Consider the following 121,896-nt stretch of genomic DNA (forward strand, 5'->3'; position numbering starts at 1 on the left):
TTAAATACGGAGCAGAGAAACGCACACAGGTTTATGCAGAATCTTAAATTCATGGCCAGTAGTGCCAACACAAGGCATCTGATTTTATACAGAAGAGGTAATTATTAATTAGAGATTTGGGCCAATCTATCATGAGGGCCAACTTAATGAAGTGACAAGAGGAGACAGAGCAAACCTGACTGTGAAACAGCACTAATGAAGCCCCACACATTGTTAAACCAGTCCTTGTTCCATCACTGCAAAGGAAAACTCCATAAATATTTTATAAACACTCCTTTCTGGCCATGTAAAACCAAATTGCACCAATAAATCTATTTATCCAGAAGTTATTTCCTAATCTCTTCCAGCTGCATCCCTTACAAAGGAGGACGCTGATCATTTGTCTGTCAGAGAGACAAAAGGGCTGAATTTTCCACACCCGGTGGTGGAGGGGAGTTCCATGGACACTTCTTGAGCTTCAAAGCTTCACTCAGGATCCCACTGTGCTCCAGGGCTGGTCTCACAGCCAGACAGAGCCCTCAGCAGCCAAGGTTTTTCAGCTGCAGGTCAGGCTCCCTTTTGGAGGGGGGATTTTTCTCTTCCACACAACAAACTTTGCTTGAAGCCCCAGGAAAATCCCCCAGTCCCAGTGAAGGAACCCACTGCCCTCGGGTGCACTGAGCACAGTTTGATGCCAAAATCACAGAATCCCAGAATGGTTTGGGTTGGAAGGGACCTTAAAGCCCACCCAGTGCCACCCCTGCCATGGGCAGGGACACCTCCCACTGTCCCAGGCTGCTCCAAGCCCCAATGTCCAGCCTGGCCTTGGGCACTGCCAGGGATCCAGGGGCAGCCACAGCTTCTCTGGGCACCCTGTGCCAGGGCCTGCCCACCCTCCCAGGGAACAATTCCTTCCCAATATCCCATCTAACCCTGCCCTCTGGCAGTGGGAGCCATTCCCCATGTGCTATCCCTCCATCCCTTGTCCCAAGGCCCTGTCCAGCTCTCTTGTAGGTCCCCTCAAAATTACTTGATGAGACACTTTATTGGCTGCTGCAGATGAGGCCAAAGAAAGCCTCAGATTTCTGTATGATCTTTAAATCTTCCTTTTGGGGACGTAAAATACGAGCCTGTGTCAGAGGGAGGAGTCACAGCTCTGCTCCAAGTGACAAATCCCTGGAGCACAGGGGCTGTCAGGGGGTACAAGGTTGCAGGAGCCATCAGTGCCGGTGCAGCCTTGTGCCCCAGGGCTGTTCAGCCACGGTTATGGAAATAAAGAACCATCAAAGCTGCTGCACAGGCTGGAGGGTTGCAGGATGCCCAGTTTGGGGACATGACAGCAACACTCAGTCACGGTGTTTGGACAGGTTCTGTTTACGGAAGATAAAAATCTCGAACTCCTCCTGTTGTAGCCTGGATAACAGCAGAACAATTAAGGGGTTTTGTTCAGCTTTTATGGAGGAACAAATCGGTGACCCTGCCCAGCGCCTGAAAAAGCTGAAATCCCTGGGGCAGCACGAGGGATGTGACAACCACCAGGAGGGTCCTTATTCCCCTGGCCTCTGCCCAGCCAAGCACCCACCAGGGAAGGGATTCTGTTGGATTTCAGTGGGAATTTCATGGGAGAGAGGAGAAGAGCAGAGCAGTGAGTGGGTGTGGGGTGGGCTCTGCTGCAGCAGCCACACGGTGCTGGATTTCCCATTTAATAGAGAAAAAAAATCTCATCTAATCCCTTTTGATGGCCTTTGCAATCTATAACTATGTGAAAATATTTGACTTCCATCTGAAAATACATAAGGAAAGTTAATTTAATATATCACTTAAAGAACAGGTCATTGTACACTCAACTCTCTGCCTTATTAAGGCATTAAGAGCTTAATTTTGGGCTTGAGCTGGGATCTGGGAGAGCAGAACCATTCCCAGCCTCCAGGCTCAGGCCTGCAGAATCTCTCCATTAAAACATGTTAATATTTTATTAAATAGTATCAATTGAATATTGGCACTTTCAAAAGCAATGCAGAAAATGCAGCTTGCCCTAGACTGTACCCACGCAGGGCTCTTGCCTACAGATTTTGAGATGCTTTTCTTTTCTTATTATTTTCCCAGATTCAGAAAAGGTCTTTACTATGGCTTTCCTAAGGATTCAAAGCCAAGTTGCTGTTGTAGGAATTTAGCATATTTTAGAAGTGTTCTGTACAGCTCAGTTCAGACCATTGTTTTTTGCGATCTGCCACAGTGGCAGATCCTGCACAGAACATTTTTGTCTCCTTCTGAAGATAGTATCAATCATGTCTGCTCCTGACAAGCCCTGAGGAGAAGAACATTTATCAGTATCTATTAGAACACTCTAAAAAAATTCTAGAAATGACATTTCATAGAGAGGGTATGATCTGGTTGGAAAATAGCAGAAGTTTGATGCTTTCCCTCAAGAATTCTGTGCTGCCTCCTTATATAGCTGCTGTCATCACACCCTCCCCACACCTCACTCCTCTTACTTCAGGAGATCCTTTTTATACATTTCCACGTCAATCCACGGGGGAGTTTCCAAATCGGGAGTGAGCAGGAGGCCAGACCCTGCTCTGGGCCCCAAACCCAAAGTGCTGAGCCCAGAACTTCTGTCAGCTCCTCCTCAGTCGCCAGGCTGAGCTCTGAGCAGTCTGGGGCAGGGATTTCAGGGGTTGTGTCTGACTGTGAGGGTGGGAAGGCCCTGGCACAAGGTGCCCAGAGCAGCTGTGGCTGCCCCTGGATCCCTGGCAGTGTCCAAGGCCAGGCTGGACAGGGCTTGGAGCAGTGGGAGGTGTCCCTGCCCATGGCAGGGCTGGGACAGCTGAACTTTAAGGTCCCTCCCGCCCAAACCAGGCTGGGGTTTGATGGTTCTGTGGCACAGGGAGGGACAGCAGCAGTCCGTGTTTCCCTTTTGCTGCCCCTGGGGCCAGGGGAGCTCTCGAGCCACACTCTGAGCCCCACCAGGGGCTGGTGTCACCTGGCCAGGGGACATTGTCCCCTGGGAGCGAGCACAGCCATGGGCACTCGTCTCCAGCAGACACAGCACTTCCCAAGACTGTCCAGGCCTTTATATGCTTAAATCTGACACCACATACATTTATCTGTAACAGTAAAATCACTGGGCCCATTAAAGCAGATTATGCACTAATAATTATGCAAATATTCCTTCAGTGAAACTATAAAAAATCTCATGAAGATGTAGCACATGGCTATTACGGGAGAGGAATATGTGGCAAATGAAAATGAAGATCGTCATTAACTTTAAGGAGTTCAGGGAATTTTTTTGCTGTCGTTTAAATCCATGATTTGGGATGTCTTTGCAGGTTTAACCTGGAGGAGACAATTACTCATAATAGTGCTAAAATACAGCTGCAGGATGGAAATCTGCTCTGCCTGGAAAGGAAGGCTCACCTGCTTTGTCCTTTCAGAAAGAACTTAAATACCGTGTTGGGGCATTTATAAAAAGCAGAATAACATTTGTATTCCCATCAGGCAGATCTAAAGGGAATATCCACGCTCCTGTTTCAGGGCACAGATCAGTGGTGGGGAGGAATTCCCGGGGTTTGGCCGTTCCAGCACCTTTGGACTGAGCTTTGGCTGCAGGGTGGAGCAAGGAGCCTGCTCCCCCCAGGCCAGAGCAGCTGGGCGTTCCACTGGGGATGAAGGGATAAAATATTGGATGAAGAGACCACCCAAAGGAGAAAATTCTGTTTAATTTATTAAGTTGGGTTCAGCATCCAGATATAACACTTTGTCCTTTATTAACTTTAAACCTTCAGGCACTCTGGAGATGCAGATACCACAGTGACAGGAGGGTCTTCAGAGCTGATCCATCTATCCCAACAGAAATTTAAAAGAGCAATTTTTTCATTATGCTTGGCACAGTGAAGTCAGGAACCCAAAGAGCATTTTACTGGCTCTGGTGTGTGCCCAGTTCTGACCCAGCCTCTGCCTGCTCGGTGCAGGGCCTGAGGGAGTGAGGATCCTGCAGCACCCTCAGAAAGGCTGGGTTGGATTCATTCATTATGCAGAGGCCAGGGACACATCTGGTGGCAACAGGAAAACTTTGTTTTTCTGTCTCACCTGGCCTGGGCTGTGCCACCCACCCAGCACCTCCTCCACCTGTCCCTGCCTGTCCTTGTCCACCACACACCACCGAGAGCACGCCAGGAGTGCTCCAGGGCTGTTCACAAGGCTCAGGGTAACACAGCAAATGTCATATGGTCAGCAGGAGAAGGGGTCAGGTGTAATGGCTCTAATGAATAATTATCAATATTTTGTATTATTAAATTTTATATTATTATATTTCGTATTAATAAGGATATGGGTACAGATACAGATACAGACTTGTTCTTATGGGCTAATGATGAAAATAAAAGCTCACAGCTACATGAGTAGAGCCATTGATTTCAGCAATGGTAATAGCACTAAACTACTATTCCCAACACATTATGTTAAAATTGCACATATTAGATGTCTTTATTGGATTTAAAACATAATTAGGGTGTCTTAGTAACAACTTCAATAGCAGAGGCAAGACCACAGAGAAAGCAGAACTCACATTTTGGCTTCCAGGTGTTCAGGAGAGGGGCTGGGCCGGAGCAGGATGGAGCTCGGGTGAATGTCTGGGAGTGCATGAAAAGGAAGGAAACTGTGGATTTCTTCTGGAGGTTCAGCCAAGGGCATCGCTGGTGCCATCAGCACGTGCGGTCCCTCAGCCACGCAGAGCCCTTTTCCTGCCACTGCTGGAGTTTATCTGCATTTGATATCAGCCCACGACGAGGGAACCGGGGGGGAACTGATGCTGCAGTGAGGGGGACTGGACTGACATGATCCCAGGTGGCGCAGGGGGTGGCAGTGTCCCTTTGCCCCTGGCTGCCAGGGGCGGTGGAGCACAGCTCGGGGGGACAGGGGCTCTTCCCAGCCCCGTTCCCTCCCTTGCTTTCCAAAATCCAACATCGCTTCTCCCTTCTGCCCCCAGAGCTCAGGCCTGCCCTGCCCTGTCCCATCACACGGGGCTGGGATCCCCAGTGCTGTCACCTCCCGGGTTTCAGGGCTCTAGTCAAGCTCTGGGATGTCAGAGTGAAGGCAGGAATGGCCCCGTCACGTTGTGTTCCACAGCTCAGCAAATCCAGCTGCTCAAACCCATTTCCACTGCAGAGTGCTGAGGACTTCTGACAGTCCTGCACCGCCTAAAGCTGGAAAGCTTCTGCAAACCCTTCCCAGGCAGTTCAAGGGGTTAAATCCCAAGCAGAGTCTGTCCAAATTCTTTCTGCTCTTGAAGCTCTATTTCATGGGCAAGTGGCCACTGTAGGATCACAGACATCACTTCCCCCTTCAGTCAGCACTAAGTCCCAAAATCAGGAATGTTTTGCTCTGGTAAAGACCAAATAAAATTTGCTAAAGGGTTTAGATGCGGCAGCCTGGTGTGGCACAGGCACACCTGCCCAGGAATTTGGTAAGAGCAGGTGGTTTTGTGCCTCCTGGCTGCTGCTTGCTAGCATCCCTGGGACAAAACAATCCAAAGAGCTGCGTCTCGTTTTCTCCTCCCATAAAATGGGCATAATAATAAAAATGCATCTGGAAAGATGCAAAATTTATGCTATGGAGAGGATGTTTATAGTATTAATGGTTTTAGTAATTTTTTTTTTTTAACGAGTCTCTGATGAACCCATTTTTCTCAAGCTTTTCTTTGGGAGGCAGCTCATTAAGATGCAGTTTAATTGCTGCGAGTTTTGCTTTTCTTGCTGTGCTTTAAAAATCCTGAGTGTTTCGGGATCATTTTGGAGCCATTAGCGCTACTTGTGTCATCACAGCCCTGTTGGGCGACTCCGTGCCACACCCGAGCCGGGGCAGCGCAGGGCACACCCGGGACGGTGACAAGCCCAGGGCTCCTCTTCCCGGGGAGCTCAGGGACGTTTGCTCATCCCCTCCCTTTCCATGGGCGAGGGTCTCTGTCGGGGGGGATTCCCGGGGCTGGAGCGCTGGCAGGGACGGGCTGAGGGCTCTGCAGCCCCCCTGTGCCAGGACAGTCCCGATAAATGGGTGCCCACGGCCGCTTGGTCCCGCTCACACAGACGACGCCAAAGGCCTTTTTTGTCTTTGGTTGATTTTTATTTATCAATAAAACAATACTACAAAACATGGGAAACATCTGCATTAAATACAGACCTGCTGATACTGTGCCAGTTTTTAACCTGCTGTATTTACAGAGCTCTCCGTCCGGGCCCCGGGGCACAGGAGCGGGGCCGGGCAGCTCCGGCCCCCGGCAGCAGCGCCGGGAGAGAACCGCGGAGCGACCCGCGACTCCTGTGCCCTCCCCTGAGCCCTTGTCCCCTTGTCCCCTCTCCTGCAGCAGGTTTGCTCCTTGCCCTGCCTCGGGAGCCCCTCCTGTGCTCGGCTTTGGGCATGGGGATAATTCAGTCCCATCCTGGCAAGCCCATGACGAGCTGCAGGGTGACCCCTCACCTGCCTGCTCAGGGAGCAGAAGGGGTGACATGGACTGACCACAGCCTTCCCGGCCACGCCTCGTCCCAGGAGCAGGTGCTGGGACAGCTCAGCATTTTGGGGGGGCAGGGGTTACCCCTGGGGAGGGGGGCTTCTCCTCTGAAAAGGCTTTGGACGAGCTCTGAGTCGGTTCTTCCCAGCCCGCTCGGCCCTGCGGCAGCAGCTGGCAGGGAGCAGGCCCAGCCCAGCCCTGGTGCCACCCCCTGCTCCCAGCCGGGACCGCTGCAGCTCCAGCAGGGACAAGAAATACACATATGGGGAGATAGATATATATATATTTCTATATATAAGCTCTCTTAATTATATAGTTGTAAGGCAGATTAAAATCATTTTCTGGTATCACCTGGTATCAAAGGGAATCTCTCCTACTTCCCATGCACATCACCCAGTGCTGCGTAGGGGAGGTAATTACATCCTCAGTAATTATTGTGCAGGTGTTCTACCCCAACACCCACTGCTCTTTCACATCTGCCCTGACATGAAAAGCAGACAAGACAGTGCTCAGAAGTGCTCAGCATAACCAAATTCAGCTTCCTGCTCTGGAACACGAGTGGGCAGCCACAGAGGCGAGGCCCCGCTCAGGACTGAGGGGTGTCCTGGCGGGGAGAAGAGCTGTCACCGCACCAGGGACCGCAGCAGCCCCCGCGCATTCTCCTCCCGTGGGACCTGGCTGGGGGGAGAGATGGAGCCTGAGACCCAGCCCAGCCAGAGGGAGCAGGGCTACAAGCCCCAGGTTTGCCCAGAAGCAGCAGCAGAAGGGTCTCCACAGCTCACCCTGCGCTGCCCCCCAGCCCCTGGGCTCCAGACGAGGGGCAGTTAATGTGGAGAAGCTCGTCCCAGAGCTGGGAGGGCCCTTCAGGGACATGGGGCCCCTCTGCATGTGCTGCCCATTGTCCCTGAGATTCCCAGGATGGGAATCCTGGTGTCACCTGGCTTGGGGCACTGCCAGCACCGGGCTGGTGCCACAGGGGAGCTCAGTGAGTGTTCCCCTCACCACTGAGGAGGCACAGCTCCCAAACCTCAGCCTTCCACTTGTGCAGGCCCTGCAACATCCAAATCCTGGCTGTGAGGGAGCCCTATGTGGGGCAAATGCTGCAGAGATGCATCTTTCACCTTCTCCCAGGGACGGGCCATTGGAAAGGGCTTCCTCTCAACCACAGCCAAGTACCGCAAATTAAAAATAATAACAAACCCAGAAATAAATTGGGGAAAACCCCACCGCTTTCAAGGGAAAATAACGCCCAGCCAGCAGGGAGGGAAGCGGTTACATGAGCCAATGCTAAATCCCCGTGTGCAAGAAAGCCTGGATGTATCCATGGATGCATTTCTGCGTGTGACAGCTGAAGGATACCAACTCATTTATTCTGGTCAGTGCTCTCCCAGTGTGCATTCACTGCTGCACTGGAATTGCAAACACAAACTGGCTGCAGCTGTGAGCGCCCAACGCCCCCAGAGCGCCGCTGAGCTCCCCCCACGCAGGGTCCCACAGCCCTGCCCCGAGGCTCTGCCTTCCCCAGCCCCAGCCCGCAGCCAGCTCTGCTCCAGCAGCGATGCCAGAGCAGGAGGCAGCTGCAGCCCCTTCCCTTCCCACCTGCCAGCCTCTGAAAATGGCATTTTTAGCGCTTGTACCACAGCCACCCGGCGGGGCCATCGCACGAACAACCCCGCTCAAGTCACAGCTGTGACTTCATTTTCCCAAGATCTCTCTCTTTCCTGGTGCTCTTTGCACCAGGGAAATACAGCAGGCTAAAAGCTACAGGATTTTTTTTCACATACCACAGTAGAAACAGTTACCGAGTTATATTTGTCAGAGTCACAGTAGTTTATGCATATTTGCTATTCACAGACTGCAGAATATTGCCAATAACCTCACTGGTGGGACTGACAACACGGATACATGCATTCAGGTGAGACCATTAGCAAGGATGTCTATACTGTATTAAGCACATTCATTTTTTTAAACACCTTCCAGTAAAATCGATTCCTTTAAATTTGTAGTTAAAACTTTTTTTTTTTTCCACAATTACGCACAAAAGAACCTGTAAACAGTTTGACATTACACTTATGTACAAGTGAACCACGTTGGAAAGTCGAGAGGTAATTCAGTGGGTGCCACTTAATCTACATCAATGTGCAACAGACTGACTCAGCCTCGGCGAAGTCATTTAGTGCTGAATGAGGTCCGAAAATGTAACGTAAGCAAGGCCCCGAGAGATCCCAATGGCACCAAACCCCCTCTGCATCCCGTGTGGGCTGGGAAATATTGCACTGGCAGCACCTCTGTACAACCCCAAAGGCCTGGGGGGTCCAGTCCTGCCATCCCCCGGCTGGGGACGGCCAGAGGGGACCACAAAGGGACATCATCTCCCTCAACTCCAACGCCCACCCGTGGAGCCAGCTGGGCCCTGCCACCCTCCTGCTTCACCTCGGTAATTTTCTCTGTGGAACTCTGAAATCGTGTTTGCTTAGCATTGCTATAGTTTAAAATCTGCAATATCCTATTTATAAACGGACTTTTTAGCTAAGTGACATCAATGCCAAGAAAAATAAAGAATGTCTTTTTAGAATATAAATAATTTAAAAGTGCTTTTTCTTTTTTTTTTTTTTTTGTTCTTTTACTATTAATCTACAAAACCCCGTTGGGGCATAAGCTATCCATAAGACTGGACAATTATTTTGTACCATGATACACATGGGGCCTTATGCATAAAGTACTCTGAAAGCCAAGTCTGTACTCGCAGTGGTGGGGAGGGGAAGGGGCTGGGAAGTTTCCTCCTGCCTTGCCAGGGCTGGGAGAGCAGAGCGGGACACGGCTGACGGGCTCGGGTGCCTGATGGCCATTGCCAGTGAAACCCAACCTTGTCCTGTCCTTCAGCCCACAGCTCATAAATAAAATTAACAAATGGACTCAGTAAACTTAAACACAAAACGTTCTCCAGAGCACTGTGAGGCCTGGGTGCTGTGTGTGCAGATGGTTTAGGGAGAAAGCCAAATCAGCTGGTCCCCACGTTCTCTGTGTGTCCCCCCAATGCTGAGTCCCGCTCAGGTGTCTCAGGGGGTTTGGGGTGGCAAAGCCCCTGGAAACTGGGAATTCTGCTGGTGGGAGCCGAGTATCAGTCCCACTGCAGTCAAGGTAAGTTTGCAAATTAGTTTCAACAGAACTTGGTCTTTGTCACTTGTGGAAAGTAGCTCAAAATCCAGTTTTCTCCCCAAATATTTTAGAAAGAATAAAGTACTCTGTGAGCTGAGTTTAATTTTGGCTCGCTACAAAACCTTTCCCAGGGAGACACACAGGTTCTCTCACTGAAATAAAGTCGAATTTGAGTAGAATATGTTTTGTAGCCCAAACCCAGCTCTCTTTCATGTAATCAATCTTTCATTCCAGTTTTCTTTCTGCCCTGTGCTGCATCTGTCTCCCTTCCTCCCCTCCCAGCTCAGTTTCCCTGCACAGCCCCAGGGAAAGCCCCAGAAGGAGGAAGGGGCTGGACGTGCCGAGCACTGGCCACGTTCCCCTGCTCGCGCTGCGGTGGCCCTGGCCCCGAGGCACCACTCCAGCACCCACCCACGGCAGGGATGTCCTGCCCCGGGAGCAGGGAGAGGTCCCACGTCCCAGGGGGGGAACGGCCTTGCCAGAAAGGCACCCCAGGCTGTGAGTCTGTCCCACCCACGGCAGGGATGTGTGTGCAGCTGTGCATCTGTGTGTGCAGGGCATTAACGCTGGGAAGGGATCTCCCAGGGTTAATGTGTGAGGTCGCCCTCCTGCCATCATCCTGGTGCCTGAAGAAGGTTTGGTTGCTCTTTCCTGACCCACTGCCACCCACAGCTGAACTATGGGGCCATCATGGAGCAGCATTTTTTATTCCCCTGCTCTGTCTCAGCCTGCCCAGGGTTTCTCTGAACCACTGCCAGGTGCCCCCATCCCCTGTCCCAGCATCCCAGAGAGTGCCCCAAAGGTGGAGGGGGTGCTGGGGGGGCACTGGTGATGCAGAGAGAGCAGCAAGTGAGGAGGGAGAGAAGGGGAGCTCTGGGAAGCAGGGGGAAGATGCTGGGCAGAGCTGCTGACCCCACCAGGGGTGTGACAGCCTCCAGCACTGCTCAGGGCCTCTGTGCTCCACCTACAGCCCCCCAGTCCCTCTGAGCAGGACAAAACCTGCTGGCCCAGCCCCAGCTCTGCACAAGCTACTCATAAAACAGTTGTCCATGGAGTCAGACCAGCAGCAGGTCCCTCAGAGATGCAGCAGAACCCACACAAACACACACAGGCACGAGCCCCACGCCTGGCACTGCCCCGCTCTGGCCCCAGCCCAGACTGGGTTTCCCAGCAGGCTGGGCCTGCCTGTGATTACTGCAGTTTAAGACCTTTATTTCTGTAGCACTGGAGAATAATAACCATTTCATCTCAAACTGGAGACATGAAGGCCACATAAATCAAGCCCACTTGGGCGCATTTCATTTGGTCTAATTTGTCCACCGTTATTAATCATGGAGCAATCCCGTGTCCCCGGGACGTCAGCCTGGGAACACACACACACACACACACACACACCCCCCCAACGCCTGCTCATCCACTGTGGCACATGCAGCTTAGACCCCAAAGAGCTGGGATATTAAAAAGAGACAGGGAAGGATCCGTAGTGAAAGCATGAGGTTTTAGCTGCAGTTTCCTGCCAGGAACAAAGGTGACCTGTCCTGAACCCCATGCCCTGCTGGAAATCCAGAGGAGAGCCCTATCTGTCCTTGCTTGGTGCCAGAGCCAGAGGAGCATGATGCAGGAAATGTTGAGTAGGGAGAGAAAAATGCTATAATCTAACCATGAAGTGACTAAGCAGGGCCTCATCTGTGGAGCTTGTACAAAACATTGGTTTCCGTGGGAAGATGTGCCTTTTGAGCCTGTGAGTAGAGGGTGGCACAAGAGCCGGGCCTGAATTCCAGCGTGAGGGAATGTCCTAAGCACCGAACTGGCTCTAAAGCACAATCCCAGGAAGTGCTGAGTCTCTTCACTGAGCATTTCCCAGGCAGAGCCTCTCCTGCCCAGTGCCGGCTCTGTGGCACCGACACAGAGGGGACAGCTCCGTAAGGGACGGGCCCTCCTCCACCTGCAGCATCACAGAGGTGACCCCAGCTGCACACCCCAGCCCTGCTCTCCAGCCGGAGATGCCTTGCTAGGAGGGTTCCCCCTCCCCACAGCCAGCTCCTCCTTATGGATCCCTCTGGACAAGTATTGCTTCCTTTTTTAGCTGGTAAAAGGTGCATGCAACCCCAAACACAGCTGTGTGCTCGTGGAGACCTCACGGTTCCCTGCCAACCCCCTTTGTCCCAGCCCGGCACAGCGGAGCCCCGCAGGCACCAAGATTCCCTTGGCTGGAACCGCACGAGTGTCACAGAAAGAACCTGTGCAGGCAGGACAGCATCTCCCACAGCAGCTTCTGGAATTCAGGAGGGGGAAGCCCTGGAACCTGCAGGACACTAAATAAGTCAGAATCCGAGCGTTCTTGTTACCAGCACTGTCACTGCCTACAGTTTTATATTCATATATCTATATAAAAATGTCCTTCCTGTGCCTTTAGAAAACGAATAATTTTTCCCAAATCCTCTAGCTGGTTTGTTCCCAGCCATGGCCACCACAGCTGGAGCAAAGGAGTGTTCCACGCCTCTCCATGGCTGGCCGGAGCCGCTGACACTGCCCTGCCCCAGCTCTGGCTGCCCCACGCCTCTGCCGAGCCCCGGCCCCTCTCCGGCCAGCCCGCGCCGCCCCCCGGCGCGACCCCTGCTGCCCTTCCCCTGGCTCCGGGGGCAGCGCAGGACCAGCCCAGCCCTTCCCCTGGCTCCGGGGCTGGCACGGGACACGGGGCGCGCTTTGCTGTCTGTGCCACCCCGGCACTGGCACCGATGGCACCTGCGGGAGGGGACGCGGGTACCTCCTTCGGGGTTGTGTTTTCTCTTGGCACAGCCTTGCTCCCTCCTGCAGCGACGGCTCCCCGCGGCCAGAGGCTCCCGGCGGGTTGGGGGTGATTTCTGTGGCGGAGGGGGCACGGTGCCAGCTGTCCCTGCCAGCTGGGACAGCCGCTCCTGGCACACACACCTGGCACCTGCAGGAGCCAGCATCCTCCCCAGCATCCCCACGCAGCCCTGGACCATCCCTGTGGCTTTCCAGCTGGGATCAGCACACCTTTAACCCAGCTGCACTGGAGAGCCTTGAAAAACACAAAAGGTGTGGGGAGGACGTGGAGGGACAAGAGCATTCCAAACAAACGGAATACTTTGCTGATGGTAACACAAACCCACAGACTGCACCCTGGTCTCCACTGAGACACATTCACAGTGCCCCAGGGAGGGGGGAAGGACAGGCAGAGGGAGCAGGAGAGAGACAGGGAGAGGGATTTCTACTGTTCAGCCCTCAGAGGCCTGGAGAAGAAACGGGACATCCACAGACTGCTAAAAAATGCTCTTTTCTGAGAAAGTGCAGTTATAAGGAGAGAGCCAGAAAATCTTTAAGCAATATATATTAATATATATATACATATATATATACACAGAGATATATATACACACATATATATATGCACATATATAAATACACATGCTTAAACTGCCGGGGCAGAGCTTGGGCTTTGTGCTGTGCTTCTCCCTCCAGACACGCGTGCTCCAAGCAGGATGCAGAGGGCACGGGGCCCTCACCATCCCACCCTGCCTGCTCTGGGGCCACGCGAGCATCCCTTGGGTGGGTCTGGTTGTGCCCTTAAGGTTTTCAGCTTGTGTAAGACTCCAAGTTTACAAACAAAAGCGTTTGTCATTGTGCTTCCAGGACTGCAAAAATATCGTTCCCCTACGACTAGAAATGTTAAGGTGAAATAGGCAAATTAGGCAGTACTAGAGATGGATTTTGGTTTTGGTGACCTAACAAATAGTTATTACTGGGAATTACTTTTGTATCACTTAGGATCTGGCTCTAACGTAACAAGGTCGTGTGCTCTCCCCACCCAAAGCCTAAAGGTGGTACTTCCGCAGCAGTTCGGATTGCCAGGGGTGTTTCCTCTCGGGAAACCTGTCTGGGATTTTGATTTTGAGGAAATCCTGGATACATTTTTCCAGCTCTTCCTCAATGGAGAGCTTCTCCTTCACTGCTTTTTTCTTGCTGGAGTTGGACTCCCGGGAGCCGGAGGTGAGAGTCCGGAGCAGGTCGCTCTTCCTGCGGATCTCGGATTGCTGCAGCAGCTGCACCGGCCCCTTCTTGGCCGGCCGGTCCAGAGTCTGAATGTTGGGCTGGCGCGTGACAGGGCCACAGATCACGGTCTCCTGGGGGGAGCTGGCCTCGGACTGGCTGTCGCAGCTCGACGTGGACAGCTCATTGCAGGATGTGCCGCTCTCACCCTCCTTGTCACCTTTGCCGTTCTTGCAGCAGCAGTCGCAGTGGGATGAGGACCAGCGGGAGGGCTCACCTGCAGGAGGACAGAGAGCCCGGGGTTACGGCAGCTCCAGACCCCCACACACACCAGGACAGGCTGCTGAGCCCCCCAGGACCAGGAGGGCAGCCAGGGCCACAGGAACCCTCGTGGGGACCTTCCCTGAACATCACCACAACTGCCAGCGAACATCCCCCGGGGCCCAACAGCAGCTGATGCCCATGAACCCTGGAGCTCCTCCATCCACCTCGCTGCCGTGTGCTGCACAATACCCAACATGGGCTGAAACTTCTGAGATCCTCAGGGAGAAACCACCCCATTTAACCTGATCCAGTGTTTAACCCAACTGAGCAACCATGGCTGGAGCCCCCCTGACTTCTCCAGACACTGTTTCTTCTCTGAGGCTCCACCGCAGAGCCAGCTGGTGCAGCCAGCGTTGCCAGCCTCTGTCCTGGTGGGCATCACCCCCAACATCCCCTTCCCTCGCCCAGCCCCACCCTGGGGACATCCCTCAGAGCAGCCTCCCCCCACAGGAGGCCTGGTCACACACAGACCAGAGGCTCTGGGGACACTCGGTGCTTCATTCTCACGGGCCCAGCCATGGGAACCCAGGACAGTGCCTATTCCCGGCTCCTGCGGTGCAGGGCTGGAGGTTTTGTTTTCCAGCTGGAGACCTGCCCAGCCGCAGTAATCCGTGACAAAGGGGAGAGCTGGCACCGGGAACAACAGCTCCCTGACCACGCCAGCGCAGCCACCACGGAGAGAAAGGCCATCGGGAGCATCCATCTTCCCACTAACACGGAACTGCCACTCCCAGCTCCTGCAGAGCAGTAACATCCCCAGACCAAGGGAAGCACCACTGAGCTGTGCAGCCTCGGAGCAGCACAGCAGCCTCTGAAGAAGGGGAAGGGGGGAAGGGGCTGGGAGCACGGACAGAGCCCCTGACTGTCACTGCCCCACTCTCCTGCATCTCTGTCCTTATCCAGCCAGGAACACCATGCACATCATTTACAGGAGCAGGCAGAAACCCAGAGATCAGGAGACCTCATCTCCTCCTTCCTCTTCCTTGTCAATGGTGAAGGAGTCTCTCGGTCTGGAAGCTGCAGGGCTACTCTAATTTACAGACTCACTTCAAAGCTGTCCTGTGTCTTGTCTGAAAACAGTCAAAAATGGCTAAATTGAAATTTTTTATCAATTTCTAGGCTTGGACAAAGGCATTATGAACTGAGCCCCTATAAAACCCTGTTCCACATGCTCTGAGAACACTTGCAGGAGTTGTGTGGATTCCAGCTCCTTACTGCAGCTGATACCCACACCTCACAGCGGTGGGACAGCCGCTGAAACCCAGAGGGCTGCGCTTACCCAGCCAAGCAAAGCTCAAACCGTGCCTCGAGCACCCAAACAGCTCACCTGACCCCAAACATCTGCCCCTGCAGGGGCCCAGGGCACTGCCGTGATCATCAGTGACACTCTGCAAACTGCACACAATGCTCAGGCCACGGACACCCTGCTCCCAGCCGTGACTTCACGGCTGTCACACAGTCCCGGGGCCGTTTGGATTGGAAGGGTTCTCAGTCTCATTCCAGTCCCCCTGCCATGGGCAGGGACACCTTCCACTAGACCAGGTTTCTCCAAGCTGGCTGTGACCACTTCCAGGGATGGGGCAGCCACATCTTCCATGGACTACGGGGAAGAAGAAGGGATTGAGCCACCTGTGACCCGGCTCCGAGGTGGCAGCTTGGGCAGAGGGACCCCCAGCTGCCATCAGGCACAGCTACAGTACAGAATTCATTAGCACAAAACAAGGTTTTATAAGTCAATTAAGACCTATTAGATGCTAATTTCACTTAATGAATATTCACCAACAATGGGCACACCACGGGTAAGCCAGGAGACAGAAACGATTTTTCCATGAATAAACAGCTTTGTTGGAGCCCCAGGGCCAATCTCAGCGCCACGGGTGGGAGTTCCATGGAGCTGGGCTGGGGTCAGCAGGGAGCCTCTGTTCCCCAGGGGAACACCGGTGCCCAGCGTGCCAGGGCCCTGCACGGGCTGGGGGCTTGCACGGCTCCGGCACCACAAACCTGCCCAGGCCGGGTCTCCTCAGCCCAGCCCTGGAGCTGTCAGGGTGACAGGCAGGACCAAAGGGATCAAAGAGCTGTTTCTGTGTTTTGCAGCGCTGGGGAAGCACCTGCAGCAGCAGCAGCACCCCAGGGCTGGGCAGGGAGGGGGCTGAGCCCGAGCCTGGCATGACAACGGCAGCAAAGGAGCATCGTGCTGACTTAACCACAGCACTCATTAATTAATGTCTAAATGCTTTGAGATTCTTAGATAAAAGTGGCTAATTAATTCTGGCCTGGCTTTCCTGCTTTCCTCCCTGATCTCAGCACATTTCTCTCCCAGTACCCTAATTATAATAATTATTATTAGAAGCTTCTGAAGCAGCAGCAAAACCTCTGATGTATAATTGACACACAAACCATCAGCCACCCAGTTTTCCCCTTCTCCTCTCCCTCTTTCCCAACAAACAGGCTGCAAGGAGGGATTGGGAAATCCCTGTGTAGGGGGACAGATGCTGTGAGAAAACTGGGGAGGAGAGAGGAACAGGGATAGAAACCGAGACTGACAAAAGCCAGCGAAGAGTTCTCATGGTGAGAGATGGCACAGGGACCCTTCCCCAGCTCAGACACCTCTGATCAGTGCTTGGATTGGGAAATGCCGAGCCTGGGATGAACAGCCCAATACTAACAGTCCTGGGGGCACAGGGCAGAGCCCCCCATCCCTCTGCCCCCCTGAGCCAGCAGTGGCACCCCAATGGCAGGGGGGCTGCAGGAACACTTTGAGGGGTCTAAAAGTGCCCCAAGGCCCAGTGCCCAGAAATATGATGCTGTCATATTTCAGAACAAATGTCACCAATTTCCATTCTCCAGGAAATCTCAAAATCTTCATTTTTTCCCCTCCTGAATCTGGACTGAAAGTCCCGGCTGTGGGAGGGCATTCAGTGGGATGGGGACTGAGCTCTCCAACAGCTCTGCCCTCACAGGCTCCTTCTCAGAATAATGTTCCTTTTGTTCAGCTCCTGCAGTTTTCACAGCCCTTTTTCCTGAGGTTTGTGGGCAGCTCTGGGGATGGTGTCACGGCTGGGAAGGGACAATATCCCCAGGCAGCAGCTGAGACACATCTGGTGCCTGTTTTTGAGGCACACAGAGATATTTTCTGTATCCAGACACTCATTCACCTCCACGTGTGTGGCTGTACCAACCTCCCAGTCTGTGATCATCACTTGAGCCATTTTCCTCCTGTTCTCAATCCACTCTGGTCCATTTATGTTGTCCTTTCACCTTTTATTCATTTTCCTGCTTCTGCTTTAGGGCTTTGTTGTTGGTTTGATTTATTCCTATTTCACGCTCCTTTTCTCCTTCCTGTCCCATGACTTTCACCTCTCCTCTGTTCGGGGTTTTGCTGCCTCCTCTTCCCTCTTTCCCTCCTCACTGATCCCCGTTTGAGCGCTAATTAACCACCGTGCCCAGGCAGGCAGGGCTGGCGGGGGGAACTCTGAGGCACCCCCTGCTCAGCTCCCCATCACCTCCATCCCACTGGAGTCCTGTCACCTCTGTGCTTGCGACCTTGGGAACCCTCTGTTCACCTCCCAACACCCAGAAATGAAGTGTTGGAGCTTTTAAACGCATCCCCCATTGTTCATATGGTCAATCACAGCTGGATTTCCCCGGGGCTGAGGACAGGGTGACGTTGGTGCAGTGCTGTTTGATTTAGACCAGGCACTCGGGCGTGCCCAGCGCCTCCCACGGCTCTGCACCCCTGCAGGAATTAAGGGGGTTGTGACTGATGAGAGACCACGCTCTAACTGATGTTTTAACTAATGCATTCTGACTTGGTAATGGGCCCAGATTTATCAGAAGAAAATGCCCCCGTCTAAATAAAATTATCCAGGTAAAGCTGAGGAATGATGACAAATTCCAGGCACTGACGGGCTCCAGGATCTGTCCTGGCCACAGGACAGACACCACTGGATTTATCTGCTTTTAGGATCAAGTATCTGCAGTAAAATTTCAGTGAGAGACAAACCCAGGCAAGGACTTGGCAGTAACACCATTGGTTTGAGCCCTCCCATATGTTCAAAGCCAGCAGTGAGTGGGGGGAGAGGGATCTGGGGGGAGGAGGGAACCAGGGAGGATGGGAACTGGGAGGAGGAAGGGAACAGGCAGACCCTGCGGCTGTTCCAGCCCCCTTAGGAAGCTCACACAATTTTTTACCCTTGTGGGGGCAGCTAGGGACACCTGGGTGCTGCCATCTGATTTAAATTCAATTGAAATTTTAATTAAAATTTAAAATTTCTAGTTCAAAGTGTTTTTCATTTAAATATTCTGAACCTGCCAACCCAATATAAACCCCAGAATTGTCCCATGGTTTCTCTTTTTCGTGCAAAGCAATTTTCAGCCAGTCCCCAGCAGCACACACACTTCCATCAGGAGCCTCCCAGCATGTTGTCATTTTACCAGCACTCCTGAAATCTTCCCTAAAACACTCAGTTCTGGAAGTGAACTTCTGTAAGAGTATCAAGTTTGTTTGAAAATAAAAATAAATTCCCCAAATGGTGGAGAAAAACAAGAGACCTGGTGTTAAAATACCAGAAGGCATATTAAATGAGCCAAAATATTTATATATGGATCTTCTCAAAGCAACATGTGGTGAAGTTAGAATTCGGAGAGGAGGGAGAAGCCTGAAGTGTGAGCAGCAGGATGGTGAGACACGGGAAGTGTGGGGAGAAGCTGGTCACTGTGGCCATGGGCGCTGTCAGACTGTCTGAGAGCTGGGGGGCACGCCAGGCCCTACAGACAACTCCTCACACTTCCTAACAAAAGCCCTTAGAGAGGAAAACCCCTCCTGTGGTCAGTCCCCTGTCTCAGGCATCACTTCGCTGTGCAATGAACATTTTGGACTCTACTGGTGCCCCCAAGCACAGCCAACCCTTCCCTGCGAGCCCCAGCACCCCCCAGCTGCACCCCCAGCTCCCTCCTGCCCTTCACTTCCCATCCACAGAGCAAATCTTTGGCCAGGCTGGAGCTGGAGCAGAGCTGAGTGCTGCCCTTCCAGTTCTCGCTGGGATTTTCACTGGTGGTTCAGCAAGGACTCTGCCTGAAGGAGAGCAGGAAAAGGATGAGCCTGCTTTGTGGGAAGAGCTGAGAGGTCTCAGCATTCAGCATTCCGGTACAACAGAAGTACCTTGAGGAATAACTCAGTGCTGCTGGCTCCCTTGCTTGGTGCTCCCCTTTCCCAGGACTGTGAGTAGAGGCAATACCTGGCCATCAGGACTGAGACATTTCAGTGTCTTTTCCTCTGGGAAAATGATGCTGATATGAAAACCTGCACTTAAGTTTTCTTCTGCCCAGAGCATTTGCTCTTTCTGTTCTGCCTAACAACTCCAGCTTGGGTAAGTTTGGAGCACAGAGAATTCACAGCTGCCACTATTTGCACCTTTCTTCTTCCAGTTCAGCCTTGCCTCCTCAAATTTAAGACTTTTCTGAATAATTTTTATTTACCGCTGCCATATTAACGCAGTACCTTAACACAGCCTTTCCTATTGTTTCCTGTTACTTTCAATTTATGCTCAAGACCTTGAAAGTGAAGTTTGATGGAATGAAACCCAACTTGGCTAAGGAGCAAGGGCTTTCCTTGTCCTCTCTGGATGATCCCCTGGAGTGACCCCTGGCCAGGCTGACCTGCACGGACACACACTAAGCCCTCTGGTCAGCCAGCAGAGCAACAGCCACAATCCAGGGAAGTGATGCAGGAGGATCATGGATTGAACCCCACTGCTGGTTTGTACTGACGTATTCCTGATGTTTGTTAAAAAAGAAACTCCAATCATGCATTAATTAAAACACAGGTACAACCAAATTAGTCTGAATAATCAGGAAACACATCCTCTCACAGTGCCCTAATTCTGGAATTACCCACAGGAGCTTTGCAGCAATGCAGCATGAGGGGAGTGTCAGCAGAGCCCCGTCCAAGCTGGCTGTGGACACTCCAAGGAATGGGAGCCCACAGCCTCTCTGGGCAATAAATGGATATTTCCATACCTATATGGAACCCCCAGTTTACAATAAATGAACCCCGTTTTTGGACACCTGTTTTAATTAGCAAAGCCAAAGTGTTTATCGCTTCTGCTTCTCAAAGACCTGTGTGAGAAACTGCTGACAGATGGTTGTGGTAATGTGGGAGCCAGAATTCTTGAATTTTTGAAAATTAGAGCTCATGAACTCAGAAATGCTCTGGAGATCTGAAGCTATCATGTCAGCCTATGTTGTTCCAATTAATTGCAATCAATCGCTAATTGAGAGCCATTTTAAGACTTGTCATTACTCTGAACATAATGGAGAATAAATTGCATGTTCCCCTTTACCCCCACCACAAATGACATCAGTGCAAAGAAATCTCAGGAAACTGAGCGCAGAAGAGGAACAGGAACCCGATTACTGCTTTCCTCCTGTCCCCCTGGCAGGTACAATAACACAGGAGCTGTAGCTTGAGAAAGGGAAGAGATAAGGGCTGAGACAAGGGGTCACAGGCAATTCTTGGGGCTCAACCTCTAAAACTTGCCAAAATGGCAGCTCTGATATCACTCTATTTTAACAAGTTGGAACTCTATTTTCTTTAAGACCTCTTCCTAGCCAAGCTCTCTGATTCCATGACAGCCCTGGGGACAGGAAACGCTGCTTGGAATGGGTTTAATGAGGGCAGCAGTTTGGTTTGGCTTTACAGCAACAGCCCCAAATCCCAACAGAGCGATTTTGACGTGAAAACCAAATAACCTAAATAACTCTTCACCAACAGGCTGGGTGTTTGCTGCAGTGCTGGAGCAGACAGACCCAGCAGGGACAGAGCTCTCAGGGTCAGGGGGAGCTGAGGAGCGGGACCCGTGCTCAGGGACAGCCAGTCTGTCACTCACTGTCACCCTGTGACGGGCACCAGCTTGACAGGCTATTCCATCATGGCACGGAGGAAAATCCCCAGGCTAAGAGATAACCAGTTCTCAAATGAGGAGTTTCTGCTAACAGTGCTGGTTCCAGCCAACGAGTAAGGTATTTTTTAACCCAGCTACAGTTCTGCTGTCTTTTCATGACATTTTATTTTGGATACGGTTGGAGCAAACCCAGGTCTCCTTTTAAAACACCCAAGTTCCACTTTTTTCTCCCGATGATTTAATCACATACTCCCTTCCCTTTCATTTCCCACCTGGTCCTCATCTACACTATATATAAATCTGAGTCTCCTTGGATCCTGGTGGCCTCTGCATACCATCATCACATGGATAAATTCACCCCTTTCACCTCTCATTTGTTCTGTTCTTGCAGTCGCTCCAGTTTCTTCTCTCTCATCTTTTACTCTCAGTATCAAGTGATTTGCTATTCTTGGAGTATCCTCCCTTGTTCCTTTGTCTCTGCTCCAGTGCTGTTCCCAAAAGTCACCCTTCCCAGGAGCTGCTCACAGGGGCTCCTTGGCCAGCCCTCTGGGGCTCTGCAGTCCAGTTCTCCTTCTCCTCAGGGTTATCAGCTTCCTGTCTCTGCTTTACCAGTCCCTTCCCTTTGCTTCCACATGCACAGCAGGGGATTACAATGCTATCAATCAATAATTAAGCTGTATAACAGGGCTATAAATCAATAATTAAGCTGTATAGCAGGTAGTGAGCTGTTGTAACACACAACTGACGTGACTGCTGAAAAATGGTGGTGGTGGGAGGAGATGCTCTGACTTTAAAGCCAAGATTGGTAAAGGTGAGTGAATGCAGGCTCACCCTGGCAGCTCAGGGGATGGCTGGGCAGCCTCCCAGGGAGGAGGGGATCCATTGCCAGGCCCTGCTGTGTCCTGGGAGAGGAACACCCATGGAGGGGACACTAGGCTCCCCCATTCCTGGCACACCCACCCAGCTGGCAAAGCTCAGTGCCCATGCTGGATGCCACGCGAAGGGTGGCGATGGAGCACACCAGCTCTTCCAGCTCTGCCAGTGGTACCCCAGGGCCTGGGAAGGGAGTCTCTCCCTTTTGGACCGGCTGAAGCCACTTGTGAAGCACCACTGAGCAGACCTGCACAGGTGACAGGGGCTGCAGGAGCAGCCTGGAGTCATCAGCCCACAATGAGTTTATTATTTCTTCCCTGCCTCGTTCAGCCCCTGTGCTGGCACTGCCCCCTGGGCCTGGCTGGCACCGGCAGAGCCAGGAGGAACAGCTGCTTCTGGCTGGGAACAGTGACATGATGTATGTCCCTATTACAGAGGGACACGGACCATGGCTGCTGCATCTGGGCTGGGCACTGGGACAGGGGCGAGGGCAGCAAAGCAGCCAGAAATGGCTCTGCTGAGACATCCAGCTGAAAAAGATGCTTATGAAAACAATTACTTTGGAAATTACTTCCCTCTTTCCTGCTTGAAGCCATTACTGATCTCCTAATTAGGAGTCTCTTTCGAGGGGAGCATCAGCCTCTTCCCCAGGCAATGAGGGATGGGACGGGGGAAATGGCCTCAAGGTGCCCTAGGGGAGGTTCAGATCGCATTGTTGGGGACAATGTCTTTACTGAAAGAGTGATTAAGCATCAGAACAGGCTGTCCAGGGAAGTGGTGGAGTGTCCTTCCAGGGGCACACCTCTGGAAGTGTCCAAGGCCAGGTTGGAGGGGGCTTGGAGTAACCTGGGATAGTGGGAGGTGACCCTGCCCATGGCAGGGGTGGGAACAAGGTGATCCCTAAGGATCCTTCCAACCCAACCATGCTGGGATTCTGTGATTCATAGGCACCGCAGGAGCTGCCCAGCAGTGCCACAGGGCATTCCCTGGTTATTTATCCCTCGGGATGACAGTGGCATTTTCTCCCAGCCACAGGCACTGACAAGCAGCTCGGGCTTGGCTGCATTTCCCAGCCCTGAACCAGCTGCACTTTCCATAAGCACCTCCTGAGGACGAGCCTTGTGTGGCTCTGGCAGAGGCAGCAGAGGGTCGTGCTGCGGGGCAGCGGTGCCAGCCCGGAGCAGGAGGGACGTGGGGACAGTGGCTCATCCCCACCCTGCGCCGCCGGCTGCTGCTCCTGCCAGCGAGAGGAACCACGGCGGCTCCATGGAAAACCAGGGAGGGGCTGAGGGACAAAGGAGCCCTGCCGGGCTGCTGGTTATTAATTCTTTGGAGCATGATCATGATCAGAGCTGCTGCTGCCAGAGGAAGGGAGGGATGCTCCGACCCCTCAGCAGGAGCACAGATGGTGCCGAGCTCTGCATCGGGGCTGTCGCTTTTCTGGGACTATCAGATATCCCTTTCCATAGGGGCAGATGCTCGTTTTTTATGAGCTATTTAAGACACTCTCTTTGGAAGTTTTCTTATTTTTTCCCTGTCTGAACCTCATAAACTGGGCTTCTGCTCTACAGAGATAAATTTGATTTATGTGAGAAACATTCCCAGGCACAGTGGGCTTTGCCTTAAACCCCGTATCTCGCTGTTCAGTGGTGCTGTGGCTTAGCTTGGTTTATTTTCTATCCTCTAAGTGGTGAATTGAACTTTCAGAAATGAATGGTTTGGTTTATCTGATTTAGCATCTTGAGCGAAGCACTTTTGCATCAAATAAATGCAGGCAGTGGGAGACCCTCCAGACACTACTTTATTCCAAACATTTTCAGCACTGGTTTCAAGACCAATTAAGTTACCCATGCCTGGGCAATCCTAAATGCTCTGGGATCAGAAGCTTTTCCCTTCTGTGGAGGGTTTGGGGATGAGGAGGGTGCTGAGCCAGGTCGGGGGCAGCACCATGGTGCTGGGCAGGGACTGCAGGGCCCCCAGCTCCCTGAGCTCTCCTCTTGTACAGCATCACCCCAAAACACCCGGCTCGTTCTGGTTTTGCAAGGTCTGAAAAGAATAAAGGTAGAAGCCAGCCCAAGCCTAAGGTACCCCGTTGTTTCTGAATTCACAGAGGGTGCTGCGGGGAGGGGATGGGCAATTCCAGAAAATGGAACAGGACGTTGGAGAACCGGGTCCCTGGGAGCAACTCCAAGTGAAGTGTGGGATGATGACATTTAGAGGTGGGAAGCATGGCACAGTGTCCATGCTCGGGGATGGAGGGGATGCACTGGGACACACCGGAGCAGATAAATCCTTACTGGGAAGTGAGGGGAGGCAGGCACTGAGAGGCTGTCGGGGCTGTGGGACCCTGGGCTGTGGGATCCAATGACCACCCCTGCAGCAGTGCCACCCCTCGGTACCAAGCACAGCAGCTGCACACACATCCCCTGGGGAAGGCTTTCTACCAGGGCCTGAAAGACTTTTCCCTAATGAGTGCAAGGATAATTTGATTTTTTTTTGAGATGGGCACACTGGATTGGATAGGTTTGGGGAAAATAATCTAAACTGGTTTGGTTTAAATGATCTGCAGCTCTGCCCTGCAGTTACAGAAGAAAATACTTTTTTTTTTCCTGCCAAATCTTACAGATCATTTGATATTTTCTTCATTATTTTTTTAAAGGAGGATGCAAAAAGTTTGTGGAGAAATTAGAGGTTTCTATCAAACTTCTCCATAGGAACGCAGAAAATCGGAATGATTGTGAGTCTAGCACCTCTGTGTATCCACCTGTATTCCCAGAAGTCTTTGAGCATTACAAATGTATTCAAAGTCACAACAATGGAAGGAGTTTTCTACTGTAACGTGGAAACGCATCAAACATGGAAAAATTGGACTAACTGTCCTTTGACCTAGAAGAAATGTTGAAAATTTAAGTAAGCTCTCAGCTATGTACAGACATGATCCTAATCCCTCTGGAAATAATGTGAGCATTTCTGCTGACTGGAAAAGCCTCCAGAAGAGCCCAGGAGCTGCAGGCTCTGTGCTCTCACCTCACACACATCTCACTGCTCCAGAACCGCCGCGCTCGCCGCTGCCCACAGCTCACAGTGCACCTTGTGAGGGCTGCCTGAGTCCCCAGGAAACTTCACAGGGAAAAAATTGATATCCAGAGTTAATCTGAGGGTTGGTATGTCAGGCTTCCCCAAGCTGGAATAATTCCTCCTCAGAGGAGAAAGCAGGAACAGGTCACGGGGAGCAGTGCCCTGGCTCTGCCCCCTGGGTCACTGCTCTGCTGGCACCACGTGGCCTTCAGGTGCTGCAGAGGGAAGCTCCACGTTGTAGCGGGGCAGGAAACGGGCCATGGGCAGGAACTCAGGACACTGACGGGGACACACCAACAGGGACAGCCAGTTCACCCCCATGGCATTAAGGCTGTGGGATGGAGGCTCCAGAGCAGCCCTGGAGGAGCAACTGGGGTTGCTTGAGTGGCGGAGTCGAGAGTAACTGAAAATCCAGTTTGTGTTTTCCTAACTTCTGTTCCTCTTTTTCTGTTTGATCAGAAGTGTTTGTAACACAGTTCTGGAGTGACTGAATGCAGAGCTCCCAGCACTGCCCACAGGAAGGGCAGCAGGGGCAGACAGGAGCCCTCGTCCCCAGCACTGCACACACTCCACCAGCCTCATGAGGTGCCACATGCAAAGTCATTCCAGAGGAACTTCAGGAAGAATTTCTTCACAGAAAGGGCGCTCAGGCCTTGGCAGGGGCTGCCCAGGGAGGTTTGGAGTGCCCATGCCTGGAGGTGCCCAAGGAATTCCTGGATGTGGCACTCAGAGCTCTGGGCTGGGGACAAGGTGGGCGTCGGACACAGGCTGGGGTCGATGGTGTTGGGGGTCTTTTCCAACCTCAGTGACTCTGGGATTTGACTTGAAAACCAAAGGGAATTACAGAAGGAGGATTCACAGGTGGCATCCAGCAACACCCAAGAAATGAGATGACCTTACCAAGGCCTTTGTCACTACTCCCAGCGCAGCCATGGCCCCAGCCTGGCCTCTGCAGGAAGGGTCCCCAGCCCTGCCCGTGTCCCCCCTGCTGCAGCCCTCCCACAGGAACGGCTCCCACGGAAGCTGCGGCAAGCAGAGTGTTCAGCTGCTCTAATCACACTAATTGCTTGAGACATTTCCTTTCTCCCTTCCCTCCTGCACCCTCCTGGGCCCTTTTGCCATCAAATCAGCTACAGAAACAAAGTCATTTGGTCGGGGAAGGAGCTTGTTGAGGCATGAGGCAGCTCCGTGGCACAAGAAAACACAGAACCCAACCAGGTCTTTCCACCCCATATCCTGACAGACAGACTGACCCCAGCAGGGCAGAGGGGCTTTCTCTGGTGGGGAAGGGGAGGAAACCTCAGCAGCCCATGGTTTAAAAGTGCTCCCTCAGCTCTCTTCTTCTCAGCTCAGCCCCCAGCCATAAGGAAATGCTCTAGAGCTCATTTTCAGGAGTCGTTTCCAGATGCTGACACAGGGACCAGCTGCTCAGGTCTCATCTATTGCTTTATTTCATCTTTATCTGGTGAAAACCAAATGCTGCAGCCCAGTTCCTTTGCTGAGGAAAGATAAATTACACTGTAAATGCATGCGTGACCTGCTGGTCAAGAGGCTCATTGTGGTGTTTTATGGTCGTTATTGATTGGCCAGCTGTGAGGTCTGGAGCTGGTGCTTGGAGCTCTCAGAGCCAGGCTGGAGCTTAAGGGGGGGACACGCTCGGCCATGGGGAAACCCCGGGGGTGCAGGGTCTGGCCCCCAAGGGCTGCATCAGCCCCATCCCAGCATCCCTGCTCAGCCATAACCACAGCCCAGCCAGCAGGGAACCCATGTGCTGGAGACAGAGATGGGATGGATAAACAGAGGAGAAAGGCCCAAACTTTAAGTTAAAGAGTGTAAGTGTTTCAGCTTCAGCTCAACACGTGACTGAGTGAGAAAAGCTGCTCACACCGTGCTCAGCTTCCTGAGAGCTGCTCAGGCCTGTGTCCCACGGGCCCCATCCTGACCGTCCCTGGTGGCTTTGCCCCCTCGTGCAGCTGCTCCCAGGCACCCTGAACCCAGCCGAGGGCACCTCCTGCTTCCCGGGGCAGCTGATGCTCCCGACAGCTCTGCTCTCCAGCCATCAGAGGCAGCTGCAGCTCCAGCAGGGTGATTCCTCCTGGGAGCTGTGGGTGCCACACGCCGGGGCTCCCAGGGTGGCACAGAGGGGTCCCAGGGCACGGAGCCAGGACAGGCCCGTGGGGCTGCAGTGGGTACGGCTGGGCCCTGGGCAGGAAGGAGGGAGCAGCTCAGCAGCTTTGTCTGAGGAGGAAGCACCTTTTCCACCCGGGAAGCCACGGGCTCCTGGGCTCTGGGATGCTCATGGAGGGTGCTGGGCTTAGCAGCATTTATCCTGCTGGGGCTTGATATTGTATTTCACTCTCAAAGTTCAACCAATTGCCTTCAGAAAATAGAACTAACTCTTATTCAGTGTGGGAGATTAATCTGTAACACAAAATATTTAATTAATACGGTGAAATTTCATTTCATGGGTACTTGCATTTGTGCTGTGATAAGCAGTAGCTGAAGATCAGGGATTCACCAATGACTGCCGACGACAAAGGAATCGTTCGTCTGCATCGCAGTCAAGCATAACAAATATCCAAGTAGTATTTTGGCATGGTCTGTAATGTTTGCTGTATTAGTCCTGTACATGAATAATTTACAGCTAAAGGTCTGTCTCATTGCCATCACCAAATCAAAAGCCATTTGCTCTAGTTATGATATCACAGTGACAGCTTGGCTCCGGCAGTTTCCACTCTGCCAGCTGATGGATTTCACTGAGTTTAAGAGATTTCTCTTACACATTAAGCAACAATAAAATTAAAAGCAGCATTAGCAGTATCTGGGACAGAGGCTCCTGTTTGGTTGGAGTTCAATCACAGTCTGATGAGCAGTGGATGAGCCGAACAGACACCTCGGCACTGGCAGAGCAGCCCTGGGCTGCCCCGTCCACCCAGCACAGCTGCCGGCACTGGGCTCACCCCGTGGTGGGCAGGGGTGCCAGGGGGGCTGGGGCAGGGCAGGGAGGCCCCCAGAACCCTGCCAGCCCATGGGACAGGCCAGGGATCTGCTCCACCTCGGCGGGTGCTGCCTCCGGCCACGCTCCCGCTTCCCGCAGGGAGTCTGGCATTGGGAAAGAATCACAAAGCCCAAACCAGCGGAGTCAGATCCTCATTTACACATTAAGCCTTTTTATATCTCTCTTGGTGCATACGAGGGCCATAAACCAAGCAGCAAAGTGATTTACTTGTGTTTCAAAGCCCCTTTACAGAGACAAAATGATTTATGGGGCCCCGTGCACATGACCAAGAGGCCCTTAATATTTAACAGCTGTAAAAATCCTGCACAATGCTGTGCATTACCCAGGCCTCCAAACAGATTAAGGTAACTCTGCATACACTGTGCCTGGTCAAATATTAATCATTGAATAATTTATCCTGTGAATTTATTTTGTTTTAAAAAAATCATTCTGCAGATAAATTTGCCCGCTCCAGTGCAAATACATATTTATGATATGGTTATTGGTCTAATGTATGTTTTCTGGTATCCTCCTTTCAGAATATCCATAATAAAAGTCAAATCCATCCCTAGGAAAAGGAAGGGCAAAGAGCCCAGCAGAAGTTTTCTGTGCAGGGCTGCACTTGGCTGGAGCCACTGCCTGCACCAGGGAGCTCTGGAAATGAGCACTTGCAGCCTCTTTAAATATTGATGGCATGGCTGGAACGGTTATGAAAGCACTGGGAGAGCATTGGGAATGATGGAAAAGCCCCAACACGTGGAGAAGAGCACACAGGAATCCTGGCAGGGCTGGCTGGGATGTGCTGCCACCAGCACCCACTGCCCACACCCGAACGAGTCTCCCTGCTTTGAACAAACCCCAAATGAGCCCCCATGCCCCAAATGAGCCCACACACCCCAAATGAGCCCCCCAGTCCAAAGGAGTCCCACACCCTTCAGTTCTGCCCCGGGGTGTGGGACACGGAGCTGTGGCAGTCGGAACACGAGGGTAGCAAAAGGCATTTGTGTCCCAGCACCTTCCAGCTGTGCACGAGGACGGGGACCTGGGAGTATGAGGTGCAGCCAGCCCTGGCCCTGGAGAGTCCCTCAGCCTGGCTGGGGCTCAAGGCTCAACGGGGCCAGGCCAGGTCTCATCCAGAGATCCACCAGCATGTTCCCACCACACGGCCTCATGACACCTAGGCCTTCAGGGGAGCAGTGCTCATGCCAGAAGTGCATTCCTCCCTTCCCAATCCTCATTTGGGAACCTCTGCTTAAAACATGTTGATGGTGAACTGAAGGAAAAGCTGTGAGATTCTGGAACTCGGAAACATCCTGGGAAAAGCAGAGTCAGCTCAGAGCCTGCGCTGGAAAGTGAATCCACAGGATCCTGGAGCACTTCTGAGATGTCTCATAGAGGAGCCCAGAGGGAGCAGTGCTCAGTGGCCCAGCCCGAAAGCCAGGGGCGGATCCAGCAGGCTCTGAATGCATCAGCACATCTGAGCTCCATCCCTGCTCCGAGGCAGCGCTGCCGCTGCAGACCGATCGCCTGAATCCCCCCTAACGTCCCGTGTGCCTCCAACAGCACCGGATCCAGAGCCAAGGGCAGTGTTTAAAGGGATCACAGCAACGTGATTATTGAACCAAAGCCCTGCTGGCTCAGCTGTCCTGATCTCCCCACAGCAGGATGTTCCCGGTACTTTGGGGCCTGATCCCCCCTCCCCTCCATGCTGATGCTGGGCACTGCCCCTCAGACCTGGGGACCCCCTGGGCCCTGCCCCTGCACATCCCCCTTCAGAGCCATGAACTGCCCAGCGCGAGCACTTCATCCACATCCAAACCAAACAAAAGCCAGCCCAGAGCTTCCCTTGCTCCCACGGCACCAAAACCCCACGGTAACCTTTATTCAACTGATTTTTGTTTCTTCATTACAAGTTGGCTGGCAATACTGGGATTTTCTCTTGGAGCAAGATTCTCCTCTCTCAGGGTCACATTACAGTCACTAGACTCCCCCAGGGACCCTTCCCACCAGAATCCAATTGCTGGGCAATGACCTCATCTGCAGGAACAGGAGATTCCAGCCACCCTCAGAGGGGTCAGAGAGGTTCCTCAGCAGAGCAAAAAATACTCTGGAAGTGCATCCTAACCCCCCCATCCCCTACCAGCAGCTCGTGCTGCTTTGGAATTTAAATCCATTGGGATTTGTGCTGTCAGACACCTCCTGGTGCTTCCACAGGTGCCGCACTCGGCCCAGGTGAGACCCTGCTCAGCCCCTCTCCAAGGAGCCCAGCAGCAGCTTCCAGCTAGAAAGAAAGAAGTTTAACTTCCTAGTAAACTGTGCGAGCTCCTCCATCACAGCAACGAGCCTGACATTCTTTTAGGATAATATAAACTTAATTTTAAAACATCTGGGAACTTCCATTAAGTGATTTATCCTGCAACTGATGAAACTGCAATTTATTTCAAGGCCGAAACCAGCATTAGAGCCAGTCTCGTGAGCTCAGCTGTAAAACATCTGACACCGAGAATTATGGTAACATCAAAAAGCATCAGTCTCCAATGAGGCTGACGTGGGGGATCACGGAACAGGCGCGTGGCCCGGCTGGAGCTCGGGGATGGGCACGCTCAGGTCACCACAAACAGCCTCCAGTGCAGGGACAGGAGAGGTACAGGGCAGTCAGGGGGAACAGGTGAAGCAGCCCCATCCTGCTCCAGAGCAGGCAGCTCTCACCTCTCCACAACCTTCTCCTGAGAGCAAAGAGCTGAATCCAGCCAGGATCCATCACCTGCAGCCTGTCCCCCTGCAGCACCGCGGGCGGCACGAGGAGCGGGCAGGGAGAGAACCTCTGCTGCAGGAGCTGCCAGCGCCCAGCCAGCGAGCGCCCAGCTGCTCCTGCCCTGCCTGGGTCTGGCGTCCTGATTGATCTCAGGAGCAGCAAGAGAAGAACATTCTGCTTTTTGTTGTGCTGGGATTTTTTGGGGTTGTTTTCAAAGGGCTGTTGGCAGGTTCCAGGTCCCAGGTCCCATCTGGAGCTCCCAAAGTTCCTCACTGGCGTGTGGGCAGCGGTCCCAGAGCCCCACATCCATCCCAGGAGGTGCTGTGGGCAGAGCTCTGCCCGGGGCTGGGCACAGCACACGGGATGTGCCCAGAGGACAGGCCTGAGGGAGCTGTGGGAGCCACAGGCTGGCTCCTCCTGCAGAAACTGGCCCAGTGAACGGCCCCAGCCCCAGGTTCAGGCTGGGACCAAGATGGAGGGAGCCAGAGGAGACCCAAGGATTTACACCCACCCCTTGTTCCTTCCCATTATCCTCAGACAGTGGCAGGACTGCTCCAGTTTGGCCCCCAGAGCAATCCTGGTGTGCACAGGGTGGGCAGGGAGCAGCAAGGGCATCTGCTGCAGCCATCCCTGCACTCCCACCCTCTGCTCTGCCGCAGGGATTCACATACAGCACGGGATGAGGAATGGGTGAAGCACACCACTGCCTGGAAACGTTTAGTTTGAAAAGGGGATGAATGGAGGAGGGAAGGAAGAAGAAATACTGTGGTGGATAGTGTTTATTTATCTTCTGAAAGGAAACAAGGACTTCCTGGGACTGAGTAGCTCAATTAGGCGCTTGCTGGAGTGACAGATTTACTGCTTGCTCAACAAATGCATCTCAAACCAGAAGCACAAACGGGATGAGAGAATTAACAGAGGGATCAGGAGAGCCCCAGATAACCCATGAGAGGATCCACCACCCTGCACAGGCACCAGGAGCTCCTACCGAGTCTGGTCAGAGGGTTTGTTCTGCTGCTCTTCCCTGGGAGGGAAGAACTGCCCTGAGGCGAGGCCACAGCTCCCCAGGCCCTGCCCAGCTGGGCAGTGCCCATTGAGCTCCCCCAGCCCCACTGCAGGATTTCAGCCGAGGTTTGTTCTGTAAGACTCATCTCCAGCTGCTCTGCTGGAGATGGTTTTCCTAAAACAAAGCGGTTACTCGCTGGTTTCCCTTTCCTTGGTACTGCTCAGCCTGGGGATGGGGCTGCCATTAAGCACACGCTGCTGGTGCCATGCTCGTGCCAAACAGGGACAGACGATGTGACCCTGTGCCACGGTCACAGGGCAGAGCCCAGCCCTGGGCAGCCTCTGCAGCTGCACCCCCATGGGCACTCAGGCAATTGTTTAAACCTCAAAGCACAGGTGCAATCCCTCAGTTCCATAGGCAGCACGGGATCCCCAGTCCCTCCAGGAGCGCAGGGAGGGCAATTTCAGCACAGGGACTCCAGTGAAAAATCTCCAGCTCCACTGGGGAGGGCTGTGGTGGAACCAGACAGAGGATCACCTGCAGCAGGTAAGGTAAAGCTGTTCCCAGCCAGGCTCTCTGGCAGGCAGGTTTTGTTTCAGCAAACCAGCAGCAGTGGCAGGGATTCAAGATTTGCAGGTGTCCAGATCGAAGCTCAGCCCCTCCCGGTACCAAAGCTCCCTGCAATTACAGCAGACAAATCACCACCCCTCCCTCAGTGCCCACACCCGGAGGATTTGTGGGTTTTCCGTTTCAGGCAGATTCTGAAAGGCACAAAAGGCCGTTGTGTGTGAAACTCCCGGGGATGATCAATGGCAGTTGGGTCCTTACCAATCATTATGTGCTCAGAAATCTTCACTTTTGTGATTAACGTATTGTTTCTTTGGCTCTCCCCTTGATTAACAGGAATCACAGAGAAACACTCGCACATCCTATCATTACTGGCTCAGGAGCTCTGCAATTATGGATTTTAATTAATATCCTGGTTCATTTCAGGGGAACTCTGGCTCTAAGTCTACTTTTTGGCGACCCAATAGCAGCCATAGCATAGAAGGGGAGTTTTCCTCCTGCAGCCAGGGGAAAGGGCAGATGAGAAAGAACGTTGCTGAGGAAAACTTTGTTCTTGTCTTCTGAAAATTTCTTTTCCAAACAAAACCTCTGGACTTAACCCAAGCCAAGCAGTGATCTATTTCCCACACCCTCATTGCAAAGGCGCCTTTTCTGCAGTGTCACAAATGTCCATGTGCAGTGTTTGGGGAGGTCACCATGACAACTCTCCAAAGTCATTCTTCCAAGACATCTCGAGTAGATGCCAGCCCCACTGCCACCACACACACCTCACTGGGGGTGTTTTAAGCTGGTTTTCAGTCACGTGGCACATGGGGCACAGAATCCCAGGATCACTGAGGTTGGAAGAGACCTCCCAGACCATCAAGTCCAACCTGTGCCTCATTCCCACCTTGTCCCCAGCCCAGAGTACTGAGTGCCACGTCCAGCCCTTCCTTGGACACCTCCAGGGATGGGGACTCCACCAAAAAATGGATCAAAGTGGATTCCTGTGGATCTGGGACCTGGTCTGGGCCTTGGCCAAATGTGGTGTGGCATTAACCTGGCCACAGGTGAGTTTCTCTGAATGTGAGGTTTAAAGCTGAGCCTGGCCAGGACCTGGGTGATGCTGCAGCTCCCACTCCTTCAAAGGACACCATCTTTTCCCCACTTGGATCACTCCCCTTTTTCCTCATCCTTTCTCTTCATGTCTCCTTTCCAGAGCTGACTTTTCCCTTGGGGCTGTTCCTTTCCCAGTGGGGAAGCAGGGCTGGAAGCTCTGCCCGGAGCCAGCCCTGAGCACGGAACCCTCCCCTGAGCCCATGCCGAGCTCAGCTGTGCTGCAGCCTGGGACCTGCTCTCCCAACACCCCGGAGCACCTGGAGCACTGTGGCAGGAGCCATTGCAGGAATCCCACCATGGGTCAGAAATGGGAATTTTCCCTGCACAAACAAACCAGTGCTGGAACACGCCCTGGAAGAGGGACATGCAGGCAGAAGTAAGGCAGGAAGGGAACTATTGTATTTTTAAAATAGGGGAACATTTCTGTGGGGAAATATAAATTGCTTTCAGTCTTGAAATGTCTTTTTTTTTTTTTTTTTGCCAAGCCTTCCCGTGTTAAAAATGATGGATAGTCTTATCTCTGCACAATCTCCCGGCTGTGCTAGGGAAAATGACCCGGTGCCCATTGCCAAGTTCCAAACTGAGGGCTGTCAGTGCTTTGGATCCAATTTGTCCTGCTGCAAAGGGTGAGTCAGGGGAGTTGCATTTTAGGCGCTCCTGAGCTTCCGAGAGAGATTTTTATCCTAAATGAGAATAAGCCAAGCAGACACTGAAGCTACAAGTGACTTGATATGAGCATCCACTTTGCCACCAGCCTGCAGGCATTTCCCTATCCCCAACCCCAGCCTTTGCCTTGGCAAACACGGTCAGGGGCTGAGGGCAGGACCCCCACACCTCTCTGGGGGCTGCTGCTGCTCCTCTTGCCCTCAGCACCCCGGGCTGGGTGGGACAGAGGGGCCCCTTCCCCGCAGAGCCCTGCCGGGCTGCCGGGGCTGCTCCCTGCAGTGCCAGCTACAACCGGTGGCTCCCGTATAAACACTGGATGTGCCACGCAGAGCCACAGTAAAAAAGCCAAGAGCAGTTACTTAATGACTTTGATCTGTGCTCTGGTGAGATCCACGGAGCATAATTATATTCTTGCTTTAAAAAGAGGGAAGAAGAAAAAAAGGCTTTATTTTGATGTTTTAGTGTTTGCTTCCCAGCAATATGTGCTTAAAGGGAACTATGGTAATTTATCTTTCCAATTCCCGCTTTCTACAGCTGAAAAAAACAGGAATAGCTCCTGTACATTTGCATTTCATTTTTAGCTCAAGCGCCTCGACGAGGATTCAGCCAAACGAATCAGCGCCGTTTGCAGCGAGAGCAGCTCAAGGAAATAAAACCTCCAAGGGATGCTGACAAAAACAGGCATTAAAATCAGGATCTGCTCCTCCACGGGGAAAAGAACCCAGCACTTGGAGCAGGATTCAAAGTTCACTGAACCCCTTCCATCGACTCCTCAGGTTCTGGATGGCCCCCAAAGGTCCAGGGATCGACTGCAGCCCCTCTGCAGAACCTGCCAGGCCAAATTCACTCTAAGACCCGAGCCCACCCTCTCCATGGCAGAGGACGGGAGCGCAAGAAGCGCCGGGATGGTGCCACGGCAGCCCCGCTCCCGGCGGGTGCCGAGGGGCTCTGGGAGCAGCCGAGGTTTGCTCAGAGTGGCTCTGTCAAAGTTCCCCCCGAGAGCACGGAAATCCTTCATCTTCCGCTCACTCCGGGAGGAGCGAGGAACACCGGCCAGCTGCTCTTCTTCTGGGGAAGTGACGAGCTCAGAGCTTGGAGGGCTGGAAAACACGAACCAGTTTTGCAGAACGATTAACTTTGATGTGCTTCAGGAGGGCTGCTCCCTTCACTGTCTGCACATCCAGGCCAAGCCCTGCCCTGCTCTCCCAGCTCCGCTGCCTCCAGCCGCGCGATTTCCCCGCACGGAGGATTTTTAGTCTTTGCTTTAACCCTGCCTTTGTCTGAAGGTCAGCCGGGCTCCGAGGGAGAGGCGCAGGGAGGCCTGGCTGGCTCAGATCGCCGCTCCCAGGGAAGCAGAGGCCGCTAATGCAGCACTTCCAAGCCCTGCGCGGAGCCCACTTCATCTGCGAGAAAGCAGAGGTGGGGCTGAGCCGGGCCGGGGAGCCCAGCGGAGCAGTTTAATTAGCCAGCCCGAGCCGAGATGGAAAGCTTTCATCTTTTGATACAGCAGAGAGGACAGAGGAGCAGAGAACGATCTAAAAGGTGCCCATTGCCCCGGGCTGGCTTTCACCGGGCACCGCTGCCTTTGTTCCCCGCTCCTTTTGGTCCGTGAATTCAGTCCGTCACAATGGATTGCTTATTGCATTTGAAAGAGGGGGAGGAAAAGCTACTCCCAGGAACACGCCTGCAGTCAGGGGAGAACAGTCGGAGCAGCTCCCAGGCTCTCCATTGCTTTTTTCAATCAAGGCTGCTCAAAATTGCCATCTGAGACAGCCTGGCCAGCGAGGCTGCGAGTGACAGCCTCGGTCAGCAGGAAAAGTCATCCCCACAGGTTTTTTTCCCGGACAAAACAGCAACAGGCACCGCTTTAAGAGCCCCCACTCAGCACCTGCTTTTCTGGGGCACGGATGGTCCCTCCAGCCCGGAGCAGCTCCACAACCGCTGCAGCAGCACCGGGCCCCAGCTCCTCCTGACAGGTCCAGGCTCTGATTTCCATTTTACAGAGCACATGCAAACCCACGCTCAGCAGTTTCTCAGCTCTTGGCAGCACAGGCTGAGCACTTTTCAGGGCATCATCACCAGGGCATCTCCAAGAACCCACATGGAAGAGAGGAGTTCACCCCTGGGACCTGCCCGGCTGTAGGAGCACGGGGCTGGGCTGGCTCTGGTCCCCCGGGGGACACAGGGAGGTGGCACAGCAGGATTTCCCCTCCAGACCCCTGCAGATCGCAGAACAACAGAATCCCAGACTGGTTTGGGTCGGAAGGGACTTTAAAGCTCATCCAGTTCCACCCCTACCGTGGGCAGGGACACCTTCCACTATCCCAGGGTGCTCGAAGCCCTGTCCAACCCAGCCCTGAAAAAATTGTGTGTAAAGCTTTCCTTGCTTTCACTGCAAACCCCTCGCACAGAATAACCTCATCGATTTTACATTGTTGTACAGCATCAGATCTAGAGCACATTCCAGAGGTGATTGGGAAGGCTCATGGCATTTCCAGGTAATCATGCAGCAGCATGTGCATCAGCATCGCCCCCAATTCACCCTCCTGCAGGTGGAATTTTGCCATTTCCTGAACAGAAAGGTAAAACAACCCAAGCATTTCATTTTACTAAAAAAAGCTTCATAGAAAAAAATAAATCCATCTTCCTTGGAAGCATGGTGGCTGTTTCTCTGGAGCAAAATGAGGTAAGTGACACAAATAGCTATGAATGATTCTTTTCCAAGAGCACCTGTGTGGCCATTTTTATCCGAGACAGGAGGCAGCAGCAGCCTCAGACACAGCGTATTTTTGGTGAAATATCTCAGGAGTACTTTGAGCTAGAAATGACTACACCAGCTCCCCTCTAGCAACAGATTGCTTTCTAATTCACGGAATGCAAATGCAGATGCTGTTCCTGGCGCTCAACCAAATTATTGCACAACACATTTGTTTCTAGAGGAGCAGCATTTAGTACAGCAGGAATAAAAGGGAAAACAATACCTGACATCACCTGTGTTTGCCTGGGTTTGTTATTTCCGCATATGACACCACAAAGATCCTAAACTGACAGCAAACACCAGCCCTGGAGGCACCTCAGGCTGCCTGTCCTGGCAATAATGAACAGGGAGGAACTGTAATGGTATTTCCATGAGGTCCAGGGGTTTGGCACTACAGTCATCCTGGGGGGCACTTTGTAGGATGGGGTCACCCAGCACAGGCCCTGTCTGGCTCCTCTGGCTCAGCTGGGAGGCAAAATGGTGAAGATGGTGAAGTTAAAAATCTTATCAGAGACAGGGATTCAAAGTCTCCCACATCCCTGACTTTTCCAACCACTTGAGTGGATCAGGTTTTAAACACAAGGCTCACCTTACCTCAGCTGTTACATTTCCCCCCTTGAAAGAAGCCCGTTTCTCCCCCCAGATTTCATCAACAGCCTCATCCACAGCCATGTTCCCTGTAAAATGCCATGGGAAAACCAGGGATTACTGACTTGCCAACTCCTCACACAAATTGCTCCTTATCAAAGAGGCATTGAAGTACATAATACAATTATTCAAAGAACAACTTTCTGGTGCCAGAGCCAGTATTTTACATCTGCCACTGTATCTACAGTCAGGGACTGAACACCGTCAGTGAGCACTGATCTGACACTTGTCCCTCCTTGGGGCTTTTCCTGCCTCCCTCCTGCTCTGTTCAGCAACCACCTGATACAACAGGCACTTCATGCATATTTTATATATCATAGGAACAGGTATGTACAGCACATGCAGATGTTCTGCGTGGCTGAAGATTGAAGACTCTTGGGTGCTCGAGTTCACCAAACCGACCTGACCTCTGTGGCCCTGAGGAGCATTTCATAACCCTGGGAACTGGTCCACCTCATTTCAGGTGACAATGACACAGCTCCCCGACCTGAGGATGTGCTGGCAGCTCAGTCTGATCACAGCTCTCCTCAGGCAGCCTCACATTCCCCACCTTACTGTTGGTTAATTATAAACATAATATCCAGATTTTTATCTATTTATCCAGATTTCTATACACACAATAACCTTATTTACTTAGGCAGGATGGTGTGGGCACCAGTAAGCAAATATTTGATGAGTATTATCTGAACTTTAAATGTTATTCCTAATAAAAATGTCAGGTTGAAAATCAATTTAGTCCCATGGAAGCAAATTCGAAGTGGAGAAGAATCAGTTCATTTCTGGGGAAGCCAGTGAAGTTAAACCAATTTACACAGCTGCTAACACCACCCTGACTGCTGAACAACAACAAATCGTCTGTGCTTCCCTCGCTTCCAGCAAAACCACATTCCTTGTTTAAACAGAGAAAGCCTTGCTGAAATAACTCCTGAGCTGCTGGCCTGAAAGAGATCCCACCTTTTCTGTTCTAACCCAGCAAGGCAAAACTGGGTTGTGAACGCTTTGCCTTGTCCAAGATCAGCTGCACTCACAGGGTCATTATGGTTGGAAAAGACCTCTGTGATCATCAATCACCTGGTTCACCACTAACCTGTGTCCTCAAGTGCCACATCCACACTTCCAGGGAGGGGACTCCACCACCACCCTGGGCAAATTGTGCCAGGGCTTTACAGCCCTTTTCATGAAGGAATTTTCCCGATATCCAATCTAAACCTCCCTGGGGCAACTTGAGGAAATTTCCCTTTCCCTTTGTCAAGATGCCCCTTTTATAAATTGATCTGTGGAGTTTGAGTCAGGAGCCCAAGCTCCAGGAGTCTCTTCCCAAGGCTCACAGAGGGGGGGGGTTGCCAGCCAGGGTTCTGCAAGGAAAGAGTCTGACAAAACTACTTTTTGTTACTAATTAAATCTAACTTAAGCTCCCAATTTTTACAGCCCCCGAGGTCTCCCACACAAGTAATTCTTGCCAGTTTTATGAGCCCAAATTACAAACACTGACAAGGTGATTTAGGAGGACGTGGTGAATTCTCCCTGCTCCTGATGAGCCGTGCACAGCCCGAGAGGAGGCACCAACTGCAGAGAAGCCGCTGCTGTTCCTGCTCTGGGCCCTCCCCACCCAGCTGCTCCTGGGCTCTCGGGGGGTCAGAGCCCCCAGCCTGGCAAGAGACGTTGGATGGAGCAGAACCAGAGGCCGACAAAGCCCAGCACGGCACAAACCCGGGGTTACACCCCCGCAGCTCCTGCACCAGCCCAGCTCTCCGTCGCCTGAGCCCCACTTCCTCTGCTGTCAGTGCCGTGCAGGAACGTGGACGTACTGTACCATAAATATTTAATTACAGGTACCTAATGAAAACACTGAAGTTAATCAAAACCTCAGGGTAATGTGCACAAACCCAGCAAGGGACCTTTTACATAGAAATGAAAAAAATAAGACAGAAAATACTCTGGGCAAGACTTTTAATACTGCTTAACTAAATTCATCCAGGTTAAGTAAATCCTCTCCAAATCATTATTTGTTTCCTGTTTGTTACAGAACACATCATATCCCTGCATTTGGGAACCTTGATAAGCAAGGGATTCAGGGGTATAAACGAAGCATATAAAATTCCATGTTTCAGCACATGTAAGTCTCTAACAGACACTATTCCCTGTCCATGGCCCATTCCAGAGCTGCCTGTGGAAGAAACAAGGACTTACATCTGCCTCCGAAGCACCTGCAAGGTCCCACCGGCGCTTGTGCCCCAGAAACTTTCCCTGCACTTCCCCCATCAGTAACCAAACTGGTTCTCTTCCTCCAACGTGTTTCCATCCCAATTTTAAATTTTCTTTAAAATTTAAATTTACCCCAATAGTTGCTATTGGTGGTTGCTAACTAGAAGACCCAAGCAGAAATTCAATATAAAGCACAGTGACAGTGGCTTCTCCAGTTCTGCTCTCAGGATGCAGCATCAGGGCCAGGAGGGAGCCTCAGGCCTCCCCTGCCACATCTCTCCTGCATCCACAAAAGGTTCATCAATATAATGTTAAGAGACATAAGAAACTGGATTTTTAAATTTCACAGTTAGGAAATTCAGATTGGGCCTAATTTTGGGAAAGGACAATTAGGCACTTGCTGGAGAGTCTAGAGAGGGGTGGAGATGAGGATTTGTCACACTCCTCACACCTAGACATCAGCTCTCCTCAAGAAATGGGAGATTTAAACTGAGTTTAAATTCTTCAGTGGGCTTCAGCACAGGTTAATGATGGCTCATGAGATAAGCTTCCTATTATTCAAGAACTTCAAACTACTTTAAACGACTAAAAGTCATTTCTCGAACTTTGTTCAAGGCTGGATGTACTGTGGTCTGGTTGACCGGGTGATGACTGGTGAAAGGTTGGGCTTGATGACCTTGGAGGTATTTCCCAACCTTAATGGTTCTATATTCTCATAGTCTGGAGCAATTATCAACAGCCACAGAACTACAATAATTAGCTCATCATTACTAATAAATCGGAGTCATCAACTGAAAGACACGGAGGCAGCTGGATTACAGGAACAGCCAGCTGAAAAGGCATAAGGAAATAAGGGGAATGGGTTAAGCCAAGGAGTGACGCGGCTGCCCGGGACCGGGATGATGGCCCTGCAGTAAAACAAAGCCAGGATCCCATCCGGGAAGGAGCAGCCCCCATCCCTGTGTTCCGCTCCCCGGCAGGACCCGCTGCTCTCCCAGCCCATCATGCACCAAACGCACGTGGGACGTGAATTGATGAGGAAATTAATAATTACCACCTTCCTAGCAAATTCCCTGAACATGCAATCATGTCACCCCGAAACGCTCCTGAGCAATCAAAGACAAGATGGAGAACAAAGCAGCTACCGAAGAACTGTGTAATCAAATAATTATTTCTAGTGTAATTGGCACCGAAAGCGCCGCGTGCGGGGCGGGAGAGGCAGCGCTGGGTGCGGCAGAGCCGCCGCAGCCCCCCGGCCCCGCTGCTCCCGCACCGCCCCAGCCCCCGGCCCCGCCGCTCCCGCACCGCCCGCAGCCCCCCGGCCCCGCCGCTCCCGCACCGCCCGCAGCCCCCGGCCCCGCCGCTCGCCTCATTAGGGAGCGGCGGAGCGGAGCCAGCGGCAGCGCCGGGCTGAAAGGATGGCTGCTGGGGCAGGATGTGCTTCACTGCAGCCTCCTCACACGGGGAACTTCGGCAAACAGAAGATTAATCACTCCCTAGCGCCGGAGCGACGGGGGATGGATAGCGCGCCCAGAGCAGCCCAGGTGCCCACGGGAGCTCAGCCTGCTCGCCATGGAGCGGGCTGACCCCAGGCGACGGGAATGCAAACCCTAAAACAGCCCCGAATGACGGGGAACATCCAAAAGTGTCGTATTTGTGATGTGCATTTAAAAACAAGCACCAAACCTGCAGCCCCACTGCTGCAGCTCTCCGGGGGTACCCAGGGTACAGCCCTGACACGACAGCTCGCCTTGGAATGGAGGGGAAAAAAGGAGGTTAGAATTCACCTTTAGCAATCATGTTTGCATCTGCTGAGCGCCTGCACCCCCCATCTCACGCTGGCTGCTGCACTGTCACCTCCTGCCACCTCACCATGCCAGGCCTCCCAGAGAACCTATGGGTGTGCAGCTGCTGCCGGGCTCGGGGCCACATCCCTCCTCAGCACAGGGACACGGGGCTCCCGCTCAGCCCCCGCTCCCAGCTCCTCAGCTCCTGGCTCTGGGTGCCCAGGTATTGGCAGATGCGCTCTCTCCGTGTGTCTCCAAAGAGAACGTGGAGTCAAAGCAAACAGGGGCTTCGGGGGCCCTGGGCAGTGCTGATGGGCAGTGACTCAAAGGAGCAGAGAGCTCAGTGCTGGTGGGGGGTCTGATCACCCAGGCACAGCCTGATGCAGCTTTAAAGTTCGTGTGATTTTCCCTGCACACGGGTGACTCCATATCAACACTTCTGTGGATCCAAGCACACCCCTTTCTGCGATAAAACAGGGGTGAAAGCAGTGAACGTCTGCAGACCACAAATGCAACACCAGCTCTTCCTAAAAGGCAGCTTTCATCAGGTTTTGTTGGCTTGTGGAGCCACTTGCGCAACTCCTTCTTTCCCCCAGCTTCCCGATCCAGCCACTCCCCTGCTCACAAAACGCTCTCAGCAGCACCAGCAGCCTCGGGCTCTGCTCGTCATTCCCTGTCACTCCAGCCCCTCTCACATGTTCTTTCTTGTGGTGAAAAGGGAAACAAAGAGGAGTCAGTGAATGCAGACCAACCCTCCATCCTCTCCGCTTTCCCTATAAAGGGCTTTTTTCCCCTCTGAGCAGGAAGGTGCTGGCACCCATAAAATGGCAACACTAAAAGGCTGCTGGAAATGGGGAGAAATACGATTGCAGATGTTCTGGGAATGTCTGAATGTGCAGAACTGCAGCATCCACAGCACCTGGGCTGGGAGCCAGGTAAATCCCAGCCTGGGAGGTGAGCTCAGGGAAGTGGCAAGCACAGGGGATGGCCCATGACAGGCACAGGGGACGTAGCAAGTGTGGGAAGAGCAGCTTACAACACATCCCTCGCAGCGCAGCGAAGGACCAGAGCCCAGAATCCCATTCCGTGCGTGTACCTGCATTATCCTGGGATGGATTACATTTGACAAAGTGCATTTCTACATCTCTTCAGCTCCTTGCAGCCCTCGCACACTTCTCCCAGCATTACTATCACCCACAACTCTTCCCACGGACAACATATTGCTCCTACCACTCGTGCTTGTCGTGTGCATCACAGCAATGCCACAAGCAGGGACAAGGAGGAAATCACCCCATTTCAACAGAAAATAAGTTTAAGAAAATCTATTCTCATCTTAGTGCTGGATCATCAGTGCTCTCTGAACAGAGTTTGTGTGATTGTGGCAGCCATAAACACCAGAGCAGGAACTGCACATGGTTACGAGCTTATTTTTCACTATCACTGCTATCCTGTCTCAGAGGGGTTTATTAATATAGATACTACAGAGCTATTCAGATTATTCCATTTTACATCTTATCAATAACCCAAGGCCAGACAGGACTGATGTTGGGGGAGGTGAGTGGAGGGCAGTACCCCCTTCCTTCTGCAGGCACCACAGCAAGGTGCTCACCTGGAAGCTGCTGAAGCAGTGGATTCATGGAACTGAGGGAAAAGGCAGTGCCCACATGGCAAAAGCAGAGGTGGCTGCAAACACCAGCCTGGCATTTCTGGGTGTGACCTGCACCACCACCATGGTGCCAGTCTCCGTTTATGAGCCCCATGGTCAGCACTGGCCTGGCATTCCCATGGCATCGGGGCTCAGGGATGCCAGGACTCCCAGCACACCCAGACCCTGCCCGGGGTCACCATTAAAGGAGCAAAAACACGAGAAGGGGACAGAGGGGCTGCATGCAGAAGGCGAGCCCCAAATGTAAGGGACATCATTACAAACCTGTTGGTGTCCTCAAGGCCCCTTTAAGCACAAGAGCTCCTGGGCTGCCTGCGGCCTCTCCAGAACAGCAGTAACAGGCATTGATTTCTGGCTTTACATCCATTGGCCCTGAACACTTGCTTGGGTTAGAAATGCAAATCAAAACAGGAGTGAAAGAGAAGACAGGTCCGTGGTGTTAAACTGGGGACGTGTTCACCTTCCCTGCAGTGACCTGGGCTCGCCTGAGCCGAGGTGTAACAACACCCACAGCCACTCCCTGGGGACAGCAGCCCAGGGACCACATCCCAGGCCTGCCCAGCCCAGGGACACAAGGCTCAGGCACTGCTGTCCCCACCGCAGTGCCTGAGCCCAGGGGACAACGGGGACCCCGAGCCCAGGACACGCACGTTAGCCTGTCACGGCCAGGACCTGCTGTCCTGTCCCACCCTGTCCCTTAGGAAGCAAAGGAACTTAAAAGTCACTGAATCACTGAGGCTGGAAAAGCCCTCCCACACCACCGAGGCCCAGCTGTGCCCCATCCCCATCCTGTCCCCAGCCCAGAGCCCTGAGTGCCATGGCCAGGCCTTCCTTGGACACCTCCAGGGATGGGCACTCCAAACCTCCCTGGGCAGCCCCTTTCAGTGCCCTTTTCAGGAAGAAATTCTTCCTGATGTCCAGCGTGTCCAATACCTCCATGAAGCCCAGTCAGAACACACCTGGCCCAGCTCAGCATCCCCCCTTGGTCACTGTTTCCAGACAGAGACAACACTGCTACAACCTGGAAATTTCTTCAGCCCTCACATCCTCCACCTGGACACTCCCTGTCCCACCAGACCAGGGGGGACAGTGGGAAATTACGAGCTGGTGACTGATGCTGCAGGTCCTGTTCCAGGCACGGAGCCACGGGAGCTGAGGCAAAGGGAAGACATGGATGCTGTAATTGGAAGGTGCCTGGGAGTTGTCAGTGCTATCAACAGAAAGGCAATTACTGTTTGAAAATTAATCTTTTTTTTTTTTTTTTTTTTTTTTTGTTACCCTATTGTTATTCCCTTTTTAATGTCAGAATAAGCAAAACAGGAGATTACCTGGTGTGTTCTCCCTCGAGGGAAAATGCAGTTAAAATGGAAATGAGCAGCAGGCTGGCAGCACCTCCTCCTGCCCAGGGAGAGGTATCCCATACCAACTCCATGGCCAGGCTGAACCCCTCCACCTGAATTCCTCTGCCACCACATTTCCCAACACAGATCCAGTCCTCCACTGCCACCAGCAAGCCCACTGTCCAGGGAACAACGTCCCTGTCACCCCCCACACCTCTCGTCTGCTTCTTCACTGTCCTCGTTTTCTCCAAGGTCATTAGAAGCTGGCAGATGGTGTCTCAGTTGTGAGATGTCCTTTCTTTCACTCCCAGCCCAAGCTCTCAGTCCCAGTCCTGGCCACCACACCCTGCTGGAGCTTCTCCTGACCCCGCTGTGCCCACAGGAGAGAAGGCACCTCTGTCAACCCTCCAACACAGGGGTTCAGACAGCTCCTTTCTGCCAAGCCCCGCATCCTGACACTAAATCCCTCCTGAAAGCCATCATTTGGAGAATCCTCTCCCACAGCTTCGTTAGCTTTCTGTGCAGTTCTCAAACTGTCTTGTTTGTCTTTGCTTCTCATTCGTTTCTGCGTAATTTCATCCCTCAACATATCTTTAATTAACAGTTCTGTGCTGATGACTCACAGATGCATCTTTCAGCTCCAGACACCTCTCCTTCAGTTCAACCCCCAAACCCAGGCACCCTCCCAGCCTGGGGAGGCCTGTCCTGCAGGGCTGGGGACACTGGAGAGGTCCCTCTCTCCTTCCAGCCTCCCCACACCCTTTTCTCCATCACTGGAGTCAACATCCTGATCATACAAATAGCTCAGTCCCATGGTTTGGCATCATCCTCGGCTGGGATGGCCTGGCTGCATCCACACCATGCCAGTTCTTTGGCCCAAGGACTGAAGATGCCCTCTCTGCTATTTCCTGGTAAACAAAATCCCATCTCCATAGTTATTAAATTCTTCTCTTTGGCTGTTCTGTCTTCCTGCCATTCACATGCTGCCAGAAGATCCTGGGAAAGGTCACAGCCCCCGGTGTCACCTCAGTGTCTTCCTGCAAACCCTTTCTCTGCTTCCTCTTCCTCAAACCATAAACTGCTTTACCTCCTTCCTCTCTCCTGAAATGGGGTTTGTGGTTATCACAGAATCCCAAGATGGTTTGGGTTGGAAGGGACCTTAATACTCATCCCATTCCAGCCCCTGCCATGAGCAGGGACATCTTCCACTGTCCCAGGTTGCCCCAACCTGGCCTTGGACACTTCCAGGGCTGAAGCATCCATGGTTGTTCCCCTGGAGACCCCTGTGGGAAGTGTGGCCTCCCCAGGGCTGTTGGGGAAGAGCCTCATCCTGACACCCAAAGCAGTGACTGTGTGGGGAAGGAGCTCCAAGCCCTTCATCCCTGTGAGTACCAGCCCTGCCAGCCCTCAGGAGTGTGGCTGTGGGGACCATCAGCCAAGTTATCCCACAATTCTGGCTGTCACTATTCACAGGGAGCAACAGAGAGAAGTTGCAGGCTCCAAGGCAACTCACTCATGACTCAAAATATTGTGTGGGGGTGGTGGGGGTGGTTTGAATTCACGTTGATCCCATGCAAGTAAAAGAAAAACTAAACTTTGGCAAATCATATAGTTGGGAACCAGCATCCAAAACCAAATAGAATAAAAGATTATGTTCTTGATGCAGCAGAGGAGGCTGACACAGAATGAAGAGATGCCAGAAAACGCAGGAAGAGATGAAAAGTGGCACTGGCTGGCTGAGGAGACTGGGAAGGAGAAGCAAGGAAAACTGAGAATGGCAAAAGGGAATCATGAATGATGCCCGTTTCTTGTAAAAACAAAATTTTTTTAAAAAAATCATCACTTCCAACCCATACAGATTTTGGACTCGGTGCTGTAAAGTGGCTCAGGAACACAGCAGATGCCTTTTCCTGCACTGCCCCCCCATCAGGAACCTGCGGCCCCCCGGGACCAGCACTGCCACGAGCAAATGATGGGAGAACAGATTGCCTGGTGCCAGCCTTCACCTTTCTCCAAGATGGGAACAATCAGGGACATTCGATTGTTAGAGTGAGAAAGCCGTTAACGACGTGTTGATGAACACGAAGTTAATTTTCCGATACATTTCCTACAAACTGTTTCTTTAGGAATTCTCCTCGGAGCCCGGAAAGCAGCTTGAAAGAGCTACTGTTAAATATTGACTGCTGCTCCGGGATCATTATGGAAAATGTGTTTTCCAGGGCATGTCGAGGGGGCTGGGCAGTTTCTGTCGGGAGAAACGCCTTTCCCACCCCGGCAAGGAGGAGGGGGAAGTGGGACACTCTGAAGCGGGCACTGCTCGGTTGGTGCTGGGTTTTTCCTCCCCCAGAAATCTCCAGCAAAGCCCAAGGGTAGCAGTTTCCTACGCTGGGTCAAGCAGAGAGTGGAAATTCAATAGGAAAATGGAAACATCTTTTACTGCACCACAGGGGAAAGCGAGAGCAGGGCAACCGGGAGGGGGAACGGTCCCGTGGAAAGGTGACTTTGGGACAAAAAGGTCACAGGGAGAGGGGAGGAAGGGAAATAAGGAACCCAGCAGGGACACCGGGAGAGAGATGCTCACGGCACCGCTGCGGGCGGCAGAGCACGGCTGAGCACCATGCCACGGCAAATGCTTAAACAGCTCTTAAAGAGGAGCATCAGAAATGTACTCTGGGAGGGTGAGAAATTGAGTTTTAAGCCCCCAAAGCAGCGTCCGGCCGTGTCCGTGCCAGAGCCCTCCCCGGCTCCCGGAGCCGCTCCCGTTCCCAGATGCGCGGCGTGGGTGGGATGGCTGAGCTCCCCCAGGGCCAGCACCCCAAAAGCGGGCTGTTTCTGGGAATTTCTACACATTCCCAGTATTGAAAACCGTTCCCAGTGCTGATACAGAATGTGGGGACTGAGCAGGGAGTAGAACAGAGCTAAGCCATGTGCTCGTGGTGGGAAGCAGATGTTCTCCACACGGATCCAAGCACCCACGGAAAACGGGTACTTTGCATTTGTCTCCTTCTGAATGAGAAAGCACCAACTTCGCAACAAAGCCCATGGACGAATAGCTCAGGAATAACGCGGTTTTCCACTCTAGTTTGCACTGTAGGCTGCAGTAACGTGCATTGTGCTGAGCGATTGCCAAGGCACTGATTTCCCAGGCTTCTTAAGCCCATAATAAAGAGCACATGTCAGGGATTTCAGCGCCCGCAGGCAGTGGCAGAAGCGATTCCTCCTCGCTGGCTGAAGCTGCAGCAGCCAGAGCCCCGCACTGTGCAGAAGAAGCCCCCGAGTACGGATCTCTGCAGGGACGGCGGCCCACGGAGGCGCTCGGCAGCTCCCAGCCAGCAGCGCGGAGAGAACGGCTCCATCCTTCCAGCGACGGGGCAGCTCCTTGGGCCGGCAGCGCAGGACGGGAGGGACCGTCCCACCCTTCCCAAAGCCAGCCCCGCCTGCCTGTGGGGGACAAGGGGCAGGACTTCTGCCTGGCTGCTTTCCATCAGAGCAAAAGCCTCAGAGTGCAGATGGACCCAGCCCGGCCACCGGCCCGAGGCCCAGAGGAGCCTCAGGAGCATCCCACAGCTCCTCCATGGACCTGCCTCCCCCCGCCTCTTCCCTGCAGTCCCGCTCCTCCTCACCCGGCTGCGCTGGGATCACCCCCGCAGCCAGAGCAGGTGGCTGTGCTTCCACACGGGAGAAACTCCGGATTTCTCTGCACACCCTGGGACCTCTTAGAGGCCCGGGAAGGGGCTGCCCAGGGAGGTTTGGAGTGCCCATCCCTGGAGGTGCCCGAGGAAGGGCTGGAGGTGGCACTCAGTGCTCTGGGCTGGGGACCAGGTGGGCATCGGGCACAGCTGGGACTCGATGACCTTGAAGGTCTTTTCCAGCCTCAGTGATTCTGTGATTCTTCTTCTTTTCCCCAAGGCTCCCACCCACTCACAAAATTCATTTTCATTTACAGCTCATGACCTGATCTTCAATTTTCCCCAACACTGAAATATTTGCAATCAAGGGTGGGGCAGAGACAAGGAACCCATGAACATCACCAGCTGAAACACTTCCCATTCTATCCATTTTTCAAATACTGATGGATACCAGCTACAGGACACCTTGTCCTTGTGCATCACTCACATCTACTTGGGTATGACATTTATTTTCATGTAATAAATGGTATGTGGAGGAGAGGGAACAACCAGATCCATTTTGTACTTTGGATTCCATTTTACTTAGAAGATTATCTAATACCACTATGAGTCCTTTTTAAAATAATCATACTTTTAAAAGTGGAAAAGTTCTCACTTTTTCCTTTAAAATTAAAATTCACTTATGATACACACTCAGCAGTGAAACAGCTTAATTTTGCTCATCATCATCAAGAAGCTTTTGAGTGACAGAGTCAAGTTAAAAAGCCCTGATTAGCACATGAAATGACATAAAAGATCCAAACAAAAGCCAAGCTTCAGATCCCTCAAATACCTCGAATAAATAAAATGTTGGTGTTGGCAAAGCTTGTTTGTGGGATCTCCAATTCAAGAGAGAAAAGGATCCCCCTTTTCTCTTGGAGAAGCCTCAGATGTGCCTACACACCAGCCAGCAATAAAAACTGATCTGACCAAGTGGGAGGAGTGTCCCTGCAGTGTCCCCTGTCCCCTCAGCCTGTCTCAAGATGATAATGCAAATAATTCCAACTATTTGTGAATAACCGGCCCAAGAGTCACCAGGGGCTGCCCTATCGACCTCTAAGCCCACCCTGCAGGCAGTGCTTTTCCCAAACACATCAGTCCCATATTCCTGGCGTACCTCAATACCCTCACTGTCCTCCAAACAACATTGAGAAATAACACAAAATATTTTCAGACAAAACAGCAGTGTTCCAAATGGAAGGTCTGAGAGAAACCAGGAGAAAAAACCCACCACAAATGCTTCCCATGGCGTGGCGGGCAGCACTCTGCAGTGCCAGCACTGACTGCCCCGTGTCACACCGAGTGAGTGCTCACCCGCTGATCTCTGAAAGCCAAGCCTGGGGGGAAACAGCCAAATGAATTCAGAGAGGGGAAAAAAAGAGTGGTGGAAAAGCACCTTTTGCTCCTCTTGAGTCTTTCTTCAGGAATGCCACAAGCACAGCAGAGCAAAAGCAAAAGGGCGTCATTCAGATTTAAAGACAGTTAAAGTTCCTAATGGATTATCATACTTTAAAATAAAGCAGATCAGATGTGCTCAGCTGAGCTGCCTCCCCTGACACCCTGAGCTTTTAGACCTGGCCTCAGCCCATGCCCACTAAAACTCCATCAAATAATTACCAGCACTTTGGCTGGAGGTAGAGCTTTAACCTCAGAGTACATAATTTGAGGAAAAATTCAAAATCCAGCTATGGCTTCTTACTTACTACGGGCATTTTAATGGTCTGTGCTGCTGCCTCACACACTCCCACTCCAATGTCTCCTGGATGTGGATGAGCCCACACCTGCAGAGCTCCAGAGCTGTGCCTCGGCTCCTCCCGGGGGGATTTGCACATTAGTGACACCCAAACTGCACATTAGTGACACCCAAACTGGACAAAGAGAGGTCCTGGTGCCGTCAGGGTGGCTTTATTAGAAATGCCAGCTGGGCGTTGGCATTGCACCAGCCCGGAGCCGGGTCGGGAGCGCTGTGTCACAAAGACAGCTCTGACCCTGTGACATCCCCATGGTGGGACAGGGGAGCTCAGTGACCCTGGGCCCCCTCCTGCCCCTCAGAAAGCCAGGGCAGCCCCACACAGAGCTGCCTCCCGTGTGCTGCTGAGAAGGCCACTGGTTTTAAGGAGACATAGAATGCGGTCCCACTTTAATTTCAGCATGTGGATCAAGTAATTGTTTGGATTTTAATATTGAGTCTATGTTTCACTGATTTGCATTTAAATGTGTTGTCAGAGAACTTCCAGAAGTCTTTAATAAGAAGGCCGATTTGCATTTTAATGTGCACTTAAAGAATTTGAAGAAGTCTTTTCATGTGAGCTGTGTTATCTGAGGAACGTTCACACTGGAGGGAGAATGAGAGATGCAAGTACAAGTCTAGCAAAACTGCTTCTGTGAGACAGCCCAGCCTCGTTGGACTTTGTTGAGGAAAAAAAATCTTCTCCGTGCAGATGTGGTTTAAAGGGAGAGCTGGGAAGGGGTTGGGGGCTGAGGAGCAGCTATGGGGGGCTGAGCCCTCCCCCTGCCCAGGGCTCTGAGGGACGCTGGGCCTGGGGCAGAGCCCCTCAGAGGGGCCAGGGGCTCTGCAGGGCTCAGCTGGAGCTGGACAAATACCTCAGCTGGGTGACAGTGGCTCACTGGCAGTGCCCTGCAAGGTGAGGGACATGCAGCTTGTCTTCCCCAGCTCCTTTACCTTGGGCTTTCTCAGGGAGCATTTGTAGGTGCCTGCAGATTATCTTAACAGAAAATCCAATTTCTACACTGCTCTTTATGTTCTCATCTGAGCATCAAATCTATTCGATCTGCTGAATAACTCAGCTGATCATGTAATAAAATCATAAAGCAATGAAACTTAAAGTTATAGAATATCCTGAGTTGGAAGGGACCCACAAGGATCTTTGAAGTCCAGCTCCTGGCCCCGCACAGGACAACCACAAGAATGTATCTCATATGTTTCCAGGTTATGCGAACAGGCACAGGACCTACTCTCTACAAAAAACCTCTCAAGTTCAGTTTATCTTGATAATAAACCAGGCCAAAAATCCAGGCATAAATACCCAAAGCAGACAAGAAGTGCCTATTCCAAGTAAGAGCAGAGTTCCAACCCTACCTTCCCTCCAAGCCAGCCTCCTCCGCCCCTTGGCCAGCGCTGCCCCCAGACCAAGGGCTGGACCCAGAGCTGTGCCCCACCGGGGAGGGGGCTGCAGGGAGGGCAGGGGCTGCTTCCCATCACACGTGGACACAGGCTCGGCTCAAGCAACAAGTGGAGGGACCTGGAGACCCTCAGAAGGTTGAAATCAGCTCCTTTAGGCCCCAGCAGCTCTGGCAGTGCTGGGGGGCTGCAGGAGCTCTGTCCTGCTGCTAAACAAACGCATGGCTGAGCCATCTATCAAAAATAAATGACTTGGGGAAACAAAGCCGTTTATTTTTAGAAGATGAATCCTTCCCTGTTCAGTTCATATAACTTCACTGTACCCAGTGACTCGGGTTGTGACTCTGTGTCCCTGGGGGTGCTGGCACTGGGGAGGCACCGCTGCCACCCTGCCCTGGCACTGCCGTGGAGCTGGGGAGGGACTGCAGAGCTCAGGGGTGGCCTCTGCACCCTCCCTGCCTGAGCCTGGATAAAACAAAGCTCAGTCCTGCCCTGTGCTCCCCAGGGCTGGCTGTAAGTTAAATCAGAGAATCAGTAAGGTTGGAAAGACCTCCAAGATCATCAAGCTCAACCTTTGATAAATCACAGAATGACAGAATATTCTGAATTGGAATTGACCCACAAGGATCATCAGGTCCAACCCTTAAGTGGATGGCCCATACAGGGATTGAGCCCAGAGCCTTGTCATTGCTGGCACCATGCTCTGCCCAGCTGAGCCAATGCCAGTGGCTAAATGTAGAAATATAAAATATATATAAATATACTGAAATATATACCCACATGTCCAGCTGCTGCCAGGCACGGCTGCCCTCCCAGAGAGCTCTGACCAGCCCATTTCCCACAGTGCAGTCCAAAGTTTAAAAACTGCAATTAACCAAGTGGGGACATATGCAGGGAGGCAGCACAATAATTAGAGCAAAGCAAAGCGGGTACTTCAGAGTTTCCATTCCGTAACACATAATTGGTACGTAAGTGAGAATGTTTGTTTGTTTACTCAGAGCAGGGTCACCTACTGCTGTCACTGAACAAAGCTGTCACGGGGTTTAGATGGAATAGGCTTCTGCTGCTTAAGCCAATTATTTTCTCACCAGAGATCAGAGCATCAATAAAAACCAACAAATAAGCCAGTTCTGATCAGCTGAAGTATTGGTTATGTGGGATTATTATTGTATTTTTACTGCAATAAACAAACCCCGTGTCACATCCACATGGCACTGCCAGCTCCTGGGCTGTTCCTGAGCCTGGCCTGAGCTGAGCTTTGTCCCCATCCAGCTGCCCAGAGCCAAGGGCATGGAGAAGAACACACAGTGACAAGACAGGTTTGTGTCATCCTGTATTTAACCAACAGTTCCAAAACCAAGGAGACCTTCCCTTGTTGTAGAAAACAGAACTATTGCTGGTGGCTTTGGGATGGTCACAGTGACACAGGTGTTATTTGGCACGTTGTTGTCAGGGTGTGCAACACACACCAACCCAAACTTCAGCTATGAAGGCTGAAAACTCAATAAAGGTCTCACCAAAATTATTTTAGCCCCACTGGTGGATGGGCTCAGCAATCCTGGTCCTGCTGCCACAGACAGGTTCATCCATTTTTCCTCAGGACCTCGTGGCTGGAACACATCAGCTCCAGGGGCCATGAGCGAGGGCTCGTCACATGGATTCAGCTCCTCTGGGGACATATGGGATGTGTCCCTGTCCTGCAGAAGGGGCCTGTTCTGTGTGAGGTTGTATCCAGGTGGACGTGTTCAGAACAGCTCAGTAAAGACGTGACTCCTGTACATCCAAACAGCTTTTGGCAAACGGTGTCGTTCTGAATTTATCCAGGCGGATGAGTCTCGGGAGTGGCCGTGTCCCAGAGCTGGCACAGAGCAGGAGAGACCCGGCCGCGACAGAGCCACCGAGAGCGCTGCAGCACGCACAGCCCAGACCTCCCTGTTTGCATTTCCAGCTGGGAGGGGAAGGTTTGGATTGCAACTGCAGCCCCAGGGCCCCCCACAGCCCGGCTCTGTCCTGGCCCTGCTGGGAACGCAGGGACAGGCACAGGAACGTGTGGGCACAGCCCATGGAGAGGACATGGTGGGAACAGCCTTTTCTGAAAGGCTCTTGGAATATCCCTGACTTGGATCTTCTTTCTGCATTGGGGCTGAGAGTGTGGCAGAAAAGGATCACCAGGCTCTGGCTGTGCCCACTGCTCACAGCAGCATTAACAAATACAAGCCAAGGCCTTACACAAAGCCTGTTTAAAGGAAATACAATTTTCCCCACAAAACATTCTTTAAGGTTTATCTTAATCTCTTCTTTTCAGTCACTGCATCCCTTGGGAATAAGCACATTAAACCACTGATGATCTGTATAAGCAAGGAAAGGCATTACAGTGCCATTATCAATACAAACCAGTTTAAAATCCTTCCAATATTTGGAGAAGAGCTACAGCACAGTTGCAAACAAAATCTCTGATCACTTTTTCAAACAATATTTAATCTGTCCTATAGCCATGGTCTGTAAAAGCTACATCTGCAAACAAAAAATAGTGTGGGACTGAGGTTGTCACTCCAGCTGAGCAAACACTTTCCAGTGTCTCTGATATTTCACTTATTATTCCATTTACTTGACTCACAAAACATACTGATTATTATTCCTTGCAGTGGAGAAACCTGGCAGGGTCAGGCGCAGGAAATTTGGGTACAGGACAATCTCCCTGGCCCCAAGGTGATGGTCCATGTCACCAAACAGCACAGTGGACACTTGGAATTCAGTTTTGGTTTCTTTGGCAGATGTACTGATGCTGATTTCAGGCCTGGCTTGACTCCAAGCCGTGGAGATGGCAGTGGAGATGGAGATGCAGTGACGCGTGGGAAGAGCTGTGTGGGACAAGAATCCCACGGCCACGGCTGGCAGGGAGCGAGCAGGAGGGCGGAGTGTGTGCAGAGGGAATGTGGGAATGCCTGGGGAGGATGGAGCAGCCCAGTGCCAGCTCGGGAACAGCTCAGTGCGGGAGGAGAGGGCGAGCAGCACCCACGCCCGGTGCCGTGGGATGTCTCCGGGGAAAAGGAGCAGTGTGAGGCCGTACCCTGCTCCCTGCAGCACCCTGGGGGCAGCGGGCAGACCCAGGCCCCACCAGCTTGGGGGTCTCTCGAGGGGTGGAGATACGGGATCAGCACTGGGGGCAGAGGGTAACCCCTCCCATCCCGCAGCCCAGAGGGGCTCTGGGTTTGGAGACAAGGTTTCAAACACAGTGCAAAGTGCAAGAAGTTAACATTTCAGAGCTCTCTAATCCCCTCGTTCAGAAGCAGCAACAGGAACTTTCAAATGTTTCTGCTTGAGAGGAAGAAGGTGTGGGTGCTGGGCACAGGGAGCCGCTCCTGCCACGCTCCCGCCAGGTACACAGAGCCAGACCCCGGTGTCTGAGGCAGGGAGGAGCTGCAGGATGTGATGGGAGTCAGTAGCTCTCGTTCACAGGACTGTAATGTTTGCCCATGAAATATTCATCACTCACCCTGGCTCCCCAGCCCCCGCTGGTGCTGCAGCCTCGGAGCAGAGCAGTGGCGATGCAGTCCCTGCCCTTCCCGGCTACTCTGAGGGAAACCAAATTAGCTCAGACACCTCTGGCTATGGCATGGCCTTCTTGGTCAATGTCATCTTATCAGGGATAATTATGGAAAATACTAATTATCAGAAATAGGTGGGAGGGTGACTTTTTGTGCTCCAGGGGATCCCAAAAGCCCTTGGTGCATCAGCATGGCTGCCCCAACGGGAGGGGATGTGCAAGCCCTGCGGGGACGAGGCCGCTCACGGCCTTTGGAGATGTGGTCCAGCACCCCTGAGCCTCCCTGCAGCTCTCAGCCAGCCCCACTGCACCCTCCAAAACCCTTCACATCTCCACCAGGTTCCCAGGAAGCAGAAAAAATGGCAAGCGAGAGCCCTGAGCAAGGGGGGGGGATCACGGGTCCCTGGGTGCCTCCATCCCCTCAGCGCTGCATTCCCAGACCTGCTGCATTTGAAGAGTGGGAAGGGAGCCATCAAAGCACCGTGGGCTTTAGCAGGGAGATCTGTGACTGTACATTTGCATGCGAGAGAGAGGATGAGTAATGGCAGCAGGCACGAGGGAGGAATAACTGAACCTGATTACCCCACACCTGCACTGCTGCCTTTGTCCTTGTCCATATGTTTGTGTGGGGGTTTGTGGGACCCTTCCGTGCAGCCGTGCTCCGGGACGGACACGGGAAATGCACCAAGGACAGGGAACAGACGAAGATTTATTTTTGCTGGCCCAGCCACTTGATCACAGTCAGGCCTCAGCGATACGTTCCTTGTTAGGAGTAAGCTGGGCAGACACTTCCTCAATGCTTTAACCCTGGGGAAATGTTGTTTTCCCCAATCTACAGATCTCAAACACCTCCAGCTTGTTTCAACCGCAGGGGGCTCTGGGACTCTCCTGCTCTCTGGATTGGGCTCTAAATTAAACACCAACACAAGCTGGCACCAGCTCCCTGTGACCAGCTGCACACAGCAAACCTCCTGCAAGAGGCAGCTCAACGTGCCATGTCACACCTCACCCCTCCCAGGAGGTGCCACCAGCTGCAGCCCCAGCAGAGACGGAGCCAAAGCACAGCCAAGGTTGGCACATGAGGGACGTGCCTGAAACGGAGCTCCTGGGTCCCTCCCTGAGTGTGTGACCCGGGACAGGGCGACCAGGCTGGCAAATGTACACAGGTGCTCTGTGCCAAACGCTGGGGCCTTTGCATGAAGATTACTGCTGTGTAGTGGGTGTAAAATATTCAGCTGGACATTAATAATTTGTAGCAGTAGATGTATTTTCTTTCTATTAAAAATTAAACAAGCTTATAAATTATGACAAAAATACAACCCCGTGTTTCATGACAGGGTTAGATAATCACATCCTTACGGGCATGAAAGCGGGGCCAGACTGGGTTTATTCCAGTGCAACCAAGACCAGGAACCTGCCCTGCCTTCTTCACTCCCCCCAGGTGTGCAAGCCCTGCCTCGGGGCGCAGAGTCATGGGAGGTTTGGAAGCCAGTGCTGCCACCCCATGAGCCTGCTGCAGGACCTACCTGCCCTGGGCACAGGGACAGTTTTTCCAGAGGAGGTTGGGCTGAGCACATGGAAACAGTAAATAAAATATAGAGAGAGGAGTTTAAGGCAGAAATTGGGGTGTTTCAATCTGCCACTCCATGGAAAAGAGATTCTGAGACTTGTACATGTGCACAGACACAAACATACACAGGGAAAGAAGAAATGACAAGCAGAGCAGTAACAACAATACTCAGAGAGTAATTTGTTCTTAACCTGTTCAAAATAAAAATAACTGTTGTACAAGTTCACTCCTTGGACCATCTGCATCTCATAAGCATAAGTTAAAATCCTGACACCATCTGTTCCATTGGAATTTTAATGCCTCACCAATATGCCAGCTCCCAGTCCTGCAGCAAGGACAGCAGCCCCCTCACTTCCCAACCCACCTGCTGGGGCTGGGCTTTACTGAGGGGGGAACGAGCTGGAGCCGGCTCAGGGCAAAGCAAACCAGGGGCTTCTCCTCCCCGGAGTGGGGGAAGCAGCCCCAGGCCACCAGCAGCACCCTGGGAGCCCTCACAGCCCCGATGGAACTCTGGGCAGGACATCTGAACAGTAAAATATAAACAGAAAAACATCCTCTGGGTTCTCATGGAATATATTTTGTTCTCCACAGCAGCACCCATTTGCCATCCTGCAGAGTCAGCAGCACATGCAGCCCTTCCAGAAGAGGGATCAGCCCTTCCAGAGGAGAGCTCAGCCCTTCCAAAGGGGATCTGTCACCACCATGGTGAAGGTCCAGTCCCCTGGCCCCACCCTGTGCCCTGTGCTGGCATGGGGGCGGCTGTGAGTGTCTGGTCCCTCTTCTCCTCCACCTGGCACCAGCCACCCTCACCTCCCTGACTCTGTTTGTGATGACAAACAGATGCTGAGATCCCAGCCAGAGCTAGAGTGGCTGGTATTGTGAAATCAGGTATAAGTTTGGATTCAATGGCAAAAAAATGTCCTGTGAAGTGTCTAAAAAACCTACTTTGCTAAATTAGCCTAGCAAGACTTATCCCATCTTTTAATTAATGACTACTAGAGAGGCTGTTGAAAGTCTTTGCATATTTTTTATTGGTCCTAGTGGGAAGAAATCCATCTTAAAATGGAAATTAATATAATATCTGCATGGCTTTCTTCAGTGATTTTTTTTTTGCTTAGCAATATTGTAGAGTTACAAACCATACATCATGTCCTGTGCTGCTCAGAATCAATTTCTTCACGGAGGAAAACCAGAAATGTGCTCCCTCACCACTGCAGGATATAAAGTGAATGAAGCTGAGGGAGGGAAGAAAGGCAAAACACAACCAAGCAAGTAAATCTTACAGACGTAGCCCATATCCATTTTTTCCTGATCAATGGAACTATGTAGGCATGTTCACAAAATTTAATTAAGTTCTGTTCCCCAAGAAATCTATGTGCAATGTTTCCCTGCAATTATTTATTTACTATCTGCCATGTAGCTTTTAGCTTTCCTCGGGAGAATGCTGGATTTCCGCTGCATTTCCATCAGCAGAGCCTGCTTCCAAAGGGTTTGGGGGAGGGTTTGCTCTTCCCTCACAGTCTGTGGGTTCACTGTCTTCTTGCAAAGAAAATCTGTGAATTTTCTTCAATATCATGGAGTCATAGAGCCATAGAATGGTTTGGGCTGGAAGGGACCTTAAAGCCCATCCAGCGCCTCCCCTGCCATGGCAGGTACTGGAAGGGCCCAGTTGGGTCGCCCTGAAGCCCCTCTGCTCCACGCTGGAATTCTGATGGTGTTTGTACCAAAACCATGAGCAAAAGCTGGAAAAGCAAAGTTCAAACAAAGTCCAGGCTGCTCTGCTGCCAGCAGCCAGGGATGCTGTGGGAGCCAGGGCTGCTGCCTGCCTGCATCCAGGCTTGGTTTGATCCTGAGTCTGTTGTTGCTGGATACACAAACTCAGGGCCCTGTGCTCCTGCAGTGAATTTGTTTGGGCCTGGCACAGCGTGCAACAGGCACTCACAGGGATGGGAGCCACCCCAGGGATGGGAACAGAGCAGCCTCAGCCAGCCCTGAATCCCTCGGTTTATCTGTTGGAACCAAAGAGGCTGTGGAGATGCTGAGGGAGAGGTGGGCAAATCTGTCATCCTCCCACATGAGCAGGGCCTGGCTGCCAACGTGCCACCTGCCTCGTTCCAGCCTGCCTGGGACACGTGGGCTGCTGCTGGAGGGAAGGGATGCAATTATTAACAGTTTCAAGTGGATCAGCTCCAGTCCTTTGAGTTTCAGCACAGGAAAGATTTTTTGGACTTCTTAAACCCAGAAAACTTGTATAAAGTGAACACTGATGCTTCCTAGCAAGTCAAGCATTTTTAAGATTTAGAAATGGAAATAAGATGGAGAAGGGTTGGATCCTCCCCATCAGTGACCTCCACTAGGTCTGGGAACTGGGCTCTCCCCAGCACTGGAGATGTCACTGAGTTGTGAAAACTCTTCCCTCAGACCAAGACAAGCTTTTCAATCCCCCTGCAAGAAATGGTACCTCTTGACTTCTGCCTTCACCTACAGGACTCTAAAGCAGCAGATTCTTTAATCAAGTCTTTACCAGTGAAAGCATTTTTATCAGCATCCTTATTTAAATACTCTTTGTCTATGCAAGGGAAGGCACAGAAGGTTTCTGTCTGCAGACTCTGCTCTGAGGGAAGGCAATGATTTAATCCTCACGTAATACAAGTGCATTGACTTGAGAGAATAGAGGGTTTGTTCTCTTGAATGCTCACAAATTAATGAAATCAAGAATACCTGGAAACCGCTTTTCTCCCAGCTAGAAAGGAGAGGTTTCTCATCCTGGTGACTGTGGCTCTGCCAGGGAGAGTGAAGCCACCCATGCCTGCCTGTGGGCTGGGTTAAACAGTGCCCCGGGGAATCTCCTCAGGCCCTGGGTACAAAACCTCTCTAGCCACGAGGCTGTGGCTCAAGAGGGGATGGCAGGATTGAGACAACGTCACTGTGTCCAGTGCTGCAGGAGCAGCAGAGGGGTCAGAGAGAGCACTGGGGTTAAAACAGGACCAGGGCAGTGCCCATCCCCCTGTGCTGGCACTGCTGAGGCACCCCCAGTGCTGTGTCCAGCTCTGGCCCTGCCGGCTGGAGCACATCCAGGGAAGGGAACAGAGCTGGGAAGGGTCTGGAGCCCCAGGAGCAGCTGAGGGAGCTGGAAAGGGGCTCAGCCTGGAGCAAAGGAGGCTCAGGGGGGACCTTGTGGCTCTGCACAAGTCCCTGACAGGAGGGGGCAGCCAGGGGGGTCGGGCTCTGCTCCCAGGGAACAGGGACAGGAGGAGAGGGAACGGCCTCAGGCTGGGCCAGGGGAGGCTCAGGGTGGACAGCAGCAGGAATTTCCCCATGGAAAGGGTGCTCAGGCCTTGGCAGGGGCTGCCCAGGGAGGTTTGGAGTGCCCATCCCTGGGGGTGTCCCAGGAAGGGCTGGAGGTGGCACTCAGAGCTCTGGGCTGGGGACAAGGTGGGCATCAGGCACAGCTTGGACTCGATGGGCTGGGAGGGCTTTTCCAGCCTCAGGGATCCTGGGATTCTGTGACTGTGTGACAGTGTGTCACGGTCTAACTCCTGAGACAGAAGGAACCCAACTTCCAAGAAGTTTTCAGCAACATTTTTCTGACAGTGACCTCTCAAGGAAGCCCAGCCACACTTAACTAAAGCACATTAAATATATTCCCCATGTCACAAGGAGAGATTTTCCATGGCAGCCTTTCCAATTAGCCAGCCCCCACGGGAGCACACACTGCCAGGGCCAGCAGCAGCACAGCTGCACAAATGCTGGGCCAGGTCTGCTCTGGGGGAGCTGGTGCAGCTCTGCTGGGCTCAGCACAGCTCCTGCCATTAACCCGAGCTCCTCAGAGCTGTTCTTCTGCCTATAAATATAGCCTCAACAAGAAAGGGCATAAATAATATAATAAATGGCATTATTTATGCATAAAAATCATGTTACCACTGACCACCACTGGACCATTAATTCAGAAGCAGAATTCCCTCTGTAATTCCGCAGGACATTGGTCATTTATTTTCCCCACAATTACGCTGCAACATCAAACCAAAGGAAAAAGCACCAGGCAGCCTCTGGACTCCCAATTCCCTGCACTGACTGATGATCAGGAGAGAAAACCAAAGAAAACCAAAGCCAACATACTTTTAGAACAAGCAGTAACTCCTCAATTTCCTTGTTATTGAATTTGGCACGTTAGAACAAGGGGGTTTGAGATCTTCAGTGAGGCACCTCAGCATTTCCCCTACACTCACCTGCCACATGACAACACACTGAGGCAATGGCATTGGGAGAGAAAATTCTGTTCCAGTTGTCTATGAAAGCCCCATCATGGATCCTGGTGGTAAATTTAGAGTCAGTGGTGGTCAAAAAGCACATTTTTATAGAAGCATCAAACGGCAGATTTGCAATAAGCCATGTTCACCTCCCTGCCTCGGGATCAGCCTCTGAGATCCTGCGTGGGACCAGTGCTGGACTCGCCCACACCAGTGAAAGCTCTGAGCTTCCAGTGACATTCCCCTTGTAGGAGCACAAACACTTTCCCGAGCTCTCTGGTGGTGTGGTCTTTGCTCAAGCTTTGCTTGGAGTTTTTGGCTTTGAAAATATTTAAAGTGCAAAATTCAGTCAAAATCAGCATGTTCCACTGGGTTCTATTTCAGCCTGATTTAATTCCACTGTAAAAATACACTCTGATTCAGTTTGATGGAAATTCAATCTGAAGTCTTGAAATGAGTCTCCTCCAAAATATGCAGACAGGTTTTTTTCTCTAAACTTGACTTTGAGGCCCTGGCCAAAGCCTGAAGCCAGGAGCACAGTGCTGGGTCTGTTCCCAGCTGCAGTCCCTGCTCAGATCCAGGGGGGGAGCGTCCCTCAGACTGCTGCTCCCTCCAGACTGTTCCAGGAACATGCACCAAAGCTCAGGATCATTCTCCTCCTTGGAATTTAGTGTTTGGGGATGTTGTACTCACTTTCCAACACACTCCAGAGCCCTGTGCTGGAGCACAGCTCTGGAGATATTCCAAGGTGGATTTAAAGGAGTTTATTTTCAAGGTTTTCATAGAATCATAGAATGTCCTGAGTTAGAAGGGACCCACGAGGATCATCCAAAGTCCAGCTCCTGGCCCTGCAGAGGATAACCCCAAGAATCCCACCATGAGTCATAAATGTAGGAATTGTACCAAAAAAAATCTCCCGACAAACAAAAAGCCCGTAAACCCCACCAAATCAGGTGAGTCCTTTCTACAGAACTGCTCAGAACATCCCTGATGGAAGGATTTCCATCCAATCCCGTGCTTTATCAAAGCCAAGGAGTTTCACTGGTACACGGGATACCCACAAACTTTGTGAGCAGGAATGATGTGATTCCACTGATCTGAGAGGCAGTAAACTGAGAGGGATTTAAAGGAGAAGTTCCAAGCTGCTGGATCCATCCTGCTGCTGCTGGATGCCCCTTGGTCCCAGGGCCAAGGCAGCCCTGGCTCTGAGCAGCATCGTGGCAGCAGCAGGGGCATGGCAGCAGCAGCATTTCCAGGATGGATTGCAAACCAGGATGGCCACAGTTCTCTTCACTTTGTTTCTGGTAGAGGAATCTTTTAGCTGCCCTAACAGCTAATCAATGAGCTCCTGGAAATCGTTAATCACGTCGTTAGGAGATTCAGAGGCAGCGCAGGGAAATTTGTAACGTAAGTGATGTATGAACAGCTCCTGGATGGGAAGGACATAAGTGAGAGTCGATAGAGAGGGGTCACCAGGGTCACCCTCCAACTGACCAAGTTACATTTATGGGCATTTCCACACAGCTTGGAGAGCTACTGAAATGCAAAGCAATTCTAACAACTCCAGACTTCTCACTCTCCTTCAGACATTATTAGACAGCTAACTTGGCAAGCTGCTTTGGGAAAACTGAGGAAAACAGCCCACCCAGGACTCTGCTGGGCATTCTCTATTTCATTTACTCAGCCCTTGCTATCAGAGATAAAGCCAAGGGACAATCACTCCAAGGAACGTTCGTTCTAAGGGACATTTGTTCCAGAAGTCATAGAATCATAGAGCCATGGGATGGTTTGAGTTGTAAGTCCTGTCACTCCAAGCCCTGGTGAAAAGTCCCTCTCCATAAGTCCAGAGCTGCTGGGAAGGCGTCAGCCAGGACCGTGAGCCTGGATAATGCCAGGCCCCTGCACTGAGCCAGGGAAGGGACACTTCACCTCAGGCACTGAGCTTTTATAGCACACCTGAGTCCTCAGAGTGGCTCCGGATGAACCCAGGAGGCATTCCAGGTGTTCAGCACTTCCCAAATCATCCAAACACCATCCTCCCTTGCTCCATCACATCTGGAGCTTGAGCTCCACTGTTCCTTAAGCACTAGGAGCAGCATTAGGAGGCCCAATAATGGCAGCAATGTTCGAGTGCATTCCAGAATTAACTCGAGTAGTCTGAAAGTAGCAGGGGAATCTCTGCCACAGGATTCTTGGGTTTGGCCAGCTCAGGCAGCATTACACCTCAGTGACAATTGAAGTGATTCCACCAAGTCTAAAGCACTTTAGTCTATTTTCTTCCTTCACAAAAAAATACAATTTTGAACAAGAAAGATCAAAGAAAAAAGGGTTATTCTTTCTGTGTGCAAAGATGTAATTTGGATGTTGCTTCATGTCTCCATATTTATTGTACATTAGCCTTGAACTTGAAAAGCCGGAAGAAAAAAAAGAGAAGAAACTGAGAAAATATTGTGGTTACAAAATTAAACAAATCCAGGATGGCTGGACAGAAAAAACCCAACCTGCTGCAAGGAAGTGTTTGTCTGTGTGCACAATATGTTGCTGGTATTTATTGAATGGCAAATCTTGTGTTGTGTCTTCTTATTTACACTCCTTCACTCTTTCTGATTCTGTTTTCCTGAGATCCACAGCTACATTTCAACAAACTTTGGAAAAGGCCAGACCTCACCAGGCTGAAGGGAGCTGCAAGAAGGGGCTGGTGGGAGCCATCCGTCAGGCCCAGCCCAGGGACACAGGGCCACCTCCACGCAGGATTCTGCCATCCCAGGGCAGCAGAGCAGGGACATCCCCTCCCTGGCACACATCTGCTTTCATCACAGCAAACCCTGCTCAGCTCCTGAAATGGGGCTGTGGGACCTCGTGTGCTGCTCCTGGCAAACAGCCAGCTCAAAGGCTGCACTTTCAAATACATTGATATTTTTTTCCCCTAAATGCCAGCCCTCCTTGGTCAATCCTTTAGTCATTATGGTCTTTTTCTGGATCACAGAGCAGCAGCAGCACTGCAAGTGCCACAGGGAGGCCGTGCTTCCAGTCCTGCCCCACTGGCCCTGTGGCAGCACTGGTGGCTGGGGACAGCGGGGACGTGCCCACAGCCTGTGCCCACGGCCAGGCCCTGGTTCCACCCAGCCCCACGGGAGTGTTTCCAGTGCCCCCGGCACTCTGCCCTCCTGGCAGCTTGGGAAGAGAGGGAAAACACAAACTCCAGGCCACAGCCCGCTCAACGCCTCTGCAGGCAGTGCTGATTTATGTCCTCACCCACAAAGCCCCTTCCTTCCCCCCCAGAGACTGGCACAGGCACGGGACAGAGGGACAAGGCTTGTCCTTGCCTGGCTGCCCTGCAGCTGCTGTGACAGAGGGAGGGCTCCCATCCCCACGAGGTGCTTGCAGCAGGAGGAACAGGTCTGTACAGCCTTGCTCACATCTGCCGGAAACATCGCAGTCCATAAAGATCGTACCCAAGGGGTCAGCAGGTAACGAGCTGTCAGTGAATACTGGGCAGAGACAAAGGCCAGGAGCCAAAGCTGTCCTTGCTGGTTCCTCAACATCACTTTCCATGTACTGTTAGAGCGAACTCTGAGCCCTAAATCCAACCTACTCTTTAATCAGGTTTTGCTTTGCTTACTCACTGAGCAGCAGATTCTTGGCCTAATCTGACAATCAGATTTGACACAACTGGTTTCCAATAAATAACAGCATTTCTCATCTGTGGAGTAACTCTAATCAACAACTCTGCAGGTTTTTCAGTCTGCCCTGACAAATTGGGAGAGCAAAAAAGCTCGGAGCAAGGTCCTTCAGCCATGAACATGCTGACAGACCTGGCTGACTGCAGCCCACCACCTGCAGATGATCATCCTGGTGAGAGGGTTTGCTTTGGCAAGAGGGACCAGAGGCATCAATGATGACAATAATTACCTGGAAACAGAAACATCTCCTGTCAGCGGGGAAGAAGCTTGCATTATTCATTGGATTAGACTTCATTTTGCTCACTTTGCGGTCATTTTGATCTTCACTGATTTAAAACCAGACAGAAGCAGCTACTGGATCATGTGACAGTACCAGTTTAAAGAGAACTGGGTGATGTTCCTCTCCCCCATCTTGCCCGTTTGACAGCACAGCTGTGGGTGTCACTGTGCAAAGAGTGCTCCGTTTTGTGAGTCAAATTTCTGCCACACAATGAATTTATGAGTCAGTGGTAGGCACATCAGTATGGGATCCTTTAGCTAAGTCACACATGCACAGTGACAGGCCCCAGCTGGCTGCAGCAATCCCAAATGGATCCTCTTGTATAACAGACACCAGGATTATCCCAGGGAATCGTGTCCAATGGACGGGCATCAGGGAATATCACCTGACATTTCTCCTTCCTCCTGCACATCCCCACCCAAGAGGATTCATCTGTTTATCCCAGGATACTCTGAAACCTCTCAACCTCACAAACATCTCTGCCCATCAGTCTCCTGCCAGCAGCTGCAAGGCACACCCAGCCAGCTCCTTCTGTACAGAGCAAGGTGAGGCCCCAGCATTCACAGGGCCCCTGGAGCCAGTGGAGCCAGCACAGGTTCCTGCAGGAGCAGGGGCTTGGTGTGACACAGGGGAGACAAGATGTCCCCTTTGTACTGTCAGTGGCTCAGAGAGCCCATTGCACTGTCAGCCCTTCTCAGAGAGAAGGGACACAGCTTCGGGGTGTTGTGGAAATAGCCATGCAGAAATGGGGCTGACAGGCAGTTTTATCCCATGTCATGCCATGCCATGCCATGCCATGCCATGCCATGCCATGCCATGCCATGCCATGCCATGCCATCCCTGGCCGTGTCACTGAGGTCCCAGCTGCCCTGCAGGCACAGGCACACACATCCAAGCCCAGGCCTTCTCCCTTCCCACCCTGCTGTTCTGCTCTCCTGGCAATGCCAGCAGCCACGTGCAGGGTGTTACCCACAGCGCTGGCAGAGTTGTGGGACTGGAAGGAGGCAGAGAGTGCTGATCTGTGGGCTATGGTGGAGAGGAGCACGGTGCTGCCATGGCCCAGGAACGGGGCCAGGCTATGGAGGACTGAGCCAGCTCAGCTGCTGTCACACCCCCTGCCCCAGCACCACGGTCACCAGATGTCCAAGTGCACACTTTCAGTTCATCACATTGTAAAGACTGAAAACAGGTGAAAATGAAGACCCAAGCACGGGCTATTCACCTTCTAAAACGAGAGGGTTTGGAGACGAGGTTTCACTTTATCATTAAAGCAATGGTGGGGGGAACCCACAAAATGGTTCCAGTCAGAAATCCAGCCAGTAGAAAATCTGAGGAAATGTCTTTGCTATAGCAGAAGCTGGAGGGAAAGGAAATGCTTGAGCAGACCCCCAGCTCTCAGCCTCCCTCACCTCCTGTGAGCAGGAGCTCGGCAGTGCCCCGTGCCCACCCCCACAGGAGCTGTGCATCACAGAACTGCTCAGGGCTGGCTCCACTGGCCCATCCCAGCCTGTCTCCAACCCCTGCTGTGCCTCAGCCCACTTGGGGCTGGCTGGAGCCCAGCTGTGCCCCTGTTGTCCCCATGCCCGGCCAGCCTCTCCTCAGCAAACAGGTCCGGGCTGGCTGTGCCAGGCACATCCTGCAGGGCTGCATTTTGGGAAACCCTCTTCCACAGGGAACACACACTGATCTACACACACCCTTAACAGCACCAAAATCGGACCACGGGGACAAAAGGCCAGGCAAGATCGATGGTGCAGTGCTTCACCAGCACACGCTGTACCCGCGTGAGAGCTGCTCGGCTCACACCCCCTCCAGTCCATCTGAGCCACTTTCAGATGGATTTGCACATGAAAAATGTTCTTTATCTTCGTGCCAACCACAGGCATTTACCTTCCCAGTGCTATTTGGAGCATACAATATATCTGGTGTATTGGAACACCATTCCTCCCTGTATTCTTCCTTCTTTGGAACTAATCATCCTTTTCCAGCTGGGAAGATTCCCTCCAACAGGCCTTCCACAGGAGTTCCTGAGAGGCCCTGCAAAGACCACCTCTGCCTCTGCCTCCCCAGTTGTGTTAAACACCTCCCAGGTTCAGGCCCATTAACCTGCTCACAGCAGCTTGACGGATTAATGCTTACATAGGCACAGTTGGCAGCATCTAAACAAATAATTATGGCTAAGCAGCTGCAGAGGAGATGCCATGTTCCACTGCAAAACCAGATGTCAATTTTATTGGTCCTCAAAGTTTCAAATGAAATGGCTTTGGGACAATTGGAATGAAATCATTTCAGGAGATTTGGAGAGGGAATTCTTTTGCTCCAGGTGAATTCTGGAGCCTGCTGTCAGGTGCATCAGCTGCAGCCAGCCCCAAGTGTGGGGCCAGGGAAGATCTGCAGCCGGAGCTCCAGCGCAGCAGCAGCAGCACCGGGCAGAACTGAACCACTCAGATAAGAGTGGTTGGGACAAGAAAGAGTCATCTGGCACCACAGCTTTGGCTTTTACCTGGGGAAGGACCCTCTGAAAAATCCATCTCTGAAACTGTACCAGTGTCAAAACCCCACAAAACAGATCAGAGCCAAATCCAAAGCCTGCTGAACTGGATAGGAATCTTTCCAGGAACTTTAATTGGATTTAACTGATGAGAGAAGATTTTGTGACACCTGCTATGGACTTTCATTCTCCAGAATTTCTAAGGTACCTCTCCTCTTGGTCCCTATGCTGGCAGTAGTGATATGGGAGCAGTGGGCAATCCTTGAAGGTAAAAATTTGAGAAATATGAAAAACAGGAGTCTGTGTTTGCTAATTCAGGGAAAACCCACGTTCATCCTCTCTTCAATTAGCAGAGGTGATTGTGCCTATAAAGAACTTACATTTTTTCCTTATTTTAAATATAAATGCCAGCACAATTTGTTCTAATCCATTCCTTTAACTACATTAATTCTCCCCCCAGAACTTGTACAAGACACTGTAATTTCAAGCAGAAGCTTCTTAATAACACAAATCATCTATCCCTGTTGGAATATAAGCGGATCCATGACCTTAGAACTATTTTGCTAAGAAATCCAGCTCGAAAACTAATTTTAAGTAAATCTACAGATGTCAAAAACCCAGATGGCTTTTCAGGATGCTAACTTAAGCTTCATTGCATAAGCAGATTAGGTCTGCCTGTTGAGCCCCACACAAGAGTAGATGGCGCTGAATCCACGGAATTACACCCAAACTGTTCACTTCCTGATACATCTTCCATCGAAAACTTTTGTCAGCTCCCCACGCCAGGAGCCTGCTCACTGTGAGCACCACACCCAGGGCGGCAGCTCTGCTGGCCAAGCGTTAGCCCTCTATCCGTCTATCCCTCTATCCCTCTATCCCTCTATCCCTCTATCCCTCTATCCCTCTATCCCTCTATCCCTCTATCCTAAGGCCACCGGCCAAAGCAGCAGCTGGCCACAGCTGATGGATGGGGCAATTGTTGCATCCTTCATCCTCCTCAAATGAAAATGGAGGAAAACAGCCTCATGAGCCTCTCAAATGTTTCAGCACAGCAGTTGTGGAATGATTTTCTGATACAGACTCACAGGGTCCAGATTACCCTGGTGTTACCATTGGTAACCAGCCTGTACCTGGGTATCAGCTCAGAAGTTAATGAGCCCTTGAGCACTCGCGGCTCAAACCAGCGGAGCAGCGGATCCGATGTGACGGCAGGAAGCAGGGCACACACTTCTCCTGGGGAGGACACTCGGTTTTCCACGGGCGTGTTGCATAACAAGGCACAGCCCCTGCCCCTCTCTGCTCTGAGCCCCCATTCCAGAGCACAGCAGCTGCCTCTGAGAGGGCCTCGCTGAAATGCGGCCAGAGGGATGGAATTGTGTTTTCCCTTCCCTGCGTGGAAGCGTGTCAGGGCTGCTGACAGATGGCTTGGCTGCTTGTGCCTGATGATTATCAAGCCGCTATTACCTTTGCAAAGTGAATCCCAGTCGAAGGTTTTCTGTAATGAATTCCACAGTGTTTGCACCCTCGTTTTGAGTCCCACACGTCCCGGCAATCGTGCAAGGCACTCGGGCGCTGATTTACAGCGCCAGAGGCACCGCGTCCTCCAGGCACGGGCACGGCGCTTTCGGCAGTCTGTGCTGCCACCTAGCCAGGCCCGACCCGCCGGGCTCAGCCCCGCTCTACCTCCGAAGCTCACAAGGAAATGCATCCCCCCGGATCGAAACGCAGCCTCCGTCCGCGGCAGGCACGGGGAGACGGGCGCTCGCCGCGCTGCGGGAATGCGCGGTCAGCGGCAGGGAGCAGCCGGAGCACGGGGACCCAGGGCCCCCCACACGCCTGGTACTTACGGTAGAAGACGTATTCGGTGTAGCTGGACCAGACTTTGTCGTCTGTGTACTGGTTGACGAAGGAAGCCGTCACCGAGGAGTTACAGGCCACCATGTGGAATCCACACTCGGACAACATGTCAAAAGCCCTCTCCAGGTGCTTGAACTTGAGATAAAACCTGGAGGTGTACCTTTCTGGAGCCCTGTCCGGGTCTCTGCTTTCATTCAAACTTTCTCCAAAAACCTCTTTGACCAAAGAAATCCTTCCACAAACCAAAATCCTTGGGACCCTCCTGAATTTGGCATCTGCTTGGCTCTCCCTGCCAATAGTGCACGACCCACGGTAGCCGATGGTGATGAATCCCCACTTACGATCCGGCGGTAGGAGCGATGGGGGGCATATTCTCGTGTCACTGCCTTGGGACACCTCTTCGTAGTCACTGTGGCAATAATCATCAGGGCTTTGCTTGTTGTCATCGGGAGTCAGGAGCTTGACCAAGTCCGGGAGCTGGAAGTACTCAGCCTCCCTCTTGAGCCTTCCCTTCTCTGGGAAGTGGTCAGGCAGAACCACTTGCTTGTCCCTGAGATAGTCCAGAATATAGCGGAAAAGGAAACCATCTCTGTCGATGAAGAATCTTCCCTTGGAGTCCTTGGCCAGATCGTTGGCTGTGTCTCTCTTTGGGGTGAACATTTTCCAGAGCAGGGAGTGAGGGGTGCCAACCAAGGTGGAGTGGCGAGTGAAGTAAACCTGGCCACCCACGTTGAGCTCCACCACCTCAGGGAAGGAGTGCAGCCCCGTCCCCTGCTCCCGAGGAGGAAGGTAAGTCCTGCAGTTGCCACTTAGAGCCATTGTAGATTAAACTGGAAATCAGCAGCACGGAGCAGCAGGACTAGCAATCACATCAGAAGGTAGGATAAGGCTCCCAACATTAAGGGGAAACAAGGGGGAAAGGAGCAGTGAGAAAATAAAAATAGCCAGAAGGTTTGTTTTTAAAAAAATCTGAATTGTCCATGAGTGACAGTGTGGCAGAAGTGGTTTATACACTGAGCCACAGAGGCTGGAGAGAAACCACCTCATGAAATGCAATCACATCATTAGATCTTCCAACAAAGCCATCAAAATCAAGGTCAAGCCAAGCCAAGCCAAGTCATTCGCAGGTCTCTGAAAAGGGAAAACAAAATAAGGCACAAATTACTCTTCTAAGCATCACAGCTGCTGCAACAGAGCAAAGCAGAGCAGTTTATAGAGCCAAGCTAAATCTGCTAAATAGGTCTCTTTTTTTTGGCAAGTTCTACGCTTCTATTTCACAAGTATTCATCAATGGAAGGGCTACATATGACTCCACTGTTTAAAAGAAACTGCACACTTCATCTTTAAAGAAACATCTAAATTAGACATGCACATGAGGGAGCAAGAACAGGGAGTCTTACCTTGGTTACAATTAATGCATAGCTCTTGTAAAGAAAACCAAACTGTCAAGACACTCAGAACACACATACAGGCACACAGGGTCCGGGTAGTGTGAATCCGATCCCAGCAAGGGACAGCAAAGGCAAGAGAAGTGCTCTTAGCAGCATCCACGGAGGTCTCAAGTGTTAAACTGAGTCACTAGGAAGTTAACCGTGGCGGGTGACGAGGAAACCAGTACATACAGCACGGCGGAGGAATATAAATAAATAAATAAACAAATAAATAAATAAATTCCGAGTGGATGCGCTGGGCTGGGGGAGCGGGAGGGCAGCGGGGGCGCGTCCGCCGGCCCCAATGACTTGCAGAAAGCCCGCAGCCTGCGCTAGGCGCTGCCGGGCTCCGGCGGCTCCCGCGGCGGCAGCGCGGCCGGCGGCTCCCCCATGGCCCGCCGGGACCGCGGGCACCGCCGGGGCCGCCCCGCGCTGCGCTCCGCTCCGCCCCGCTGCGCGCTCCGGGCTCCGCTCAGCGGCGCGGGGTCGGCAGCGCGGAGGACGACGCCGATTGCATCATCTTAAAGGAGTCGGGCCGGGATGGGCGCCCGCGTCCCGCACCGGCACCGGGCAGCGCCGCGAACGGGCACAGCCGGGCACAGCCGGGCACAGCGGGACACGGGCACAGCCGGGCACAGCCGGGCACAGCCGGGCACAGCCGGGCACAGCCGGGCAGCGCGGCAGCACCGCGGGCAGCAGCAGCACCGCGGACAGCGCCGGTCACCGTCTCGCCGGGTCGGCAGCCGGCGGGGCCGGGCAGCGCTGCCGCCCGCTCCTCTCGAGTTGCGGTGAAGTCCCTCCCGCTCCGTCCCCTCGGCCGGCAGCGCCCGTCCCCTGCCCGCCCGCAACGTGCCTGTCCCGGCTCCGCGGGGTCTCAGCCGGCGATGCGGGCGGGCAGCGCGGGGGCTCCCGGTGCGCGCGGCCGCGGCTGCCGGGCAGGACCGGGGTCCGCTCCCGCTGCCGCCGCTCCTCATCTCCCCGGAGCCGGCAGGGAGGGGACCCGCCGCGGGGCGCGGGAGGGAGGAGGAGGGACCGGGGGCGGCTCCGGCGGTGCGGAGGACCCGCTTTGCTTGTGGGTCTCTAAGGGGGAAAAGCCGCGGGCGCGCCGGTACCGCCACCTCGTGTCCGTCCCTGCTGCTCGGCCCGGGCGCTGCGGGCACGGAGAGCGGAGCCGGGACCCCACCGGCAGCCGAAACACAGCGGAGGAGCTGCGGTAGCGCCTCCTCGGAGCACCCCACACCGCCGGGCATCCGCGGGAACGGGCGAGCACAGCCCTGTGCCAGCTCACACCACTTCTGGGCAAAAATACTCTACTCGGAATGATAAACATATGAGAAAAGAAAGCCTTTTACTCAAACGTTGACCAAAAGCTTTAGAGTGAAGTCTCCGTGTGACGGAGTCACCATGCATGGGTAGATTTTACTGATTGCATTTAAATTCACAGATTCACAGAATATTCTGAGTTAGCAGAGTCCAGCTCTTAAGTAAATGACCCACATGGGGATCGAATCCACAACTTTGGTGTATTAGCACCATGCTCTGACCAGCTGAGATCGCAGATACTTCACTGAGATTCTTCTGAAACCATAGCCATAATTTAAAACAAAATAGCCAAAAAGAATCATTTTCCAGGTTGATGGTAAGTCATTATTTGAGTACCTATGGACTTTTCAAATTAAATCTGAGAGCTGAACAGTTAATCAAACCCTTGATTTTTACCTTAATTCATTAATTCTGAAGCAACTGCTGCACTCCTGAACAGTCTGTCTCTTATTTCAGGATCCTTATTTTCAAACCAGCAGGATCTGGTGCTACTACAGAGTGTGCTGGTTGTGCCTCAGAGAAAAGCCCAAGTCCTGTGTCCTGCTCTTGTGGCTCTGCAGAGCAGTGGAAGCAGTGCAGGTCAAGAGTTCCATAACCCTTGCACAGAGGATTTAAAGGTGGGATGTGAGATCATGTTCACTTAAATGTATTCATTACTTTTTTAAGAGCCTGATGCAGTTGGTGCGGACAGGATTTAACTTCTGCATGGCCAGCCAGAAGAAATGGCAGCTGCCTCTGGGGCTGACAGTGCTGTCCCTGTTCAAAGCAGGGAGAATTGCATCAGCTTTTGCAAATATTTTAATTGTCCATGCTAGTTCATATGCTGCAATCTAATTAAAATCCATTTTCATAAAGGCAGAGGTGCCATATTGGCCGGGCTCAAAGAATCAATTCCCCCTCCCCAATAAAAAGTGACGGTGTTCAAACCAGCACGGAAGTGTTTATGGTGTCCCCATGGTCAACAACCAACGGCCCAAGGCTGGGAGTGGAGCTCAGCCGGGCGGTGCTCTGAGGGCCAGGACACCACAGCAAGTGTGATGTGCAGGTGCTCAGTGAATGGGGGTGACAGGAGTTACCAAAACCTGTGACTCCTGACAAGCTCTGCCAAGAATCAGGCACAGATTCCGTGTGATTAGCCAATACAGACAGCTCTAAGCTCAAAGTCATTTTGGAATATTATCATCAGAACTGCCCTTTGAAAAGAACAAAAACCCTAGAATTTTAATCACAACAGCTTTAGAAATGCATCTGCACTTTTCAAATAATAATGAAAGCAATTCAGCACCTGCTTTTATTTCTTTACATGGGACATTCCAATTATTTCACTGTAACACAATTTCCTTTGATGAAATGACTACAGTAGTAAAAGCATCACGTAATGCTCCCCAGCTAAATACAAGCCATGGGCCAAATCCATCAAAATGCAGCCTGAGAGAGTGAAACTTTAAAATCTGGGCCAAATACATGGTGACCTAAATGTAAAATATGTGTCAGGACCACACCAAGGAGCAGCTACAGTTCTGATAGAAAAGAAAAGCAGCATCCATCAAAGGGAGGAGGATGAAGCACTTCTCATTTCTGACAGATGCCTTCATAACCTTCAGCACAGGCAAGGGAAAATTTAGCCTGAGCTTTTGTATGTTCCAAAAGTCCCAGCATAGCTGTGCTGAAAGCCAATCCATGAATGCTGTGACATCATTCACAGGTCTGAGGTCATTCCTTATGACAAAGTGCTAAATTGGCATTTCAGGAAATCATGGAACAACTGACTTTATTGAATTTGGTGGGTGTTAGAAATAGGTGTCTGAAAAGCAGCAGCAACTAGTGCTAGAAAGGAAGGGCAGTGTTAGCTGGGCTGTAGTAGCAGTGTGTGTGTGTATCACCTCCCATCTCCAGTGGGAACTTGCAGGCTGGAAATTCAAATCAAGTCACCCACACATAGTGAGAAACGTGGAAGCTGCTTATCAGCAACAAACACCAAGGAGAGTTTGGAGAAGGAGCAATTGAAAGTAGCAGAAACTGAAGGAGTCATTCTGGGGAAAAAATATATCCAAGTTGGATTTTGGACATAAGACTCCACCTAAAAAGCCACATGAGAACTTTCATTGCTCTGTGTGATTTTTACACACAATAGTTAAAATAAAAAAAGGGAGAAAGAAGAACAGTACTTCCAGTTCCAGGCTTGCACTTTGATTCAGGAACAACTTCAAGGTGCCACCTAAGGATCCTTCAGCCCTGTTCCCTGTAACATTCTGTGCTTCTCAGCAGGCTCCTGTCCGAGTACTGAGCCCAGGCAATGTTTTCCAGGGCAGAACTCCATCAGGCCAGTGAGAAGAGGGCAGTTTCTGAGAATGGTGGCATGGAACAAAGAAATGTCTGGATTGGGCCTCTCATGAGGGCCAATGATTTCCTTGAGAGGCAGAAACCATGTTCTGCACCAGTGCTCCCAGACATCAATGCCAATCCAAACTCAATCCACGGCAAAGAACAGAGCCTCAGATGAACCAGTTCCAGGCTCTTGCAGGGTTCCAGCCCTTTAACCCAGACAGACACCTCTCCAACAGGGGTGTATCCTTCCTAGAGTGGAGTGGCCCTCCCATCACTCAGCTCCAGAGACCGAGCTCCCTGCAAGTGAAGCCAGGCAAGAACAAGTGATACCGAGCTAAATAAGAGATTATCCCTGATCCAGCAGTGTGAATTACACACAGTGAAATTCTCATCTGCTCAAATCCAGCAGTACGTGGGAATGGGAAGCCCTAACAAATCTTTCACTTTGAAGAAAAAGCATAAAGCAACACTAAATGGCTGGATATCCCTGAGAAAGGATCTTCCAGCACAGAGCGTGCGAGCCATGAAGCCGGGTTTATTCACAAATACAGAGTAAAGCATTACACAGATTTGCCCTTGATCTTTTATTCATAACTCAAGTGCATAATGTATTTTCATCCAAAACAAGCAAAGGGGAAGAGCAGCATTCCCAGCTGCTCAGGATGTGAGCACAGGCTCGGAGCGAGGCTCAAATGGAGACACGACATCGCTTTTGCCATCGTGTATCACACAGAGAGGGGTCACAGCTCTTGCACGGAAATCCCTTTGCTCCTTCTGGCGAACACCAAACCCACAGCACATGCACAGCACAAGGTCTGAGCTTTCCAAAAGCTGACATTAAGGGGGAATCATGTTCCAGTGATCTCCATATCAATCACTGCACGTCAGAGAACATTCTGGAGAATGATCGATACATGTGTGCTGACAACTCCTTTGGAATTCCATGGCCACTCTTCAACAAAGCAATCTGCTACACAAACAGCCCTGACCCTGCAACAGATGCAGCATGTGCAGGCAGGCAGAGACCTCATGGACACTCACATCAGCAACCAAGGATTAAAATCAAACAAAAATCGCTGTTTTCAGTCTCCCCTCTGCAAGGGGCTCCCTTCCTCCCTTTCAAGTTCTGCCATAACAAGGCCTATTTCAGCAGACCTTCATCTTCCTCCTCTCCCTTTTCCCATCCTCCCATTCCTCCAAAGTTCTTTGACTAATACTTTTATTCTCAGTCTGATTCAAATTATCCTGTTATTAATACTGGTGTAATTATAGTGTGTTTTTTAACATTACAGCTAAAAAGAAGCTTTGGTAGCATTATCATGACACCAGCACTGCGTAGCCCATGTACTAAGTGAGTACTTTTATGAGTACTTTTACTCTTCCCAGGTTGGAGCCATTTCAAGATCTCCTGAACACCCAAATTCCCTGTCCAGGTGGTGTTCAACACCAGGTGGGGCCTGGAGCAATCTGGGCCATGCATGGGATGAGTTTTCAGGTCCTTTCCAACCCAAACCAGAGTGGGTTTCTGGCATTCTGTGACAGCCACCAGTGCAGATGGAGCTGGTGCCTCAGCAAAGGGATGGTGCCTGGTGTTTGGTGCCTTCCCAGGCTGCAGCTCCAGGCAGTCCATGGGCTACCCTTCCCAAACCATCAGGAAGGAGCAGCTGCGCAGCTGCAGTGCCTGCCCTCCACTTCAACCCAAGGGCTGTGTCAGAGCACACCCTGCTCCGGAGGGCTAGGAATTCATCCTACGCGTGATTCCCTACAGCAGTGCTGAGACACCTGGTGCAGAGAGAGCTCATTAATGAAAGCTCGACCTAAGCTGTCAGGAAATTCTAATAATCTAAGAAAACCCAAACAGATTTCTCGACAAAGAGCGTTTCCCCAGCAGATCCAAATTACACAGCCCAGTGCCTGGGATTTGGGTCTCATTTCCCTGCCCAGTGAGCTGCAGCGAGTCACACAGCTCAGCCAAGTGGCACTAAGTCACAGCCATCAGATGCAGCCCGCACACTGTGCAGGTCTTGCATGAAAGCTGGGATCTTCTCAGCCTTCAAACACTAATTTTCCTAAAGCATAAATTTGCATGAAGCAGCTTATGCCACAGTTACTGATCTCTGTTATCCATGGCTGTAATTCTCCACTGTTATCCCATTCAGCCCTACAAAGTGACACATTTCCCGGGAGCCTGTTCTCGGCAGTACCACAGACTGCACCATAAGATCTGCTTTGCAGGAGAGGCTTGGAACAGGGCTGTCATTTAAATACAGTAATCTCACTAGCAGAATATTACATACACAAGTTTGCAACAAAATGACTGTAACTGTGTCCTGAGCCAAAATGAATTTTAAAAAAAGAAAAGAAAAACATCAAACCAGGGACTCGGCCTGCGAAATCTCGTGTGCCCACACATCTGGTGCTCGGCTCCAAGAGACTGCAAGAGCTCAGGGTACATCAAGCATGGGACGGAAACTGGGTCTGGTGTAGTTCTGAACCTCATCACCACGCACCCCTTCAGTGAGGTGTAAAACAAGGATAAAGCAGCAGTCCCGACTCATCTCATTCTGAAGTTTCAGCTACACTTCCTCAGTTGGTGTTTTCCCTGTCACCTCAAAACCCACCCAAGCCAGAAAAGCATGGTCACTCCTCCCTGTGCTCAGCTCTGGGACATGAGAAAGTTGAAAACAAATTCTAATTAACAGGCTTCTAAAGGCTTCTAAAATAATTTTCCCCAGCCCTGGGCATAAACAGTGAGTGACACCGAAAGGACCTTCTTCACATGAGAGTGTCTTCACAGTGCCAGTCACGTTTTCCTCAATTCCCTCATATTCCCAGCTCCTGCAGCTTATTTGTGAGGGGTGGGCCAACAGCCGGGCTGTAATAAAGACAAGAAGATTCACAGCTCTAGCAAAGCTTTTGTGTGGCCTCAGGAAAACATTTCTTGTGGACGTATGAAAGGGAGTGAAAAGGCTACACTTGAAGCAAACCGACTTCATGGGGCTAAACCTAGTCTTGGTGGAGGGAGAGCTGAGGCGGGGCCGGGGCCGGGGCTGAGGCCGGGCTGAGGCGGGGCCGGGGCCGAGGCGGGGCCGGGGCCGAGGCGGGGCCGGGGCCGAGGCGGGGCCGGGGCCGAGGCGGGGCCTGTCTGGCGCATGCGCGGAGCCGCGCGCCCTGTCCCGGAAGTGGAGACGCGGCCGTGACACGTCGCAGGGGCCGCGGCGGCGGGAGCGGGGCCGGGCCGGGGCCGCAGCCGCAGGTGGGGCCGGGACCCCGGGGAGAGACGGGCCGGGGCCCGGGGAACGGGGCGGAGCGGCGGACGGCGCCCCGGGACAGCGCACGGCCCGCGGGAGGTCCCGGGGCCGAGCGGCGGGAGGGTCAGCGCGCAGAGCCGCGCGGTGCCCGCTCGGGAGCGGTCCGGACCCGCCTCGCTGTTCTCTTGCAGAGGAGGCGATGTCCGGGTTCGACAGCTTCAACACCGAGTTCTTACAGACCAGTTACAGCATCGAGGACCAGGCGCAGCCCTACGAGTACAGCGGGCGGCCGTACAGCAAGTAACTCGTGTGCCCCGCGGGGTCACGGCATCTCGGGGAGGGAGCTGGACTCTTAACCTGTTCCACCCCTGCCATGGGCAGGGACACCTTCCACTGTCCCAGGCTGCCCCAAGCCCCAGTGTCCAGCCTGGCCTTGGGCACTGCCAGGGATCCAGGGGCAGCCCCAGCTGCTCTGGGCACCCTGTGCCAGGGCCTGCCCACCCTCACAGGGAAAAATTCCTTCCCAAGATCCCATCTAAGCCTGCCCTCTGGCAGCGGGAAAGCATTCCCCTTGTCCTGGCACTCCAGGCCCACGTCCAAAGTCCCTCTCCAGCTCTCTTTTAGGCTTCCTTAGGATACTTCTGGGACAGTCTGTGTATCCAGGAAAGGTTTGGCACTTCAGCCAACTGCTGGTTTCTGTAAATGAGTCCCAGTTGCTCTGTTTGAGGGAGAGCTGAACTCACTGTCTGTAAATGGAGACCTGAAGGAATTTTGTGTTGAATTCTCTGCCTGGTAGATTTTAGAGCAAGTGCTAGATGATTGAAGGACAAGTTGCATGAATAATCTTAATTATGTGAGTGATCTGCATGTCCTTGGGAGAAGAAATACTGTTCTTCTGCAGCTCCCATCTCCAGTCACTCACTTGGGGACTAGAAATTAGTGTCACCTAACTGAGCCTGCAATGTCCAGGTGACTCCCAGGCTGCAGCAGGGAGGTGTGGTGGTGTTCCTGGGTCAGGGGGGATCCTGTGTGAACATCCAGCCTCGGGATGAGGGCTTTGGTCCCTCCGTGTGATCCCTGAGATGGACGGAGCAGGTCAGTGCCATTTGTGACCTGAACAGGATCACGGGACTGTGCTGGGGCTGGATTCTGCTAACACAAGGAGTTCTGCATTTTCCTTCTTTCTATTTCCATAGTTAAAGATTTTGGAGATGTTTATGGAAATCTCTGTGGTTAGACTTGGGAAAGATTAGTGGCAAGAATACCTGAAGAGTTTGTTTGGGGCAGAGGGTGGCTTTGATTGGGTTTTTTCATGGAGGATCTGGTATGGGACCATGTAATGGGACTTTTTAAGTCAGAAGGAAGAGTTTGCTGTGGTGTATTGACTGGAACAAGCTTTGCCTTGCAGGAGGTGTTGCAGCAGCAGCTCAGGTGTGCCCTAATGTGGGGTTGTGCTTTGCAGGCACTATGGAGGCTACGAGTACCCCCAGCAGGGTGGCTTTGTCCCCCCTGACATGATGCAGCATCAGCAGCCCTACACGGGGCAGATCTACCAGCCACCACAGAGCTACACTCCAGCCTCAGCACAGTCTTTTTATGGAAGCAATTTTGAGGATGAGCCTCCGCTATTAGAAGGTATAACTTTGCTATGGCCTAAATCCAAAACGCCTCCTAGTTTGGGGATAAGTTGGTAGCAGTGTGTGGATTCCCTGCTGCTGGTAGTGCTCAGTAAATTTTAAATCATCATTGCTTTTTTTTTTAACCTGTGTTTTGGCATGTGAAATCCTTGTTCTTGTGCGAACTTCTGCAGTTGTAAATTTGGCTTTATTGCTTCACACCAGCTGCTCTGAGGCAGATTAAATCAATTAACTGGGAGACCTGACTTTGTGACAAAACACTTAATATTCCTCTTGTTGCAAATAAGAATTGTAACTGCCCACTTTGTAAAATAAGTGGCTGCAGGTCCTTTGAGTTGATTCTTGGTTAGAACTGGAATGTTTCGTTGCTAACAAGGAATGCTAAACACTGCAGAAATGCCTGTGTGGAGTACAGCCAGTGCAAAGTGCCAGGCTGGATATTCAGCTACAGTCTGGCTTGCTGGGATCAGTTTCCAGCTTATTTCTGTTATTTTTCAGTTCCAAACAACTGAATAAACCCTCGCTGTTACTGGGTGGCGAGACAGGCGTCTGTCACACCTGTCCCCAGGCACGATACCTTCCACCCTTGGGGCTTTTTTATTAAAAATATTACTTTATTTGCATAAATGAAACAGGATCAGGGAACTGGGCTGAAGGGACTTCTGTGAACCCAGAACTCTGTGCTTGGGCTCTTACCTGGTCCTTCAGAAACCACCTGGGCACTTCCCAGCACTTGAGACCCGGAATGTGTGGAGGCAGCAGGAGGAAAGAGGGGATGGCTCAATTCTCTGGTGCCCATCATGGATCTGGAGGAGATGGGAAGTTGTCATAGGTTAGCAGAAGCAGGGAAGACAAAGAGTGGAGCAAGTGGGGCAGCCAGAAAAGGAAGAAATGAAATCCATGTTCTCTTCACTTGCAGAATTGGGGATCAATTTTGACCACATCTGGCAGAAAACACTAACGGTGCTGCACCCCCTGAAGGTGGCCGATGGCAGCATCATGAACGAGACGGACCTGGCCGGGCCCATGGTCTTCTGCCTGGCCTTTGGAGCCACCCTGCTGCTGGTGAGACACTGCCACAGGGACTGCTGGGCAGGGATGTGCTGGGGAGCGCTGGGAGAGGGGCTGCATTCCCTGGAGGGTTACTGGAGTTCTTGGCGTGGAGGCCAGGAAAGCACGTCCCTTTCATGGAGTGTCCTGAGCTGGATCATCAGAGATCAGGGATCATCAGAGTCCAGCTCCTCACCCTGCACAGGACAACTGTTTGTCTGTGAATGGAAGAGGCACCGGGGCCTCTCACACTGCTGGGATGGATGAGTACTGACACATCAGGTGTGACTTCCAGCGTCAGGTCACTCTGGAGCAAACCTGCTTTCACACTGTTTGTATTGTTTAATGGGCCGGGCACTGCTGAAGCCTGACGAGTTTTTCTAATTGAGCTTAATTGGAATAAGATTGTGCTTTAATGACTCATGAGCGTCAATGATGAGATGACAGCAAACTCTTCCTTGGCATTGAAAGCTTCAGGGGTTTTAATCTGTTTCAGCTTTAGATGCTTCAGGCACTGCTTTTAATTTCTGCCTAAAATTGCACATTGCTGTGACAGTTAAAACACACTTTGGTACCAAGGGGACTTCAAACCTACTTTAATAAGTAACTTTTATTTATGGAAACTAGGCCAGTCAAATTAATGAACATGTTTATAATAGATATGTTTGAATTTTCTTTTTCTAAGAATTTATTTCTCCTGTGTGCTTTTTAAAAAAATCCATGGAATGTAGTGAAAGGAAGTGGGCTGAGCCTGGCACAAAGGTCGCAGCAGGTGTGATTGTTTCCTGTGCTGCCTGGGGAAGAGGAGAGCTGGGTCTAAGTGCATTCAGTTTGGAAGCTGTTGGAGGGGGACACCCTGGCAGCTGCACAGCCCCACGCCCTGCAGGGGTGCCTTGGCAGGTGCTGTAAGGGAAGCATCAGTCTCAGCCAGACCAGGAGATGACCTAAACACACGGACATAACCCACACGTGCTTCCCTTGTGCTTGTGAACAAGCAAAGTTTGGCTTTGGTTTTTTAAAATCTCCCTGAGCTAATCCTGGGTTCACACCCAGCGCTTGGCAGCTCAGCTTCAGCTGTTTCTGGGATTTTTTAAATAATTTTCCCTGTGCCGTAACTTTGTGCATTCTGCCACAAATTAAAGGACTTCAGCTCTGGGTTTGTCAAAAAGTTCCTGAATTACACTTTTGTTGTCTTTACACACCAGTTCTGTAATGATTATTATTGCAAGTAATCAATCAGCATGAGAAGTCCTTGATTAAACCCTAAACAGTTCCTGGGCTGAGATCAGAGAATAACAATCAGATCAGAACCTGTTCATTAAGATCCATAGAGACAGGAGAAATTCCAGGCTCCTGGAGCGTGAGGCGTTCTGGGGGAAACACTCCCTGTGGCAGGGGAGTGAGGGAGCTGGGGCTGGGGGCAATGCCTGTGCCCAACACCCGCTGTGTCCCAGGGTGGGTAGATCTGCTCCCTGACCCCATCCTTGTGCTGGTTCCATCCTGACCCCATCCTGTGCCCGGCTGCAGGCTGGCAAGATCCAGTTTGGGTACGTGTATGGGATCAGTGCCATCGGCTGCCTGGGCATGTTCTGCCTCCTGAACCTGATGAGCATGACCGGGGTGTCCTTCGGCTGCGTGGCCAGCGTGCTGGGCTACTGCCTGCTGCCCATGATCCTGCTCTCCTCCTTCGCCATCGTCTTCTCACTGCAGTAAGTGCTTGCATTTGTACCTCGGGCAGAGATTCCTCCTGAGATGGGAAGGAAATCATTGAAAGGAATTTTCACATTCAGTGCTGAAGGTGTGTGTAGTTTGAATATGACAGGAATCTTTAGTAAGGGCAAGAATTAATTGTTAATGGCTTCAGGTACTTACTGGGGAGAGGGGGGTGAATCCTGGCTTTACCTCTAAGTCAGTTAACATCTTTTGAATACGTAAACTTCAAGAGCAATCTCAGGTTTGTTTTCAGCCAGCTCTGAATCTGACAGGTCTCAGTACCTGTAAAGTCTAAAAGTAATTATTATTGAAGATGCAAATTAGGATTTTACAAATAGAAGAAAATGAGAATGATTCCTCTTGGCTCTGTGAGCTTAGAGACTGAAAAGAAACAGCTTGGCACAGTTCTTTTACTCATTGCTTTGACATTTCATATGCACAGAGTTAATTTTGAGGGGGCTTTCTACTGTCATAATTGACTGATATTGTTCTAAAATTCTAGAATCCCAGACTGGTTTGGGTTGGAAAAGCTCATCCAGTCCCATCTCATGCCATGGGCAGGGACACCTTCCACTGTCCCAGGTGGCTCCAAGCCCTGTCCAACCTGGCCTTGGACACTCCAGGGATGGGGCAGCCACAGCTGCTCTGGGCAGCTTGTGCCAGTGCTTTCCCAGTGCTTTTAGTGGGAATATTTAATTTACTGCCAAATGCTAAAATTCATCCCAGAACCTGCACAAGCTGTTGGATGAGTCCAGGTGTGACTGCTACAAGGCTCACAGGAATTCTCTTCTTTCTGCCTTCCCAGGGGGATGATGGGGATTATTCTCACGGCTGGAATTATTGGCTGGTGCAGCTTTTCTGCTTCCAAGATCTTTATCTCTGCCTTAGCCATGGAGGGCCAGCAGCTGCTCGTAGCCTATCCCTGTGCGTTGCTGTATGGAGTCTTCGCCCTCATCTCCGTCTTCTGAACAGACTCTGGGGGACTCCAGGGGGCCAAAAGGAAAATCCCAGCTTGGAAAATGGACCAGAAACAGCTGCAAACAACTGTCTCGTGTTGCTATCATGAAACTTAGACCTGTTTGAATCACCTGGAACAATGGAAAATGTCTTGTGTTCACTTTTTTAGGACTTTGAATACTGTTTTCAATGACCTGGGGAGTCCAGAGCTTTAATACGTGTTCATGCTTATCAAGTTCCTGTGATTTCTTTCCCATTCCTAGATCTTTAGAAAAAAAGTAACTTTTGGTTGTTTATTTGAGGGTTGTGATTTTTGTTTGTTTTGTTTTGTTTTGTAGGGGAGGGCGAAGGGTTGCAGTTATGAATTGGTAGATTTTTATCCAAAACAGTTAAAGGAGCTGCTGTGGATTTGGGGGACTCTGGATAAATCTGCAGGAACGAGGAACCTGTTTCCTGACCCCTCTCACCAAAAATGCACAAATGAACAAAAGTAATTAGAGTATTTCCTGTGTTTTAACCAATATCCTCCTAAGCTCTTCAGTCTCAATTATTTGTTCATTTGCTGTGAGAGTATTTCAGGATTTAAGATACTTAAATTATGAAGTAGAAAACAGATGCTTAAAAGTGAAAGGGATCTGTAATTCTGTCACACTTGAAACATGACCACATTGGGGTGTCTGTAGCTTTATGTTAACTGGGGTTTCTGAAGGACTTCGACAGAGGTTCCTTCCCTTATGGTGCACATTCTGCTGGATGAAGAGGAATCTCTCTCGCAGTACTTCCAAGGAAAACACCATTTGGAAAACGTTATGCTCGTCAGTATTGTAGTTACTGTAAAATAATTTAAGGCATATTGATTAAATTTTCCTTAAATTTTGAAAAAGGTGTTTGATTTTCCTAATCTTTATTTTTGATGTTCACTTACTAAAATAGAAACTTCCATGTTGAAACAAAATCACATTTAAAATTGAATTCATTGGGTGGATTTGGCGTTTGCTTCAGTCAGTGAAGAGCAGGAAGGAGCCCCTGTCCTGTGTCCGTGCAGATCAATGGCATTGATTACCAACGAGCCTAATTAGGTACTCTCCAGGGTGATCACCTGGGTGTTAAACTCTTAAAAATAATGTTTTCTTTCGCCACAGCATGAGCAAACTTCAGTGCACAGGAAAAACAACTCAGTGTTGCCCTGGCAATAGAGCTGCTGAGTTTGGAGAAACCATAGGAAAAGGGATTTATTTAGATTTAAATGCTCACAAAGTCAGCAGTGGAGGACACTGCACATTCTGCTCCAGCAGTGAGGTTTGACCCAGGAGTTTCCAGGAGCATTTTGTCTTCCTCAGCACAGAATGCAGCAGTTTCTAACTGGATTTCTAAGTGGTCTCTGGGGAGCAGAGAGAAGCAGATGAGAGCAGGAGGTCAAACACTTGACTTCATGGAGGACTTGATAAAAACAGTGTTATGTCTAGAGTGGTTGTCTTAAATATCCCAAACTTCTGGTACATGAATTAATGTGATTGCATTGACTCTTTATTGCCTTTCCAAAATCAATCCTATTGATTTTCTGTAATGAAGTTTTGTCCTAGTCCTTGGTTCAATTTTAGTTACATTTCAAATGATTCAATCTCCCTATCCCATAGAATGTCAGGATTGGAGGCTGTAGTTCTCTACTCCCACATTTGCCTTTCAGAATTAGTAGGACTTTTCTTTCCACATCTGAACTCCCCCACAGTCTGTCCCCCCACCATTCTCACCTGGCTTTCAGATGAAGTGCCAGTACCACTTCTCCCATCCTGCTTTGGCTCTTCTTGTGTTGCTCAGCTTAAAGCACTTAAACAAATGCTGGAGTTGCCTTTTTAAACCCACTTTTGTTATCCCCCAAACTTGAAATCATCTCCTGCCCTGCCAGAGTTGAGAGCCACCTTTCCCAGTCTGTCCATGTGTCTCCCCAGGCTGTTGATGGTGTGACAGTGGCTCTGTTTTTCAGGTCCCTTGTGCTGTGAGGCAGCTGCTGCCCCCGGCTCCGTTTGGTTCTGTTTCTGTACCAGCAAATTCCAGGGCACATCCTGTGCCAAGGCCGTGTTTTTAATGTGCTCCTGTGCCTGTCACCGCGTGTGAATCTGGAATACCCCGAGGCTTGGCTCCAGGGAGAGCACTGGAACATTTCCACTGGATTCTCTGCGCATGGAGGAGCTGGGGCTGCGGCTCCAAGGGCTGCGGCTCCAAGGGCTGCAGCTGGGAATGTGTCCTGAGGGCTGAGGGCTGGGCTGGGCGCAGCCCCAGGCCCTCGCTGGGAGAGGTCACCCCTGCTGCTGCTGCTCCCGTGGTGCCTCAGCTCTGCCAACGCCGGCGTTCAAGGTTTGTTCCTGCTTTTAGGAACTGTGGGAGCTGCAGAACTGCCCGAGCTTTGGGTACCACAGCCCGGGTGCTGCCAGACACGGGGGGCAGAGCCGGAGCAGCCCTCCCGAGCCCCCCCGTGCCCCCGGCTGTGGCCGCACCGGGATGCTCTGGGATGCCGTGGTGCTCCCCTTGTGCTGCTGCATCCAGCAGACCCTGCGGGGTGCGGGAGCCGGGGCTTGCTGTTTGCAGCTTCTCCACTGGGTGGGCCTGCAGGACTCCGCATGTGCTCCGGGGAGCCTGGGCACAGACTCCCGGCATCACTCGGGCTGGAAAAGCCCTCCCAGCCCATCGAGTCCAGCCTGTGCCCGATGCCCACCTTGTCCCCAGCCCAGAGCACTGAGTGCCACCTCCAGGCCTTCCCCGGAGACTCCAAACCTCGCTGGGCAGCTCCTTCCAGTGCCTGACCACCCTTTCCACGAGGAAATTCCTCCTGGATTCATGTCAGTGCAATGATGTGCTACAGACACCTGAGTACCACGATTTCTCTGCTGCACCCAAAGCTGCTGCTCTGCTGTAGCAGGACTTGGGAAGCCTTTCCCTCCCCCTGCCCTCCCTGCTGGTGTCCCACATCAACAGCAGTGACATTCCCAGGTGGTCACAGCACGGATCCAGCTGAGCCTCTGCCCTGGGCAGGGGAAGGGATTCATTCCAGCCGTGAAGGGGATGCTGCAGTGCCCGGGTTCCCTCCCAGGAATGGGGGACCTTTTCTATGTCACATTCTTTGGATGACAGGGAATATTTTTGACCAGCTTTATCTTTACCTGACCAGGAAGTCTCTTTGTTTTCTGTACATAAATTTATTTTTCCCTGAGTAAATCACTGCCTTTCCAGCTGTTGGGTGACACACGCAGGTGAGCTCTCAGGAAGGATTCTCAGGAAGAGTTTCCTGACAGAATGCATTAATGGTTCCACAAAAGGAGCATCTGCTCAATTAGCTGCAATTGCCTGTAAGGTTTTCTCTGGCTTTTTATACTCTCCTGGAATTCTTACATTCCAAATTCTTTTCTCTAAACTAGGTTTGATCTGGAGTTGGGAATTCCCAATAAGTCAGTGACAGCTTGGAGAGACTTACATGTGAACTTGATTTCAGCATCTTCTGTTGGAATGCATTGATGTATTCACATGTCTGTCCAGTCAGGATGACAATTCTGACACCGTGGGGTAGTTTATTTCTGTTCATTTATTTAGTTATCTGCTTTACATATCAAGGTTGGGGGGGGTGTTGGTTTTTAATGGTATGGGCCTCTCCTCATTTCACTTCATCCCTGGTGATTTCCCTGTCATTGCTGGATACAGCATCAGAATTAAGTTTCCAGTGTGCATATGGACAAAAGAGAAGACAATAATTACAAATGATTGATCAGTCCAAGCCCACATCATTGGATTAATTCTTCCCTCCTTCCCACCACTGTTAATTCAGAATAAATTTGCAGCAATCAAGAGATCTTCACTCGTGTGCTGATGATCTTCATGTTCTGCCTGAGCTTTAATTGAGCTTAAAAGGCCTAATTCTGCCTAAAGTCTATTCTTAGTGTTGTTTCAGACCTGAATGTAGAGGTTAAATTTGAAAATTACCCTCCTGCCTGCATCTTAGCTGGGGACAGTTTCCCCACCCAGTCAGTGCCTCCACTAATGGGCCCCAGTTCCCCTGGGGTGGGAGGATGTGGGGTGGCTGTGCCGGGACGGAGCCAATGGATGGAATGGGATTGCACCCCCCTCACTGCTCCTCGGGTCTATTGACATCACAGGGATTTGTCCAGAGGGTGCCAGGAGGAAATAAAGCTGTGGGGCTGGCACAGAGGGGCCAGGGGAGTCCTCAGCAAGCCCAGGGAGCTGTGGGGGTCACCCAGAGCACAGAGCACATCTCCTGTTGGGGAACAGCAGGGCTTGCCTTCACCTCTCTCCCTGCTTCTGCCTCTGCACATTCCTGGATTGCTGAGCAAGTGATGGAATAACCAGAGAGGCCCATTCTTGAGCCTTCATTATTTTCAAAGCAAACACAGGCACAATTCTGGACCCTGGAGGAAAGAGAGCGAAGCTGAATTTTGGACCTATAAAGTGCTGGCAGCAGCGAGATAACACCCATTAAAAACATCAGGCTGAAGCTCTGAAACCTCTGCAGTTTACCCAGTAATTTGTCTGGAAGGCTGTTCTATGGGAGCTTTTTCCATGGAAACCTGCAGTATGATCCCCCAAACAACTCACTGCACTCAGCTGCAGATGGGCTCGGTGTTTAGATCCCACCCAGCTCTGTTGGCCTGGTTGCCACGGCCCTGGTTTGTCTTCAGACAATGTTTGATGGAGCCCTCGCAGGGAGCTGGGGCCCGGCTGTGCCCGTTCCGTGGGGAGTGAGCCGGGCATGGATGTGCTGGAGGTACTGGAGGTAGAGGAACGCTGCCAGCTCCTGCCCAGCTCCTGCCCAGCTCCTCGGGCAGCCTCAACAGCCCCGTGCCCACCCAGCACCTCCAGCCCTTGGGCACCGACCCCTCTCCCTGCAGAGCAGCTTACGAAGGTGTTGGTTAATTGTCATTGTAATTTCTGCAGGACAGAGGGAGAAACTGAGGCACAGAGAAGGGGAACGTTTGTTGGGAGGCCTCTGAGCCCAGGTCCCCAGTTCTGCTGGGAAAACAACCCCAGCACAACAGAGTATCTTTACCTTTTGCTCATTAATCCCATTATCAGCAATCATCTGCATCATTCTCTGAAACAAGAAGCTATTTCTGACTGCTTTTGTATTGCTGTGGTTCTCGATACTCCTCACTGTTTCCAGGCTTTATTTCAGCACATTTCCAGTGGGATTCTCGTGGTCAGGCACAGATCTGTAGGGCAGATGTCCCTAGATGAGTAACTCATCAGAGGCTTTACAGGCAGTGGCTCTTTCCCTCTCCTAAAGCTCTAATGTCAGGTGAGGCACCCTCTGTGACCGAGAAGGGGAGCCCGGGTCCCTTGGGAATCCCTGCGGGGTGGAGGGGACACGGGGCTGGGAGCAGGGACAGACCGGGCACGAATGGGCAGGACCGGTGCTCCCATGGGGCTGCAGGCTCAGGAGTGCCCGGCCCAGTGGTCAGCAGAGCCCGGGCACGTCGGGCCCTGCAGGGCTGGCCACGCTGGGCACACACGGGACGGTTTTGGTCACTCGGCTGTCCCTGAGCTGGTGGTCAAAGAGCACGGGCAGAGCATCCCCGGCTTCAGAGCTGTTTCACCCGGGACAAGCAGCACCAACAACGAGCCTTCTTGCCAGAGGCACTCCTTGGCCTTATCTCTACTATCCTGACCATTTAAAAGACGGGGTTAACAAGGGAAGAAAGAGGAGTAAATGGAACTCGGCGCCCAAGCTGTGGATGGCAGTGGCGGGGTCCCTGCTCCAGGCGGGGCTGGGAGCAGCTCCGAGCAGCCCTGCAGAGAGGCACAGACGCAGCCTGTGCCTCCAGAGCTGGGGACAGGGGTTCGGAGCCCAGTTTCGGTGCCACTAGATGGCAACCGGCGCATGGCAGTGGGGGCATCCCAGCCGGCATCGCCCGGGCGCTCCGGGCGCTGCTGGGTGCTGGAGCCGGGATCCGCTCCCGGCCCCGCTGCCTCCTCCTGGGCACTGCCCGCGGGGCCAGCGCCGGGGCGGGGCTCGGGAGCCGGGCCAGGAGCTGCTCCTGCAGCGCTCGGCTCTGCTTTGCCTTCGCTGGGCTCACCCGCAGCCGAAGGAGCTCCGCGCTGACAGAGTTGCAGCAGGGCCAGGGAGCCGCAGGAGGGGACAGCAGCTGCGAGGGCACCAGGGCAGAGCCCCCGTTCAGCAGCGCTGGGGAGCAGCCCAGCAGACAGACCCCGAGCTGGGGCTTTTGGATACTCACTGGAGATGTGTCTGAGACATTTAATAGTGTGTCAGAGCACACGTGCCTTTGATCTGGGGATTATCCAAAGTTCCCACCTGATGCAGGGATGGCATTGTTAAAGAAAGTGAAGGAGATTTTCTGTCCCCAGGCTCTGTCCCTGCTGACCAAAGGTCAGCAATGTCTCCAGGTCCTACAAGAGCCCAGAGGATCACTCAGGTCTGATTTCAGCCCCTGCAGCAGCTCTGTGCCACTCCGGGGTGCAGCCCTGGGCCACAGGGCCTGTGTGCACCCGGCTCCTCCTCATCCTCCCAACAGAAGCTCCAAATCCTGTGCAAGGATGCTAAAAAACCAGAAAGGGGTGGAGAGGATAATGGGTTTTGGCCAACTGCCACTTCCCTTAGCAGGGAAAAGTTACTGGCTGTTCTAGTGACCTCCACAGTCATCTAAGCAGCTACACTTAATTATGCTGAGTAATATAAAAAATTCTTTATATCCTGCAAGCAAAGTCCTCCTTGGTCGATGGAAAACAGAAGTCCAGCAGAGCAGGAAAATGCCTGTGCCTGACAGCACTGCCTTATAATCTATTTTTAACTGAATTTCTCCATCTCCTTTGTAAAGAAATAACACTTCTTCATTGCCTCTGGCCATAATTAATGTGCTGTAACTCAAGTCCAAGAGACATATAAAACCAGACTTTAAACAGAGCATTAGCTTTCAAGCAGAGCAAATCATTTTGGAGAAAATACTGTTTTCTATACTTAAAACTCTTTCCCCCTGGTTTTCATTAAAGTGCTTCAGCTGCTCAAACACGGAACGTGCTTCCCCCAGCCCTGTGCTGGTTTGAGCACATCCTTCCCCACGGGGTGAGGAGCTGCTGTAGGCACAGCTTTTCCACAGGGATCTGGAACAGCAGGAGCAGCCGGGGGGGGTCACCTGCTGGCAGTGCCTCTGGTTTCTTTGGTTTGAAAGGAATATTGCCATTTGTCATTGCAAAAAGGGGAATACAAGGCAGGGGTTGGAAGGGACCTTACAGATCATCTCCTTCCAACCCAAACCAGTCAGTGACTCCATGACTGCACCCCCACAGGTGTTCCCCATGTGCCCCATCCCCACAGGTGTTCCCAATGTCCCCCATACCCCCAGGTGTTCCCAATGTCCTCCATCCCCACAGGTGTTCCCAATGTCCCCCATACCCCCAGGTGTTCCCAGTATTCTCCATCCCCACAGGTGTTCCCAATGTCCTCCATCCCCACAGGTGTTCCCAATGTCCTCCATACCCCCAGGTGTTCCCAGTATTCTCCATCCCCACAGGTGTTCCCAATGTCCCCATCCCCACAGGTGTTCCCAATGTCCCCCATATCCCCAGGTGTTCCCAATGTCCCCCATACCCCCAGGTGTTCCCAATGTCCTCCATCCCCACAGGTGTTCCCAATGTCCTCCATCCCCACAGGTGTTCCCAATGTCCCCCATACCCCCAGGTGTTCCCAATGTCCTCCATACCCCCAGGTGTTCCCAGTATTCTCCATCCCCACAGGTGTTCCCAATGTCCCCATCCCCACAGGTGTTCCCAATGTCCCCCATATCCCCAGGTGTTCCCAATGTCCCCCATACCCCCAGGTGTTCCCAATGTCCTCCATACCCCCAGGTGTTCCCATGCCCCAGCTGTACCCCACCCACCCTTTCCCACTTATCAGAGCAGACAGGGGGGCTCTGCCTTTTTCTCTGAGGGTTGCTTTGCTCGCAGGGAGGGCACTGTGTTCAGGTAAGGGCTCTTCTGGTGTGTTGGGGTGTGAGAGAGGGGCTGCTGGGGCTGTGTGGTACTGACAACCAGAGAAGAGCTGGTTGGTGCTGCTGGAGCCATTTCTCTGGCCGTGTTCCCTGTGTGTCTGGGGTCCTGGGCTCACTCTGGGTGGGCCCAGTGCTGGTGCTAGGGGTGCCCTGGGATAGGGGAGCTCCCTCCCCCTCGGGCTGTGTGGGTGGTCGGGGCTCTGCTGCACACCAGGAGGAAGCCCAGACTCATTTCAGGATGTGCTATATGGTAAAATATGTTGTTATGGCAACTAAAGTTCTAAAAATAGACCAAGGAGAAAAAGATGATGTACATAAAAATGACCACATTTTATTTTAATTATGAGGAGATTTAAATGCTTTCTATGTGAAGAATTCTGAAGTTTATGAGTGAGTTTTGCTTGTGTCTGTAACTCTGAGCCCAAAATGGTTGGGCACTGCAGGGAGGCTTCCAGAAGCTCTGGGCAGCAGCTGTGGCAAGGCTGGGGCTGAGCAGCTGGGAGAGAACAGAGAGAAGCTCAGTCTGTGAGGAGGTCCTGCTCAGAAACGGAATATCCCACTCCTAAAACCCTATCTGAGGGAAAAACTTTATCTTTGGGTTAACTTAAAAATCTTCCTGAGCAAATCCTAACGCTGGAATTTGGGACCAACCAGAGCAGCAGAAGCTGTTCCATGTCTTGGTTTCTGTTGCCCAGAGCAGCTGTGGCTGCCCCTGGACCCTGGCAGTGTCCAAGGCCAGGCTGGACAGGGCTTGGAGCAGCCTGGGACAGTGGAAGGTGTCCCTGCCCATGGCAGGGGTGGCACTGGATGGGCTTTAAAGTCTCTTCTAACCCAAGCTAGTCTGGGATTCTCTGATCTGTAAGTGCTGGGGCAGGACTTGGCTCTGGGCTGGTGCTTGTGTAGGCAAAGGGTAGCAATTAATTACATTTTGGCACTACAACCAGTGGCTTTACAGGGAATCTTCATCCAGCTGCACTGTTCTGATGTCCAGACCTGGCTGCCCTCCCTGTCCCTCGTCACCCGGGTCAGGAGCTTCGACTCCTTTGCTTTTCCCACTCGTTCTGTGTTGTGAAAGCCAATTCTTGAAACTGAGTCTTTTCTCTTAATAATAACAACAACAACAATCACACCCAGTCTTGCTTTGGTGGCCTCACTCAATACAGCTGCTCTCCTTGCAAAACCCCCAGGCTCTGCTGTGGCTGAAGCTGCGGCTGCCCAGGGCCAGCATTTGCACTGCAGGGATCAGTGAACTTCAGTCATTCTTGGAACCACTGGAGAGAGGAGGGGTTTGTGTCAAAATCCAAGCTGCAGCTGCAATCCTTTTATTAATTATAACTGAGCTTCCCTGGAGCTGCCCAGTGCTGGCTGGGCCAGGTGGGTCAGGAGAGCCCTGGCAGGGAGGGCACTGGGGTGGGTCTGGCCAATTCCCATGGCAGCACGGGCTTCCATCCTCATCCCAGCCGGCTGCAGTGCCCCCGTGGGAATGCTGGGGTCACTGCCAGCCCCTCTGCTGCCCCCCTCCCTGCCAAGCCCTGGGGCAGGAACACACTCCTGGCAGGGGAAGGGGCAGCTGGGATGGTCCTGGGCACCCCACTCGCTTCTCCCCTGCTGGGTGAGTCCTGCATCCTCTGAAAGACAAATATCTGCAGAAGGGGCCACAGAGAGGAAACTTCCCTCGGTACAGAGGGAGAGCTGTGAGTGTCAGCTGCATGGGATGTGTGTATGAAAAGCAGCATTTAATTAAATAAAGATAATGTAAACAGAAATCTGCATCGGCTCACTGTGTGCCACAGAGTGAAGGAGCTGCCAAGGAACAGGAGTTCCCTGCCTGGCTCCTGCTGCCAGCAGGAGCAAATTCCCTGCCCAGGCTGTGCTGTTTCTGCCTGTGTGTATAGACACATAAATAGGTGTATGTGTGTTTACCATGTGCTGTAATTTCTTAGGTGCTATAAATTTCGTGCCTCTTCCAAATATTTGAGCACTCCTGTGACCTTCTAACCAAAACAGCCAGAGTAAACTGTATGCAATCTATATGTACAGGGGCTGTCAGAGAGAGCTAACATTTACCCAGAGTCGGGGCTGTTTATATTGCAGCAGCATGAGAAATGGCAAACACGGAGCAGAGAGGCCGCTCCCGGCGGGAGGGGATGGGAATCCAGGGAAGGGATGGCCTGGGAGCGGTGCTGTGCCCCTGGCATTGGGCTTTGGCACAGCTCTGAGCCTTGCCCTCGCATGTTCTGTCCCAGAGGGAGCTCCTGGGGGCTGGGGCTGTGCTCTGTCAGTGACAGTGTGGCTGATGCTGTGGCCACCAAACCCCGCTGTGCTCCCAGTGCCGGTTACTGGGGGCAGCTCAGGCAAGGGCCCGTCTGATTCCCCAGGGTGAGGACCAGGGGATCATCCTGTCTCATATTGTAAGTTAAAAGGAAAAGCAGGAAACCGAAGTATTACATTTAAAGTGTTGCTTGTGAGGCATTTTGAGTTCCCCTTTACCCAGTGGCAGAGGTGGGAGCCCACCAGGAACTGGTGCTCTGGGATTCTCTCTGGGATTTGGTGCTGTGACCAAACTGTGCTTGATAAAGTTCTGCCCCTGTGCAGTGACAGAAGTGGTATCTGATGGAGAACACTTAATAGGCATTAAATTAGACATTAGACATGTGAAAAAGGACAGGTCATGTATATTGACAGCTGTGGAAGGAAAAGGGATCAGCTTTCTTGCCAAGGGGGAGGAGATCCCAGTCAGTGCAGCACTATCCATGTGCTACAGTGAAACCAGTACTTGGAAAACTGCAGCCATTCCTACCCATTCCTTGTTTCCCTTGGCCGTTTTGTTGGCTGAATTTCTACTAACTATTGGATAAAATCCAGACTTTTAATGGAAGTTTGCATGTGCTTAGGTGTTGGGTTTGCCCTTTTCTGTTGCAAGCTTGTTCTTTAACCATTTGTCTGGATTGTGACACTTCTCCAGGCTGGTATTCCTAATCCTGGATTTCTGTGCTAGGAATTGGTAAAGAAATGGGAGTTTTTGTAGCAATCCCCTCCTGATCCAGACTGCATCACCCTCCCTCTCCTCCCCAGCTCCCTTTCTCCCAAACCAGGCAGCAGCAGCTGCACGGGAGACAAGCTCTGGGCTAAAAGGTGACACCAGGTAAGAGAATGGTTTTGCTTCTGCTGGTGTCACCTTCCCAAGGGGTTACTGGGAAAATGCAGAGCAGCTGGTTTTGACCTGCCCTTGGAGGAGCAGCAGCACAGAGCTGAGGTGCTAAGATGTTCTCCAGAGCAGGGCAGGCTTTGCACAGAGGGAGAGGTGTTCCTGTGGGGATCTGAGCATGGAATGACCCAGGGCTGTGCTCACCCTGGGAGAGAGCCATGGTCCCACAGCAACAGCTGAGCAAAAGCACTGATCCCATGCAACAGAAACGAGAGATCTGAGAGGAGTATATACAATAACAACAACAACTCTTTCCTCTGTAAGGAAAACCAGGATATCCAACTCTTTCTTCCTCTCCTTGGGCTCCAAGCCCCACTTTTGAGTTGTAAATCTCTGTGGAGATCCAGGTTTGGGTGCTGTGTGTGGAGCTGGTACCTCCTGTGTTCTGTGAATGCCAGAGGAAGGCAAACCTGCCTGAGAGTGCAGCTCTGCAGCTGCCAGCGGTGCTGGCCAGCACGGTGGTGAAATTAAGGACAAATAGGCAGGAGTACATTTTGTGCATGTAGTGTCTGCTGATGACTCAATATTTCAGCTAAACATATTTACCTGAATATTCATAGTCGCTTTGGAGGTGGCTGCATCTCCTGAGCTCAGCTAATCACTTCAATTCTGATAATGGCACTGCTTTGCTCCAGCCCCCAGCACTGCTGCCCGCAGCCTTCAGCTTCCAAATACCCCAAGGCAACAACAACACACCTCACAAAGACCCAGCAGCCTGGCTGAGGTTTCCCTTTGCAGTGGAGGCACCAAATCCAGTTTGAAGCGCAGAGGTCTCCGTGGGGGTCAGGGCAGGACCCCCTGGCAGTGGGAGCTCAGAGTGAAGCGCTGAGGTCAGAGCTGGGCGCTGAGTTTCCCCTCTGGGAGGGTTTTATCAGGCAACAGATGGTGCTGAGGTGCTGCTGAATCTCAGTGTCACCTCAGCTAATCCTCAGCGAAGTTTTGAGGTTTCTCTGAAGGCTGTGGCTGCCAGCTCAGCCCTACTCTGGCAGCAGGATCTGGGATCAGGGAGCCAGGAGTCAGTGTGGGGCTTTGCAGTAACAGACACGGCCCCGAGGGCTGCTTGGGATATGTTGTGCTTGAAAGGGAACTGGAGTTCTTCAGACAGCAAGAAGGAAAGTTAGAAATTAAAATGAAACAGATAAAAATAAACCCCCCACAGTGAGCTTTTCCATTTGCTGGATTAAGGAACTTTAAGATGAAGAGGTTGTAGTCAGGTGAGTCTTGTCCTCTTCTCTGAGGCAACCAGTGACAGGACAGGAGGAAACAGCCTCAGGCTGGGCCAGGGGAGGCTCAGGGTGGACAGCAGCAGGAATTTCCCCATGGAAAGGGTGCTCAGGCCTTGGCAGGGGCTGCCCAGGGAGGTTTGGAGTGCCCATCCCTGGAGGTGTCCATGGAAGGATGGACGTGGCACTCAGGGCTCTGGGCTGGGGACAGGGCACAGGTTGGGGTCGATGGTCCTGGAGCTCTTTCCCAACCTCAGCGATCCTGGGATCTGCTCTGTGCCCTGAGACACAGCTCTAAGGGGAACTCCTGCCCGCTGATCCCTGAGTGCACAGACCCCGTGTGTGACTGCAGGGCAAAGCCACCCTTAATGGGGGTGTCACATGCAGCCCTTGCTCACTACTATTTATCATTTGTGTTATACAGCTAAAAATAATCCATTAGAAACCCACAGGAAAACTGGGCTTGGGTTTTCTCTTGCAATGGCAGAGTGGGATACAACTGGAGGTGCTGGGTGTGGGGAGGGGGGAAAGGGAGCACCACTTGATCCCAGGACATCCATTTGCACCAATCACTTGTGTACCAGGCGTTGGATTCTTCCTGCCCAGACAGTCCCAGAAAGGCAGATTTCCTTGGCTCAGGCACAGGGGCTTCAAGGTGTGTGCCCAGACTTTCCTAGAATTTTAAAACCAAGGCTGACAAGCCGTCAAATAAATAATGCTGCTGTTTTAAACTCGTGTTCATGCTTGAATAGGGGCTGATTTCCACTGGTACTGCTGACTCCAATCATCCCAGCTGGACCTCAGGCCCTCCCAAACCTCAAAATGAGAGACAAAATTTTCTTTATTGCATCTATAGTTAAAAGCTGTGAGAATCTTTGTGACTTATATCACTAATGATACTTTAACTAGTTGATATTTTACTTTTTTATAGCTGGGGAGTTTATTTTTAAATCCTTGCTTTTTCAATAGCTTCATTGCAGTAATTGCTGAGGAAAATCGTGCTGCAGTCGATACCAAAGTGCTTCAGAGTGGTGCAGAATGGGAACAGAGTGTCTGTGCCCTGTTCAGGGAGGCTCTGTGCTGTGCTTCCTCAGCAGGTTTGCTCCTGTGGGCAGCTGGAGCAGCTCCTGGCCCTGCCAGGGCTCTGTCCTGGCTCTCCAGTTGCTACCAGTGGCCTTGACAGCCCTGTCCTTCCCCAGACTGGCCTGGCTGAGCTCAGTGTGAGGGCAGAGCCCACCACGCTTCTGGAGAGATTTCTGCTGTTGTGGGAGGCAAGATCCTCTTTGATCCCAAATCCAGGGTCCCGTGGTCAGCTCCTGCCGTGGAGAGAAGGACTGGGCTGGCTTCAGCTCTTCCCAGCTGTGTCTGGGCTGGAGCTGCTCTGGTTGAGGCACTTTAGAGCCTCTCAGGTGTGCCCGGGGGGGGGTGTTAAACATGGACCAGGCTCTGAACCTGGCAGTGCTGGGAGGGTTCCTTTCAGGGTGTGGGGAATGTGGGCAACCCCAGGGTAGTGACAGCTGTGTGTGAGCTCCAGAGGTGGAGGAGGCTTCACCCAGCACTACTGCAAAATAATTACAGCAAAGAAAAGCTTGATGGACTTGCATGTGTGGATTTATTGGCAGTAGTTTGCATTTTTTCCTCATTAAGGGCTGATTATTCTGATAATAAAGAATAAACTTTGCCATCGAACATCTCAAGGCTCAACAGTCCTTAATTAAACGTCATAATTGTCTTTTGAAGCAGGTAAATGTTATTGCATATCACAGGAGTGCAGGCTGGGGCTGAAGAGCAGATGCAGCTTGCTGTGATGAGGAGCAAAGCTGAAAATAAACGTTTTAGGGTCTGTACGTTGTCAGCAGAGGACAGACCTTAACCAGGGGCACTTGATTTCCACCCTTCTTGTGCCATTTGCATTTTCTCTCTGCTAAGGGGGTTATCAAACAGTTTAATTGGCGGCTCGGTGTCAGCATTGGTCTTGTTCTTCACATTTCTGTGAGGTTTGCACAGGAGTAAATGTCCTTGTGGCAAAACCAGCACGAGTTCCTGGCTGCTGCAGGGTCACAGCTTGACCCGCACAGGCGGCACCGAGTGCCAGGACAGGGGATCCCTCAGTCCCTCGGTACAAAAGGCTCTTCCCAAGAGCTGCCTCCCACCTGATGCGGAGAAACTTTTCCCTTGGCAGCAAAAGGCAAGACCTGAGGAAGGTGCTACTGAATCTCAGTGGCTGCTATAGCCAGTAAGTGTGATAAAATCTGGCTTATAGTTAGTGACAGAAGAATTGCAGGGGCTTTGAGTGGGGATTTAACACTTGCAGTAACACAGGGGTGCACTTCCTGCCCCTGGAGAGCAGCACAGCCTTTACCCTGACATGGGCTTGGCCTGCCCACTCCAGGGCTGTGCCACCAGTGGGGATGGATGTAAAGATCTGGTGTTCTGGGCAGCTGGAAGGAAAGGGGCTACAGCAGCCTCTGACACTGGGTGTTGTTCTGCTGTTGGAATTAACCCACATCACAAGACACCACAGAAAGAAAACCAAGACAAGTCCTTGAGGAAGGGCAGGAGGTTCCTTCTGGGGCCATGGGAACAGAGGAATTCTCCAGGAGCTAAGGCTCAAGAGTCACTGGTTCTTTACAAGGTACCAGGTACCAAACTCTTGTGCTAAGAAATCCTAGAAAATAAGATTACTTTATGTTGGTCATATGGAAAGGGCAGATTAACCCTGCTGGACTGTGGAGCCAATACACATTTACCCCACCAGTGGCATTTTTCTGTTCCCTTCCCTGGAAAAAGCTGGTGCAAGCCGAGGTGAGGGTTTGATCTGCACCCGAGGCAGCTGCAGGCCTGTTGTGCCCTCAGGGATGTTGCTATGCTACAAATGCAGCCTCAGCTTTATTCCCTGGGAAGGCTGAGAGGTGTTAATACACCTGGAATGGATAATTTTAAATATTAAACTGGAGATGGGCTCCAGAAAGCTTTAGTGAGGAGTCATTTCCTCCCTGTACCATTCGAACAGATCAGTCTGCTGGGCTGCTGAAGGGGTGTCTGGGCTGGGGGCAGTTCCCTCTGCTGGGCTGCCCTGCATCCCCTGGGTCCCTCCATCTGTCTGTCCCTCCATCCCCTGGGCTGGGGAGGCTCTGAGAGCAGCCTTGGACGCTGCTGCTGGTGCCACCCCCCTGGCTCAGCCCCTCTGCTCTTGGAGCCACAGCAGCTTTAGCAGGAGGGGAACTGCCTCCCTCTGCCCCGAGCATCCATCGCCTGCCAGGGTCACCGTGAGAACGGGCTCTGAATAATCAGCCAGGCCAATTAATTAGAGTGCTGGTGCTGCCCTGTGCAGCTGGAGGGTCACAGCTATAGTTACCTCTTTCCCCTCGGCGGGAGCGCAGCGGGAAGGAGCTCTGGGTGCATCCCTGGTTTATTTATCAATGACGGAGGCGGCTGCAGCGGGGCCGTTACACCACAGCGATGGTATCTGCTGCCTGCTGCTGCTGTGGTTGTTTGCAAACGTGTCACGGCAGCATCCTTGTGGTTTCACAGACAGGGTGGTTTCCTTTCCTTAAAAACCTGCCTTGCAAAGCAGAGCAGTGATGCTGGCAAGGGGCAGACACATCTTGGTGCTGCTCAGGGCCCCGGCCCTTCCCATCCCCCTGCTTGGGCACAGCCCTGCGTGAGCTGGGCCATCCCAGAGCCACACACTGGGCTGGAAGGGACCCTAAAGCCCATCTTGTTCCCATGGGCAGCGACACCTTCCACCATCCCGGGCTGTTCCAAGCCTTGTCCAACCTGGCCTTGGACACTGCCAGGGACGGGGCAGCCACCACCACCAAAATTTGTGTATTAGTAGCCCGTGGCTGGAGAGAGAGAGAGAACAAATACTTCTGATGGAAAATGAGGTGACTAAAATGTGCAGAGAGACAAGTATTTCCCTTCTATGCACACTGAGCAGTTGTGATGAGCTCCCATTAAACTATGGTCATTCTGGGTTCATTTCCATGTACAACCCATTCCCCAATTCTGTTCTGAATTAGCTTAAGCATTTGGTAAGGTCTTCAACTGCAAATATCTAATTTCTTATTCAATATTCAGAATTCCAAATGGAATAAATGATCTGTTTACATGCATCAGGCAGACCATCTGCTTCCATAGGAGAATTCAACAAAGAATCCATTAATTGTCATGCATGTTTATTCATCATTCTTAATTCATAATTCTTATAAATAATTAAATCAGAGGATCTTCTGCAAATAAACAAGCCAAGTGATTATTTTGAAGCTCCAACTTCCATACCTAAAAGAAAACAAAATTAATAGCTCATGTGAACATCTAAGAAAAGGAAAACATTCAATTTGGTGAGTACATAAAGCGCTATAATTTTCCACAACCAGCTCATCCCTTTCATCTTGCATTTAAAACTGTAATTACCATCGCCAGCAGAACATGGAGAAGGCAGCAGAAAGAGAAAACAAAGTATGGAGAGAAAGTGGGAAGGTAAATTATGTGAGAGCACCAGAAAAGACAATTTGTCTGTGTTCCTCTGCCCAGGCTCTCTCGCTCTCTCCCGGCTGCTGGCGTTACCTCCGGGTATTTATAACCCTGTGCTGGGCATGAGGCTAAAAGAATGAGTCCAAATGTTCTTTGCTAAAGACCCTGGAGGATTAAAAATAGAGGGATGATCGTGGTCCTTGGAGGAAATTTTGAGGCACATCTAAATAGCATCGCTGCATCCCTACAGCCACTGCAATCTGGGGTCTTTTCCCAGCCACTCCAAGCATTATTTCTGGAAATCAAGAGTCCTCGGGCACATAGTGCTTTCACTGTGAGTGACTTCAAGCTGGAAAATGTGATTCATTGGAGCTAAAATGTAATTTCCAGAATAGTCATCTCTCTCAGCTTATCTTCTGGGGGAAAGAGACATTTTGGCGTGTCAGCAGGTGAAAGGGCTGGGACCTGCTGCGCCGTATGGAGAGTGTTTTATTACTTTCACATTTCTTATTTTAACTTCATTGTCTGACACAGCCATTACCTTTTCAAGGATGGAGTTCTTAAATGTATTGGGAGTCTTGTACCCAGAGATTACTGAGCCTCCTGTAATGTAAGACATAAATGTACCTAATGCATCTCTGGCTTTCCTGCCGAGCCCTGGAAATGACATGGCCAGGTTCATTATGGCCTGATGGTTTGGCTCAACTTCTTCTGCCAGCCTGCTGCAATTTCAAAAACTGGTATCTATTCCCACAGTAAAGAAGGGTACAAAATTGGTAATGATTTATGGATGTGCCCCTCTGCTTTAATAATCCAAATTAGCACAGTGGCACAGATTGTTCCTGAGGGATGTTTTTTGAGGGGTCTGCATGGGCACATGGAGGTTGGAATTTTTGAAATCCCATCAAATATTAGACCAGTCTAAACCTGTCACAGCATTGACAGACATCAAGTCAGAGCTCAAAGCTGGGCACTGGAAACTAAACTGCCTTTCCTGAAATTTTGGTTCAGACCTCCCTCTGGTATTTGAGCTCTTCATTTCAAGAGTGAAAAACAGGGTTTTAGCCATCCAAAGCTGGCAGCTTCCTGTCCTGATGCCTAAAATCTGAGTGTGCTGTGCCCTACAGTCTGGGGGTTCCTTTCCTTGCCGTGGTGTTGAGCAGAGCCCATGGGATGGGATGGACACCAGATTCCTGCCCTGCAGTGCCTGAGAGAGAATTCCTGTTGGATAATGTGTGGTAGAGGCCGTGTGAGCCACAGGCTGCTGTTACCAGGTTCACAAACAGGAATCCTAAGGAGCAAACACCAACCCACGAGGGCAGGCTGAGCCAATGCCTGATGCTGCCGAGCATCCTCCTCCGCCTCCTCCTCCTCCTCCTCCTCCTGGCGGGCTGAGGCAGGTGGAGCCCGGCTGTGGTTTAACCAGGGAGCACTTGGGGTTTCCTGTGTTATCATCTGCTGCTCTCGGGGTGACTCATTCCACGATTATGTAGGCATTTTATTCACTGTGTTATTACTGGAAAGTTTTTTCTGCAGAGGCTTGGAATATAAAACTGAAAATATTCTGATTGTAAACTGCCTCAGATAACGCTGAGCCTGTTGTATAAGCAGGGCCTGTCTGTGCAACAGTAATTCCACAACTGCAGCAGCAGGAGTGAGTGCTGAACTTGTTCCTGCTCCCATGTCAGTGTTCTTGGTACTGCCAAAATTGAGATTCTCATCACAGAGGAGTCGGGAGGCTGCCTTCTCCTCACATTTAATTCTTTTCTAGTTGAAAAACAGTCTTTTAATGTGCTACTGCTGGGAGGTTTGGGTACTTTCTCCAAGATTATGACAATCCAAGAATTTCAAGGATGTGGGTGGTTATAAACTCTCCCTTGAAATGTGCCATAAAGCAGCAAAGGAAGCCAGAATTCACATTATTTCCTTGTTACACCCTACAGGAGCTGTCATCCAAGGGGTATGTGGCTGTTGAATTAAAATTTAGCTGAAGAGATTTCAGCAGTACTGGGGGTTTCTTTTTGTGGCTTTTACACTGATTTCTCTCTTCTGCCCCTGTTGTGTTTCTGAGTTTTCCATCATTAGCTGGCTGCACCCTCCTCTTTAGGGATCCAGCTCCAAATGGGACATTTTTCCTTTAAGAAGGGTTTCCCTGAGGAGCAGGTTTCTCTCTCAGGATTTCTAGTCTGTAGTTTTAATGTCTAGAGTGTTTTCCTTCTCCCTGCGAGCTCCTGGCAAAGTGAGGAGCTTTAAAACACAAATATTTATGGACAAGGCAGTGTTTGCATTAGGGAATGAAGAGTCTGGATCAGCTGCTTTGCTTATCTGGTTCAGAGAAAGACTCTGAGGAGCCCTGGCTGTGCTCTGAGACACCATCCCAGCTTTGAGTCCACAGGACAGGCTTGCCTAAAGAGCAGCCCAAAGGAAGAGAGGCTAATTTTTCAGGAAGAATTTCTTCATGGCAGGGAATATCAGCCACTGGCAGGGGCTGCCCAGGGAGGTTTGGAGTGCCCATCCCTGAAGGTGTCCAAGGAATTCCTGGACGTGGCACTCAGGGCTCTGGGCTGGGGACAAGGTGGGGCTCAGGCACAGCTTGGACTTGATGATCCTGGAGCTCTTTTCCAACCTCCGTGATCCTGGAATTCTGTGGTTTTACAGCTTCCTGCAGAGATGCAGCATTTGGCACCATTTCTCAGCTCCTTGGCAACGTGGCCCTGCCTGGGAGAAAAGGTTATTAATATAGAGAGTGACGGATTCAGGAGCTCCTGGATGCCAGGAGCTGTGCTGGGCTCCAGCAGGTGACAGTGGGCCTGGGGCACAGCAGGGCATTGGGCAGGGAAATGATTCTTGGCCCCACGTCCCACCCAAATCCAGCCAAAAAGCCTCTGTGCTTTAGGAAGTGATTTATATTTGTTCCCTGGGTAAACAGGGAACCCAACCAGGCTCTGCCAGTCCAGCACCTTTCAGGCACAGTTAAATTAACTTTTAGAAAAATAATAAAAATAATGGCCCAGCCTAATGAATGCCTGAGGAATTCTATAAAAGGCCTTGTGACACCTGCATTAATACCAAATGAGTTCATTATGATTAATGTTATTAAAATAAATGTCATAGCGGTGAATAATGGCCTGGCCATTATTTTAAAGTGTTGCCACTGGATCTATAAAAGCTCATGAGTCAACCCTGGGGAAGGAATTCTGCACGTTCATGTCTAAAACCTGTGGGGAATTCAAACTTTTCTGCAAAAATAGCCCCAAAAATAACATGGAAGGCTGTGAGAGTTCTCTGAAGGACAGAGCGTGCCCTGGCTGGGGTAGGGCTGGTTTCCCTGTGGCTCAGAGGTGGGATGGGAGGATTTCTTACCTGGGAATTTCTTGGTGCTTGAGGATGATTCCAGAATTGTTTGTGCTGGTTTGTGTTTGGGCTTTTATCAGGCCAGATTTTTTTTTTAATTCTGCTGTTTTTAGAGGGGGATTGTCTTCTTGACTTTCAAAGCATAGCACAACAGTCTTACAAACATCACAAACTCATCCTTACAAAAAAGAAAAGGCTAAGAATGAAAATATTTATATTAGTGACAGGTAAAAGTAACTATTTTTGGTGGGTTTTACCTATGCAAATCTTTTTAGCAACTTGTAAAGCCTTAGGAGAGATGTTCTTTAGAATCTTGATTAAAATCTCAGCTGGAATAAAATATTTAGCAAAAAGATGTTTCCCTACTCTTCAATTGCTCCTTAATTAATCATCTTTGTTAACTGGCTGGAAGACATCCTGCTTCATTTTTCCTTTTTGGCTTCGGATAATGTATGTAAATGCATTTGGGGTTGTATAATCCAATCATAAAAAAAAAAAAAAACCACCAACCTTGCTGCCACTGATAATGTGTTGTTAGCAGGATAAAAGGGAACAGTGCTGGTCCTGGTGTTGGGGGACAATGACAAGCAGCATGGTGGCACTGAGCTGGCACAGAGGGGCCATAAACTGTCCAATAAAACCAACAGGAACCTGAGGAAAGAGATTGATTGATATCTGACTCCAAGTATTGCCAAACCAGCACAGTAAAGTTTCTGAGGTGTGTTTTGCCAGGGAGTTAAAATCACCAGGTGTGCAAGAAATGCAATAGGGGGAAATCTATGTAATTTCTATAATTATTTTTGAAGCAATGAATTGCCGGTCACAGAGCTATTTTAGCTGTGGTGATGTAAGGTCCAATTAACAGAATGACATTGGGGAAGAGCTGTAAATCTGCAGGGTTTACATTTTATTGCTGCTGGAATTGTGCTGCAGGGACAGAGCCATGGCTGGGCTTGGCTGGACAGAGGTGGGATTTAGGCTCCACTGTAGGAGCAGAGCTCCGAGGTGGACGTGGTGGGGCTGAGCTGACAATTGGACCTGATGATCTCCAAGGCCTTTTCCAGCCTTACCAATTCTGTGATTCCGCCTCAGGACCACACGGGGTCATTTCACAACAATTCCAGCTCACCGCTCAGAGGTGCCCGCAAAACCTGCAGAGGTTGGGAGCAGGAAAACCAGGAAAGGATGAGGATGGAGCCCAACATTGTTCTACATCAGAACACACGTGTGCACTTTGTTGTTGCTAGGGCCTCAAACCCCCTAATTTCTGAGGAGGTGTTTAATTAATTTTCCTTTTAAATTAAAGCTTTAGTAGGAATGACTCATCCAGCCCTGTTTACCAAAAGGGTTTTGCTCCTGGGCCGTGCTCCTGTGGATGTTGCAGCCGTCACCAGCGGTGAGGGGGATGCTGTTACTGCTGTTTGGGGGCAAGATGCTGGTAAGGGAGGCTGAGAAAACCAATTGACTTTGGGTTTGCAAACCACAGAAAGAAGTCACACATTGATGGACTGATAGCATGTGCACCAGCAGAATGAGACCAAGAGGCTGGAGAAATGAGGCTGGAAATGCAGTGATATGTTGTAAGTGGGTGTAGCTGGGCTGGTGGTTGCCAGACCTGAGTCGCAATTTCTTTCCCCGTGATTTCTTGACTCTGCAGAAACATTAAACACAGCTCAAGGATGTGGCAACCCCCCTTATCTTCCTGTTCTGCGCGTCCTCGTGCTCCGGCAGGGAGGGTTTGGTGTGTGCAGATGCAGACAGCTGTGTGCGTGCCGTGCCCCCGGCCCGGCGCTGGGAACCGAGCGGAGGAGAAGGAACAAGTATTCACGTTCCTGGTGCAGTGCCAAAACTAGAGGTTGATAATTTAATCTGCTGGCTCACAGCTTGAGAGTCTACACAAACATCCCCCTTTTTTCCACACAGGATGGATCACGCTGCCATGGGTGCTGGGAAAGCCCAAGGAATAAATAGGCTCCCCGCAGTTATTAAATGTGATGGTTGGCATTCAAATCCAGGTCAAATATCTCATTCCTCAGCTTCAGCATTGCAATATCTCTGGTTATTTCTGATTTATGCAGCTGTCATAAACAATCCTGCCCACGGAAACGTGCAGAAGTCACCCTGAGACCTCTGGGGAAATCCAGGGATATTTCTTCAAGCTGGAGCTTTTTGATGGCACACCAGATCCCTTTGTGTGCCTCCTCTGGGAGCCGTTTGTCACCTGACACCAAAACTGCCGTAGTGCTGCCGCTGTGCCGGTGCCCCAGTCAGAGCTGCTGGGGTTGTTTGTAGGAGGTGACGCCCCAGTGTCCCCAGTGCCCCCTGCCCGCCGTGCTGCGCCTGGGGACACCTGAGCTGCGGTGTCATGGGCTCACTGAGGAAAGGGCTCTGTCCTCACCAAACACAGCAGGGACAGAGCTGCACCCTCCAGCAGCAGCGTGAGGGAGGCAGGAGGTGCCTGCCGGGCTGTGCCCGGGACTGGGCTCCGTCCCTGTGTCCTCTGCTGGAATCAGAGCTTTGCACAAGCAAACAAAGTTTTTCCAGGCACAGGCTCTTTCCTGCCTTAAACCAGGGTATAAAATCTGGTGCTGCTTTTGTGCATTCAGTGCTGCCTGCCTGCCCTTACATGGGTTTCTTTACAATTTCTGGTCACGCAAGGAGCTGCATCATTTACAGGCAGGATTCGCAGGAATGCGGCTCTGCCGCTGCCGAGCAGCTGGAGGACACCCTTAAATAAAAGAGAATCCTCCCCACAAGCTGTTTCATGTTATCATGACGGCTGGGAGATAGAGAGAAATCCTTTCTGACTTCTGTGACCCTCTGGCAAGCAATGACAGGTCCCTGCTGGGCCTGGACCCAGGTTCTTTTAATACTTCTGAAACTTCGGGAGCATCCCTCCCTCCTCGTGCACATGACTAAGTACAAAGGGAATTTAATCTTCCCTCACAGCTCCATCTCCAGGGTCTGACTCTCATGTTCTCTTCGTAGACTGTTCCTGCAGCCTCCCTGCAAAAGGCAGAGTGCTCTGCACACCCAAACTGCTCCCACATTCACCCCAAAACACATCACCCAAACCTGACCGAGGCTGGCAAATCTCTGGAGTTCTGGCACACCATGACACGGATTCCCAGCTGTGCATACAGGAGTGGGATTTCCCCTTGGGAGGGCTGTGGGTGTTGAACAGGGTTATTCCGTGCTGCAACTTCCCAGGTTCCAGGTGTACTTAACAGGGAAAGGGTATTTTCCATGGCTCAGGGGAATGACCTGCACAAGTCCTGTGCCAGGCCTGTGTTTAGGCAGCTCTGGGCTGTTGGTGAGCCCAAGAACTCCCCATCACCTCGGGTTCCTTCAGTCCCAGCCTGTGCAAACCAGAGGGAGGTGATGGACCACCCTGAGAGTAACACCTGAGGAGGTTTTTGGTTGCTCCAATCCCAATGTGTCCTCCTGATTCCTCACTGTTGGCTTTGGTGCTGTACTTGCAGGGAACAAAGCCATTTCCTCTGCAGCCTGGAAGTCTGGGCAGAACACAGAGCACAGTCCCTGGGATCTCTTCATCTGCTTAGAACTACCTTAAGATGATTTTTTTAGAATTAGCTTTGTGATTTTATTTCCCTTTCCAGGGCCCCCAAACTGGATGTGCCTAACCTCATATTCTGGTTGTTGAACATTTAAAGGGTACAGAATGAGAGCAGACATTAACAAATCTATCACTTCATCTTCTCCAAACTGTGGAAGCAGCTCTGCACGGGTTCAGCTCTCAGTTCTGCTACTGGCAGGAGATAATGAACAAATCACTGAGCTCCAGGTAGAGATTGAGGAGGGGGAATGTTCTGGTGTAAGAGTTGGGAGTTAAGGATAAGCAAAACGAACTTTCAAATTAAGGTATCCAGCAGAATTAAGGCAAAAGCAGAGTGAAAAAAGGCTCTCACTACAAGAGCATGTGCAGTTTTTGGACTAATTTGAGTAAAATGAGTTGAACAGGCTCTTCTAGACTCGGTAATTCAACACAGGCTGCTGCTGTTGTTTGGTAAAAATCCTGCCCAGAGCTTGGTAGGATGAGGATGCAAGGCAGGGTGTGGAACGAATCACTCTATGCTGCATATGGATAACCAAAAAAAAGCAGGATTGAGAGTTAGCATGGCTGGGAGGGCCTGGGTGAAGCAGCACCTCCTCATCCCACTGCTCCTCCCTGTGCCAGAGCCAGCTCCTGGCTGGGGCCACTCCAGCTCCTCCCTCGCAGGCAGGGTGGGAATAGAGACACCGGGACAGGGTTTGCCCCGTGCTGGAGGCTCAGAGTGCTCTGGGCATGGGGCTGCTTCTCCAGCCTTCCTTCCTAAAACATTTGTGCTCCCAGAGAAGCCAATGACTTTCCTCATGCCTGATCTTCACCAAATTCAGTCAAGGATGGACGTCAAGTGTTTTGCTGCCCGCAAACCCTTTCACACACCTCTCCTTTTAGGTTTGCAGGGTACTTAATGAAGTGTAATAACAAAGTTCAAGCTTTTTGGAGAAGGTTCTGAGGTCCTGCTGCCAGCCCAGAGCGCGGCGTTGGCAGCGTGTGAGCTCAGCGATGCTGGGATCACATCTCAGAGGAACTGCCCCGACAGCTGCGGCGCAAAGGGAGCTCTGCTCCCCCTCAGTACAGAAGCTGAGCAGCTGCAGCTGGGCCAGGGAGGGTTAGGTTGGATCTCAGGGAAAGGTTCTTCCCCCAGAGGGTGCTGGGCACTGCCCAGGCTCCCCAGGGAATGGGCACGGCCCCGAGGCTGCCGGAGCTCCAGGAGCTCCCAAGGATGTCCGGGGTGGGGTTGTTGGGGTGTCTGTGCAGGGCAGGGGTTGGACTGGATGGTCCCTGTGAGTCCCTTGCAGGTCCTGTGACTCCCTGAGCCCCAAGGCTGAGCAGGGGCACAGCTGGGAGTGCTGTGACAGCCCCGCAGCTGCCACGGCCCTGCTGCGGTTTGGCCGCTGCTGGGCTGTCTAGACAAGCCTTCGAGAGAGCCATGTTCTGGCTCCCATTTGATTATGAGACAGGCTTTTTCATCTCTAATGTAAACATGCCCGAATAACATAACTCTGCTGTGGCATTTCTTGTACAAAAGCCCCTTTTTTGGAAGGAGCAATTCGATTCATGCATTTCCATTCCCCACTATGGATATAATTTCATCTTTCCCATTTAGGCATTAGGTTTCCTGAGAAAAAAAAAGGGTGAGGTGAAAATGCTGAGCCCCTCAGAAAGTGCTCGTATTTAGCAAAGAGCTGCAGCTGTGCAAATACGAGGCTTTGCCTGGAACAAGTGAACTGAAATCCACCTGGTGTCATCGCTTCCACCCCACACAGCCAGCCCCAGGCTCTGCCCTCCCGGCAGGGGCACAGCAGGGCTGCCACAGCCTGTGCCACCACCAGAGCTCCTGCAGGACGGATGGGACTCCTGGCTGGGTCTGAGGGGACCCCTGGCACCTCTGAGCGGTGCCACAACGCGCAGTGATTGCCCTGGGACTCGAGCAACATCTCCCCATGCTGAGGAGAGAGGGCCCTGGAGCCAGAGCCAAGGCTTTGCCCACGGCCCTGGCACAGGGTGCCCAGAGCAGCTGGGGCTGCCCCTGGATCCCTGGCAGTGCCCAAGGCCAGGCTGGACATTGGGGTTTGGAGCAGCCTGGGACAGTGGAAGGTGTCCCTGCCCATGGCAGGGGTGGAAGTAGAGGATTTTTAAGGTCTTTTCCAACCCAAACCATTCCAAGAGTCCGTGAAACAGGACAAGTGAGCACCACATCAGCACAGCCCCTCGAAACGGGCTCTGTGTGCTCCCGGGCTGGCAGCCAGGCTAGGGAATGTTTCTGCTCCCTGATCAGACCCCTGGATAAACTCAGCAGCTTCTCTCCACAGAGGGTTTGAAGTGGGGTAACTGGGCTGCATCTTTGGGAGCTAAAGAAATGAGAGATTTTCATTTTGAAATGGGCTCTTTTCCAAGCATTCCAGTTTGGGGAAAATCTGCTCTCTGCAGCTTTCCTGGAGACTTTCTCTGCTCTTCTGTTGCCCATCCTGCTCTTGTTTATGAAATTCGAATGGTGTTGAAATTCATGTGTTATTGAATAGCCTGAGCATGTCTTGGCCCTAAGTGAACATACAGTAAAAACCAAGATCAGTCAAGAAAAACACAGGAATTCTTTGTTTGTGAGGAGGGAACAACCCTCACCTTGCTGTGTTTCTGGGAGATAAGAAGATGTCCAGACTCTCCCAGCCCTGTCCAGCACGATCCTGTCTCTAGATGGGCTCCACTGTACAATACATCACACACTTCAGTGAGTTTCCCTTTGTTTATCTGATCTAGAATACAAAAATAATTCTGTGGGATAGCTATAAATCCAAACAGAAAGACTTTCATTGAGCAAGAAAAAGAAATTAAGGTTATGAAAGATCAGAATATAAAACTAAAAAACATCTGTGGTATCACTGCAAGACAAGGAGTTATTTGTCAGCTCCCTCACTCACAACTCAGAAATTGGTTTGAGGACTGAAATGCAGCACAACAGCGAAACTGCTGCAGGTGCTTTTCATACGGGCAACATTTAGTTACGGAGTTATTGGACCTTATCTGAAAGGGCTTTTAGAATATTTGTTACCCAGTCGTACCTGTAACAATCTTGTCATTAAGTGTGTCTAAATATTTTTTCCATTAGATTATCCATGTTCATGTCAACAAACCCCAGAAATTAAAATTATTCATTGCACAGAATCCCAGAATGGTTTGGGTTGGAAGGGCCCTTAAATCCCACCCAGTGCCACCCCTGCCATGGGCAGGGACACCTCCCACTGTCCCAGGCTGCTCCAAGCCCCAGTGTCCAGCCTGGCCTTGGGCACTGCCAGGGATCCAGGGGCAGCCACAGCTGCTCCACCAAGTTCAGTTTATCTGTTCCTGACCACTCACAAGAAAGGATTTAAAATGATGATGATGATGATGATAATAACAATAATAATAATACTGCAAAGCATTTCTCATCAGCAGGGCAGGAAATGGAGCCGTGTTCTGTCAATGCTCCATGTGAGGAAATAACTCCCCAAGTGCCCTTGGGGTCTGAGTTTAATCCCTGTATTTGTATCAGTTTAATAAGGAGATTTATATTGGACACCAAATGTTAAAATTACCTAAACTTGAAAGGCCTGCCTATGAAATGAGTCGGAATAGATTCTCCGTGGAAGTTACTGCAGTGCCAATAAGGATTAATTAAAACTCAAATGTTCTTCATTGTGTCTTAATTGAGGAATTGTTATTCAGTCAACCTTCTTGATTTTTCTCCGTGTTAAATAATCATGGCAGTATTTCACCTAGTCTCACTGTTTATTTAACCAATTAATTAAGGGAGGGGATATTCTGCATTTATTAGTATTTTAATTGGAGAATTTTATTCCCGGTGGCCTAAACATCTACATATGTTTAGGTTTGGTGTTTAACTTTCTTATCTTTTAAATGACCAATGTTCCTGATTGTACACACTACAGACTGGAGGAAAAAAGCTTTCAAGGGCTCTGCACAATTGAACTTCATTAGATCTGGAAAACCAGGGGCCAGGTTTCCATCTCAGCTGTGCTCATGTCAGACGAAGTAATTCTCCACTACATAATGGATTGCTTTGAGTTGGTTCTGGTATTGAGATGAGAGTTTGGCCTCTGCCACTTAAATAATTAGAGTGCACGTTGTGTAATGGTGTTTAACAGTTCAAAGCATTTTATTTAATGATTATTAATTTGTAAAAGGTCACTTTATAATGTATTCACAGTTTAGCTGGTGCCACAAAATTCAAAGCTCCATAGAGAGCCCTCTTGTTGGCAAAATGTGAGAGAATCCTCACCTTAGAAGGAAAAAATTCCCAGGTTTGTGGGGGTTCTTTCCTGTGTGACTCCACTCTAGGTGACATCACCACGTGCCCCATCCCTGGCAGTGTCCAGGGCCAGGCTGGACATTGGGGTTTGGAGCAGCCTGGGGCAGTGGGAGGTGTCCCTGCCATGGCAGGGGTGGGACTGGATGGGCTTCAAGGTCCCTTCCATCCCAAACCATTCTGTGATGTTATTTAAAAAAAAAAATCCCAGCTCGTGGGGTCCTGCAAAATCACAGATATTTGCAAATCTGAAACGAATCCAAGCACTTCAGTATTTTTCCCCCTTCCCTACCTTCTGCTGGGAAGCAGAAGGCAGCAAACACCAACCCAGGTTCCGTGCTGATACTCCTTATTGTTTGTGTTCTTTTAAAAATTTCCATCTGCAGTCACCCTACAAACACATTTTTCCTCCTGACTTCACCAAGCTTTTTTATTTCACGGGGGAGATCAAGGTAGATATATTCCAAATAAAGAAAGACCTTATCTTGCACAGAATAATATGAAAAACATAAAAGCATGTCCAGTATATCTTTGTTTATCCACACCAATGCTGAGTGATTTATAGCCACATTCTTATTTCTCTGACACATAAAGTGGCTTTAGATTAAAAGTTTGGCAAAATAATTGTATTTTTTCTGTAAAATTAAAGATTAATGTAAGTTTTTTAAAGCCCATATTCCAATCACAGGTCCTGATTTAATGACTAGGATTTTCATTAGAAAATATGAACCAGCCCCTCAGTCAGGGAAGCCCTGAGGTCAGTGCTCAGCTCCCACTGGTTTTACTGGCTTGGGAACATTTGGTTGAAGCCAGGTCAGTGGATAAATACAGAAAGGCAGATTAGCAGGCACTGCCCTGGTGGCATTCTCGGGTGAGTTGGCGTCGCTGACGCTGGAATTCCTCGCTGACCTCAGCAGAGGTGCCAGGGCAGCCTTTCCAAGTCGTGGCTCAGCTGAATCTCTGTGGGGAGTTTGTCTTTCTTACCCTGCACTGAGGATCTCCTCAGTGCCTGCCCACTGACTGGCTCTGCAGTGGTATTAAATGTTCTGCAAATAACCCAGGGGTGATGCAGTAAACACTCAGCAAAGGAGAAGAGCTCATGCCAAGCAGGAAAAGCCAAAGGTGTCAGAAAGGCCTGGTGACAGAAGATTAAGCGACGGAAGAGCAGAGAACAATTCATGACAAAATCTGGGAGGACTTTGCTCTGCTCTGCTGTTCATGGCACCGTGGGGAGTCCTAAGGGCCTGAGCTGACACTGATGTGACTGAGTCCTGGCAAATAACCAGAGTGGAACATTAGGGTGAATCACAATCTGAGATTTTTTAAAAAGGGGGGAAAAAAAGATTTCTATTTTATCCATCTCCCAGTGCCCATCCATCCAAATTTGCTCCTTGGAGACCACTCTCTGTCTGGGTAATGGCTTTCCCTAAAAAACCTTCTTCCATGGAAACACTGTCAAAACAAGGACAAGTTTTGGGTCCATCAACCTTGACAATGTCCTCTGACATTATTAACTGAATTCATCAGCTATTAATGACAGCAAGATATATAGGATATCCTCTGGTTAGCACTGGGGAAGACTTTCAATCCACTCCCAGCTCTATTTATTCATTTAGGCTAAATGGAGTTATTCAAGGTCATGACTTCATTTCCAAAGTATCAGGTGAAAGTACTTCCCAATTTGACAAATAGAGGACACCACTTGTAATAAAAATTAAGTACTATCTTCAATTGAATTTCTTTGATTTTAAAAGATATTTCCTCAAAGTTTTACGAACTCAATCCAGGTGGGGCCTGGAGAAGTGAATTATGGTGCTTAGTACTCCAAGGAGAGAAGTTGATGCCAGTAATGAATTCTGGGACTTTGGGTTTTCAGAGAACAGCAACAAGATTTCCTCAGCACTGACTGACATGGAAAACCTGGAATATGATAACCCCCATTTGCAGAGGGCTTTCACAACAGAAGTTGTGATTTCATTTATGATTTACCTGTGAAACATCACTGAGTCACTGAGGAAAAAATCCCCTCTGCTCTCAAGTTCCTTTTACCTGTGAATGTTCCTCCCAAGGGCTTTTGGTAAGGGCACTGCAATACAAATTACAAAGACTGCAATGGTAAAGTTTGATCCAACCTTTTTTTCCCCCAGCAGGAATCTGGGAAGCCATCTGCAGCACTGACTCCTGCCAGAGCTGGGGTCACCTTTCCCCGGCCTGTAACTGAGCTCCCAGCACCCAGCAGGGGCTGTGAGACGAATCTCTAAATCCAGCCAGCGTGGTGGGGCTGCCCCAGTGAAGATTCCAGCCTGCCTCCCATGGGACAGGAGCTTCCTGGCTGGATTGGGCTGCCAGCCTTCTCCAGGAGATCCCAAAAAGAGATGGAGTGAGAACAGCGGGGTTGATGTGCTGACCTGGCCCAGGTGAGGACGATCTCCACAGGTGGAAACAAACCCCTGTGCCCAGGAGGAGATGGAAGGGTTGCAGGAGGCTCCTGGGAGGACTGAGCTCACGGGATCCCGGAAGGATGACAGATGGTGTGTCTCCAGGTGTAATCAGACATTCAGGTAGGATGGATCTTAGTTCTACTTTCTGTGCTGAAAAGTGCATGGTAAGAATGGAAAATGCTCCTGAGTCCCAGCTGGGTGAGGGTCACCCCTCACAGGCACCTTGGAGCGCTGGGCGAGCAGCCCAGGTCGGGACAAACAGCCCCCCAAGATCCCCACATGCTGCACTGCCCACAGGCTCCTAGGGCATAACTTGGATAAATATCCGTGCTGACCTGACACAGCACAGCCTGCAGGATCCCCCCTTTGCTGCCTGTGAAAGTGGAAAATGTTCCCTGAATAATTTTGCTCAGGTTGTAGGAGAAAACTTTGGTCCCCCAAAGGGAATGAGGAAGAATTCCAGTTTAACTTCAGTTCCTCTCCTGCTTAGGCAGGGGTAGAGGGTGGTGCAGTTTGGATTGCAGGGTCCCCACCCCACAGGCAGGTTCCTTCTGGGAGCACAGGAGCTTACCTACTGCTCTCGGAGCTGCAAAGCAAATGTTTCTGTGAAAAACTGCTTTGAGAACATCCAGGTGTGTGGGCAAAGCCAGATGTTGTGTGTGCTGCATCAGATCGGGATAACAGGGTGCTTTAGACAGAAAATAGGTCTGTGTGAGATGAGCAGAATGCCAAAATAACACAAAAGCCCCTTTGTGAGCCTTTATCCAACAGTCTGGGGCTCTGTGCACCTTAATTTTGTTGGAGCTGTGTATTTGGTTCTCCAAACACTGTAATACAAGAATCAAGCTGTAATCAATCAGATCATCTTTCTGTAGCTGCTATTCCCCATTGAGGAATCCTTACAGTTATTGAAGCAAGGAATTAATTGGGGAAGGAGGCTGTGGTCTTGGAACGTGCCTGGGCACCACGGGCACGACAGTGGCAAACAAAACCTCTTTCCTCCAGGGTGCAGTCCAAGGATGTTATAAACGGCACGAGATGGTGTAAACAGGAATGAATTAAAGTCCTGGTCAGAGCTGGTGGCTCAGAGCAGGACCAGCCCAGCTGCAGAGGCTGGGCCATGGCACAAGGTTTGCCCTCTGTCTGTTCTCTGCGTGTGGCTGGGCCGAGGGGCTGCGAGGGTTTTCCCTCGCTGTGTTTCTCTGGACACTGAGGGCTGTGGAGACAGATATTACAGAGCTCTTCCCTGCTGCTCTGGCTGCTGGACAGGAATGGTCTGGTGAGTCCCAGCTCACCCTGGCAATTTAGAATGGAAATTGCAACTTCCAGCTGTGTCCTGGAGAACAGCGAGATAACGAGAGGCACAACAGAAGGGAAGAAGTGAGGGCTGTGTCCCCACATCCCCACGGTGCTGCAGCAGGGGGCTGCCCCAAAGCCATCCTTCAGGGTGGGTTAGCGTTGGTAATGCCTGGATTTTATAGTGTTCTCTATTTTTCTTTGGAGGTGACAAAGCGACGTTTAATTGCGGGGATCTTGGCTCTGCGGGGAGCAGCTGGAGCACAGAGAGGGGAAATGCTGTGCCTGGTGCTCTGCAGGTCCATCACACAGCTCAGAACCCAGCCCATGGAGCTGGGAGGGTGGCCACAATCATTTCTGTGCACACATCCCCGAGGGATCTGGGCAGCTCTGCTGCAGGTGGCTGAAGCTGCCTGTGGGCACGGAGAGGGGCCAGGGCTGGTGGAAGTCCAGGAGCAGGAGGTGCACGAGGCCTTTGGCTGACCAAGGGTTACAGCAGGGGCTCGTGCTCAAACATGATCACTTCTCCCTTGGAATGAGGGAATGCTGGAGGGACAAAACAATGGGATCATCGGGGTAATCAACATCAGCTCACAGGGCCTGGGAGTCACCATATTCCACGATTTCTCCCTGAAAGGAGATGCCTGGCACGGGCTGCTGGGGGAGCTTCACTCCCTCTTTGGGATGTAGTTTCTCCCTTAGGAATGTAGTCTCCACTTTAGGAATGGAGTTTCTCCCTTGAGGATGTCCTCTCTCCCTTTTGGATGTAGTTTCTCCCTCAAGGATGTTCTCTCTCCCTTTGGGATCAGCCCTTAGGCCTGTTTAAGAAGGAGAATATAAATTAAATATATTTTTGAATTGCAGCCTTGAGTTTCTCTAGCCTACAGCAAACCCATGCAAAGATAACATCACTGGATTTTTCTCCAGCCAGTGGGATGCTGCAAATGCTCTCTATTTCCTTTGTGCAGGTATCCAAACCACAGCAATATTTTCATTGGGTAAAGCCGATGAAAACCAAAAGCCTTGCAAGGGCGTCCTGCTAACCATGTCTTACCTGCTGCTGGCAAAACCAAGCTCCCTCTGTTAGGAATGATGAGTTTAAATCCAGTAATACCTAGATGTTTACCTGGAAATAAAATGCAAGTGCAAAGAGAGGAGTAATGAGCATGTGGGTTTTTTTTGATAATTTCTCTGGCACAGTAGGCAGTAACATGTAAGGAAAAGTGTGTTGAAAAGAAAATCCAGGATAATTGATTTTTACCACAGAAAAAAAAACAGTAGGGGCTGCTTTTTCTAGAGAAAACACCAAAAGTTTGGGCTAAACTTGGCATTTTGAGATTTTTTTGTTCTGTGTGAGACTTTGAGGAGTAATTATTGCAAAGGCAGTGGTGGCATTAATCTAGCCCAATGCTCCAAGGTCAAAATGCTTCATCAGATTAAGGGATTACAAGATTTCCAGAAGACTGGTTAAGGTCATGTCAAAGTTTTAGTGATTAGATTTTATTTCAGTGCTTGCTGAACTGAACCAACAGGTGCTTGTGCTCCTGCACAGGGCAGCACTTGGACCCAGGAGCTGTGGAACTGCACAGAAATCCACCTTGGAGTCTTTCCTTTGTCCTGCACAGCCATGGTTCCTCAGGCCTGCGAGGCAGAGAGGGATCACAGCCAGGGACAATGTGGGAATTGCTGAGGTGCTGGCAGGGAGGGGGATCACAGCTGGGACATGCCAGGATCCCTGCTCGGTCCCAAGGGCCCTTCCCAGCAAAGGCTCCGTGGGCAAGGTGGGATCGGATAAACGTGAGAGGGGAGAGCCCTCAGGTGTCGAAGTAACTGAATTCTCCTCATTTAGGGATTACACTCTAATTCCTGCTTTCACATTCGGCCACGTAGTCCCTAATTAAAGTAAATAAGTGCATGAAAGATGTGTTGAAAAGTCTCTGTCTGGCTGCCAAGGGGATGTGTGAGATTACGGGCAGCGTGTGAGTGCACTTTGCTGGGAGTTTCCCAGCCAGTCGTGATTTCAGTGTGCTTCCCTGTGAACCAACTGGTTTGTGCAGTTCGGAAAGGAACTATCCAGAGAAGAACCGTGTGGGAAAATCCCCCCAGCAGTGCCACATGCTGTGCTCCTGTGTACTGCTGGCAGGGCTGGCTGCAAGCACCAGCCTTTGTTTTGTGTTAAAAATACACTTTAAAAGATTTGGGTGGTTTAGAAATGATAGTAGGGACAACCGCCCCTGGTGTGAGGGACACTGGCTGTGTCACACAGCCTCATCCCCAGTGCCACAGCGCTGCTTAACAAGGCACAGGTTTCAGTGTGAAGAGCTGAGCTCTTTACTGGAAGGAGCCCAGAGGGCCCTGGCTCAGAAATCACCAGGTGTGAGGCAGCTCAGCACTGGGAGCACTGGGGTGACCACAGGCTGGATGGGCCAGCAGTGAGCAGGGGATGCTCATCGCTTTTCACCTTTGCAAATCCCCCACAGCATCTCTACAGGAACTTTACAAACTGGCTGGCTTTGCCTGAACGAGTGAAACAAGTCCTTGGAGCAAGAGAGAAACCCCTGGCGTGGGAGAGGGTGGCTGCTGCAGGAGCTGAGCCCTGTTAAACATCCCAGCAGAGTCCCCCCACCTGGACAGTGCTGGTGCTCCAGCTGTGCCTGTGGTCTCTAAGCAGGGCCCTGTCCCACCAAGCACCAAAACCAGCACAGAATCCTGATCAACATCTCCGACTCCTCACAAACCCGAGGGGGTGACGGGCTCAGTGACCCCAGAGGAGACCCCACACCCACCCCACTGTCAGGGCTCCTTCAGGTCCCACATGCCACTTGGTTCAATGATCAATTTATTCTTCAGTGACTCTCATTCATCCTGCGTGGTGAGAAAGCAGGGGCAGCTCTCAGACTGCAAACAGTGTTGCCTGATGTCCATGGTGGAGAATCACTCGTTTTCTGCGCAGCAAAGCCACACTCAGGGAAAAAAAGTGATTCATAAGCAGGAGAAACCAGGCAAAGTTTTAGCTTCAAATCTCAGGAAACTCAGCGTTAGCCTGCCTTAAACTGTGTCAGAGCGGGAGTCTGCACTGCTGACATCCCTGTAAGCATTACTTGGCATTTAAATTTAGGCTTTTCTCCGTGGGCGACGCTGAAGACGCCGAGCGTCTGCCAGAGCAGTGGCATCGCCCTGCCTGTGACCTCCTGGCAGCCCCGGTGCAGCAGCAGCAGCCCTGCAGAGCTGCTGACAAGTGCTCCCTGCTGCAGCCCTGCTGCAGACAAAGCAGTGCTGGCGTCCCGGGACAGCGAGGCCTTGGCAGCCCTGCAGGGAGCCCGGCTGGTGCGGGGACCCAGCCCGGAACAGCTGCCGGGAACAGCTGGAACGTGAGAAACACCCGTGCAGAGCTCCAGGGTCCCTCCAGCCCAAACCCTCGCAGGGCTTTATCACACCAGGCTTCACCTGGCAGAGCAGACGGAGTGGGAGTGTCGCGGTGCCAGCTGGGGGAAGGTCGGTGCCTCTTCTCCTCTGCCACCTGAAACTGGGACCTTCCAAAACCTTTCCAAGTGAACGTCAATAACTTCCGAGCCCTCAGCCTGGGAGGACATGGCTGGCGAGCCTGGGGCACTCTCACAGCAGCACCAGAGACTTTTTAAATGGAACTTCTGCCCTGGTGGTGACCTCGTGTCTTGAACGGTTTTGCTGTCATTGATTTTTGGTCTCGTTATTGGTTTACTTTTGTATCGCGTGTGCCCAGTGAAAATGGAGCCCCGGAGAAAAGGCAGTGGGCGTTGGCCAGGCCTTTATTTGTGCCATTACCAAAGGGTCCAGCACATCCTTACAAATGAGTAGGAGGCAGAGAAGCACAGGAGGGAATCCAGCAGCCTGGGAGCTGCTTTGTCATGTAGCAAAGGAAAGGGTGAGGAAAGGTGGCTGTGGGATGCGGTGCTGCCGTGTCTCCACTCGCAGGAGTTTTCCTCTGTAACTCTCTCCTGGAAGCTCTGCTGGGGGTTTAGGAGGTGAGACCTCAAAATAAAATTAAAATAACAAAGAAAGCATTGTGAGGAAATGTTCTCCTTTGGTGCACTGGACTAAGATGACCGAGAGGCCCTGCTGCCGGCTCGGCACAGAGGTGCAGTGAGATCCAGGCACCGGCGCTGGCCGTGCTCGGCTGTGCCAGGGACAGGTCGGCATCAGTGGCTGCCCTGGGTGAGTTTCCAACCAGAACTGTGCCAATGGCAGGACTCAGAGCGGGGATAGGGTGTCACCTACAGCAGCGAAGGAACTGCAGAGCGTGTGTTCAACCCCGTGCTCAGGCCTGAATCCTCCTCGGAGTTTTCATCCCGAGCCAATGTCAACAGCCAGGAACTGCTCTGGCTTCCTCCGTCAGAAACTGCCGCTGCAGAAATGAATATTGTAGAATACTGACTTTGCCAGTCAAGAGATCTGAATAATTGATTTGAACACTGTTTGCACACCTTTTATTTTCTTTTCAACATGAAAATGAAAAGCTGCTGACCTCCTGGATAATTGGCTCCACAAATTTTTGCCAGGCAAGTAGACGACCCAGGGATTTGTTTCACTGCTGATGTGTGAGTTCACAGGAGTCACAGCGGTTCTAAATCCTTGGCAGACGTGTATAAAGTTGCCAGAACAAAAGGCTTCCTCATGTTCCTCCTTGCCATTTCACCTTCCTTTTTACTATAGTTTGATACGATTGATATCTATATCTATATGTAAATATAGATATGTAGGGGAGTCAGGAGGGGACTGAGCCAATAACATGGAGTGAAAGAAATTTGGGGTTCTCTGAGTTCTTCTATTTCCCATATGTCACTGTTGAAAGTAAAACTGAGAATGGCAAAGACATCTTGAGCCTCACAATAGAAGAAAAATGAGAAAGGGAGAGGTAAATAAGGTAAATGGGCTTGGAAAGGGAGATGAGCTGGAAGCTGGACAAGGGGATGTAAACAGGAGCGTGAATAGGCTGGGGGAGGTGGACACAGATTAGGTGCTAACACACGTTAATTTACGAGTTTTGGACAAAACCCAGAGAGGAAGAAAATTGCACTTGGGATTGAAATGGCAAAGCAATAGGAAGGAGTGGATGTCTGAAGTTTGAAAGCCTCCATGAATGATATGTGAAGAAATGAGCACGGACCCATCTCAGTAAATCATTCCCAGTGTGGAAGGGAGCTGAGCTCATTCCCAGTCCCTGCCGGCAGAAACTCCAGCTCTGAACAGGAGCTGGGGAGGACCCAGCCACTGCTCTGGCCTTGTTTTTTCACTCAGGTAAAGAACCTGGAGGTGGACCCTTTCAGCTCCTGTGCAGTCTGTGCAGGATGCCAATGACCCCACAGCAGGGGCTCGTGTCTCCTGCAGCCTCGAGGACAAGGACAAATGCCCTGGGAGCCCCTTCCCAAACATTTCTCCACCATCCACTGGCTTTGAACAGCATGGCTTCATCTCGAGCTGCTTCTGAGCCCCACCACCGGCTTTGCAAAGAGTTACTTTGCTTTACATCTCATTGGTGTGGTTACATAACTAAAAAAATGTTGGCTGGTGCAGCACTTCAGGGCTGGAGGAGGCAGCTGGGCCAGAGAACAAAGGCTGAATTCTGGGCAGGCAGGGCTGGGTTGATATTAGACACAATCAGCTCCTTCCCAGCTTTGTGTCAAGTCTTTGCATATCCTGGGGACTTCCAGCTCTTACTGCTCCACCGCTGTCCTCTGACCTGCCAGAGATTGTCACAGCAAGAGGGGCTGGTCCTCCCTCCCTTTGATTTTAAATGCTGAAGTCCTCTCACAGACTTCTGCCTAAGCTGGATTCTGTTGCTCGTTTAGCACGTGGCTCATTTCTCTTCACTGCTGGGACATGTGAAGCAGTGAATCTGCACTGGGCTAATGCTTGAGTGCTCTAAAAGAAGCACAGGCTGGCAAGGAGGAGTGGGAGAAAGTAGATCAAGAGAGAGAGAGAGCTTTGTTCCAGTTGGAGTGCTTGAGGGATGAGGGAGCAACTCAGCTCTTCCTACAGGCACAAGGAATTCCATTAAAGGGATGGGACCTGCTCTTGGCTCAGTTTGGGATTTAATAACTCTGGTGACCAGCACAATATGTGGGAAGACCCTTTCCACAAACATTCCCATGTGTGGGACTCCATCCACGATCTCACATGCCAGCTCAGGTGGTCACAGTAATAAATTTGGCAAAATGAAAACTTTCCTGTGCTCCTGAGGATACTCAACACCAGCTCAGCCCCCACTGCCACGGACATGACCAACCACCCGTGGGTTCTGTGCTTTGCAGATGGATACGATGGACTTTGGCAACTGAAATATTAGTTAAATTCCCTCCTATTCTCAGGAATAAACCAGTGCTGGATTTCACAGGAGCAGATGATCGTTTCTTGCTTCTCTCATTCTTGCAGCCTATATTGCAGATCTCCTCTCCCACTTAATACAACATTTTATTTCCCTTCCGTGTGGGGAGACACAAGGAAGAGGTTGGGAGAATGGGGGTGAGGCTTTTGCTTTCTAAGGCATGAGGAGAATTTAGGGACTCTCAAATACAACAAGGGCTTTAGAGGAAGGAAGTTCCTTTGCAGCAGCCAATTTCGGCCAGGCTGGCCTGGAACTTGGTGTGTGCAAGCTCTGAGTGTGAGCACAAGTGTGTGAATGCTCTTTCACAGCTCTGGGGCTGCTGCCACTGCCCGTGCTGTGCTCACCGGGGTGTGGGGCTGTGGGAGCATCCCTGGGAGCCCCGGGGTCGAGGGGGGCCGGGGGTCCCAGCCTGGCCGTGCCCCTGGGCCGTGGCACCCCCGGGGCCACAGGGAAGGGCAGCAGAGGGGCTGAGGGTGGTGCAGCACATGCCAAAGCCAAGGGAATTTGCAGAATTAGTGAGGCAGAGCAAGGAGGGGACGTGACATGGAGAGAGGGATGAGGGATCTGAATCCGTAATGCCCAAATTCTCAGAACTTTCTCCAGAGTGGTTTTTGTTGTGCTCGTTCTTGCTGGGGCTGGGGAGCAGTTCAGGCTTGGCAGATCAGAGCAGTTGTCATCTCGTTTTCAAGTGCTTCAGTACTTTGTAATCTTGGCAAAAGGAAGGTGCTGAAGAGGGTCTATTCTTGAGTTTCCAATTCCTGCCTTTCCAGTGTCAATTAAACAAGAAAATCTCCTGCAAGCCTCTTCTTGTTGGATTCTTCAGTCCTATTTCAAGATCAAATAGGCTTTAAAACAGGTCTGGATAAGCTCACAGACTTAATCTGCTTGGAAAGTACAGATTGGGCAAGAGGCTGACGTGACAGTGGCTCCCTGCAGATCACAGGTGCCTCTGGCCTGGAAGAGAACTCTGCTCCTCCTGGACTTTTTGGGAGCTGGCCTGGGACATCACTGCTCTGGCTGTAGCTCTGCACAGCTCCTGCTACCTGAAGGCAGTGGTTTAATGAAACACTTTGCATTTTCTGCCTTTAATACTTGAGCGGGATCAACATTATTGAGGCTAATTAGAATTCAGAGAGAACTGATTGTTCA

At 51.3% G+C, this 121,896-nt stretch overlaps 2 protein-coding genes and 1 long non-coding RNA gene across 3 annotated transcripts; 2 read left to right on the forward strand and 1 right to left on the reverse strand.

Annotated features, from left to right (window-relative positions):
* Positions 1-13,199: 13,199 nt before the first annotated feature.
* Positions 13,200-69,632, reverse strand: KCTD16 (potassium channel tetramerization domain containing 16). Its single transcript, XM_069028992.1, has 2 exons — positions 68,804-69,632; positions 13,200-13,931 (listed from the first exon to the last, which is right to left on the reverse strand). Exons 1-2 carry the CDS (start codon positions 69,630-69,632, stop codon positions 13,480-13,482), a joined length of 1,281 nt encoding a protein of 426 aa, XP_068885093.1. The 3' UTR covers positions 13,200-13,479.
* A 7,415-nt stretch (positions 69,633-77,047) lies between these two features.
* YIPF5 (Yip1 domain family member 5) lies at positions 77,048-83,385 on the forward strand. Its single transcript, XM_069028947.1, has 6 exons — positions 77,048-77,150; positions 77,337-77,445; positions 78,608-78,780; positions 79,702-79,847; positions 81,360-81,541; positions 82,351-83,385. Exons 2-6 carry the CDS (start codon positions 77,345-77,347, stop codon positions 82,511-82,513), a joined length of 765 nt encoding a protein of 254 aa, XP_068885048.1. The 5' UTR covers positions 77,048-77,150; positions 77,337-77,344; the 3' UTR covers positions 82,514-83,385.
* Positions 83,386-90,407: 7,022 nt separating this feature from the next.
* On the forward strand, positions 90,408-120,836 carry LOC138118148 (uncharacterized). The gene is made up of 3 exons (XR_011155012.1): positions 90,408-90,485; positions 112,794-113,207; positions 116,864-120,836. It is a non-coding gene; the product is annotated as an uncharacterized lncRNA (long non-coding RNA).
* The last annotated feature ends 1,060 nt before the right edge of the window (positions 120,837-121,896 follow it).

Source organism: Aphelocoma coerulescens, chromosome 13, assembly GCF_041296385.1.
Source record: "Aphelocoma coerulescens isolate FSJ_1873_10779 chromosome 13, UR_Acoe_1.0, whole genome shotgun sequence".
Classification (NCBI taxonomy): Eukaryota; Metazoa; Chordata; class Aves; order Passeriformes; family Corvidae; genus Aphelocoma; species Aphelocoma coerulescens.

Bases quoted from the DNA above. Each gene is read 5' to 3' on its own strand.
- KCTD16 (XM_069028992.1), bottom strand. From the start codon at position 69,632: ATGGCTCTAAGTGGCAACTGCAGGACTTACCTTCCTCCTCGGGAGCAG. The intron at 13,932-68,803 runs GTAAGTACCAGG...GTCCTCCTGCAG, and splicing joins CACCGAATACGTCTTCTACC to GTGAGCCCTCCCGCTGGTCC.
- YIPF5 (XM_069028947.1), top strand. From the start codon at position 77,345: ATGTCCGGGTTCGACAGCTTCAACACCGAGTTCTTACAGACCAGTTAC. The intron at 77,446-78,607 runs GTAACTCGTGTG...TGTGCTTTGCAG, and splicing joins AGCGGGCGGCCGTACAGCAA to GCACTATGGAGGCTACGAGT. The intron at 81,542-82,350 runs GTAAGTGCTTGC...CTGCCTTCCCAG, and splicing joins GCCATCGTCTTCTCACTGCA to GGGGATGATGGGGATTATTC.